Below are 121,896 nucleotides of genomic sequence, written 5' to 3'. Positions count from 1 at the left end.
CCAAAATACAACTGCAATGCAGAAGAAGTCATCTTGGCCTTAAAAGCAGAATTAGGATTTGCCCCAGATGAGAAAAAGAACTCCCCTCCTCCCCATACAATAAGAAATCCTGAAATCCTGTGTAATGACAAAGTAATTGCCTTTCATACAGGTGTTGCATCTAGGGTCTGGAGGAAGACAAGTTGCAAGATGTTCATTTTTTCTCTCCTCTTGCCCTACCCTACCCTGTCTTTATTGATATATTCATAATAGATGCAAAGCTTACCTTTCTGTGGAGTCCACTATACTGTCACCCACACTTCCTTACTTATCACTGTCTCGAGAGCAGTCATAGCATTTAACACAGAAGTTTCCTACATGAAACTTCTGCCACATAAGGCTCAAATATATTTTACAGTGTTATCTGTGAAACTCTGTCCCTGGGATTTTATACTGCTGCCTCTTCCTGGAGTGTTTACTTCCTCTATAGAACTTGTAACAATAGTAGTGTCTCTGGAAAGTATAAATTCCCTTTGGAGTGGAGTTTGTTCTTGAGATGCAAGATTTTCGTTGCTAATTATTGTTTATATGAGTATATTCTCAAAAACTAACACTAGAAGCAGTTCTGTGACTGTGATGGATATGTATAAGGAATTTTTGATCAGATGCAATATTTTTAGTAGCATTCATCAATATATTCAGAAAAAAATAGATAATCCATTGGGCACATTAAGCCTTCCTAGTCCATCAATTTCTTGCTACAGGGATAAGGAATTTGACAGATAATGGTGTTTTTATGAGAGAAGGACAAGTCAGAGTAATGAATATTGTTCTGCAGCAGCCAGTTTCTTCACAGAAGTATTTTGTTAATAGAATAAGAAGTTTAATGTTAGGAAAGAAACAAAATAAATATGTTTTGTCTAGTCTTACCAGATTATCTGGTAAAACAAACACAAAACTTACTTCCTCTGGAATGTGATCCTATAGATTTCCATGTGTTCCTCTTAATTTAATGCCCTATACATAGTTTTACAGCTGGATTCATGAGCTGAAGCTGTTAAATTTAATTTCTAGCAAGCTAAATAGCTTATGGTCTAGTTTTATTGTTCATATTTCTGAATCTTAAGCACTAAGACATTGCCTGTAGGGATGTTTTAAACCAACACATGACTAATCCACCCCACGAGAGTATGAGTAAAGGAGGGGCAATATATCCTCAACTGATCCCCAATGACTTTTTCTCATTAGTCCCACAGTCAAAATAGTATCATTTTAAAATTACTGCAATAATAGAGAATAAAGATTGATGACTAACCTGATGAACTGTTTAAAAAATTTAATAAAGTAAAACAAGACTGAAAGATAAAGTGGACTGGAAGAAGTCTTCCTGGCATCATTCCTTACCTTTGACAGACTCACCTGCTGTAAAAGGAGATAAGGGGCATTTCCCACTAATATGTAAACTTTTAAAAACCTGGTCTTCAAGTCACAGAGTGTGGAAACAAGTCTGAAATGGGTCTTACTCTCCAACTGAAATTTATTTTAAATCATTCTGGAATTGTGCAAACCCATACTGTTTTGGATACCTATCTTAATGATAAAGTATATTTTCTCAAATGAAGCACCACTCTTCCTTTAAAGCAACTATTCTCTTTTCTATTTAAAGTCTATTTAAGAATTTCTCAGCAAAATACCAGGTATGCATATTTTCTTCATGTAAAATGACAGGCAAACTGCAGTTCTGTTTTTTGATGTATGAGTTACGCTCTGAATTATAGCTGCTTTCAATTTGACCTATTTTGTTTAGGGGAAAACTTCCATATGGATGAAACCTCCCTCATGTTGGATGAATATTTCAGAGACTTGCCACACAAGTTTGACAGAGCTCACCAAATTTGGCAGGCTTAGCTCCAGAAAGGCTCAGGCTGTAATAACCCTGGTGTGGCAGATCAGAAACAAAGTGCAACAGGAAAGCAATGCCAGGGATGCTTGCTTAGCACATATCTGCAATATATTTCTTTTTACCAAGGTGCAGCTGGTTGTGCACTATTGTAAACTGGCCTCTTACTGTAAAGCAAAAGCGACAAAACTGAAAACAGTAAGCCACCAAAACATGTGAACAGTATGAAGTTGATAGCACATCTGAAAAGTGTATATGTAATGTTAGCTTAATGAAATGCAACTTTATGACTGTGTGACTTGAGGACTCTGTTTTGTGAGGTGATGAACACTCTTAACTTAAGACACATAATATTTTTAAAAAGGAGCTGTGCAAGGCAAAAAAAGAGGCATTTTATTATGTCATCAGATATAAATAACAGTGCTTGAGTGCATATATCCTATATGCCAACCTTATATGGAAGCTATTGAAACTTAAAAGCCTCAAGTCCATTGGTCCCTCAACACCTCTAATGTCTGAATAGATTATTATGATTTTATTCTAAATAACAAGGCTATGTTACAGTAGAAAAGCATTAGCCACCTTGTTTAATGTAAATTTAGAAATCTAAATAAATGTAGCAATCTATGCATAGGAAGGATACCTATTGATTCCAGTTGGATTTTATAAGCATGAGTTAAAAGATGATGGCTTTGTCATAATTAGCTGGGAGGTGATTCAGGTTCACAGACATGGATGCCTGGTATCTTTAAGCACTGTCGTTAATGAGACATTTGTGTGAGGCTAATAAATATGAAATTAAAGAGGATGCATGCATCAGATGGGATGGGCAGACATGGGACTGTGACCTGTGCCTTTCTAGGATGGCTGTGCATCTACTTTATTTGTCCAACAAGTGGTTTAAGGCTAACATAAAAATAAGCAACTCCAGGTCCTCTGGAGCTCTATCTCATGTTCTGTCACAAGAGCTTCTGGGCATCCATACATATCACACCATCTTACTTATTCAGCTATGGATTTTGCATAATGCAGCAAGGTGAAACAACATTTCTGTTTGATCAGGCTTTTTCATTTTGTGTTTTCCATGTGGCAGTGGGGAGTGTAGAAATCTATAATATAATCTCATAAAGATTTGGTCTTCTCTTTCTGAGAATCATCTGCAGTGTTTTTGTTTGCCCAGAATTAATGATTTGTTCTTTTGCAATTATAAATTTTGATCCTGATGACTTCCATATTGCTACAGTGAGAACTGATTTTTGTTGGCTCTCAGTAGTGTCAAAAGAAACAAGAATTTTAAAATATAAACTATAAAAATATTAAACCTATATTTTTATATTTTTCATCTATTTATATTTTGAAGGGGTATTTTCTTTTTATTGTTATTTTCACAACAAATTTTATCTAAAATATTGAATTTATCCATCACTCCAAAAGCCCAAATTTGAATTACAGCATATAATACATCATCAGGCAGTTCAGAAAACTGGCCTTTTTAAACATTTCAGAATGGCTGGAAATATCATCTGCCAAAAAGCACATGGAACACCTCTTAAACAGATGCAGATCAGTGTGCTACAAAGGACACTGAATTCAAGTGCCCTTTAAAACCGTTATCCAGCTTTAAATACAAGCTGAAATGAAAACCAAAAGACATTCATGAGACTGAAGCACCACAGCTTGGACTTCCTCAGACTGTGTGCTGAAGAAAAAGCTGGACTGTAAAAAGTCGTGAGCTGAGCTTCCATTGACCTTTGCTCTGCCTTCTTAACTCTGAAGAGTGCAGTGCTTCAGGACTGTAGATAACTACAGTCATGCTTCAAGAAGAGATATTCCAGATTCAGGATACCTACTAATGTGCATACAAGTGGTGTGTGGGGGGGGGAAACAAACATATTTCTACTGGGTAATTAAGCAAAATAAAGTGGTTTAGGAATAACATTTCTTTCTGACAATAGAATTTTAAATTCATTTTTTTAAACTCAGTGTAAGTTCTTTTTTTTTTGGTGGGTGTTCTATGTTTGTTTCACTGAAAAATTACAGGAGGCTGAAAAAGGGACAATGGTGCTCATTTTTTTAGTTCAGGTTCTCTTCTGTAGGTTGAAAGCATAGTTTTGAGAGCAGAGTCTTGTTTTTCTGGAGCTCTTACTGAAAGGAAAAGGAATAGCATGCTCCATTTCTAATCACTTTGCCTTTTCCTTCCTTCTTTGCCCTTTTCCTGTCACCACTGGTGACAGGAAAGAAATTTTTGTATGGCCTACCCAAGCTATACCCACTATGGAATTATTGTATTTCCTACTGATGATCACCAGCAACAGCAGAAGCAAAACTGTTGTCATTATTTCAAGTGAGCTACCTATGTCTTGAACTTCTGATATAACTAAAAATTTACAGAAAATCCAGAGAAAAGTATGAAATCTACTCTTTACTAGCTTTATTGTTGATACCATCTTACCAAATGCAAGATGGAACCTCATAAATGCGTATAAATGTGTGTTGTGTATGTGAAAGACATTTACATCTTGAAGTTTAGCAACCCATGTGATCTCTGCAAATAAAAAGGCAACTGTCTGGTGGTGTTTTGATTCAAAAGTGTAATTTACTAATTGGTTTTAGAACACCTGTCTTTCACTGCTCAGGTTGTTAACTGCACCTAACTTCTTCCTATAACTATCAATTTCCAGCTGTTGACATTTGCACTCTGCCAGCACCAGTGAATGTCTGCAGTGCACTAGTAAGGAACATGTGGGAGCAGGAGGCCTTCAGCTTTTTCTATTGAAGGAAGACAGCAGAAGGACTAGCTGGTAAAATGATTGTCAGAAGACTTCAACAGGTAAGAAATACAAGACAGAGAATAAGGAAACCAACTACTTCTCAGGAAAGTCACAGAAAGGTTTACTCTCTCCCACTGATGTGAAATGAAGGTAAGAGAGCATGTCAGAGAGTGGGAAATAGGTGATAAGCACTTCAGAAGAGCTCGGAAGCAAGAAGGCCACTGAAGTGAACACGAAGCACAAACATGATCATTACATTTATTTTTCAAGGACAAAGAAGAAAAGTTGTGAGATACTTCAGAGAATACACTAAAGAAAAAATACAAGTAACAAGTTCTAACTCTCCCCTTTGCATGGAAGGAGCACCTACATAGCACTTTTGAGTAGCTCTGTTGAAATCAGTGACTCAGAGGCCTCATTCCGGATGAACAGACTTCACTGGGCTCTCAGTTTCCACCCAGGTGTGGATTCAGGGAGTAAGGGTGTGTTGTCAAGGTTGGGGCCAGCTCTTTATTTTGTAAGCAGGAAGGTTCTGAAATTTTAAGATTTTGAATTGCAAGAAGATATGAAGAGGCTTTTGTCAAAATGAATCCATTCATGATATGCATCTCATGTCAGAATATCAATGAAACTGGGTTTGATCCCCTACTGAGGTAGCAGGGAGAGATCTTTTTCATTTTTTTTTAACAGAAGTCAGATCTTTTAAAACCTTCATGGAATCCAGAGAGCTGACTATACATTTTATGTAAAAATACTGTGAAGAGAAGATGGGGATAGTCCCTTTCCTGTTCTACCTTGGTAGTATACCTTCCTTAAATGATGTCACTGTTCTCATGAAAGACTTTTTTCAAGGTTAGAGAGGGAGGAGTTAAAGCAACTACAGGTGAAGGTAAACTCAATACACACAGGGAGTGATAACAATGTCAGCTTTTAACATTCCTCAGCATCCTCTTTTTCCTAGAACAGAGGCTTCCCAATACTTATTTTAGCAAAGTTGTTCTCTTCCTGTAAGCTAAGTTTGATTGCTTCACCATATTGAAGGCAAAATACATACTTTGAAGAAAGCACAGTTCATATTTTAAGGTATTGCATCAGTCAAGGCCACAGCTGGCCAATACCAAAAGAGCGATCAGGAGGCTAAGGACTGTCAACAAAGAACAGTTCTCTACATCACAGAATCAGACACATTTGCACTCAATTAACAGTTTGCTTAAAAATAGACAAAGATAAGCCCTAAAGAGTGTGGTGCCCAGCAACCCCATCATATATACAGTAGCAATGCATAGCAGCAGTTATCATCATGCCTTACCACTCCACTTGCTGTAACAACAGAAACATCCACTATCAATTCCTTATTTTGTTTGAACATATTTGGAGATGTTATCATAAAGCTATTTTCATGATATGGTCAAAGGGATGATAATCTAGTTTCTTTTAAAAGTAAAATTTATATAATCTTATTGTCTTTCTACTTAAATTCCTTACTAGGTGCTGATTAAACATAAGCCTCTGTCATGTATGGGTGTCAAAGATGACTGTATGTCACTTTTACTATTCTTGAGGTTCAGCAGAAACTATTTTGACGGTTGTAGAAGTTAGCTCTGCTTCAAAATTACACAAATCTGTGCATATAACCAAAGATACAGGAATCAGTGGAGTGCAGGAATGCTCTGGACTATCACCTCTTCAGGGAAAGCCCACTTCTTTTTTATGGCTGGAAGTCAGTCAGGACATCATTTTTCAGTCCTTTTCCATCCCTATGACTTGGGGATTCATGCACGCAGGAGAATTTAATTCTGCATAGATCAGCTAATCCGGCAGCTGTTTTGCAGCACCTGAGTAGTGCAAACCAGAAAGAATTAGGCTGAGAAGAAAACTCATGGAATAACAGGTCACAATTCAGTAAAGCATTCAGCCTCACCTCAAACATTTCCATCTGCAAAGCTGTATCTGGAGAAGGCATACAGCATTTACAGAGCACTCAACAAAAGAGTAAACTCTTTGTTATTTTCCATAGCAGCTTTCTAATGAAGGAAAGCACTAGAACAGCAGTAATAACTTTCCTTTTACAGGAGTATAGTTCACTAGAGATGGTTCCCACATGGAGAAGAAATGCCTCAGGTATTTTTTAGCATTTCCTTGGCACTTGGGACCTATTTATTACTTCATATACTTGAATGTAATGGCAGTTAACACACAGTTATGAAGGGGAAGTGATGTAGGATTCTGAAAGATACAAATTGCAGTACATGTTAAACTTTAATTTGTCGCCAGTCTCAAGTCTTTCAGCTTTTTTAGGACTGCAAAGCCCTTTCAGAAGTATGGTGGACATGAACTATATTAGCTGTTGGTTAAACCCAGTGCTGCTAGCTAGCTCACTGGGGGAATAATATCAATATGTTCTCTTTTCACTTCCGTCATGCTGTGCAGAAGACATGCATAAATAATTGCAGTTCTTGTGGATGTCCAAGTGTACAATACCTGGCCTCCATGGCCAGGTTAGATTTAGGTGATTTACAACATTTGCATTTGTAGCAGTGTGTTATCTAAATCCTAATAGTTTTACTGATTATAGTGAAAGTAATGGAAAATATCACAGTTAATTATAAGATACAGTGCATGATTAAGACACCTGAATTTATATGTCTACATGCACTAGTCTCCACGTGTGCTAGGTACATGGAAAAGCCTGGAAAAACCATTCCCAGCTCCAGACACAAAGAGAATTAAATCCCTCTCTAGACTGTGCTAATTAGATAATTACTATCACACAATCTTGAACACCCTTATTGGAATTCTGTTCCCTAAATTTAACATGCCTGCTTACAAAATCCTGGTGCCATTCAAGATGCCATTTTCCTCTGGCTGCCAGCCTAGGGCAGTAGTTCCTTTCAGGCCTGTAACATCTGTCAAACCTGCCACAGATGTCTTGGACAGCCCTGAGCACCTCAAATTAAAATGCTATAAATGGGAGATTATATTCAGCTTCATCTTTTTTAAAGTTTTGGATACCTAATTACAGATTAAAGAGATACTTCTCTCTCATAGTGTTTCACAGTTTGGAAATTGAGGGCAATTTTTTTTCTTTCAAAAAACAATAACAACCTTCTATGTAGCCCATAGTCCAGTGGTTGTTGTTCACATCCTGCCTGAGTCACAGCTGAGCACTTGTATTTGACTGCAGAAGTTCCCTGGCCATCATGATAATTTTTCCAGGAGTAATACCAATCAGCAGGCTATGGAGTTACCGACTTTCCTAATCACAGCAGCTGACTAGAAAATGTTTAATTGGGCAATGAAAAACATTAATTAACCGGAAGAAACTGACAACTCCTGTTCCCTGAAACCTCTGAGGCCTGGCAGGTTGGAAACACTTTTAGATTCAGACTCTTTCAGCCAAAGGATGGAACTGTAACCACATTTCTCATCAGTGATAGGTGCATTTTATACTCTGGAATTCAAAATTAAATCTCTGGTCTCTCAAAGCATTAAGATGAAATCATCTCTGGATATGCTGAGAAGTAAACTTAGTGATACGTGAGCTTTGTGATAAACTGTGTGAAATGTCATCAAAATCATAAGATTAAATCTGTAGGAACTTTCTATACTGCATTTAGTTGAGTACGGAGTCAGAAAATCTGTGCTTTAGAGTTAACCTTCTAAAAATGCCTTTAGCTATATAAATTCCTCTTTAACCTCACTTATCCCAGTTCTTAAGTAATTAAGTAATTTGTCAGAAAGGTCACTGTCCAGTTATAGCAAAAAGTTAATTTAAATTTTTCAAAATTTTAAAAATCTTTAACGTCATATTAGAAATTAATTATCACACATACTGTATATAAATCTGTTGTGAATTAATATTTGATTTTTCTGTCTTGTACTTTAATTCCTTATTCTGCACGATAAAAAAGATACATCAAACACAAAAGCAAGCATACTATTATTTTATGATTTAGTACTGAAGTATAAAACTATAAGAAAATGTCACTGAGATGCAGTCAACTCATCACTGCAAAAATAAAGGTCACAAATACAAGGGAATCTGTAAAATAACTATGGCTATTTTTAGATAAGGGCATCCTTCCACTCCTTCAATAACCTTTAAGCTGGGAACTTACAGGGAACTTTCAGTGAGTTCCATGTGGCAAATAAAATCTCAAGAAAGGACAATATATGGAAACATGGATCTGAATGTTTTTTTGTCTTTTAGAATTACCTGCTGGAAAATTATATAATTCAATTACATTTTTCTTGCCTCTCACTTTATTATATTTGTAGTTTTTCAGGAAGGTGAAAGCAATCAGGACTGCAGTGGCACTATCTAATAGTGATAAAGCACATGAAGTGTAATAGTTACCTTTGTGTTCATTAATACATTTATACTACTGAAGGCCTCTCAGTGTTCAAACAGCTCACATGTTTTGTAAATTATTTAACTTTTACATATTTAAACTAGAAACGTTCTGTGCTCAAGTCAAAAACCAAGGGTACAGTCTGAATTGTACTGTACTCACATTCAAATGATGAGCATCTTTCAGAAAGATAAAAAAAGGTCTGTTAACACTCTTAGGCAAGAATGGATTAATTTTTATCTTAATCTGGGTTATAGAAAAGCATTTCCTCCTCTTTGATGTGGTATATGCTAAGTGAAAACATCATGCTCTACCCATCAGACTCATGCAAGTGGTCACTCTTTCTTTTGCACTGATGTTACAAAAGGAGATAGCCTGCATGGCTGGAAGGTATCCATGATATTAAACAGTTCATGGGGCTGTGAAGTGCTGAGAGCAATCATGCAGAGCAACAGGCCACAGGAATGCAAATCATCCACAAAGCCAAAAGTGGAGCTAGCAGGTGGCCTCTCCTATTCATCTGATGTCAACATGCTGTTCAGATCAAGCCCTTTTAACGTCTGGGTAGGCCCACTATTGCTTTTAATTAAATATAATACAGCCATTCAATGTTCTCGCATACATGAAAACCACACAGTAAAAAGCATATCTTCTGCACACTGAGGGTCACTATAGTTATATAAATAAATAGTACCATTTAACTTGGATTGTGAGGTAGTTTAAATTTCATATGCTTTCTGTATACTGCTCAGTTAGAACCACTTTGACATTTCAGTGACTGACCATATTTCCATGGAAAATGTTCCTGCTCCTTCAGAGGATTTAGAAGGGGAGGAAAAAGCCTTGTAATTAACTTTTTCTACCTTTGAAACATTTCCACTGTAAAAGATTTTGAACAGAAACATTTGTTCTCAAAATTAGTTTACAGAGAGACTTTAACTGTGTTAACATATAAGCCATGGAAACTGTCATAATATCTAATTAAATTATTACTGACGTTCCAATCAGTAGCAAAAAAACATCTGTAACTGTAATTCTACTTCAGAGAAAGTATAATTAAATCAATTCAGTAATGGGTAGCAAGCTATTGCAGAAATATACTGCAATGCTTTAGAAAGCTGGAATGCTTCAAATATCTTTTACAAGTATAATAAACCTTTTTTTTTTTTTTAAGTGGGAACAAGAATATTCTTCTGAAGACCCTTTATTAGGATTTAATTTCAATGCACTTATGATTACATTAGTTCTTGTGTCTGAAACAGACTGGAAAAAATAACTGCCATCATTCAGAGCCCAGGATAGAAAAGCCCATAAGCATATTTTCAGTCTATGTCTATGGAAAACAAATGGTAACAGCATGCTTCATTTTGATTTGAGGAGATAAGCAAAATAAAGCGCACAGTGGAGTGTTTTCTTGAATGGAAACATTTTCCAGAATTGGAGCCAGAAATGTGTGACAAAGCTGAAGTGCATTATTGTAAAAAATTGGGAAAATAGATGACTTGGGAGGAAAGTAATGGGATGTGAAGCATTTAATGTAAGGTCACAAGGTCAACTGTTGGTAATGGACTGAGAGTTTTAACATGAATGATGTCTGCTCAGTAGCTCTGTGTAAAGAGAGATAGATGTCCAACCCCTAATGGGCAGATGTGATCATCCCAGAACTCCATCAAAGTTGCCTTTTTCTATTTCCCTAGTCAGAAAAGACTACATCCAACTGGAATCTCGGTCTGTGATGCTTTTTCCCATCCATACTGAGTAGACTGATGTTTGGAAAGAAGCTTTGCCTAAATTGGTCTATATTCTAATTATACTCATAACATGGATATTTGCTCTCCCTCCTCCAAAGCTGAAATTATTATCGAAATAAATTTTTCTCAGTAAGAGACAATAAAACCAGAAACACATCAAACTTCTGCCTCAGCCACTCTTAATTATAAATATCACATAATCTTAATTATAGGTTATAATTAATTTTACTTCCTTGGTTAGGCTATCTATCCACAAATTACATTTCATTAACTCAGATGTTCAATAGCATATATTACAAATAAACAATGTCTAGTTTTCATTCATTATTCTGATATAAAACCCCATATGTCTACTAACAGTCACACCATGTACCAGAAAATGGTACCTCAATAGCACTTTCAGAGCAAACATCAGGTTTCAGCTGCATAATTTCTGTTGATTTGCAGAAGACTATATGCCTAAAAGCCTATTAAATGCTTTCAAAATTTATGACTATGTAACTTTTCCCAGTGTTAAGTTAGTCTAACTGTAGGCAAAAATATGTGGTCCAAACATATGCCTGTGGCTGTGCAAATAAGAAATTTATTGGTCTGCTGGAAGAAAGGAAGTTTAGACAGTGTTGCTCTGACTGAGGTCATTGGCAAAACTTCCACTGACTCCACTTGCCACCATTAGGTCTGGAGGGAAAGAGACTTTCTTCCTCTTTTATGTAAATAATTCTATCATGGAATGGGTTCAGTTGGGTTGGATTAGATTAGGTTAGATTGGATTGGGTTGGGTTGGGTTGGGGGTAGTTGTCTGAGTTGAAGAGAGGTGGGGAGGAGAGAAACTGAAGCTTTACTTCAGGCCAGGAGGCATCACACTGAATAGAGATCTGCATATTCAGCTGATGGCTATTAAAGAAAAAATATGTAACAGCAATGCAAATTACTCCATTCTGATCATCTGGCAGCTGTTATTAGGCAACAAGAGCCAACAGATTTACAAACTGCGTAGTTAAGGAACAGCTATATGTGGTTATGCAGATCAGACACTTGCACTGAAGCATTTTGATGTTGTATAAACAGAAAAAGGACACTCTCCCATGTAATTTTGATAATTGCATAAAATCTCTACAGTTTTCCATGCTGAAAACATTTGTTGCCTGTATTATTAAACGGGTTTTTTTAACATAAGGGAATTTAAATATATACACTTAATGAAAGATCTTATCTGGTGACTGTCTTTTTAGCATTTTTTTTTACCCAAATACGCTTTCTATAGTTTGCAATCTCCTCAGCAAAGATGTATTGATGTACATTCAATAGCATTTCATTTTTACTGGTTCATTGTCTACTTGAAGAGCTCACATTCAAATAAATTCAATTTACCATCACTTTGAACTGAATTTAGTTGTTTTTTCTAGATGTTGGCTTTATTAGCCATTTAGGACAGATTATATTGTTATTTATCTTTTTTATTATCTCTAAATATTAAATGATTCTTAGAAATTTGCAAAATCGTTTTTCAAAATAACATTACTTTTAGTATTAAATATGTTGCTGTTGTGCACATAAAAAATAAAATATACAAAATCTGAGAATGTAATTACTGTTAAATAGTATTATCATTTTATTTATGTGTTTGCACCTTATAATCCTTTAGCAGCTTTACTCTTCATTAATTACTGACCTTTCCTTTTGTCTTTGTTAAAAACAATCTGACACATTCCTTTACTATCATTCTGGAATCTTGATACAGTGAAACATTTTAAACTTTTAAAAGTTTAAATGTGTTAAAAATATGATAGTTCCCACACAGAATTGCCCATGTCTTATCTTTAAAAAAGTTTAGAAAACTGTATATTTAGCAGACTTACAGACAAGATCTCCCAACAGATTCCTTAGTCTGTGATTTTCAATAATACGGGGGAAGGATTTTAAGCAGACTGTAGGTGTTTATTAGATCAATAAGAGATAGGAATAACAGATACATTTTTAGGAACACGGGACCTGGCTGATCTGAAATGCAGGCATCAAACGTCAAGCTAATTGCAGACTGATTTTAATTTATTTAATTTTTATTTATTAATTTAACTGAATTAATTCAAATTGCTCAGACCATTTGAATAAAGGAGGATGCCAGCAACAGGAAAACTTACCAAGTTTGTTGTCCTTAAAGAGCCAAGAGACACATTTTAGGGAAATATGTTCTCCTAAGGATTGTTGTTCAAAGTTACTAGGGTATTTTGAATATAGCTGAAATAGAATGGAGAACACTCTATTCTACATATTACAGTGAACAACTGCTCTCCTAAGATTCCTCCAACACCTCCTTGCCCAAAGCAAGCCAATGGTTATGTCAGGATATTCAGGATATCGAAATATTAGGTATAAGGGGAAGAAAATAGTTTGGAAAACAGTATAAGGGCATGCAGAGATGAGTTTTTCTCCAGCTGATCCTCTACGAGTTGATCCTGTACAATTCAAACTCCAGTAGAGTGTAATGATATTCTCTTGCTTGGGCACTTTCTGAGAAGAGCATGTTGATATGGCTTAACTACATCTGACTTGCAGATGCCAGTTTTAGGAAATGGAATTCATAACACTCTGCATTCCCTATAGAATCAATAGAGAAAGTTAGCCTCCTTGTGAAGGTGTGGATAACATCAACCCATGTGACTATGAGGGATACATCCAAAAGAGAGTGTTCGGACTTTTGACCCTCACACATACTTCACCTGCTCTGTAAGATGGATTCAGATGCTGCTGTCATCTCCTAAAGCATTGCATTTGCCCTTTGGTTGCAAATGTTTGGCCTGTTCTTCAGATAACGGGTGACAGCAGTACTACCACCATTCACATAGTATTCTACTGCCCAGGGTATGCAGCCAAGGTCTCACCTTAACCTCAGGTGACTTGGATCCTCATCTTCTGGAAGAAAGATGAAACCATTCAGATACTGTTCTGCTGAAGGTGCTCCACTGGACTGCCAAGAATACAAATTTTGGAAACTAAAAGAGTTATGTTTCTTAAAATAACAGTGGTGAGACAGTGAAACAGGTTGCTCAGAGAAGTTGTGGATGCCCCATCCCTGGAAGTGTTGAAGGCCAGGTTAGATTAGGCTTTGAGCAACCTGGTGTAGTGGAAGGTGTCCCTGCCCATCTGCCATGGGGTTTAGAACTAGATTATTTTTAAGGTTCCTCCCAACCCAAACAATTCTATGATTGTGTGAATGCTCAGTACATAAGATCAAGAACGTGCTTGCATTGTTTATCTATATGCTTACACTACATAGACAGAATAAAGAACATAACCTTGATAGCAAAGACTAAACCAGGTAGTTTATTATTAGATAGATAGATGCTGATAGATTTGGATAGAGAAATATTTCTTAAATCAGTGTACTGATGGTAATTTTTTCTTCCATGTGACTATGCAGTGAATTTGACAAATATAACCATCATCATTTTCACTTCACTAAGAGCTGTGTTATAACAGAGATTACAAGAATCATCGACTACACTCCACTTAATTCTATTGACATTACTAAAACCAGAAAATGTGAGATGATGTCAGACAAAGTTCTATTAATTTTCAGATTATAAATACCTTTTGGTTTGTGACTGTCTATGCTAATTCTATGGAAAACAGTTTTGTTTGATTGAAGTTCTCTAAAGATTCGTATAAAAATTAGTAACTACATCAATTTGTAATCCATTAAGATAAAAATATCTATAGTGTTCAGAAATGAATCTGGCAATAATGTGTTATCCTTTAACTAAAGAATTCAGTGCTTGCTTTAGGATCTTCTTAGCACTTCACTCATCCAGGCTCCTTCAAAGTCCTCAAGGTATGCAGAATGATATATGGTGTTCTGTTAAATCATTGAGTATGTGAATTGATGCAAGTTTTTTTTAGATTGGAAAAAGTGCTCAGAGGTATACTTTTATGGTCTACCCTTCTTTACTCATGTATAAGCAAACACAGACCAGCCCAACATTGTATATTCTCTTAGTGAAAGAGTATTATATTCAAGCTGATATTCTTCTCATTTATATAAGCATGGGCTCTTTTTTTCCTGTTTTGGAATCTTCTTAACTAACATAACCCATCTGTGACAGCTGCTGTTGATAAAAACTCACTGAAAGCTGCTCTGCTTGAAAATATCATGTGCTGATTTGGGGTTTGTTTTTTTTCTTTCACAACACTAAAAAATTATTAGAAATGATTGATTGGCTTTTAGTCTGGTATTGCTTTGTATTATACAATTTTCTTCTGGTATGTTTGTAGAAATTCTTAATTTATTTGATTAAAATTCATGACACTTACATGAAAGAAATGCCAAATAAAGTAAGAAACTGCTTAAGTTATTAGGTTCATTATCCATGAATGGCACTTCTAGAGAAAAGGAACAATCAAACTGACAATTTTTTCAACAGTTGGAAAATTATATGAGGCAAATAATAGAGAGTAATAAAAATGGTTTAAGAAAATTTTAATGCAGGCACAGTAATAAAAGAGTACTTTAGGAAACAGAAAATAATGCACATTGTGATTAAGACTTTCGTAAAAAAAATCTAATCTTGTTTTATACCAATGCAAACTATATAGTATTTTCTATATTTATGTCTTATAAAATCACATATTTCATATAAATGCTAACAGGATAGAAATGCCTTTTGTTCTGGAATTTCCTAAATTCTGAATATCTGAATACAGTATTGGATTACAATTCTTTTATGTATGAAGAAGGTCTGGGGGTTTCATTTTAAAGGAAATTTAAAAAAAAAAAAAAAAAAGAAACTGAAGATAAAAGAGTAAAAGAGAAGAGAAACCTGATTTAACAGCCCTTTGATCTTCCACTACACCAGACAAAATTTCTTCCACTTGAACAAATGAAGTAACTTGATATCACACTTAGAGTGGTCTTCTTTGTTGATTATCACTAGAAGGAATAGGTCACCCTGTTAGCATTTGCTGATAGCAGCATGATAGCAGAGAGAAGTGTTGGATTCTGGATAGAGAAGAGTTGCCTTTCGTAAGGATGGACTATTCTGTCTGGTGTGATGGACGCCTTTTGATCCTTCTGAGGTGCTTTGGTTTTACCCTCTTCACAAATCTGACTGAATATATGATTCCTGAATGTCTGAGTTTTGCAGTAAATACCTTAATTTTTTTCTTCCACACAGAATCTTTGTCCTAGAGGGATTTGCAAAGCCCATCTGTCTGCTGTTCTGGTCAGAGAAGTAGCTGTTTGGGCTTTTGAATGCTGAGAAACATCAAACGAATGGCTACTATGTGTGGGCAGATGAGGAAGAGTAGTGAATTCAGTGCAGCAGAGTGAGCCAGCTCAGTGTGGTAATTTTGGTATAACTTTTTCCATTAGGTGCACAGATATATATTGCACATATCTGGGGACCCTAGACTGAGTGCTATGTAGTGTGGATGCAGCCAAGTCATCACATGTCAGATCTAGAGGATGGTCCCTGGCCCTCTTAGATCACTGAAAAATGGCCACCAGCATTTTGAGGTGTGTCCTAAAGAGTTGCAGGATGGGTACCAGCCACAGGAGTTTTGACAGCAGTAAGTCTGGAGCCCTGTCAATCAAGAGACACTAGAGCGCACCTTACAACGAGTTCATGTTCCTTCAGGTGGCTGCAGCAACAGCAAATGACGTTGCAGTTACAGGGCAAGTTGCAATTTCTGAGGTGTTGGCTTAAATTTCAGCAATATTTGAACACATTATCACTGAAAGAACATTCCTCTAGACCAGCAGCTGCCAATATGCTAGCTACCAAGCTGGCAGTCATGCCTGCTACTGTGAAGGCATAAGTTCTCACCAGAAAGCTGTGCTTTTTAATGTGGGAAAAGTACTGCTTGTAAAGCAAAATATTGGTGTCCTTAACTTTCAGGAAACTACTGAAGGGGCCTGCCTGAGAACTTCAAATAAATGTAAGGGGCACGTACCCCTTACAAACTTTTGAATCTGAGGTGAGGTGTTGACTTGAAACATTTTGGATCATATAGTTTAATTTCAGCAACTGGAAAGTGGGTTTTGCAATGGAAAGTACCAGGAAACTTTAAATAAATAGAGCTACCACCCCTACTTGTAATAAAAATTGCACATCCACAAAAGCACACACATGCACTTCCTCAAAAACCTCATTTGTGCCCACATATCTGCTCCTGGACAGACCCAACAGAGTTGGCCAGAGGCAGATGGGAAGGATAGAGAGTTATGAGAGCAAGCATGAATAGTCTGGAGTCAACCGGAAAATGAGACTCCTGCCTCTGCAGATCTTACTCACAGGTTGTGGTTGTGCTGCATGTGTAAGTGGTAAACTTGAGAGCTATGAGTAATTAGAATATCTTACAGGTTGTATGTGTGCAGACATGACCAAAGGGCAACAGCACAGGCTGAACACCAGTTCTGCTGATAATACAGCGGGTGGCACCATTCCTTTCTCATCAGCACTAAATCAGCTCCTTATATTCCCTGACTGAACACATAGCTGTCAAACAGGACAAGATCCTCCCCAAGACAGGAGTTGAGACACACAGAGTGTTTCATTGCACCCCTTGACATCATTCCCATTAGGCTAGCTGCCATTAAGTGTGGATAGAAATGTGAACTGTGCTTGTCAGAGGGTGGGTGGCCTATTTAATGCTTACAGTAGTGTGTGGTTATTAATGTACTCTCTCAAAACAGAGGAAAACCGCTAAAGCTGCATGTTAAGGGAGTTTAGGGGAATCCCATAGACTGACAGCTTCAAGGAATGCTCTCTAATAAACATGGGTCCCCAAGAAAAAAACCGAATAGTAATATATTATGAAAATTAAACCCACTTTATTAAAAGAAGGACGTTATTATAGTATTTGGACTATTTTTCAGGTTTCTTGGCTCACACTTTCCTTCCTGCTGTTCCAGACTGTCCCACAAGCACTGTCACAGCTACAGACTTCAACAGCCTTTCATGTACTCTTGAGGTTCTTATGAGGTTTTCCTGATTAAAAACTGCACATAGAGCTCTTTACTTGTGCCAGTTTTGCTTTATTTTAATATTAAAAAGTAGCTTAAACTGGGAAAACTTCTTTCTTGAAATGAGAAGTGACAGCAACAAATGCTAACACAGAAGGAGAAAATACCAAAAATATTCTTTTGTTTCTATTTTGCATACTTTTTTTTCCAAACTTGCACTTGTATTGCTTATTGTGTTTCTTTTTTTACCGTGGTGGGCTCACTTCCTCACCATGCTGGTTTTCAGTCCCATAATTGATGAGACAAGGGAAAACAAAAAAAAAAAATTTGGGCAGTAGTCAGATCCATGGCCCAGAAAACAATCATTCTCTGCTTTGGGCAGTGGGGAATTAAAGAGTGGATGGGTACCTGTTTGGGCTGTTTGAGGGATGTGTAGGTTCTAAATGTTGGAACCAATAATCCATTTACTAGTTCTTAAATTTGGCTGTACAAACAGTTGCTCTCCAAACAGCTAAGCAACAAATAGGGTGGGGGTATAAATTTACCATGTTCTTATAAATCATAAAGAGTGAGAGACTGTTGTAATACTCTGGTACTTTAATAAATGGACAAAAAAGGAAAAGAATCATCATATTAAAAATAATTAAGTCTGCAGTTGGTTGCATTTTAATACCAGAGGGCAGAATGGAAAAGAGGTATTTGCATATATTGTGTTCTAATTATAAAACAGTATGTCTATTTAATTTCTTATCTTCTAGGATTGTGACAGAGTTAACTTTTTGCTCCCTTCATAAAATAAACTGTAGAGAAGCACTGTCCACTGGTCTCCTGAAGACATTTAAAACAGCAGCAAATATCTAAACAATACTTATGACATTGTTCTTATAAGAGTAACGGCTGTTGTCAGGTCATATCTTTCCAGAAAAGAGTGAAGGTATTACATTCACAAAAGATCACGTTGAAACATTAAATATAACTTTGTATGCCTAAATGTGTTAACAGTTTAATATCAAAAGTGCTAAAATGAACATCTTAGCAACAGTTTATTAAGTAAGAAGGTGGGGGATTTTCCCTTGGAACATTCTGCTTCAGTCACCCTAAAAGTATACAAAAATCCTGCTGAATTTATATAATAGCTTCATTTGATTTTCTTCAAGCCGAATTTTTCACAAAATATCTGGTGTGAAGAGCCTTTGTCTGTTCTTTTTATCCAGCAGTTCAAGGGTTAAAGTACTAATCCAGGCAGTAGCTAATGAATTTTCTGGGTTCAAGTATTTTAACCCTCATCTTTGAAAAAGGGCTTGAAAGTTAGAATCCTTCTGGGAGCAAGTAGGCAGACTAAGCTTCTTCTGTTGAAATGTTGTTATTTTATGCTCTAGATCAGGGACCGGAACACAAGCAACTAACAGTTGAGTGAGTAACTTAACTAGAACCAGCATTTATATTACTTATTATCAGGAAAGTAAATCAGCCCCATCCTACACATTACTGGGTCTGGCTTGTTAGCCTCCTCCCATTCAGACCAGTCACAAGACCAATATTGATACTGTCCTGCAGAAATAGATGTCATTAGTTTGGACTTTGTTGCGCATACTCATTGGGATCATGTCTTATCTTCCAGTTTGGAAACCACTGGTCTAAGGTTTCAAGTATTCATCTGGAGGAGGATGATCAAAACTTAAATTTCCTTGATTCAGAACACATATGGTAGAAGACAGGATAGTGGTGGAGGCTCAACCCTAGCTTGTTTTGAGGTGTGTCTCTCCTATCACTTATACAGGAATATGTTCCTCACTTCTTAATCACTGGAAAGATTTTTTGTTGGTAACTTGTACCTTCCATACTGTAGTTTCTACCTAATACTTCTTGACCAGTGCTTCACTGACCAAGAAATCAAATCTTTTTCTTCCTGTTTATTTCAGATTGTCCCCCTAGGTACACTTCTTAAAATCTAACATTATTCATTCGTTCTTTTCAGATAAACCACATCTTCAAGATCTCACTTTGCTGTTGCTTTCTTACTTGAACAACATTGTTTTCCTGAAGTGTGAAGCACAAAACTGGGCACAGCAAGAGTTGATCAGAATAGGAGGATTCTTTAATGTACCCTGCACTCTGTCAATCTCACATTAGAAGAGACCTTCCTTGATACTTTAGAAACTCCTGAAAACTTCTTGCTCTACTGTGAGTCACACCTTAGAGCCTTGTCCCCACTCCTGCTACAGCTCCCTGCAAACACTGAGGGGGTTAATGATTAATTAAATGCAGAGGCTTTGGCTTTTTCCTACATCTGATAATTCATTCTACCACAACAATCATGGAATTAAGCCAAAATGAAACAGTCATTAAGAAAACAGCTTATCCTATGGAATGGCCACTAAGAAGTAAGCAGTCTTAAGGCAAGTGACTAATCCAGCCAGTTTTTAGACCTTCCCTTACCCAAAACACAGCATCAAATTTCTTTATTAAGTCAACATAAAGTATCCAGGAAATCATCACCCAGATATTTAGGATGTGAGTATAGCAAGCTGTACAAATAATTGCTTTTTCTGTATGACCACAGAACCAGAATATACAGTGCAATTCTTATTTCTTCTCTCACTAATCAAAGTAACATTAATTAATAATTTCTTAAATATTTCAGGAATAAAATAGGAATTTAGAAAGAGTGGCAGTGAGAACCATCACACTGCATTCTGCCAGAAGAGGCTGGAAACACTTCAAAAAAAGAAGTAGGTAGAGGGCTTGAGTAGGGCGTCTTTTATGGAAATACCCAAACTACTATATTGCATCTTAACTATGGGTGCACTGACAGTGGCAAAACAGGGTTATGAAAGGCACCTTAGTCTTGCTGTGAAAAAAACCATAGGATTTAAAGCATTTGGAAACTTCTCATTTTCAAAATTTGTCTTTACTTTTCACTTGTCAGGAAAAATTAAAAAAAAGTTAGTCAAATTTGCAACTGTTTCTGAGTGACCTCAAATTGTATTTTGAAAAAGGTTATGAAGGGTTAGAGATAATTGTTACTGGAAGAAAAAAAGTCATCCAACTTCAGTAGTTAGATAGTGTAAGCAGAGCATATCTGAGACTCTATTCAAAGCAAAACACTGGAAAAAAAGCCTGCAAATTTATCATGACAGTATAATAAAAATTTAGACAATATAAACCACTTTAAACTGCTATAAATAGTAACTTTTACTTAAATCACATGCGGATGAAGTTTTCTTAGTATGGAGGGCAGGAGATTAAAGATGTTCTGCCAAAAAGCAGGATTAAAAGATAGAGTTCAAATGTATAGTTAGGGCTGGGAAAGATGAGGGATGGTAGTAATTATTTTAGAGCTCCACCAAGCACCTTTGTCCAATTATCCAAATGCTTTCTTTTTCAGAACAGCTTGGAGGAGTCCAAAGTTGCTGGCTGGCCTATGGAGCAGATGTAAGTATTGTTGCTGGAGATTGTTAATCTTATTGTCTTTGAATTTGGTATTCTGTAGAGTGGAAGAAAAATACTACCACTTATTCCAAAATGTTGAGTGCAGGTACAAGAGCTGTATAAGCACAAGGAGACTTTGCTTCATAAGAATTTTGAAAATGTATTCTTTCACTTCACATTTTTTCTTTCACTCACCTAGACCCTTATCATGAGATTCCCCTTTCAGAAAAAAAAGTTTGAGTTGTCTTCCTAATGGGCCCATTTCCCTGATTGCCTCAGCAGTCTCACCCTGGATGTCTATTTTTCTTGAATTCCCTACAACTCTCTATGAGACAGTTTAAATGAACTGAAATATTTTGGTTAATGTGCAGGAATCTTTATAATAATTATTTTAGAAAATACTTTTTATTAAGCTGACCATCTTCAAATCAAAAATATTAGAGGGTGTGAGAACACTCCATCCAAAGGTTGCTGCTAACATCAGAAAACTCTCATAGAAAGCTTATAGAAAAACTTTAAAGTACAACTAAGATTGGAAAACAACAACAACAACAACAATAAAAAAATAATAATAATTGAAATTTTCCTCTCCTTTTCAGTGTATATGACACAAACTATCAGATTAAAATGTGGGTAGGCCATGCTCTAACTGTCTCATTGGTAGAAGAAGGTGGTTATTTGTGTATAGAAGAAAACTTAGGTAGTTCCAGAGTCCTGTTGCATTTTTAAATTACATCAGCTTTGAAGGACAAAACCCTCCCCAGGGATTTTCTTTTCATCACTAGAATAATTAACACAGTGGAAGCTGTATCACTAGCACGGTTATTATCAACATAATGTGCCAGCCCTGTATTCACTTTACAAAACAAAAGGGTTGGGTCAATACAAAATGATTAGGTAGGCCCTTTTATCTAACTCTTTTCTCTTAGTTAAATGTTTAAATTAAAATCTTTTCAAATGCAGACATAAGCTTTAGCTTTAAAAGTACCAAAAGAGAAAGATTTTCCTCTTTTGGCTGAAATTGCACTCTGAATTCACTGACATTTGCTAGTTGGTTCAATACCCATGAAACTCCTGTTCTGAATGAGTTTACAACATCACAACGTTTCACCAGATGTACTTAAACACAGTGAGCAACTCAGCACTGTGTCTTCTTTTTGATAACCTAAGCAGATTGAGGGGGTTTAGACATTTTTTCCAGCTCTCAAACTATGTTGTAGCCTCTCCAATTTTTCAACATCCTATGCAAAATGCAAACACCAGAGATGTCTACAGTGTTTTTTAGTATCCATCTCATGGATAGATTTGGAATGAAAGAATCAGCTCTCTAGTGTGTTAGGAGAACAGAATAGGACAAATATTTCTGGGAAAATTCAAAGTACCAAAAGAGTATGAACACAGCTGAACTACTCCTCAGCTGAGGATGAGTATAGATGGCAGGAAGGTTATGGCTATGTCTGTGGACAATGAAGCAGGTTTTCTGTGAATAAGTTCAGAGTGCCCTGCACATCTCATTGGAAGCAGTATGAAGGCTTATACCTTTTAAAAATCATTTATACAGCAATGATTTCAGAAAGATGATGCCTCAGTTTCAGAGAGGAACCAATACTGAGTGAGGAAAAAAGCAGTTTCTCCCAGGACTGTGATGGTGTATGTCTTGAGTCTCACTGAGGAACCAAGGGAAAGATACAGAAATGTGAAACGACCCCTTCTATTTGATCAAGCATATCTATTCCAATCTCTATATCCTTGTGGATTTGATTCAACACAAAGCATGTGCTGCCTTGAGGGCTCAGTGTGTGCTTACTTGTATTTTTGTAATGGAAATGAAGGAGATGGCCTGGAAATCAGCACAGTCTGAAGCTACTGGCAGAGGAAGGTGGAAGGATTTAGTCTTCAAGCACATACTCTTTTGACAAGCTTGCCATCAGTCCTATCTCCTATGGCTCCTTTGGAAACAGCTCTTTCACAGGGATGTAAGCTAAGTCTACCAAGAGAAACAGCCCAGCATTAACATCCCAAATTTTATATCCCTGTAACCCCACTACACTGATCTTGCAGACACCTTCCTCTTCACAGTCAGGCTCAGTCACCAAGATTCCCACCACTATTGTCAACCTTATCTTGACAGATTTTGTCTTTTTTCAGATGTTTTTTTAATAACTTACTTTATTTCTACACCCCTTTCTTATTTTTTGCAGCATTCTCTTCTACCACAAATGCCCAGAACACCCCATGAAGTACATTGGAAAAGCCTATCTGCCTGGCATGCTCTGAAAGATAAAAAAAGGCTGATAAGAAGAAATACAAATGCATATATAATCACAACTGCATAGTTTTTCTAGCATCACTCTTTTGGAGTCATCTTAAAAATTACATGTATGTTAAGAGTGAGGTAGATCATGATCCCTCTACTGCATCAAGTGCCAGTCTCAAAGCCAGTTAAATCACCCAAATTTATGGCACTCTGTTTGCTGCAGCAGACCATCTACACCAAAAATATCCACCAGAGCACTTCCAGGAGGGGAAAATCACCTCGGACAGGACTAAAAGGGGCAACTCAAAAAGCAGTGACCACTAGAGTAGAAACCTAAACCCACTAAAGTCCATGAAGCATAGTGGGGCCAGGATTTCACCCCAGCCTCGCTTTTCCTGCTTCAAGCGTGTGATTTGGTAGGGGAAAAGTTCAATTGAAGGCACACAGTTAGGCTATACATAGAACAAAGAGGCAGGGAAGGGGCAAGAAAGAGCAACACAAAGGATTACTTTAAAGTTAGACCTCGGCTCCTTTAGCTTTACACAATGAAGGAAAGCACACAGGATAAAAGCAGACTTTGTTTTGTAAAGAGATCTCAGGATGAAACAAAGGACTGTAATTGTACCTCCTATCTGCAAATCTGAGGTGGTGAAGGAAAAGAAAGTGGGTGGATGGTTAACAAGGATAGCTTGAAACCCTGCTTTGTTAACAGAGTAAAATTAGCTTGCTGAGAACCTTTATTTTCCACATAACTTTTAACAGGAGCATTATTTTACATATCTCTACAGTAGAGAGCCCATCTACAAATTTGCAGCAAGTAACCACGGAACTTGAGCTAATTTCCCTCTGTTTTCTGTTTCATCTGCTTAATTAGTGACAATCCATTTGAGTTAGGTTGCTAGCACATCTATAACTAAAGTCTGACAGCATTTCCATTCTGCGCACCTCAGGCACTTTCACACTGTCTTAATTTCAGCCTGTGAAATCAAATCTGGAAAAGGCTTAGAGGTAGAAGTATTGTTTGGTTTTCAAAAAATCATCATTCATGTAGCTCTGTTTGAAATGTGGAATGAACCAACTAAAATCAAAACAGAGGAGGACTCAATTCACATGTCCTTGTTGTTTTCTCATTTTTGAACATATGAAAAGCCACAGGTGGGTCAGATCTGCAGTCAGCTCAGCACCTGACTGCTGCAGGGGTTACAGTAGATGCTCAGAGAAAGCAGATCCCCCTACCCTCTCCTGCCATGCCTCCCAGCTACTGCCTAGCATTGTCCCACATATTCATCATAGAAATGAGTTGAGATCTGTAATTTCTGGTTTGGTTTTGTTTGTTTGTTTTTTTCTTTTACGGTGCTTGGCATCATAAAACCTGCTTCTAAGTACAGTTATGTTATTATCAGTTCATTCTGCCATGTCTACAAACCATCTGTGGTGGGGTGCATGGGAACATACTTTTACTCTTGAACTTTTCTGTTTGCTTAGCACCAATGAACTGGTGAGGCCTGTCAGTGCTGCCATGCAAAACCAGAACTCACCAACCTGTTTTAAAAATCTGGCAAATTCTTTCTTTTCTAACCTTCTCCGCATTCTTGCAAATGCAAAATGCAGACTGTCCCTGTCATTCGTTTCAAAACCTGATCGGTTTTTGGCTGCAAGTCCCCTCTACAACTTCACTTTCAAATTCAGAAGTAGAGAGATTTTCCACTCACTTTTTAGGACTTTTCTACCTTGTGAAGTGAATTTCATTATGAGTTATGTCATGGCAGGTGTTCATCTCCCCTCACCTTCTTAATGCAGGAAGCATATGGGGCACTACCCACAGTAATAACCCCACTGAATGTCTCTACCAGCAATGATGACGGGAAAGCCAACTGGCCAGTCTGGAGTTCCCTTTCATAAGGGAAATTCCGTGGAAGTTATGGGGCTTGTATAATAATAGCCTTATTCTAGAATATTTTCCTATATGAACTTCATGTTCGGGTTATGGGCTTGGGGAAACACTTTTTTAACAAAAGAAGTTAACATTTCTGAATAGCAATTCAAGAATATGTTGATTATTTAATTTCAAATTGTCTTATTTTGGGGATTATAGATTCAGACATTTGATCTTATCAGATTGTATTTTTCATGCATTTCATTTTTTTTAAAGTGTTTTAGTTCATTTTAATTTATTTAGCAGATCCATCTTTGGAGGACGAAATCCCAATGTTATTAAATTCAAGGACTCAAAGAAAGGAAGGTAGAAAAAAAATGTGTTACTTGGAAAAATCTGTTGATTAATACTGAAGGGTTCTCAAACCAATTTAAAATTAAGATTAATCTGAATCCATATAATATACAGAAAATCATTCTAAAATTGCAACTTGAGAAGCTATGTTTTAGTCTTGAAAAGCTTTATTTCTTCTGCTACACTGAAGTGAATGTGTATTTGCGCTCTGAATTATATACACAACTCATTCTCCAAAATAATTTTTAGAGTATTCATTAACTGTACAGTAATACTTCTGAAATATTATATACCAGCATTTTTTTGTAATACAAGAGTCACAATATAAAAATGCTATACAAACTGTATCAAATAATCACTTAGCTAAAGAATAAATAAATTTTAGAGGGGTTATAGTGCTTCTTTTATTCTTGGAATATTTCCAAAGAATTTTTTACACCTAATTTCCTTTTCTAATTTAACACATCAGTCAGTTTTTATTTTCTTCTGCTATTGTTTTAGCCAAACTGTGCTGCCCATTTCATAGTGTGTAGTATTGTTTGTATTGTGCTCTCAGACTGGGACAAAGCAATCCTTCACAGTGGCAAATACAGAATTTCTAGTGCTAAGTGGAAGTGCTATTCTAAGGCAAGTTTCTTGCTGGGCCAGACAATGTCTCTACACTGCACAACACAGATTGAAGATTAATCCAAATGCACAGATTTCACAGTGTTTCCATAAAACTTTATTGGAAAACCAGTCTAGGTATTCTCCTACTCTCCTTCTAGCCAAGAAATATTTGCCAAACAATCACTGAGATAACATGTGAAAATCAGATCATGAAAATCACTATTTGTTTTCTCTTTCTGAAGAACAAAAAGTAAATAGTACAAAAAAGATAAAAGTACAAAAAGCACAAAAAAATAAAGGTGTTTAAAAAGTAAATCATTAAACTGAAAATAAGTATTGATAGCTACTCAAAGAAATCTATTAACAAACTGAGGGCCTTAGAGAGTGTGAGTTGGGGTAAATATGACTTCCTATTGGTACCATGTTTCTGTAATAGGGAATGCTGCACCACCAGACAGCACTGAAATTGTAGCAGTGGCATTGAAGTTAAAGCCAATAAATTTGTGCAGAGGCTTACTTATATAAGGCTGCCAAAAAATCTTGCTAGTGCTAGATTCTGTGGTTTTGATTTGTACAACTTTCCTCCCATTATATATGCTCAGGTATTATAAGAAAGATTTAAATGATATACTGGAGGAGAGTTGAAAATATTTTTGTTTTCTTAAAACTTTAGAAAATTATATTAAACTCTGTGACCCATACTGATGATTTGGAGACAGAATCCTTTAAAAATGAGGAATTCAGGGACACCTGTATGTGGGGATGAAGGAGTAAAAAAATGCAGTATAGGATCACTAACTATGCTTCTCTATAAGCCATGCTCTCCTTAAGGATACAAATAAGTAGATCTTTGCTCTGTAGCAGAGCTTGCTTCTTGTCTCTTTTTATTATGAAGAGTTCCCAACAACAATATTACAAGACCATGAGAGAAGAAGGCTCCCAGTGCTATATTTTAGTGTAGTGAATAGTTATAACCACAAAGACTGAATGGTATCTTGATGCCAAATATTAAGTTTTTTTCAGTTTTCAAGTTTCACTTCTACTAATGGTTTAACTGTTGCTTCATTGTAATAGTACAGTAATGAATGCATGTCAAATACCTACAGGGAAGATGCAATGGTAATTTGTTTAATCAGCGTTAAACACCAAACAGTTACAGATGTAATAAAGCAGGAACATTAAAAGGAACAGCAGATTTCAGAAAGCAGCATCAATAGTACATTGTGATTATAAGGATTCCTCTCAACATACTCTGCTCTCACACAGATCAATACCTCTGCATGAATTGTCATTGCATTACATTTTAAATTAAGAGATTTTTATCCCCCGATCTTTCTGGATCTAGTTAATGCAATGTGAAGCAGGACATAAGTTCACCACATGAATTCCACCATTTCTAACATCCAGTGGACCTATTTCAGGCATGCAGAACAGACAAAATCAGGTTATCATCAGGATCAAAGGTTTTGTGACAATAAGGAGTAAAACATAAATTGTTCACAGAAGATGGAAACTAAGATGGTTTACTAATTAAACACCATAGCATTAAAACTGATGTTAGAACTCAAAATTGGTGGGATATGTACTTGATGGGAGGTAGTCACAACCCCAAGTGTGTCAGAGTTCAAGAAGTGTCTGGATGATGCTCTTACTCATATGGTTTAGTTTTAGGTAGTCCTGCAAGGAGCAGTGAGTTGGATTTGATAATCCTTATGAGTCCCTTCCAACTTGAGATATTCTCTGATAGCATCAGCTCACTTTTGATATAAACTACTGCAGAAGTGTTGTTAAGGTCCAAAACACACTCCAGAAACATACCCACAGAATCACAGAATAGGTAAATTTGGAAGGGACCACAGTGGGTCCAACCTAGTCAGGGTCAACCTAGAGTATATGGCACAGAATTGCATCCAGATGATTTTTGAGAATCTCCAATGAGGCAGACTCAGCAACATTTCTGGACAATCTATTCCAGTGTTTGGTCATGTGTGGTCAATTCCTCATATTCAGGTGGAACTTCCTTTGCATCAGTTTCTGCTTGTTGCTTCTTGTCCTATTGCTTGGCACCACCAAGAAGAGCCTGGCTCCATACTTTTGACACCCTCCCTGCAGATGCTTATGTGTACACACAGACATGTGTGAGGTCCACTCTCAGTCATCTCTTCTCAAGGCTGAACAGGCCCAGCTGCCTCAGCCTTTCCTCATAAGAGAGATGCTCCAGTCCCTTAATCATTTTTGTGGCCTTCCACCGGGTGCACTCAAGGACCTCCATATCTCTCTTGTACGGAGGATCCCAGAACTGGACACAGCAGCCCAGATGAGGCCTCAGCAGGGCTAAGCAGAAGGGCAAGATCATCTCCCTTCACCTGCTGGCAGTGCTCTTCCTAATGCACCCCAGGATACCGTTGGCCTTCTAGCACAAGGGCACACTGCTGGCTCATGAACATATTGTCTACCAGGACCCACAGGTTATTTCCTGAAATGTCTGGTGTTTTATGTCTCCTAGCATTCTCATCTGTATATTTGGGCTTTACTAGTCTAATTCTTAAGTGTTAGAAATATACTGGTAGATACCCAGCCTCCCTGGGATCCAGTCTCAATGAAATCTTGGAACAACGAGTTCCACCAGCTAACCATGACTGGTATGAAGAAACATTTCCTTACATCACTTTTCCAATTACTGCCAAGAAATCACTCAGTTTTTCCTTTTTTTTCTTTCAGCCAGTTGATCTTTCTACAGAACAAGGTGATCCACCCAAACCTAGCAGCTGCAACTTGCTGTGATTCACACGGAGAGGAATGTGGTGTTACACAGGATTTTGTACAGAGGCAGAAGCAAATCAAGGATTTGGAGGGCTGATCTACAACACACACACATGGCTTCCTTTGTAGTCAAATTCTAAGTAACCTGTAGAACTAGTTTGCAGCTTGAAAGTGGATGAGTTAAGTGCCACTGAAGTATTTTTTTAAGTGCCACAGGTGTTTGTAAAGTAATTGTCTGTACTCGTTTGATGAGCTTTGCCTGAAGGTTAATGACTGTAAACATTCTTGCATAATAAAAGTCTTCATTAGCAGATCGTTAGCGATTGTCTTGGAAAGAAAAATATGTAAGAGCTGTATGGCTTGAAGGAAACAAAAGCTTTTTTCTTCTCTCTCTCTCTTTTTTTTTTTTTTTTTTTGAGTGCACTGAATGTGATGATGTTTTGGCTGCTTTTTCTGTTTAATAACACTTCTGACATTATGAAACAACTATGTTTTTGTGACACTAGGAAGTTATGAGGTTTGCAAGACAAAAATTGGATGCTTATAATGCCACTGCCTTTTTTTTCTCTTTTTCTTTTTTTTTTTTTTTTTTGAGATAAAATTGTCTTCTAAGGATTTTATTCATATTTTACAGATTTGTTCAAAGTTTTTGTGAAATCTGGCTCAGTCAGTAGCATGGACTGTTTCAGCTGCTTTCCCCAGCTCTTGCCAACTTGTGTTAATAGTCTTTATTAAGTGCCTGTGTTGTGGATTTTTATGAGTTTCTACCACAAAATATAGGTACAATCATTAGGAATAAATTCATCCTGGAAAACACAACATACATGGCAAATGTTCACCCTGTACTTGAGAGGTTAACTATGCATACATTTATTCCATGTGCTCTTGAGTATGAAGTGTCCGTTATGTGATCTCTTGAAAGCTAAAGAGTAGCTAATATTTTCCAAAATATCTTTGAAGGTTTCACCCTTTTGTTGTTATGGAACATTTGAAGGAGACAAGTGTGGAGTTTCCTTTTTTTTTTTTCCTAGAAATAAATCTCTGTGGAAAAGATATTGGTACAAAATAATTTTTCTTCAGTCTTAGTCAGGGAAATTTTAAAAATAGTGATAAGTTACTTACTAACACTGAGTAAGAAGTGTAAAATGGAACAAATGCATTAAAAGGACATGGGTTAGAACATTCTGGAAATGAAAAAGAAGTACATAAGAAGAGAGCGGGAACTTACAGACAATACAAGACATTAACAAGCTTTTAAAAATGAATTGCTGATAGTTATGTAGACAAAACTTTTTCTATATCTACTAATCAGTGGCAGCACAGATAACCCTTTCCCAAACTTTATTACCTTTACAGTAGTTTTGGCATGGTATCACAACTGCTGTCAGCAAAGGCAGAAAGCACGTTGAGCTGTTTCACTCCTAGAGATACCAAAGCAGCTACTCCACCTAATATGACCTACCCTTGCTCAACAGAAATGATCTCTGCATGCTCACAAACTCTGCTATTGATTTTACTGTGCTCCTTTCTGAGCAATTTGACATTGTGGAGTGCTGACACCCAAATCTTTCAACATGGAAGTTGTTCATCACCAAGGTAAGTAAGGAAGCTACAGTTTCAGTAGCTGAAGCTTCTGACATATGTCAGATTTTAATTATCTCTGTCCTGTAATGACTGCTAATCTCCTCCCTTTGAGTCTTACTGTATCTGCTGGTCTCTGCTTACTCTATCTGAAAAAAACCAGTGTTGGAGTCTACAATTATACACATTCTTGAAAGATGGTAAAATATATATTATATTTAGGCTACATATGTTAAGCTAAGGGTAACCTCCAGGAAGACTTGGTAGCCTGTCTTTCATTGGTTGGAGCTGATTTTTCCTCAATGAATTCAAAGTTCGTTTGCTATTTTAAGGGAATCCAGTAGGATTTTATTCTGTGGGAGGGCAGTACAATGGGGAAACAGTGAGGTTTGGCTTGCAGCCAGAATTAGCTGGAGAATTTCTGGGTTTTGGCTGCACTTGCAGCAATAGCAGATTAATGTATGCTGAGAGATTTACCAAGGTTTGCACAAAATTAGAAAACCAAATCTGCTTTTGGTGAAAACTTCTCAAGGTTTTGACTTTGAGTTTTGACTACCATGTCAAAGCCTTCTTAGATATTCTCTGTGCAATCTACCACTACCTGTCTCCCTCAGACATCTGATGCTGGATTGTAGCAAAGCCATCTGAGAAGAACGTTTATTTTGATCCTTTGGATGAGTTTTCTTGAACATATGAAAATGAAAACAAAGACAGAGGAAGAAGGGGAAAAAGTCTAGAATTTCATTCTCTTCATTGTTTCTCCATAGCCTAGTAATTATTGAAGAGTTAAATGCCTGGATTTTAATCTACATGGCAAAACATGTTTCCATTAATATTTGTGAATCACCTACAATTATGAAACCATTTTGTTGCCTCTCATTTTTTACCAAATCTCTTCCAGGTGGACCATTTTTTGTCATAGGAGCCTGCCATGAACATTTTATGTTTAAGCATAAATTTAAGCTAATTAATTTTGGGTTTATATCAGTATCTCATTTTAGCTCTTGGCATTTTTCCTTAATTAAAATAATACAAATCTCAGCAGCTTCTGACTGTAAAGAGAACTGTGGAGGTCCTATGGTTAGTGAAAGTCATATTTTTTTAAACAAAAAAGCTTTATGCATGTGTCAATACTATTGATAAATGTTTCATGTCACAGTAGTTAGTGCATAAATATCCATTAAATTTTGGTTTACCGTAAGGGATTTCAATCATCATTTTATAGCTTTTTGTTTTCCCTTTACACACAATTTGTATGTTTTTGTTTTATACTGACTAACTTTTAACTGAGTGAAGGTATTTGCATATATAAGTCAAATTTAGAAATGAGAAACATGAGAAAGCTGTTTCATGGAAACAGCATCAGGAAATTGTAGAGAAATAAATATTATATTTCATCTTTGACCATGAGGTCATAGTACACCCAGTTATGAAAAGTCATTTATAAACTACTACCTCTGTGGTTTTGAGGGAGGGAGAGTATTCTTAGTTTGCACCCTGCAAATCACAAAAATAAAGGATTCACTCTTATGGGAAGAAATTTGTGAATTATATTAGTCTAAGACTGGATAGTGTTCTTAAAAGCAGGGTTACATTATCAAAATAGATAAATAAATTGAAAGCTGCACTGGGACAAGAGGAAGAAGTTATTTTCACCATAGGAAGAAATCCTCAGATCAAGCAGCCTCTTTTCAAAGTGTGATTGTGGAATGTAGCAGCTGCCCAAGACTCTGCTAACTGTGGGAGATTCATGACCAGTAGATTAATTTACTTTTCACCAATTATAATTTATCTTACATCAGACTGTTTACAATGACTCTGTCATCTACATGCATTAGCACCAGGTTAACGTGCAAACCATGCACGTTATGTCCTGGATAAATCTCTCCTGCTAAATACCACAGTCCTTGTCCTGACTTCCTGAGAATAACCTTTGATCTTCACATCAACAAAAAAAAATAATTACTATCTCTGCCCAACCCAGGACAAGTCATTTCACTCCTAAATAACTGCACAGCTGGAGACAGATGTGTTCTTCTCCCTGGGTAGACCCTTCAGGGCCTTCCATGGGGCTTTATATCATACTTGTCATTCGTTTATCAGTGTCCAAATGTTGTACACTGGAAATGTGTGTAAAACATTCTCAGAATTTCAAACAATAACAAGTCAGAATGGGGGAGGAGGGAGAAAAGGCTGCAGGAAAAAATAGAAGTCTCCCAGCTGTGCAAACTTAAGTAGCTGGATTAGCGGAAAATGCACTCCAAAACTCACATTTTTGCCATCCTCAGCAAAAGTTGATTCAAGGAATACATTATCAAATTTTAAATCCAGTGCCAGACTAATGAAAAAAATGTTTCAAATCTTCCTTTAGTATATACAAAGACATCTAGTCTTTGTAGAGAATACCAAAGACATGGTATTCTGTTCAGAGGAGTCTTGCAAATTCTTTTTTTTCCTCAAATGCCTGGTGTTTTCTGATTTGTTGTAAAACACAAAGGACTTCTAATATCTTTCATTTTTTCAGGAAAAGAAGATTTGTGAGTGAAATATATGTGCCCATGTTTGATTCTGCTTTTTCCCTTACTTTTACCATCATGTCTCCTTTAGGTACGGTGGTTTTTTGTTCCTTAATTGTATAAAAGACTGTATTATTTTTGTTACATTAAGAAAAAAATTAAATAAGCAATATGATTCAGGGAAATTACATATCTCAAATAATTTTTGATGATAAAATAAAAAGAAAGAATTTAAAGGAGAACAAAAATAGAAAACACAGATTAAAGAAATAGTTTTAACATTAACTTGTGAAATTCAATAGCACAATCAATATGGCTATCACAGTCAATGATATGGCTACTGACATAAAGTTTATTGCAGTTAGGCTTAATAAACATAGTTGTATATCCTAGGAGAAATATAAAAACCTTCTAAGACAATTTAATGAGCCAACTCATATTAAAGAAAATTTTAAACAACATTGTGATATCAAATGTCATGTGAATTTGACCCAATGTGACATGTGCAACTCAAAATGAAAAAGAAACATATTAAACAGTATGAATAATTAATTTTTTTTCCTTTAATTCAGAAATCAGTAGGATTCAATCAAAAACTGTCAAGCACCTCTAAATGAGGAAAGAGTTGCCTAGTTACCTTCATTTTTTTTTTTTCTCTTCTTGACAACCATTTACTTTGTCATCAGCCTTCCCTTCTGCAGGAAGCATGGACAGTCCTGGGTTGCTGCTCCTTTTTTCATCCACAACCCTTTTCACCTGACAGTGGCACCTTTCCTAGATCTCTTAAAACATCAGACTGAAAATAAGTGGGAAAACAATCTGGAGGGGGAAAAAATTAATTGGCCTATTGTCAAATGGCCATGTTCAGTTGGCTACTCTTTCTATACTCTGCTATTTGAGAAGTCTGGACAGACGAGCTTTCTCTGGCTAAAACAAAGATCTCATCCTTGCTGAACACTCTTTTTGGTCCTGGAGGTAGGTGTCTATCTCCCTCTGTTAGTAGAAACTACACCTGTGAATAAAAGGACCAAGGGCTCAACCTGTGACTCAAAGGACAAATGGATTGGCATGATGATGTCCACAGAGCTAAGTCCACTATGGACTCTAGTTTCCTATGCAGAATGGCCTCACCTATTTTGCCTGTTGGAAGGAGTTGTCTAGCACATACCATCCCTGAACTGAGCCTATGAGAGAGTGCTAACTGCCATGAGCTTAAACTGTGTCCAGAGAAAAACACTGCAGTTACTAACCAGCAGTTTAGAGATGGACAGCAGGATGAACACAAAAACAAGACAATACCATGCTCTGTCCTTGTTTAAGTTAGAGCAGACACAGTTACAGTGACTAAAATTGCCATCCTGCTTAATGAGATATATTTCAAGTGTATAGATGAGGCAAATGGACAAAATTTTGGTGGGCGTTTGTAGATCTAATGTGCATGGTCTTACAATTTTTGAGTTATAGGCAATTCTCAAACTCTACAGACAAAAGAAAAACACATTTTTCACTGGCCATCATAGAACAGACCTAAAGCTAACAACGCATAACAAGAAGAAAAGGCTCCTGTACCTTTAAGGTGATTGATGAAATACAGTCATTTAAGAAATTCCTTTATTTTCTGCAGTGAAATCTCCTAAAATAGTGAGCTGAGTCTGATGCAGCTACTATGTGCGGGTCTCACATTACATTCGCCAGAGAAATGCAATAAGCTTTCTTGGTCTACATCTCTTTAACATGTCTGTGAAGGGGAGGCTTCACAGTGACCACAGGGTTCAGAGTCCAGATTGCATATCCTGAAGCAACCAGGGAGTATCACATTCTGCATAAAACATTTTTCAGCTAATACAGCAAGGAATGATACTTCCAAAAGCTTCTAAGCAACTAAAAAATGTAAGTTCTCTTTCCAGCCAGATCCCTGGTCTGTATAGAGTCACCAAAAAGCTGAGCACCATAACCCCAAGAGTTTGCATATCTCACTACGCCAAAGAGTAATCAGCAAGAGTGATGTTGCTGTGTCTGTGGTCCAGAAACTGAATGGAGAACTGATTGAGCTAATGGGCAGATACTGCTAAAGCAATTTGTAAGATTCACCAAAGAAGACCCTGTGTAGCTGGAATTCATGCCATGAATTCCTTTGTTAACTAATATTTTTACAGTCTTAGGAAAAAAATGTTTATTGGTGGTAAAAAGTAATCATGTCAGTGTTCCGTTTTACATAAAAAGCTGAGTGTTAGAGACCAAGATGCAGTAATGTGGGGTTCAGAGCAACTTGAGGGAATACAACCCACACCTCCCATGTGAGTTCTTCAGCCATGAAGGTAATGACCCTCAGAAGCATATTTTTTCTCCACTACAAAGACTTGAGCATGCTACTGAAAGAAGTAGTATTCTGTCATACAATATTAAGACCATTTTTTCCCAAAATATCTTTGAGAAGAGAAAGTCCACTTGAAATAGCTAGTTAAGGCATAAATGGCTGAGAATTACAGGTTGTTTGGCATGTACCTGGGAAAGCAGCGAGGGCATGGAGGAGATGCAGGAACAGTCCATGGGTGGAAGATGACACTGGTTGCCCAGACTCCCATAGAGTAGAGTACACTGGGCTGGATGATCAGCTAGGTTCCAGGAAGATCTGGCAGTGTCCAGTTCAGTTCTTGAGTCACCTGCTACCACAGAGAAAATTTGGGATGCACAGTAGGTTATACAGTGGGGTCAGGTGATTTGGCCTCCAAATGGGTGACCAACGTAAACTGCTCATGAGCAAATAGGGACAGATAGAAAAACGAATGTGCAAATCTTCCATGGTTTAAGTGACTGGAAACTGAACCTTCACAACCACTGGGGTGAAGAAAACATCTTAATTCCTGTGTTTTCCATGTAGTCTAATCTAACATTCTCTGATGTTGTGTTTCCATAGCAGGCTGATCCAGACGACGGTCCTGCCCGTGCTTTGCTCCCACCCTTTCTATTACACCGACTTGAGCATTTGGCTAGTGTTGTGTTGAACCCACTCAGCATGCTGAGAGAAAAGCTACATTTGTTCACATCCAGTTTCTGTTGGATTTGCATGCTGAAATGACTCAGCACAGAGAAGCCAAACAAACTCCGAAAGGGAGAGGCTAGGACACTGGCAAAGGGTGGGACCTTGGAATAACTAAGACAGGTTATGCTTGCACACCAGCCTATTGAATCAGCAAGGAAACAGGTAGGGAATGCCTGGACTTTGCTGTAACCATAAGGCATCAGGCTACTAAGCAAGTGGAACCAGTCCTAGAGCTCTCAAGGGGAGGTATTTAAGCACTTTTTATGGAACTTTTCTGGAAGAAATTAGACTTCAGGCAACTTGAGAATTCAGTGATGTCTATGTTAACATTTGTCTGAATTTATGTTTGGATGATGTTTTTTGCAGTAGTTAGTTAGCATTTGGTTTCCTATATCAATTTGATATTTCTAACACCTGATATCAAAGCTACTTTTGAAAATATGATGGAAGTCCCTAATTTTCCTGGGTATCTTTGAGAATTTTAGCTCTTCTACTTCCAAACCGTTGAAGGCTAACTGTAAATGCTGTAATAACTTCTATGTTGTACAAGAGACTCCTAATTTAAACTACCATACAGGATTAAGTACCAAGTACTTAGCTCACTACTGATCTAGAACTTTCTTGGAAGACTTATTATCATTATGAATGTCATAAGATCTCTTTGCAGATAACTATTATTACCATAGTGCTAGAGTAAGTGGACATTTCTATGTATATTTTTTTAACTATATCACTTACAGTGCTTACTTTTTTAACTTAGTCTCAGACAATCTTGTTTCCCACTTCTTAAGAAAAACATTTGTGGTGGCTTGACCTTTTCTGGCTGCTGGTTGCTCACCAAGCCACTCTATCCCTTCCCTTCCCAGCCTGACAGAGGAGAGAGAATAAGACATAAAATGACTCATCAGTCAGTATAAGGCAGTTTACTAAAGCAAAACCAAATGTTTGGGCACACATGAGTAAAGAGGAAAATAACAAAGTTTATTCGCTACTTCCCATTAGCAAGTGGTGTTCAGCTTTCTGGGAAGCAGGGCTTCTGCATGTGGGGTGATTGTTCCAGACGGCAAACACTGTAAACAACGAATACCCTCCCACCTTCCCCCTTTCCTTAACTTTTATATCTGAGTTGACATCATGTGGTATGGAATATCATTTTGGTCAGTTTGGGTCAGCTGGTCCACTTGTTACCCCTCCCAGGACCTTGCCTGTCCCTCTGCCCTCCTGCCCCTCGATGGTGGGTGCAGGAGGGAGGAATGTTGGGGAGACAGTGCTGATGCTGTGCCAGCTCTGCTCAGCAGTACCAAAACACTGTTGTGTTATCAGCACCTTTCTAACTATCAATGCAAAGCACAGAACTGTGAGGGCTGCTATGGGAAAATGAACTCCATCTCAGCCAGACCCAATACAACATTATAAAAAACCCAATCCATAATGTCTGATTCTCCATAAGATACTTCCATCCAAATCTTGATTAGATCCCAAGGACCATCCAGCAAAACCAGCAGTGTGCCATTCTCATACTTTTACTTATTCTTCAGACCTTCTGAAATGTCTGAAATGAAAGAAATAACAGTGACAGCACAAATGTGTTAGGCAAAAGGACAATAGAGGATCATATCTTTATGATTTTTATACATTGTAGTGTATTATTTGTCATACCTTCCTGTGGTTGTCTGAGCCCTGAGAAGAGAGAAAAAATCTAAACATCGGGTAAAAAAACCAAAACATAAGAGGAAGGATTCTAACTTCTCAAAACCTATTTCAACAGCAGTAAAACAGAAAAATTCATTGAAGCCAAAAAGGGAAAAAAGTTTATACTGGGATTCTAATCAGATTTCCATCACTTATTGAAATTGTTAACTTACAACATATGTAGCTTTTCATCAAAACAACAAGATTAGAAATAACAGAAATTAAAATATTTTCAATAACCAATACAACCCATGGGACTAAAATCTGAGTTTTTTGCATCTTTCCATTATTTCTCATTGAGATAAATGCTTACTGTTGAATAAATTCTGAATCCAAGTTTTCTTTCTGTGTGCACAGCACTGTGTGATAAGGGAAAGCTTTATTTTTCATTGTTGCAATGAGATGACAGTGTCAGGTCTCTAAGTGATACCAGTCAAATAAAATAAAGCTGCTCCAAAATGTTGCAGCTGCAGATCTTGCCTAAGGACTGAAGCTTCGAGTCTTATGCGTGACACCTCAAAGCAAAGTAATATACAAAAGTAACAAAATACAAGCCCAAGCACTACGGTTTTCATGCAAAGACAATGTCAATTTGAGCTGATACATGTGGACCAAACACCTGTGCTCAGCATTCCCAAAATAACAGCAAAATTTGTCCAAAGGAGGACAAGGGAACCCTAAAGTATTTGCTACATGTGCAGTACTTCAGGGAGAAGTCTTGTTCTACTCTTGATCACTCTGTACTGCATACCGTGTCTTGGAGAAGCCACAGATCAGCTAAGCACAGATACGTGGCCCAGAGAGCCATGGCTTCTTCCATCTGATTTTACCTGTCTTCCAGGGAGTTCAGAAAGCTGAAAGCAAAATGCAGAGCTTGCAACCATCCCATTTCATTCTGACCTTTCCAACTTTATACTGAGTCCATAAACCAATTAGTTTTGCTTAGCAGTGCTTTGTTTATTTGAAATAGAGTGAAAAAAGGCTAACATCCTTTCCAAAGGCCGATCTGTACCCCAACAAGAGACATTTTCTTTGTTTATACGTGCAAGTAAAGCATAAGAACAATAAACGTGATATGAAAAGACACACAGATATACAAATGCTGAGAACATGTGTTAACAAAGAGACATCTAAAACCATTTTGCAATGATAATGTATGAAGGGGAAAATGGAACTTGCAGAACAAATGATGATCATGGGAATGGTAAAAATTAGTAAAGGGAGAATTATCATGGCTTAGAACTTGTACCAAATCTCATGGTTTAAAGTGCCAGTGCCTGTCAAGGTTATGGAGCAGATCATCCTAAGTACAATCACACAGCACCTACAGGATGGACAAGGGATCAGACCCAGCACAGGTTTAGGAAGGGCAGGTCTTGTCTGACCAACCTGATCTTGTTTTATGATCAGGTGACCCACCTGGTGGATGAGGGGAAGGTTGTGGATATGTCTATCTGGACTTTAGCAAAGCCTTTGACACCGTCTCCCACAGCACACTCCTGAAAAAACTGGCAGCCCACGACTTGGACAGGGGCACTCTGTGCTGGGTTAAGAACTGGCTGGAGGGCCGGGCCCAGAGAGTGCTGGTGAACGGGGCTGCATCCAGCTGGCAGCCGGTCACCAGTGGTGTCCCCCAGGGATCAGTGCTGGGCCCAGTCCTGTTTAATATTTTTACTGATGATCTGGATGAGGGGTTTGAGTCTGTCATGGTTTTGCCCACCAGCCCATCTCTGGGGCTGAGGATGGTTTTGTCCAGGTGATTTCCGGACAAAAAAACCAATCAAAAAGTTCAGTGACGCCTTTGCTAATTACATCTTTAAGAAAACGGAAGAGAAGGTTGTGGCGCAGTTGAAATTAGGAGCAGCAGCCATGTAGGAGAGAAGGGTAGCGGGCCCGAGGAGGGCCAAGGCCCCCTCCTCCCCGGCTTGGGCCGGGGGGGCCAAGTGCAACACTGAAACCTCCCTTCTCTCTTGTGAGAGAGTGAAGAAAAAAAAAGGTTTAAAAGACGAACTGCTTAGACAAGAAACTGCTACAGAAGAATTCCAGCCATGAGATAACAGAATTTCCAAGGTCAAAGCTGCAGTTACAGGAGAGAGAAGAAAAGTTCGAAGGGGGGAGAACTGCTGTTTTTCTCCCTTTCGCTCTTCCTCCCTTCAGCAGGGTAAAGACTGAAAAATAAAACCCTGCCACCTGTAGAAGTTTGTTGGGGTGAAGAGACCCCCGTGCGGCTCACAGAAGAACTTGTGGATGCACCAGAGATTTGTGACTTTAACAGAGAGAAAGCCTTATGCTGGAGTAAAAGCGGCTCAGATGAGGCAGAGTCCTGTTAAAGACTTTGTGACCCTCGAAGGGATCGATGCTTATACTGGAGCGAGACGGCTCAGATAAGCTTGGGATCTCAGTGAGAGATCCATGCTGCTACTGAAGATTTATGACCCTGACGGGTATTAGAACCTACGCTGGAACACAAAACGGTTCAAGTAGGAATGTTGGGATCCATGTGTGGGATCCGTGCTGCTGGTGCTAGAGAGAACCTACGCTGGAGCAGAAAATGGCTCAGGTGGGATACTGGGATCCGAGTAAGGGATCCAGACTGGACCCATGCCGAGAAGTCAATCAAGGACTGTTCTCCCATGGGGAGGGACCTCCGTAGGGAAACAGGGGTGAACTCTTAAACCATTATCCCCTGTAACCCTGTGGAAGAAGATCCATAGTAAGCAAGTGTCCCCTTGCAAGTCTATGGAAGGAGACCCTTCAGGACCTGGGTAACCCTCAGCCTTCGGTTTTAACCCAGGAGGGGGGTAGGCCCAGCCCTGGAGACCAACACAGAATAAGAGAGAGATAAAGAAGTTCCAACTGCGACGAAAGTGCTGCAGAGTTACTGGAGAAAGAGAGAGAGCTGGAATTCTGAGAACAGAAAAAGACTACTTCTCCTCCTTGGACTGATATAAAGGGAAATGGGGGGAAAAACATCTTCTGTAAATACATAATACCTTTTACTTAAGTAGAATTGTTATAAATATAATTCTTTAGTTTTAGTTTGTTAATAATAAATACTCATACTTTTTTTCAATTCAGTCTCTTTTTGTCTGCATAAACCTTCTCTCAACTGATAATAATTGTATGGGGGGTATAAAAGTAAATTGAGCCAGGGCAAAACCACGACAGAGTCCACCATTAATAAATTTGCAGATGACACCAAGTTGGGAGGGAGTGTCGATCAGCTGGAAGGCAGGAGGGCTCTGCAGAGGGACCTGGACAGACTGGAGAGTTGGGCTGATTCCAACGGGATGAGGTTCTACAAGGCCAAGTGCCAGTCCTACACTTTGGCCACAGCACACCCCTGCAGTTCTACAGGCTGGGGGCAGAGTGGCTGGAGAGCAGCCAGGCAGAAAGGGACCTGGGAGTTTGGATTGACAGGAAGCTGAACATGAGCCAGCAGTGTGCCCAGGTGGCCAAGAAGGTCAGTGGCATCCTGGCCTGCATCAAGAACAGTGTGGCCAGCAGGAGCAGGGAAGTGATCCTTCCCCTGTACTCAGCACTGGTGAGGCCACACCTGGAGTATTGTGTCCAGTTCTGGGCCCCTCAGTTCGGGAAGGATATTGAGGTGCTGGAGCAGGTCCAGAGAAGAGCAACCAGACTGGTGAAGGGACTCGAACACAAATCTTATGAGGAGAGGCTGAGGGAGCTGGGGTTGTTTAACCTGGAGGAGGCTTAGGGGTGACCTCATCACTCTCTACAACTACCTGAGAGGAGGTTGTAGCCAGGTGGGGGTTGGTCTCTTTTCCCAGACAGCTATCAGTAAGACAAGAGAGCACAGTCTTAAGCTCTGCCAGGGGAGGTTTAGGTTGGATATTAGGAAGAGATTCTTTACAGAGAGGGTAATCAGGCATTGGAATGGGCTACTCAGGGAAGTGGTGGATTCTCCATCACTGGAAGTTTTTAAGATGAGACTGGATATGGCTCTTAGTGCCATAGTCTAGTAACTGTGGTGGTAGTGGATCAAGAGCTGGACTTGATGATCTCAGAGGTCCTTTCCAACCCATCTGATTCTATGATTCTATGAAATGCAAAAATATGTCTTCTTAAATATTCTGGGGTATTTTATAACACACTGGTCTGAAAGAACAGATGGCACTGCAGTGAAATGGGCATCTTCATTGATACTCTATGTATAATAAAAGAAGATGTTGCGTTTCTTCAACTTTGACCTTGAACTTTGTATTGTCCAAAAGCCAGTGATTTTGCCTTATCTTTTCTCTCTACAAAGTTTAGCTTAGAGAGCAATTTAAAGGAAATAGGAGGTAGGTTTGTGGATCAGGTCATGAAGAACTGTTATTAGAAAAGGTGCAGAAATATTCATATGAAAAACAGGCAGTCAAACAAGGTTGCCTGCAAGGGTGGCATAGGGACAGATGTTCTAAGAAGTAAGCAGAAACTGGTCAGATAAATAACTGTTCAAACAAACCTTAGTGGGAAAGATGGTGAATTTTGATCACCAATGCAAAAAGAAGACAACCTAATGTGTGCTGGTACCGCAGCCAGAGGTGCATATTGGAGACCATGATGGTGGTGGTGATAGGGTTGCACTTCAAGTGCTTATTGAAGAGACATGAATGATAGTAATTAATGTAGATGTATTGAATATGCATTACAGTTCATCAGTATAAACAGGGTTAGAGCCAGGAAAGTTAAGAATAAAATTAAGACAAATATATTTGGGGGGCATCTATGTTCTTCCTTATAGGCTTTTGGTTCCTTGGGATGTTCTGAGTCTACCATTTGTTGTGCAGAAGACGGAACAGTTATATGTGTAGCTAGAACCAACACAAGAACTAAATCCCTCTGGGGATATCACCTCACCAATATTTTTATTGAATGCACAGTCTTCTCATTGGAAGCTGTTTAAGATAGTTCTCCTCTTTCTCTTGACCTTTTAGATGAGGTCTACAATTACATTTACCTTTCTTTTTGGTCTGAAAATAAATAACGAAATTATAACAATGAATGTTCTGATCCAGCAAGTTCACTATGATTCTAGACATATGTTTCCAAAGTGAACAATTGCAGGTGGCACTGAATGTGCTTAAGCCCCAAACTCTTTAGTTTCTAGTGACACTCAATATCCCAGTGGAGCTATACAGTAAAGAATATTCTATAATCAACTACACATAGACTTCTGTTTGGCTTATTCACTCATAGGTCAATATCATGAGGGAAATAAAGATCTACACAACTGCAGTGTATATTTAGGCATTTATTTCTCTTTTCTGTTGCCCTACACCTTGCATTATCATATAAACCTCTGCAAAGACTGCTACGATGCAATGAATCATCCCACTAGGTCACTAATCAGAGAAATTTCATCTCAGTTCCACTGAGCCATCAGCGCTGCCCATTATGTTTTTCATACTTTTTCACAATATGTAGAAAATTCAAAGAACAAGAACAGTAATGTTTCACAGACTGGGGAAAGTCACTTGAAGGCAATTAATACCAAAAAAAAAAAAAAGTAGGAAAAAAGGAATAGCATGAGCAAATCACCTTCTTTGTTAATGACTAAAGAAGTTCTTTAGGATGGAAAAAATTAGTGCCTTGAACTGAAGTGAACACATTAGGAAAAAAGGTACCATTTTCTAATGAAGAAATATATCGGATGGCATTTGCATTTGCATATGCAAATAACAAATGTACACACACAAGACTGTGAATATATCTGAGCTCTTCATTATTATTAAGGTATTTATCCTCTTAATTTTCCCTTGATATTGGTAAATGTTGTTATTATTGTATTACAAATGAGAACTGAAAGAGGCAAACATATCTTTGAAAATTTTGATTTATCACAAAAAGAAGTGTATGGTAGATTAGAATTCAGAGACAAACCAACAACATCTACTGCCACAAATTGCACTATTCCTGCTCTGCTCAATGGATCTGAATGTCCAAATGTCTCATAAAACCTAGTTAATTTCACTTGCCCTTTATAAATGCAGCACAAATACCTGCAGACATGGAATATCTGTTTTCCAGAGTTTCATAGTGAATCAATGACAGAAGCAGGGAAGCAATCCAGAACTTCTGAGCCCATCTCTTTCTTTTGTACCAGTGAAGCACATGACTCTGGTTTTACGCCCTTTAAACTGTATCTGAAGTGTTAATAATTCACATGAAATGAACTGGATATGCGACTTCACATATCAATCCACAGCCTTTCCAAAATTAATTGATTAAACAGTCAGCTGCCAGTCACTACTGCATTTTCTTTACTGTCCAGAGAGAAATGGGAAGAAAGGACCCGTATGTTACTAGAACATAGCCAAGAGTTAAGTAATTTTGATATGAAAATGATACAATTTCCTCTAGGAAGATTGATCCAACCACTTTAGTAATTTGAAGATTTATATCTTTGTGCATAAGCAAAGGTTAAATAAGGTTAAAACTTTGCTAACTGGACTGTATTTATACTGTAGTAGACTCTTCAAAATATCTAGCTATACAATATCTATACAATTGTATAATATCTATACAATCTTGACCTTGGAAGAGACTGAGAAGACAAGTGCTGTCAGTGGTTCTTACTCATACAAAATTGAGTCAGCATCGAAAATGTCAGAAGAACTTTTTCTATTTTCATTTAATTCTCTTGGTGTTTTCATTGGAAATGTGTGTATATTTCAGCATCAGGCTGCCAAAGTCAAGGAATTCTTAGCTCTGCACTGCATGATTAACCACTTCACTGCATCTCTGGAGCACTGCATAAAGCAGGGGAGCAGCCACCTTTTCACAGATATAGGATCCTCAGAGGTGCAATGAAACCAAGATAAAAATACTTGGAAATACTCCTGACAGGGTGTTAGTCAGAAGATGGTGCTATTATAACAGAACTTCTAAGGCAGCTGAGGCTCTACAGAATAACAAAGCATTCAAGTTAGGATCAAGAGAAAGTAAACCCCAAGTGTAAATTATAAGTTGGATTCAATGCAAGTTGATGCTCTGCATCTCACTGAATGCACCTCACAGAAATGTACTCACTGAAACACTCTTTGATTCTGTACCTTGGCTTGCTTGCACTGTTCACATCAAAGGGGAAATGTGCAGGAAAACACACTTTTAGTTGCCATTCACAAACATTTGCAAACTCATTTGGATGTTCTCTCATTTCAGAGACCCTTAAATGATCAACATTTTCATGTATTTATACACCATATAGTTTATTCCCTTGTCAATATGTAGGTTCTGACTGAATTTCTAGCTGGTGTTGCAAACAACCTGGAAATATGCAGCAATACAGTTGCATGGCCTCTGGAGCAGTATTAGATCAAATATCTGCATAGAATCACTCTTCTGTGTCATATAGAAATAGCATTGAAAACACTTCCTTTTCTCTTTCTAAGAGAAAAACATGAAGGTTGCCCGACTTTTCATAAACAGAATACTAAATTTTCTTCAATTTGAAAAGACTGAATTGTGGCTGTGAAGGAGAAAAAGCTGAAGTTGGTGGGAAAACAAGCAAACAAAAATATGATTGCTAAAACATCTGGTTGCATATAAATTAGCGTGGTGCTTACCCACACAAAAAATGGGTGATTAGAAATGTATGAAATTAGGGTAGTTCACAGGAAAGCTAATTGAAGTAATTGATATGATGAGTGATATGAATTCTGCAGTCTTTTGGGCAATTGTGAAAACTAGATTATAGAGGAAAAGGCAGAACCATTAAGCAGAAAACATCACAGGTGGGTTTTACTGTCTGACAGAAATCTCTTCCGTGCTGGAAAAGCCATAGTGCCATTTTTAATATCAAGAATATAAAGCAGGTGTTCTTGTCATGATCCAGGTATGTTAATGGTAGAGGTTACCATTGCTGGTTACACTCCACTACTCTTCTGAAGGACATTACTGTATTGAGTAAACTTCTAGTGGAACAATCTGTTTAAAAAATTGCAAAAATCACATCTGTGAGCTGAAACAGCTTGATTGGCATTGCTTGAAAGTTCAAACAGACTGTTCTTCGGGAAGGCTGATAGGCCTTAGTGCTTAGAGTCAGAGCAGTGCCTTGTAACTAATGACTGTAAGGAGAGGGATATAATAGCAGTGTACTACATTTAGTTACCCAATTCAAACAATTTAAATACATGCATTTTACCTGATTTCTGCCTTAAAAATTATTATTTGGCTCATTTCTTACAGCTTTTTGAACAGCACAGGTCAGTTAAGGGAAACGATTCAGAGGAATGAGACAAAAACATTGTAGGAAATATTTTGCAACACTACTTAGCTATTGTAGAGTAAATCTGGAGAAACATTGCTGCTTCTACTGCAGCATGTACTTACATCATGGGAAAAACTAAGAGAATGGTACAAGAGACAGTCAGTTGAAATGGGGTGTAACATGATTGACGAGAGGGGTCAAATTCTTTCCTGCCGAAAGTGAACAAACCTCTGTGAAAATGTCAGTGAAGCTTCCCTCAGAAATGTCAGCAGAAATTTTAACCAGAGTGGGAATTTCACAATGAATACATTTCTATTTTTGAAATAGAGCCATATCTCTAAACACTTTAATGATTAAATGCAGGCATTTTCAGTGGTCTTTACTGTGCACTGTTCTCCGACACACCTCTCCTGTTTCCCAGCCGGACAGCCCACGTGTCTTCACTGTGTTAGAGAAGGGAACTCTGCAGCTTCCAGGATCCTTTCCACAAATGTGGGCTTCTGGCTCCTTGTCTGAGCACATGGGCACCCTGCAGCCACAGCCCCTGCCAGGCTGACAGGGCTTCTACCATGTATGAACAGAGTCCTGGCTTCTCTGCCCTGACTGCCACTTCTACAGCACTAGTGTTGGGCTCCACAAATCAGCAATGATCTCAAAACTGTTTTTGTAATAGTTTTTAAAAATTCTAATTAAAGTTCGGGAATTTCCACATTCTGTTCAGTTATGAAGCATGAAATTAATATCCCATAATTTTAAGTGACCTTCAGCCACATTTTGTTGTAAATGGGTTAGAGGAAAGAGTACAAGTATTAGGCTTTCATTATAAGGAGAAGAAATTAAGCGGTTAATTGTATCCTGGCATGAATAACCTTACCTCACTGTCCAATACGAGTAAACAGAAAGAATCAGAAATATGTTTATGAGTATTCCAAGGGTACTATTAATTTTGATAGATCTGTATGTACACCAGTGTATCTGAGAATAGAGATCTGGTCCTTGGATGCATGTCCTGAAGTACAGAATATAGGTCCTGCTACTTGGAAACTCTAAATTAAGAGATTTCAAAACATACAGTGTAAACAGGCTCAGTAATTTGCTAAAAACTCTTTCTTTTATGGGGAATACAAGGTTTTTATTAGCTATATCAATTCCATTTTTAAAGAGGAAACCAATTAGGAAGTTTTGTTTCTTGCTAAATGCACAAGTGCTTTTCACGGGAAGGTTTAGTGGAACTCTGTGCACTTACCTATGTATCTTTATCCACAACAATTCATACCAAGTGAGCAAACCAAGAAAAATCCAAATGCATGCAAAAAAGAAAGAGTAAGCAAAAAGATTTCTCAAAGATTCACATCCCAATTAAACAAGTAACTGACTTGGAAGTCTTATCTTTGTTCTATCCCTGCAGCACAGCCTACAAAAAGCATTCCTTGTGGGAGCTGTTAGCCTTGAATAATAAAAGAGATAACATGCAGAGAAGGCTGAAAAGAACCATTGCAGAGGTTAAGAGAGAAACACTAATTTTGGTAAGGAATTCCAGTGGTGGATGTAAAATTTGCTCGAATAAAAGGGAACATACGTTCTAGTGGCAAGACAGCTCAGCAACCAAGAAAGTTATCAAGCATGAAAAGTTTTATTTTCCAATTAGATCAGTTTAGGGAGTTTGATATATGTGACATGTTTCTCCACCGTGTCTTGTTCAACTTTTGGTCTCTGTGCAGTTGAGTAGCTCCAGGTTCAAGCCTGGATTTCTCCTTTGTCAAAGAATTTACGGGGGCAGAGGTGCCAGAAAGAGCCCCCAGCAAGTTTTCTCTTTACAGTTTAGTCAAAAAGTTTTCTCATTTTCACAAATGTTTCTGCTCACAAGTCAGTTGGAGACCTAGCAGAGACCAGGACAAGTTTTACAGAGAAGATACTGCTCCCATATCTCTGCTTCAATATTATTCTCTGAGAGCTGTTCCCTAGAAAATATGTTGCTCTCATATCGCCAGCCAACATCTGGCCTGAGAACTCCTGCTACACAGATATGAACACAGTCCCAGACTTAATGCATTGCTGAACTTCCCACTGAGCAGGAGTAAAATATAAGAAAAGGGAGGGATGTAACACTGCCTTCAATTCTAGTGGTGCAGATTTATGACCCTGTTGAAAAGGTACTCCAAAATCCGCGGCAAGATAATCCTTGTTGGTCCCCTAGAAGTAGCTTTAAAATATAACCAACCCCACATAGGAAAGATGTGGTCCGTATCCTGCACACAAATAATCATGAAAATAGAAAAATACTTGGTAAATGCAAAATATAGGTCCAGGTAACCCCTAAGACTACTTATCTTCCGTTAGAGTTATGAGCTGAAGGGAACTGAGTGCCAAGTGTATGCATCACTGGCCAAGAGTGTGGAACAGGGTTTAGAGCACTGGGACACTGGAAGTCTGGTTGTCTTCTCTATACTGCCTCTCATCTGCTTTTCTCTTTGCCTAGCCTCTCCACTCTTCTGTACCTGTAAAGTAGCAATAGCAATAACACTTACTTCTTTTGTAAAGCATTAACATCTGCTAAAGCAATGAAAATTTCATCCTTCATATTAATAATAATAATTGATGGTGCCTATCTGAAAGCAAAAATGTACAGGAAGAGAACAGAAAGTATTTAGCTGGAAATATAGCAGTCAGGAGAAGTGTCTGTGTCATGTGTTGCAAATATGGAAAACAGAATACAAAAGGCCCATTTAATTCGCATGAGATTCCTAACTCCTCATGTACCACGTTTGGTGCTGATTTATTTGAATTAAGATGGCAAGAAAACCTCCTCTCGCTGTTTTTCGTTGAATTTTTAGTTTAGTTTTCTTTTGTTTTTAATCAAGTTCTTGCTCAAGCCCTGTGAGTAAGAATTCAGTAACACATTGTAAATCACATTCTGCAAGTTCTGTGACTGCAGATGAGATAGTAAAAGATAATGCTCTATACTTCACATGTGTCTGGTTTGTCATTCAGGCACCACATGTCAGATTCTCCCTATACACAGCTGAATGTATGAGCAGAAAAGCTGGTAGAGATTGCAAATAACATAATTTTAAAGTCCTGATAATTTGAATCCTTTAGGTATTGCTGAAACAATTTAAAATCTTATGAGTACAAGCCTAAACAATTTTTTTAAATTTTTCAGAACAGGAATTGACAAAAAAACCCAAACAACCAACCACAATGAAACAGGAAAAACACACAGTCAGCAATCCAACCTTCTCCAAGTAAACGGTAGAGAAAATTATATTCCAAAACAGAAGTGTCTGACATCCCATCATGATAACAAAAGATTTCTCAAAACTTGGCATCCCAAATAAACATTTCAGCAAAACTTTTTCAACAATGTAATATTTTTTTTAAGGTGTCAGGAATCGCCATTGATCACAGAAAAGGTCTATAGCAGAGTCACTGTTCTAAACCTACTTTGTAGTCTTTGGAGAGAAATAGCTGAATTGCAATCAAAAGAGCAATGTCTCTATGTTGTCCCTAAAGAGAGACTCATTTAGGGTGTCTGCAGCATACGTGTAACTCACACTGCTCATGTATATACCATTTACCAAAATGAAGCCCCAAATGGTGTGACAATTGACTCCTATAATAATATAAAGTCTAAGTACTTTTGTATAGTTTTATATGTGCCAGTATGCAAAATGAACAGCTGTGCTCTCATGTGCAGCAGGAAAGGACTGGTTTCTTATTCCTAAAGTTACCTGAGCTCCTCCTTAACACAGGTAAAGTTACCTGTCTCTGTTTCTACTGCTTTCCTAATCACTCACACAAATGCATATTAACTTAAACAGGCCATTGAAGAAGGAAGAGCCATGGAGTTGCTGAGGACACATCAGTCAGGATGGTTCCACAGACAGATGAAAAACAGAACATCATTTTGTTTGAAGAGTTCCATGCCAGTGTCTCTCCAAGATACCTTTAGATGGGTTTTGTACTGATCAGATGTATTGCTACCAGAAAGCTTTGTATGAATAAAGTAACAGTAATTCTGTACAGGGCTTATTCTTTTTTTCTGGTTTCCCAGTTGTTAAGGATGCAGGAAGCTTAAACACCTTGAAAATGAACAAATACCTTGTGTCCTAAATGATAATGAATGGTCTTCATAACTAGAGAATAGCTTCATAACTACAGATATGGGTATATATTTGATATAATTATGTACACGTTGCATTAAATATAAGTGTGTATATGTTATGCATAAACATATATAAAATAACAGGCATTTGATAGGATCAAGCAAAAGAACAAAAAGCCCTATATTAGTTACTACTGAAGAAGAGCTTACCCAAACAAGTTTGCATGAAAACACGCATATATTCACTTATCCAGAGCATGTAGAAGGTGTGGTGCTACTGTCTTTCATTTCAAACAAAGGAATGACCAGTTATGTATTTAGTAAGAATTTTAAAAAACATTTCTCTTTTCTAGTATATTTTGAGTAGAATATCAGCACTTGGAGGTATCATTTGAAGGCATGATTTTTACTAGTAGTGTAGATGTTTCACTATCTGCAGTTTAGGAAGTAACAATATAAAAGCAATTTTGCAAAATGTCTCTACTAAAAATGAACTGTAACAAAATCTATGCATAACCATTGATGATCTCTTGCTTTTCCTTTGAAAAGAACACATCAAGTCACTGCCATTTTATCATGCATCTTAGAAGCAAAATCACAGCAAAGGAAAATATTATTACAGGTTTATTATGTCTCAAAATATAGAAATATATTCCGACAGCATATTTTAAAGAATAATATAACAATAATCTTCAGCTTCTTAGTCTCAAAATGGTACACCATTATTTAAAAATATATTACTTAAGGTACCCAAAATTTAATATCCATCAAATTCCATTCAGAATAAATTGAGTTCAAAAAAAGCACATCCACCTACCCAATTTATACAGAAACCAGTAAATCTTTTGAAGACAACCCAGGAATCAAACTGTTCCAAAATGGTAACTCAGATGGAGACATATTTTGCCGTATACCCTTCTGCATGAGCTGCAACTAAATGTAGATATGTAGGTAATGTCAGTATAAAATAGATATGGAAGTGTAAAATGGAACTGTTCTATTAAGAGGAAAGATTCCCAAGACTGAAATCAGGCCTGCTAATTTATTTTCTTTTTTTAACTGAGTGTATGCATAAAAAGGATTTATGTATTACTCCAAAAGCAAGATAAAATAAATTAGTTTCTGCAAAAATGACAGCTGCACGTTCACATGCATACACACAGCCACACGCACACACTGATTTTATCAGTCTGTAATAATCTGAGTTTTCTGAAATATGTTTTAAATAACTGGAGAAGTCAGAGTTACATGAATAGACTGTCTAAGGAGAAACTGATATGTCCTATGCATTTTTAAGCAACTCTCTGAGAATGGTTTAAATGAAGCATTTTTAGTGAAGTCAATTCATGATAAATTCATATATTATAATTAGCCATGTAATAGAGAGAAAATAGAGTTTCTATTTTCCCATTTTCATAACACTAAAACAAAGGGGTGTCCAAAGACATTAAATGTCCTTAATTCAAAATAAGCATATATGTAATGGTGGAGGAAATGTAATCTGTAATTTGTTATGCAATTCACAACCACAGGATTTGATTTGAGGCTAAAAATTTAGGGAGATTAAAACATTATTGTATGGAATTAAGATTTATAACAAAGTTACAATAGCTAATGCAAAATAAAAGGAACAATATCCCATATTGAGTCTCATTATTTAAACCAATCCCCACCTGATAGATAAGCAGATGGGACTGAAAGTAGGCTGCAAATTACCCAATGCCTTGTTATGAAAGGTGTTTTTCATCTTTGCCTGAAAACAGCCATCACTACGGATATGAGTTTTGATTAAAGAGGTGACAACTGCATCATACCCAATGCCTTCCCTCACACACTCACAAAACATATCCAGAAGTAGGAGTTAGATAAAGCAAAGCCCTTCCATACTGCGCCTTCTGTATATTTTGTGTATATAGTGTATATGCTGTGTATATAATGGGAAGGATTGTGTGGGGTTTTGTATGATTTTCCCTTGTGGTGCTATTATAAAAATACTTGCCAGAGCAGTGTAGTAGATAAGAGACTCATATGATTTGAGGTAATAATGTTGTAGTTCAATTTTTAGTGTTAACTTGGAAAGTCCTAGGTAAAGGCAAGAGTCTGTCTACATGGAATTTCCGAAGCCTGGAGCCTTTTGAAAACTCTGCAGCTCACAAGCCAAAAAGTAACATACTCCTCCAGTTACACTCATTTTGTTAAAGAAAATAGTTATAACAATTATGTGCAATTTTTTCACTTCTATTTTCTATCTACTATTTATTTACTTAAGCACTGTTCAACATTTCACTTTTTCTAATGGAGCAGAACTTCTAAAAGAAAAAATATGTTTAGCTGAGCAGTTTTGTTTAGTTTTTTCCCCTGTGTCTTTTTCTAAATAAATACCTCGCCACAGTTTTCATTGGCACAATATGACCAAATGTATTTTAGTTCCTTTAACAATACAAAGCCGTTACAGAAGTTCTGGAGTTTCTAGTTTTGAAAAATTCTGTACAAAGGTTTTACTTTAAAATATTGAGATGGAATGAAACAGATTTCAGCATGGGCTGTTGAAAAATTAGTTTGTGAACTTCTACTGTGTGGTGAGGTGACCCATAAAATAAATGGTTCTGAAATTTTGCTCATACAAAAGAAACTATATACTTTTAAATAAATAAAAGCTACTATATACATTATACTGTACAATTAAATGAGAGATGACATGAAATGGAATAAATTTAGGCCTGCCTTTTCATCAGCAAGGCTCATATCTTGACTTTATTACAATTTTGAATAAAACCCTCTGCTTTAGATTATTTTTTATTCTAGTGGCAGCCACATGAGCGCACCACCATATTCCTGTATTTTTTTAAAATAACATTGGAACTGTCATCAAAGTAGAGCACGGAGATTGCGTTCAGTTTTGTTGGTGCACAGCATGGCTTTGGTACATGATCAGGGAACATCAAGTGAACCTGAAAGACAGATAAATACATAGCTCATATATCAAACAGAGAGGTACAAGGACAACATCAGTGCAAAACATGTCTGCAATTCAGAGAAGGCTGTGGTCACAAATTTTCTTTGGTTAGCAACTTTAAAGCATAGCTTACCTCCAGAGCATTGCTCTGATTTCAATTGCATGGGCAGAGTTTTACAATAAAAGCAGATGGAAAGATAAATGAAGAGAAGTGGTAAAGACAGAAAGTTGGTTTTCAGATGAAATTTAGAAAAGAATTGGAGTTAGGCAGCTGCTCAGGAAAACATTTAAACATATTGTGCGTACCACCTTTGAGGAGGACAGTGCTTAACACGAAGCAAAGGCTCAAGCCCTGGATCTCACCAGGACTCAAGCACGTGCAAAAAAAATGCTTTCCTGGGTTGAGGTCTCAGCGTGGAGGAAAATCTGTTGCGGACAGCAAAGGCTGTGCAGGCAAAGGCTCTGGAACTGTTTTCAGCCTATGAAATGGTAAGATATGTGCTCTTAAACAGTATGAGTGCATTCTAAGGTCTTATCTACATATCAGTGGATCCAACTCTACTTCCACTGAAGTAAAAACAAGGTGGGTGCCAGCTGGACAAAATGTCTGGGGAAAGGGCTGAGGAAGAAAAGTCTTTGTGTTCTCTAGGCTGAAATATATCAATGAAAGGTTAAAGAGAAGGAAAAGAGTTTTGAACAGCATCCCAGAACAAACAAGACCTAGTGGAAATATCTGAAAATGGGGGAAATACAAGTTCTTTGTACTTGAAAGAAGGTTGGATGTAATATTCTACACATGATGAAGACTTGGAAACTGGGGAGGCCAGAGAAGAGGGAGTTGTAATAGAGAGGGCAAGAGATTATTAAGGCATGGATGAAGACTTCAGCAGTAATAGGTTTCATTTGTATGTTAAGTCTTTGTAAATCTGTTAGAGCCATCTGTCTTGCAGTGATATAAGCTCAGAGCCTTTGCCAGACAACAGAGAACAGTCTATCAGGAAACAATTTTTACATAACTGTTACCATGAGAAGGTCTTTTGAAATGAGTAATAATAAATCCTGAAGTAGCAGTTTAGTAAAGGTTTAGACACACACTTAAAAATGGTTTAACAAATGAGCAGCAAAGCACTGGAGAAAAGAATGATTGTGCCTCATCCAGGCAGATGTTTGCCCTGCCATAAATCCTGGTCCCACCAGCCTCTGCCACCCCTGCTGGAAACTCCATGGCCCTGCTAGCCTTCCATGGCAGCAATGGTCACAGGCTTTTCAAGTGTTAGCTCCAAATTCAGGGCCAGCCAACCTGCTGATCCACTGTCTCTCGTGACCAGGAAGTCAGTGCATCTCCTGAGCCTGGTCTGAGGGAGATGGGAAGCAGGAGAGAAGAAAGCTTAAAGAACACATTAAATGCAGCCTATCTTGGTTTTATATGGGTCTGTATCATCTGTTCAGCTGCTGAAAAAAAGGAGAGAGAGGTAATTGCCTAGCATTTCTCCAATTCTTATTACAAAAGAAAATAAAAAAAGAGTCAGTGAAGTTTGGAGGGGTACCAAGGAAAAAATCATTTCCCAACTCAAAGAGTGGGCTTTTTCAGAATGGTGTAATCAGTATGGCTGGGAGATGACTACGTTTGGATTAGGGTGGGGCGTATGAATAATTGTTTCCCAAACCATCCCCATGTGCACACCTTGTGTGAATCTGAATTTTGTATAATTTAAACCAGAAAGCATTCAACTACTGTTATCTCATCTAATTTATGTGCAGCTAAAATTTAATTAGCCTCATGATTTTTTGGCTGCACAACTGAATGCATGTACTGTACAAGCGGAGGGAGACACACAAAAAGGCCATAATAAAGGGAAAAACTCGAGTATCCAATTTAAAAAATAGGACAAACTACACACATTTCTTAACAATTGGAAATTAATCATTTTTGGACATGAAAGACATATAAGAGAAAGTAACATTGGGCAAATTCTTATTTAACAGTCCATAATTGCAGGAGGGAACTCTTACCTGGGGATCTCAATGGTATTGGCAACTTTTATGGACAATGTTTACATAATGCTAAACTATTGCATTGCTGACCTATTTCTTTTTAGCTCTGAACTGTTCTTCGTTGTCTCCTAAACACACTGCTGTATTTCTTGCCAACTGGCACTTTCTGTTTCCTTTCACCTGAACCCTTTAACACACTTCTATTTATTTCCAGCCTGACATTTTCCCTTCTTTTTATAAATCTTGCTGACTTGAATTCTGGTATAGAGGAATAATGTTGCATTGGTGGCTGGACTTGGAAAGGGTGCCTAAACGAAAAGCTGAATGGAAAGGAAAATGTCTCAGTATATGCTGAGTTTTTAAAAATGTCCCTCTCACAAAATCATAGAATCAACTGGATTGGAAAAGACCTCTGAGATCATCAAGTCCAACCCTTGATCCAACACCACTGTGGTTACTAGACCATGGCACTAAGTGCCACATCCAGTCTCATCGTAAAAACCTCCAGGGACGGAGGTGCCCACCGCCTCCCTGGGCAGCCCATTCCAATGTCTGATTGCTCTCTCCATAAAAAATGTCTTCATAATATTCAACCTTGTAAAAATACATGATTTTCACAAGCAGAATTTGTTTTCTATCAGAAAGACATAAAGCTTCATTTTTGTTTATTTACTTTTTTGGTTTTGGGTTGTTTTTTGGTGCGGGGATTAAATTTGAGGGAGATGTTTGGAGTGATATCCCAGTATGGTAGCAGCTGCACTCATTTCTGAAGGAGGTAAGGTTTTTCAGGCCCATATTTTTTATGTGAAAATCAAAGAAAAAGATTATCATCCATGGGCATGCTTGTCAGCATAATCCGATGGTCAGGATACTTCGCTATTATCAGTTTATATCAGACAGAGCCTTAAAGCCATGTTTCTCTAATCACAGTTGAGCATCTTGAGCTTTCCAGAAACAAATTAGAGATGGCAACCCTTTCCTTTTCTGATTTTGCCCTGCAGCTCTCTCCTTGTTTATTATCCCTCATTTGTCAGCTTCTTAATCACTCTGCTAATACCCATGCTAATACCAATTCTTCAGCCAGCACAGGTTAAAAATCAATTTTTGACCGAACCAACCAGACTTCAGCCTCACAGCATTACATTTACACATAGTCTAAAGGTCACGATTTCTGTAGCTAAATGCTGCCAGGGTAGAGGAGGCCGAGCCAGCTGCCTCAACGAAGATCATCTTTTTGGCTGCTTCAGTTGAGGCACAGGAGAAAACATAAGAAAAAGCAGAGGCAGAAAGCTGGCTGTGATTCCCCTTTCACATGTACCAGGCTGAGCAAGGGATCCAAACACACTTAGTTTTAAATTGCATTTGTAAGCCAGGCATGACTGAACACAATTTCTTACATTCAAATGCATCTGTTTGCAAAGCTTCACATTAAATTACAGTGTAAGTATCTCTGCCAACAGTTGACAACAGAGGTCCACAGAGTGGCCAAGTGTCATCATTTCTGGAAGGTATAGCATGTAGATGTTAACACTGAGCTTCAATAAGCTGCAAAAACTCTTGGAAGTCAGACCAGGGGGCCCCCTTCGTTCCTAACAATTCTCCAGTAATATGACACAGTACTCTCATGTGTTATTGCATTTGAAATGGAGGGGGAATCTACCACCCAGGCCACTCTGAGCAGCTCATCCTCTCTCCAACATAATCATCAATGCATGTTTTTGAAAGGGGTTATCATTTACCCAGAAACAATCAAAATTCAATAGTAGTAAACAGAAGAGTCAGACCCTGAGCAAAGACACTAAAAACTGCATAATAGGCAACTACAACATAGGCAGAGGCATACCAGAGTCTGAACAATGGCGTGGTTTGTTGCGTTCATGTGGGCATTGAGGGGGAAAGAACACTCTCCATCACAGTAGAATGCAGCGTAGCCCTCTGGTGCAATAATCCAATCCTAAAATGAGAGCAAATAGATCCACTCAATATTTTTTTCTCACTCAGAGAATTTAGAACTATATCAAACTGAGACTTGTTCAATGACAAAGTGAACTTCAGAAGGTGGCATGTGATGTGAAATGACTCTTTCTATTTTTTTTTAAGTACTTGCTTTGTTCATGCAAAACAGAGATGAAAATTAAATTAAGCTTAAAAATCTGTACTGAATACCAGCTAATGAGGCCATAAGGTGAATTGAAGATCAAAATATATTTGTAGAATACTTTTCCTCCTAAATCAAAAATCTTGAACATTTCTTGGTGCAACAAAAGTAATTAAAATGCATTCTCCTCCTTCAGCATACTCAATACCATTAACTGTATTATTGCGTGAGACTGAAGGTTGCTAGTAATTACCCGTTGGCATGTCAATGAATCACGCATTTTGAATATTTCTAGCAACACAGCATGGGCAAAAGACCACAAGAGGGAAACTATTTTAAAATGTTAATGAAAGCTGTGTGTTTAGTTTGCTGAATTACTCCTTTTGCCAGGTAATGTAAGTGTTGCAGGAAGGACAGAGAGGATTAAGTAGCTACTTCCTGGGGTTTGTATCTTTTTTTTTGTATCTCATTTCACCCTGAGTGTCACTGATCAAATACTGTACAGTGTAGCTTTGGCTTTCCAGCTGAAACTTTTAATTCTTAAGGTACTTTTTGGGATAAAAAGATATTTTCTCTATGACCACCTTGGCCACTGCGGCCACTCATCTGAGAACCTTGCACATCTTGGAGAATAACAGAATTTACTGTTTAAAATATTTAAAAATATGTTGATATCTTTAAAAAAATCTGTGATCCACAGAGATAGAATGGCTCACTTGTTCAGTAGCCTGAGTTCAATACCACAAGCCTGCTCTGTGGCCCTGGATGGGGTGCTTATGCTTTGAAGACTTGGGAAAACAGCCTCTGCCTGCTTCTTCAGGTTACTGTGAGGATAAATATACCACAAAGTATCAGACAGGATAATGAGGCCATATGAGAATCTGAGCTAGATACATAAAGTATGAGCTGTCACCAAAGAGATAACATACTTTTTCTCCTCATAGACTTGTTCTGGTCCTGGAGAGTTGTTTTAAAATAATTCAGAGAAATGTGAAATGCATAGACAGCCATCTCTGAGTTCTTAGTTACATATGCAATATGTCTAGGTTATAGGTTGCTGATGGCTTTCATGTGCTTTCTTTGTAGAGAGTTCCTTTCTTTCTGGAAAAAAAACCCCAGATTGATGTCTGTTGTCTTTTCTCATAATGCCCCTCCTCTGACTTCATGACTTTTTAATCCTTTTTTTTTTTTTAGTTACTGTATGGCAGGATTCCCCAGTTTTCCCCAGAAATTATATAAAATTAACTATGGTGTTATGAAGACCACTGAGCAACGATCCAAGATTTACTTCCCTAAGGATCCTACCCCAGTGAAATCTCTCTGACCTGCAGTAGACAGCACTAAACCAGGTTGAATTTAAGTGCAAATTAAATAAGTTCCGTTATTTGGTGTGGGTATTTTGGTTTCATTTACTGCAGATTCATTCATATCTTGAGTAATAGTTTAAATTTATGTGAATGAATCCAGATCATAAAGCCACAAATGTATGCAATATCTTTGAGAGAACAACTAAAAAACGTAAAGAGATAGTGACAGCAATACTCATAGGGATTTATTACAAAATGCATTTAAAGAATTTGTCTCTCATCAGTGATATACCAATTACCAGGAAGAAAACAGAGTGTAAATAATAGGGGACTGTAAAATAGATAGTTCCAATTTGAACTGACAGAAGAAAAGCATTTGTAACCATACCTGCCATCCTAAGTCTCGGAAGCTCACATAAAGTTCATGTTTCTTACATGCTTGCTTTTGCTCACTCGTGTTATAATCTACAGGAAGAGAATAATATTAATAAATTTTTTGGAAGCATTGGTAGAACTGACAAGATTTAGCTGTTTTTGAGATGTTTACCAAACTGTACAAAGGAAATAAAAACCATACTATATATACATATATACTAAAACCATTTATATTCCTAGGGTTGTTTGTAAATGGGGTGTTTACTTGGACATGCAGAATGAACACAGGCAGACATACAATTTGTGTACTAAAAATGCAAAATAATGCATACAGCATTAAGGGCAACAGGTTTACATGATGTCTGTTTGCTGGCTAGCTGGGTAGAGACCTCTGATAATATGCACACAGGTAATCAGAGAGTACAAGGGAGAGCCTGAACCAAGATACGGGGAAGTCATCTGTGTGTTGGCACAGTTTTAATTGCCAGGTACAGAATGTACCCCAACTCAAAAGATAAATTAACAATGATAAAAGTTGTCCTGAAACAACAGAATTTCCCAAAGCCTGTAATTGAAACACATAGCAGCACATTTTATATGCCTTCATTTCTTACCATATTTCCTGGAAATATTCACTACTTGATGATCTTTAGTTGGTAATGTAAACAAGTAGATTAACAGGTGCTTTTTAAAGGACTGAAAGTTTCAGCACGGTCAGAGATGTGTCAGGATAGGACAGAGAGAACCTTCCATACCTGCTTCCCCAGGACAATCGTAATCCTGGAGAAATTCTAGTATTTGTTCCTTACTGCTCCTAAGTAACAGGAAAAGAAGGCAACAAGGTCATGCCTCCATCACATTAGCACCACAGAGCTGGTTTATAGAGCTATTCAAGTGATGCCATAAGTGAGGTATGCAACAGAGCAGGGAGTACAGACTGTCTCCTCCGTTTCCAGTTCAAGAATGCTTAAAGTGAATTTTTTGGACCAAAATAACCATTCTGGCAAGGGAAAAAAAGTTGACCAAAAAAATTCACATCAACAAGGAAAAGCAAACCAACAAACAAAACCCCGTAAGACCCCCAAAAACAAGGAAGACATTGAAAAAGAAACAAAGTCTTTAGTTCCAGGAAAAGAAATATTTTTAGGAACATTTTTTTTAAAACATTATAAGCCTTGAGGTTGGCATGGGAAGGTCTCTGAAATTACACTGAAAAAACTCAGGATAATTAAGAGGGAGAGGTCTTTTTTCACATAAAATGAAAGGAAGGGAGTTCTACAGACTATGAGATAACCTATGTAGTTCTTTACTATCCTTACAGAAAACTCTTCCAAATATATGGCCTAAAGGAACTTTTCTGCAAATTTGTCAACTCCTTCTTGTCAGCTGTCCTGATCTCTTCTTTCATTGCTTCTCTGGGTTCTCTTCAGCTTCTTTCGGAAGATGGGATGGCCAGAACTGAACACAGTGCCAAATAAAGTAAAATAATTATTTTGTATTATTCCCAGATTATTTTCTGGTAGTATAACCCAGAGTAGGAATTTTGCAGCTAAACCACACTGGCAAATGTTGAGCTTCAGAATCTTTTTTTATATATTCCTACCTAGTCACCTTAATAGTCTGTTATAGTTGTACAAAACAGTGAATAAAAAGCAGATTTGGGGGGTGAGGATGTTGATGACACCTGCAGCATGATGGGGTTGCAGCAAACATAGTACAATACAGTCAAGATTCTGAGGGATGACATCAACAAGAACATTGCAACCCACTGGAAGTCAGGCAAGTATGCCACAAAGTCACTGTGGCGGACTAGGAAACTCTTGACTGAACTCTAATTCAAACTGGAAGCAAAAGTAATGTGAATTTGGGATGAACTACACAGAAGTAATATAAACACATTGCCTGGGCATGCAGAGACAGATGTTAGGAAAGCTAAAGCTGAGCTGGAGTTGAAACTTTTGAGGTCATCAAGAAGCACCTCTATAGGTACATCCACAGCAAAAAGAAAACATAAGAAAAATATAGATTTGTTGTTCAGTAGAGTGAAGGACCTGGGGGTAAGGAGTCAAAACAGGTTAAGGTACTCAGTGACTTTGTCTTGTTTTTTACTCTTAAGATTTGCCCTTAGGACTTCCAAGTTCCTGATCCTAGTGGCTGAAGTTCTATCCATAGTAAAAGAAGTAGAGTTACCAACCAGTTAAACAATGAAGATACATGAGTACACGTGAGCAGAAAGGATGAATTTCAGGGTGGGGAATGAGCTGACCAACATCATTGCAAAGTCACTTCCTACCATTTCTGAGTGTTCATACACTGGAGGATTTTTCCAGTGATTTAAACTGGAAAATGTCACACCCATCTTCAAGAAGGACGATCAGCTTAACCTCCGTTTCTGGGAAGTCTGTGGAAAAAATTCTTATGGAAACTCTGTCCAGGCACATGAAGAACAAGAAGGTGTTTGGGAACAGTCAGCATGACTAGTTCAAACTGTGTCTTACTAACCTGACTGTTTCCTGACTAGTTCTGTGGGCTTTTGAAGAGCATGGGGTATTGTTTCCCGTGCTTTTAGGAAGGTTTTGGATATGGTCTCCCATAGTATCCTAGAGTCAAATTGGTCAATCCAATCAATAACTTGGGATACGTAAGACTATACTGTATGAGAAACTTGTCTAGGCTGCTGGGCTCAAAGGGCTGGTGTCAGTGGTACAAAGTCTGCCTGGCAGCTGGTTACTAGGGGTCAGTACTGGTGCCAGTACTGACTAACATCTTAGTTAGTAACTTGGACAATAGAACAAAGTGTGTTCTCTGCAAGTTAACAGGGGATACAAGATCTGTGAGGAGTGCTCGATCATCCAAACTACCAATAAAAGGTAAAAGATCCAGAAGAGATTCAATTAGATGTCACTCAAAATACACACACAAATTTTACCCTTATTGGTAACATGCTCTTTGAATTGGCTTTTTCTTTATTTTTTAACAGGCTGTGTACCTACTTTCTGTTGAATACACGTGGGCCCCAATATGACTGCCAAAATTGTGTCAGAAGCTGTCCACAAGTCAAGATATGTCCATTTGTAGTACTAAATAATTTAGGTTAGGCTTTCTAATCTATAATACCTCAAACCCTCATCCTTTTTTGAAGGTGAAGACTGCATTCTTTCCTATGGTATTTTCCTAGCCCTTCAATGACAGTCATTAAAGGATCTCCACAGACAGCTGCCATCTCAGATAATCTCAGTTGTCCCAGGGCATGCCGAGTCAAAATATACACCCACATCCCATGGGAGTTCTGTGTCTTTCTGGAGTAGCAATTAGAAGGAAGGCAGGATGCCCTGAGACATCACAAGTTTTCAAAAATCTGTATGTCTTTAACATAATCAAAACCCCTAACTAATCCTTTGTGCTGAATTGTCTGCAATAATCTAGCATGTTCTGCACACACACTAGAAGTAAGGTAAAGATAATCAAAAGTAAAGGAACTTGAACTTTGGAAAAACAAAACTGTGTTTCAATGATAATTCTTCACAAGGATCAGTGCTCATAGGAAGCAAATATTGAGATTTTCTCTCTCAGTTATTAGCAGTAATTTTAAATTCACGTATATAGAATACAAGTCACTTTGCAAAAAAAATTGTGACTAAAACATGTGGAAAAGATATGCATGTGAGAAAGTTAGAAAAGTCACAGCCTGGTTTTAGATAGCACCCAAGCAGGCAAACAAACAAAATTTCATGAGGACTTTTTTTTTTTTGGCAGGGGAAATAAAGGCATATCAATGTGTATATATATATTATTCCAAACTACTACATTTTTAATTAATTAGTGTGACACAAATCAGTAAAATATAGGAAATGTAGACATAAACATTGTTTTCTGGTTTTATCTCACTGCATTACAAACAAAAAATATGTAGCTTTGTTTTGCAGTTTTCTGGTGTAAGTCAATATTCAGTATTTAAATCTGGATATTCTCTAGTGCCCAATTGCACTGTAACTCTTTTTACAAAAAAATTAAAAAATTAAAATTAAGCCAACTTTGGTTTCAAGGAAGAGTTTCATCATGTACTTTGGGAACGAATTGTCCAGTTTTGGTTTAGGTTTTTAATATTTTTTTATCTACAGTTTGACAAAAATAAAACTGGGCAAATAATAATCAGTTCAATCCTCTGTGCATAGCAGGCAGGTGGAGTCTGAATGCTAAGATTAATTCTATCTGTCTTTATAGTGCATTGAGGTCATCTTCTCTTGAAGTTCTTAGCAACACAAGGATGCTGATTTTATGACTCTGCATCTTAATGAATAATTCAAAAAGTGTCTTGTCCATTGGAAGGGAGTTGCCGAGTAGAGCTTTTGGTTTTGGATGTGCTCAGATTACAGTAAAGCTAATTGCTGAGGTCCAAGAACTTAAAAAAGAAGAAGGTAAAATACAAAAGGCAAGAGGCAAAAGGAAGATGGCAGAAGGCAAGGGCAAAAGAGGAAAAAAAAGAAAAAAAAGGGAAAAAAAGGGGAAAACGCCCAAGAAACAGAAAATTAAGAAGAAAAAAGCAAGAAGAAAATGAAGACATAATGGTAGTGAAGTTGATATTGATGAATAGAGAGAGGTATAACTAAAGCCTTTGACATACAAATGACAACACACCTATCTGGGTCTGACTACGTAACCTCCAGCTTTGTAGGTGATCATCTTTCACTGTCAACATCTGTCTTACATGCTGTAGGTACAAGATTATGGAACAAGCTTAGAAACAAATTACTTTCATCACACAATAGCCTTTGCCCATCATTGTGTCTTTTATGTCAAGTGTCTTGCATCAGGGAGTGAATAAGAATTGAATTTAGTCTATTGAGTCTCCCATGAGAAAGATGATGGCCAGAATTCTTTGGTCTTTTTCCCAAAAACTTTTGCCTTTAAATATGAAGAGAAGAAGATGTACTTCTGAAGTGCTGCTTATTACTGGAAGCTGTAGAGAACTTGGAGAATTAGCCTTCTCCCACAAACGTGAAGGGATGCAGTGTATCCCCCAGTTCCTGGGGCTGGTGAAGAGGAGGTAAAGGGCATAGCTGTTCCCCGATAGCAGGCTCTCCACGTGGAGGGACTATATTCTGCAAAGACTCAATGATTGGAGTGATAAGAACATGTTCTCCATGTCTTTTTTTGCACACTGGAGCGTCTGAACAGAATCTGTACATTGCCTTTGTAGCCTTCAGCAGGCTCATCCACAGTATTTAATGAGTACTGTTGCAATAACTATTAAAAGGAAAAGTGTTGTGAATCACCTATAGTGCGAAAAGGCCCATCAGTGATCATTAACAGCACTCAAATAAAAGAAGTTTTTTGATTTGTGACATGGGGATTGTTGAGGCCAACTGCAAGGCAGGAGCATGGAAGCTGATTTGCCATGGTGCAGGAGCTACACCTCCAAGGAGTTTTGCTACAGAGAATGTTGTTGTTTAAGACTGTGGTGATTTACCTACCTTCAGCTTTGCCATCTATTCCAACCTGTCCATATCTTGCTGCCTCCATCTCCAGTCAGAGGTCAGCATCCCTGATTTTGATGCAACTCCGTGTGCAATTGCTTCTTAACCTTATTTTGTTTTAACAGTATGGTATTCTTGAACTGCAATCTCTTTTGAAAGAGATGGATCAATGTACATAGTGATGTAACTATACTTATATAGACCTTAAAAATGTTAGGAGAAAATTTGTTTCATTATGCACATTTTATTAGAGATGTTCCGGTATTTTTGTTTTACAACAGCTCTGGAGCATGACTGGATGCACAGACAAGGCTGAAAAGTATTTTTGATCTTCAGACAGCTCTTCCTGAGGTAATTCTCATGTCAATGCAACTTACCAGCATGTGTTAAGGCTGATTTTTTCCCAGGTTAAACCAGCAAGTAGCTTGTGTTGCGATTTTTCTCCTATAATCAAGGAGGTTTAAGAAATCTGTTCAATTCTCATTTCCTCATGCACTAGAAACATAGGATTCAATCTGAAAGTGTGATATTTATATTTAGGTATCATGTTTGTAGCATGTACTTAGATGATTTTCCCTTCACCCAAAATAATGTGACTCTCCAAATTAGCAGACATTTTCTGGGAAATATGGAAAATTATTTAAATAATTTCTTTGACTTCTTTAGCAACTCAATAGCAATTTCTGATTGTTATGGTAAAATTCATCCTTCTGCAAAAGATCAGGGAAAGGCTTTTGTATTACATTAGAGGAGTCTCTAACCTGCTTCTGTCAAGGTTCTGGGACAGCTATAAGTGATGCATATTGATCATAACACTCCTCAAATAAGTGAATTCCACTCCCAGGCTAAATTCTTCCCACTAAATAATGATTTGCTTACTTGGGATAAGTAAGCAAACTCCATGGGGTTTAGGAATAGCATCTATATTGAGGTTTTGATATGCTGTTACTAGATCTGCCATGCTTCTAGGAAGATACATTTTCACACCCTGTTCCCAAAAAGTAGAAATGTTTGTTCAAAAGTGAGAATATTTATGAGACTTTATGCCTCAAGTTGGAAGGAGTATTTCAGGAAAGAATTGGAGCAAGACTTATTTCAGTCTCTAATGGGACTAAGAACATTTTCATAGGCATTATTTTCAGTACCTCTCAGGTAGGTAAGGAACAAATTGACTCCGTTCAGGGATATACTGTGTAGTTACATCAGTACATGTCATCTGGTCTAAATTCAAAAACAGTTTACATTTTTTCAGATTGGTTAAGCTTCCTCATTTCCACTATTCAGATTTTTGTGTTACCTCTTTTCTTCTTCAGCTGAGAGACAGTTTAACAAAACATCTAAACACTATCCCTTGCTGAGGCTTCCTACACAAGTAGCTGGGGTGCAAACATTCTCTTTTTTTTTTGTTATGCATAGCAAAGATATTAAACAATTGCCAAATGTGTAGCATTAGTTTCAAGCTCAGATACAGCCTTTCTTAAACCACTTGGTCATTTCACCCTCCTGGAGCCCATGGGACTTGTAACTGACCTGACTTACAGAAGGTAGATCCTGCTTATGTTGGTAGGGCCAACATAACAAAAGAGGTCTGGGAGCACAGCGTCTGACAGTTCAGCCAGTGAGCAGTATCTTCTTGAGCTGGTGTGACTCCATGGTGTTTGAGCAGGTGCCTGTAACTCCTATAAACAGACTAGCAAAGCATAGTTCATCTTACCCCCAACGCTTGGCATCCTAGAAGACTCCTGTTGACTACTAGATTTGTTTCGGTTCTGATTTTTCCTTTTATTGTTGGCTGCTCGGACGGAACGGAAGAGCACTTCACTTGCCTTGAAGAATGCAACCATGAATGGTTGCTTTGACTGAGGCCCATGTCTTCCAATCAGGCCAGCAGACTTAACATTGATACTTCGACCTATAAAGTGATGGAAATTGCAAGTTAAAAGGTGAACTTCTGCCCCTCCTGAAGCCACAGTGGGAGTTAAACTGCTGACTGAAACATACCACGGAATTTACCTTAATCCTGAATTCACGTGATTAAGAATCCTAACTGCATTTTGTTGAACAGAACTTAAAAGACAAAAAAATTCAACCACTTGCAAAAGTTTCAACAGCATTACAGATACTTTTCTATTGCATAAAATTGCAGTCTCTGTGTGCTATATATCTTACTCATTACACAGAGATTTAAATTCAGTCTCATGCACACATCTATAGAATTCAAAAATAAATGAGCCCCATTAAAGTCTATTTGCTACAGAAAGGATAATGTAATGTGGTCTTCTAATTTTTGCATCATTTCAGCGTGACATGTGGAACCTTATATCCCCAAAGCAAATCAGTAGGAAATAGAAGTGTGGATAATAAATATACTTCTGCTTTAAAAATAACTATTTTACAGCGTTACTCAAACTGATGTTCATTCACCAGTAAAGGTAGGAAGTCATTCAGTCTTTCAATAGAAGAAAGTCTGAAATATGTGCATTATTGACTCTGGTTCTGTTCCCAGGGGATTTGCATATTTCTTCAAAATATTTTTTCAGTCAGGACTGTGTGGTAATCTCACTGTATTATGCGGTCTAAACCTCACTGAAAGAAAGGAAAGCAAAACAAGTCAATGAAACTGCATCAGTGACATTTTAGCAAATAAACCCTTGCTCTTAACAGAATTTATTTTGGCAGCATAAACACTTTTGTGCGTACGTGTATTATGCAGAGCCCTTCAACCGTCAGAAAATGAGACAGTGTCATGTGAAGTTGTGCAGCTGTGCTGGGTGGGGGACACAGAGGTCCTTTAAATGGGGAGGTGTGGGCACAGGCACCGGGTGCGCCGTGCGGCATCAGGGCGCCTGAGGATTTCTCTAAACCGACTGGAAAACTTTGCTATGCGGGCGATGGAGGAGCATCTGCCTCACAAACATATAATGCTGTTAACTCAATCATCCTGAAAAAGAACTTACAAACAAGCATAGGAGTAAACCTTATAGAAATAAGCATATAGGTTTCCTTTTCAAACATAAACTTACAGTGGCTGCATGCCAGAGTCTATATTTCTTAAAAAAACTCTATCACTGGCTTAAATGAAAGAGGCAGTTTGATTTGTGGTTAAAGTAGTTTCCATTCTACTTCCACTGTAACAAATGTATTAATTCAGCTCAGACTTCCTCCTTCTGGCAGCCCTTTTGCAGTAAAAAGAGAAATTAGAAGTTCCAGCCAAATACCATACCTTGAACTGACCCACTTCAATACATAAACACTTTTACAACATGTTTATTCAGGTGTAGCACTTTAAATTGGTTTAAGATGTTTCCAGTGACAGAGAGCCCAGCACAGGCAAGAGAAGAACTGAGAAAGTTAGCAGTTATGGAGCAGAGTAATTGGCAAAATATTCTGAACAATTTTGATAATTACTTTTTTGACTGCAAGGGAAAAATATATTTGTTGAAGCTTCTGATTTCATTTTAAATGGATTTTTAGTCCTGTGTTTCTTTAATTCATCTTTTCATGTGTTTGAGTTACTATTAAATAATTCAGTAACATTAATTTCTATATGTTCCAATCTTCTATTGCAGGTCAGATATGAAAAACTGTACAGACTATTCTCTATTCATTGCAACATGGACAAGCTGGTCTCTTACCACAAAGTTCCAGGTTTCCCCTCATTTCTAGAGGGAATATTTTTACCATTTTTCTTTATTTTTTGTTCCAGTGACTCTCAGAATTTTAATTTTATCTGTAAAACATTCATGCCTTACTGTGGACATTTTAAAAATACTATTAGATTTATATATTGAGGACTGTAAGGATGTGTGAAGCTTTTCTGAATTTAAATCTAGGTTTTCTGAATTTACAATGGTGGATATTGTGTGTGAAGCAAAATATCCTTCAAACCAATGTGAACTCCCTTTAAAATAACTTTTAATATTATTAAGTTTCCTCTGGGTTTCCTTTGGACTTCAGCAATGAGATGACTATTAAGATTCCACAAGTTAAGGCTTACTTGGTTATCCAGGGTATAGAGATATACTATAAAAAATTAATCCTGTAACCCACAGCCTTTTTACACACAGAAACAGCTTATGTGACTTTATTCCTTTATTTTCTTGATCTTCTAAGCAGCCAGCATGAGTTTTTAGGACTCCTTTGTTCAATCCATGAATGGTATACACACTGAATCTGCTTCTAGTGCAGGCAACAGGAAAACTTTTATTGACTTTTGTGGGTTAATCATTAAACTTTTCTCTCTCAAACATATCATATACCTAAGCTTAACTACAACTTTCAGAAGACAAAACAATCAAAATATACACTGCCCTTGAGACACTATATTTCTTCCGAGGAGGATCTCTTGAACTGTTTGGTTTGGAAATTCAAACCACATATGTTGTCTCCATTTTAGGTCGATTCTTTGCAAAAGAAAGTTTGCATTTACAGACCTTCTATTATCCTTTATTTAAAAAAAAAAAAAAAAGGTATAGGTGAGGGAAATTTCATTCAGTATAACACAAAGGTTTGCCCCTTCCTGAACAGGGAGCTGCCACACCAGCAGTTCTATCTGTATGCCCTGGTCTTATTAGGTAGTCCTTACCTTTGTTCATAGTGTGAATTTCAGAATACAGTAAGAAAAACCTTACTCTAACCTGAACTGCCCCTTGTAGCAAAAAGCATTCATGGGCTTCATTTTTGTAAATGATTTTAGTCTATCATTTCTTGCAGTGTTTAGAAAACTCTTACCTTCAATGGAAATTGAAAATCCAGGTCTCTCAGGCATGCAGTTGTTCTATACTGTGGCATTAGAGCAATATTTTCTAAAATCAACTGAGTGACTCAGGCTAACCTGCTTAACTGCACTTGGAGCCTTCCCCAGATGAAACTCATAAAACCAAAACAGCAAGGTGTGCATTTCTGCTTCTCTTGAGCATCTCTGAACAAAAATTGAACATGGTCAAGCATTCTGAAAAATGGGTTGGTTTTTATCCTTCCATGTCTTTAATTCTGAGGATTTCAAAGATTTTTCTTCAGATTTTAGAAGAAAAGAAGTATAAGAAACCAGAAATCAGCTTGTGCCTTCTCCACTGAACCTTGCATCTGCAATTGCCCCTACACCTAGGGGTTAAAAAAAAAAAGGCATAACAGATGGACTTACTCAGTGCTGTGACAGTCTGAAGCCTTTGTATTCTTCACATTTTGGCATGTACTTCTCAATCATGCTATGATAACTAATTATCTCATCTACATATTGACAGGTATATTTGGAGACTTAGACTTGTTTAAAGCAATATGCTCCAAATTTGCTGAAGTCCTCAGTCTTTATTCATGTGATTCTGAGTCTTTGGCAAGATACATTTGTTTGACTTGGCATTTAAACTTATTTTTGGCTTTTATACTGTTTGATAGTAAAATGCCCTTAGCAGTTTCATAAAAGCTTGCATAGAAGTGCAGGTTTGACTCTCTGAACTGAATGAATATTATTTCTCTTCTCGTTCTGTCTGTTTCTCCTCACATTCTGTCCTCTTATAATAAAGGAATCACTGCTGCAAAAATAACTGTGAAGTTCAACTTAAAAAAAAGTTCTACCTCAACAATCCTGATGATTTTTTTTACCTACAAAAGAGGAATAGAACTTAAGTGATAACTGCAGAGTTGTTTACTGTGTCACTATGTCTGCTTTTATGCTGTCCCATGTGGTCATATCATACAATTCTTTTCATGAACTGATCAAGTTCCATCTTAAAAGTTCATTTCCCCCTCAGCTGCTCCAAATGGAAATGCAAGAGCTCTTCAAGCTTTCAATAACAATCTGCCCTGCAGTCCTGACCTGGAAACATCTCCTCGTTTTTCACAGCATTCAGAAAGGTGACTTTTTCTGAGATTGCCCGTGCGGATGCAAATGACAGTGGTAAGATTTGTGCCTTGACTGTCTCTCCTCAGGCAGTATATATTTTATGTGAAACATTGATCAGACACTAATTTTGCAAGACCTTTCAGCCATTATGCATCTTGGCTGGATTTATGCTGGCAACACAGTACAATGAGTAATTCCAAAATCCATTATTTTAACCTGAGTCATCAGACTGCAGCAAACCACTCATTTTGTTATGAAAAACCAGCACTTATTTACTTTCAAAAGTGCTCAAGAAAACGCAAAAAAACGTTTTACAGATTAACCACTACTTCTAGGTCACATCAGTTATTTTGGTAATAATTTCACATATCTGTAGTTAGAAATGACAAAATTTAGTGATGCTGAGAATTTATTTCAGTACACTTTGATGAAAAAAAATTCAAATTCCAGTGTCACACCTATGGTTGCCTCCTCGTGGGGAGTGACATCTGAAATGAGGATTGGGAAAGGCCTTTTGGAGAAAGATCCTGAGTAGACAAGGTCCAATAACATCTAACATTTGAGAAAAAAACTACCCTGAGGCTCTGAGTCTGAAAGCTCACAAAGTAGTTTTCAAAATTAGATAGAAACTTTTGTGGTTTCTCATGCCTGAACAGTGTTCTGGAGAGCAATGGGATTTGAAACAAAAGAACTGTGGTAGAGTTTGGCTACCTAAGCTTGAATCAAGGTTTATTTAAAAAAAAAGAAAAAAACCTAACAACATATAGGCGACATATGTATATATGTAATACAACTTCAACACTCCGACTCCAAAGCATTTTTTACTGTCTCTATTGTACCTCTACATAAACTGTTAAGCAAACTTTTCCTTTAGTGGACACATTTATCTATATCAACATAAAATATATTTTTGAAAAAAGTTTAATGTGTTTTATTAACTCTTCTGCTCCTTGGAGGCTTTAAGGAATTCTGACAAATGGGTGGTCTTGGATGCTCTGCTATGCCTTTTCTAAGTCTCACAGCTCTAGTCAGCAGTAAAGATTCAGCCTTTGTTCATCAAATCTTAAATTTAGTTGGTTTTATTCAGTTCTGCTGAAGGAATTTTAAGTATCTTTTTGTGTTGATTTTGGTGTTCATAAAGCTCTTGAAGAAAGCATTTGGAACATGTAAGAAACCCTGATATGCTGATATAATGTGGCAGTACCATATATGCTTACACGAAAAAATCAGATGTAATCATATACAAAATCACAAAGTAAGTACTTGATTTATCCTTTCAAGTAAATGTACTTGAACTGTGAGTGGCTTATGGGAGTCCTAGGGCTTTTCTTCACCATTAAAAAATGTGTTCAGGAAGACAGTAAAACAAGAAGAGATTAGATTAATTGGTCATCCACCAAAGAATAAAATGGATAAAAGCCTTCTGAATGGAATGGAACACAAATGCCATTATCTCTAAAATAATGGCATTGAGAAGCAGATGCATCCTTCATCTGTCTGGGGAGCAGGGTGGAGGGGAAGTTGCACAGCTGTATAGCTGGGACCAGCGTGCACCAGCATGCAGTGGTGGCAGAAGACAGAGCAGGAGCCCATTTCACTCACCTCCTTGATTCTTCTGCTTAAAGTCAGTGTACCCTTATTAACAAAGGGTGTGCTCACTTGCTACGAGCCGACACAATGCTGACTGTATTTCTGACCCAGCTGGAAATGATGTTTACACCTATCTGAGCAAATCAGAGTGCTGGAGCTGAATCATCCACTTTACTCAGGGTAGGAGTGTGCTCCTCATGGACTTACATCCTGTGCCAGCTCCACCACCTAGTCCCCAGCACCTCAGGGCAGTGCCACAGAGATCTTTCCCTCGGGGACAGATGCCATGGGGTCACCCTGTTTTGGAGACTGAGAGAATCATCCCTCCAGCTCATTTCACATCACAGTATTCCTGAGCATGTTTAATTTACTAGTGCAATTTTGGCCAAAGTCAGCTCTGAACCAGAACTTATATAGCTGTACTTAGGCAGTGCTTGAGCCCAAGCTAATAAAACCTGCTGAGGGGCAGGACGTATTAGCTTGGGTTCAGTGCTGTGCTAACATGGCTATATGGCTTCCAGATGGCTCAGAATTTAGGCAGAGCTATTGCCTGCCAAAGTCCATGCATATATCAATATAAATACATATATCCTAAGTAGCCCCACTATGAGGAGAGTAATGAAGGTGATTTTGCTCCTGACACTTTGCCTTGTAAATACCAGATCCGTCAAGAGATTTAAAGGTAACAACTCAGCATCATCTTCCAGAGTGCTTGATAGCTACAATGGTCATGTAAGTTAGGTGCCATGGTTGTCTAAGGTCAGCTGCATGATAAGACTGGAAACATTTAGTGTGGTAATGGTGAGACCAAGACCAATGTAAAATATGCAGCCAAGTACATGAAGAAGCCAGGGTGCTGCCACAGGTTTCTGTGCGTTGAAAGTAAACCAGCCATTCTATGCAACACTGAGAATATGGTCCTGTTGCCTTTCTGAAGGCTTAGTAGGAGAAAGGGACCTTGGAAGAACCAGGCTGAAAGGAAGAGAGGCTAAAAGAGAAGAGCATGTTTTTTAATTTCTTCCCCATCATCTCTGGAGAAGAACCTCACCAATCCTTCAAGCAGCATGTAGGGTTAGGATCCAAAACCTGTTCCAAGGGACACACATAAGAGTGTACCCAAATACATACTGGAGGAAGAAATGGCCTTCCCCAGGTTCCACTTGTATCAAGGAAGCTATTTCTTTCAAGTTTTTCTTTGCTCTGAGGAAAAAGAAATCCTACTACTTTCCCACCTGAGACAGCAGCAATGCCCAAAGAAACCTTCCATGGAACTATGTGGTTATAGAAATCACCTTAATCAGCTTTGGCTTTTCAGAATTGCCAACATTTTCTTCCCCACTGATATGCTGGCGGATGGAAAACAGAACTGAGAGTTACAGTAATTTAATAAAAGGCACAGAACTACATGAGTGTGGGACTACCCGTGATGATGTATGGAAAGTTCTGTATTTGGAACCTGTTTTATTCTGTGGGTCACCAACAGTCATTGTTACATGTTATCCCCCTCTCCCATTTTCTATAAACAATGCTAGGTTCTCTTCAGCAATGACATAAACAGAAAAAGGACTACTTTTCTAGTTGTTTATACTCCTTCAGCAAAAGTGATGTTCAGACCATTGCTAACTTCCAATTATAAAAAGGCTAAATATTAATAAAAAGGTGCTGATTCACTGGAACATGTTTTAAGTCTTAGGAGACATATATTATATATACAGGAAAAGTGTTGCATGGAGCTTTTTGAATTGTTTCTGCATCTGCACTGATTTTATGTTGCAATTCATCTGACACCTGTGTGTCCATCAGTGAAAAAGATCACCTATTGTTTTAAACACCGCAGAGAGTTTTGGTGTCAAGAGGAGGGAATCGGCCAAAAGGGGATGCTGCAGAATGTTGAGGAGACATTAAAAAACAGAATCAAAAAACCATGATCCTTAATTTACTGCAGCCCAAGGGAAACAGTGTTTGACAGCTTCCATATGTGTCATGCAAACCTTTACTCTTACTGTTCAAAATAAAACATCACATTAAGAGAAAAAGTGTACATTTCATGCTAAAAAGGGATGTATGATACCAAATACTGTCTTAAAGAAAAAAGAAAACATTCCAATGTCATGTGGCTTTTTGTACTTTTTCAGGATTTTCAAAGGGAGAAAAATATGAGTTACAACAACCAGACATTCTTCCAAAGCTGTTTTTTCACACTGTTATATTAAATAATTACAATTTCTTTTTATTCCTTATGTAGACATTATTACTACTTGCACACCATCTTCAGGGATCCAAAGAAATATATTTACAAAAGTAATTGCCTAAAAAGTCTCTGAAAGATAACTATAAAAAATTATTTTTAATGGTAGTGATAACAATATAGCAGCACCCTGGAGTCTCAGCAAATATTGACACCATATTTTAAAGTTGCTTTATGAATAAATCTAAAAATTAGTATGTATTTACAGGCTTGATTATCCAGGCCCCTAGTGGCACCTAAATACCTCAAACAGGGACCCTCTTACTTAGCAGAATCCCATTTAGTTTAATGGTCTGTTGCAATAGAAAGGTTAATGGATCAGGTCTTATAAATATCTCTCCAGTTATGGAGGCAGAACTCCTCTACCTCCTGTGAACTCAGCTGACAGCTGGAGGCATGAAGAAACATGCTTCAGACCTGCAGGGCCTGAAGTTCCTTGAGCCAAGGGAAGTTTTTTTGGTTGATTTGAACCAGTCTCTGAGCTTTCATAGAGAACTGGTTGGAGGGAAGGTGGGTGGGGTTTTCTGGGTTACAAACCAAGTCCACTACACACTGAGTCATATATAAAAATTCATGTTCCATCTGTACACAAACGTGTCATTCAACTGCTAGTGTTTCTAATAGCTTCCAGAAGTAACAGCAACCCAATAAAAATAATCAAAGCCTTAAGAGCAAAATTGTAAGACTATGAAAGGATGATTTTCCTTATGCTAAGCTGAAGTGGTGCAGCACAGGTCTTCCCTACAGTTTTGAAAAATTTAGTCCCTAGAAGGGCACTTTTCTTGTATGAATAAACTGAAAAGGGGACAGAAAGTGAGAGAAAAGAGGATTTCCCTCCTAAGTCAAGGAGCTGTGTTGAGAAAGTCAAATAAGTGAGGTGCAAAAAGTAAAGCTGCTTGTGGCTTTGGAATTTAAAATAGAAAATTATTTACCACCTTTCTGATCTTGGGAGTAGGTGGGGGGAAATATTCAAGTGAACTATTCTTTCACAATTTCTTTAGTGTATTAACCTAAAAGCTTCCTTTTACCCATACAAACTTTCCTGCTGTTTACTGAACAGATGTAATTTTGAGGCTAGAACCAACTGATTGGTGGTTCTACGGTTTCTTAATGAATGCCTTTCATGGATATTTAATTTTCAAAAATTTCTGTATTTGAATCTCCTGGAAATAAAAAAACTCAAGAGTTGAGTTTATTCTGGAGCAGAAAAGGTGGCCAGAGGGCAGTCCACCTAATTTGGATGCCTAATGGAAGTGTCATCTCCTCAGAATTTTAAAGGCTTTAAGATGGCCTCACAAATCTAGGCTGCCTAAGAGATCCACTCCCTATACAGCCCAAGCTCAGGTGTGGTGCCTACAAATGCTGATTGAAGGCATCAAAAACTTGGTCTACTTTGCATTGCTGCCTCCTTTTTCCACTTACTGTACTCCCACAGTATAGGTAACATTAGAAGAAATGGTCGTCTGCTCTGATGCAAGCCTGCCAACTCTACTTTTAAGCATTATGCCTAAAGGACAGTTTTTGCATAACTCTCCAGCAGCCAGGGCACTTGCTGAAAAAGTATGAGATGCTTTGTTCACAGCCCAGCTGAGCCCGAGGGAGAATTTAGATCAAAACCTATGAGAAAATGTAGACAGAACAAAGAAAGAAGAAAAAAAATACTAATCCTTACACCAGGGTTTCTTCTGCTACTCATTAACATTATGTCAGCTAAGGTTTAGATTAACTGGCATCATAGATTCTTTGACCTCTGACATAAAAAGCTTTTTGACAACAAAGAGCTAAATCTGAAAGTTTGCTTGTAAAGTAGTATGGATTAAGTGAACCATCACACTAAAAACAGTCTATAAGTCTCTTTTTATTAGTTTCTGAAGAAGTCTAAGTAAAGAACACTTCTTCTAAAAATATTATTTTGCATTGAGATGCATTTTTAATTTTAATGAAGAGCATAACTGTGAATAATACAGTAGCCCAGTAAATTTGTATTAAAAACCCCACAGCTCTGACTTCAGTTTTGATAGTGGTTTTTCTAATTTTCAGGTAATTAAAATTCTCAAGATTCCAAATTTTTAACCCATGTCAAGAAAAAAATAATTTTTTTTTTTCAAATTACAGGAAACTAATTCCCACATTACCCTATTGTTAACCTTTCTCCAATATCAGTATCAGCAGCTGTGAGGTACCTTCTGAACTGTCCTGAGATTATTTTGAAACTTTCTCCATTCTTCATCCCAGAAAGTTCTTTAAAAACTTTCTAAAACAAAAATTCTGCAAATTTGCCTGAGTTTCCTGAATGTAATCATCTGTGGAAGAACGTTAAAATGGAACTTTGTTTTATATGTAGGAGTTTTCATCTCAAACCTCATTTAATTTCGCTTGATTCAGTTAGCTTTGTAGTTGCCATATTCTCCAGGATTAAGAATAATAGGAAGTTTTCAGACAATAACTACAGCAGGATGAGACTTTTGTTCATTGCTTATAAGCTGTCAGTGAATTGTCACCCAGTCAAGTTAAAAAACCCATCCAGAAAAGATTCTTAGAAAGATACGACAAGGGCATATAGGGTGTTATGATCTGCAGTTTCAGTCTTACCATCCTCAGTTTCAGCGCAGAGTTGCAAACCCAGATTGTTCAGTGGATTAATCACCCAGTGATTGCTGGTCACAGTAATGTCAAAGACAAACCAGCCCACATCAGAAGCTTGAGCCTTTCTTGTGTCTAACAGGAACAGGTCTGCATCCCTAAGTTAAAGAAAATAGAGAGTTAAGGCATTCAAATATTATTATTTTTTGTCCTCAATTTTCTTGCTGACAGTAACTTCTTGGAGTCTAAATGAATAATCCTTTGACATATCCTCATCGTGACATAGTACAGCATGTGCTGTAGCTAATAAGTAATTGTTAAGTATAATAAAGATATTTTCCCTAAGAGGCCTTTCTGAAATGAGTCTCAGCATGTAAAAACTACAGTTACAGAAAACCTGAAAAATCCAGCTTCCTGATATAAGTACACAAAATATATAATTGAGGCTATGTAAAAAGATTTCATCTTTCATCATTAGAATGTTTCAGGAAGATTAACTTTTATAAACTTTCAGTGTAAAAGGCGAAATATGTCAAAACCTTGTTCCAATTTCAACTAAAATTCAAAGGCACAGCATTGCTAAAAAGATCTGTTGTTAATAACATATGACAGCAGCTGTATGCTATGACAAAACGTGAATAGACGACAGTTCAGACCATTTCCTATTAGTACTGATGTTTAGAAAATGTCTCTATATCAAAGCAGAGATTATGTATCTATTAATAAAGTAATTATTACATTTTAACCCTCAGTTCCCATGAAATCTCCCTATAATTCAGAAGGGCTGCTCAGAGAAGTTAGTATAATTGTGTTACTAAATTTTTAGCATGGATCGTTTATTTGTTTTATTTTCACATATCTCCTAACACAATTGGTTCCAGAACAACATCTGTATTACAAATAATTTGCTACAATGACCTCACTAAACCCAAGGTATTTAACTCTCATCAGTTTTCTTGTACATGCTTCTATGAAGCAGGAAGAATTATTAAAAACTGTTTTCACCATTTAATCTTTTAAACCTAAATCTATAGGTATAGAAACCTGTTTCTTTTCTTCCATAAATAGTAATCAAAACAATAAGATACGAAAACAAATGTTTTATTCTAAATTTTAACTGTACACGTCAACTAAAAACAGTCTTGGCTTACAAAGATCTGGGAATCGTATCGTTGTTTTACAGACAGAATGACTTAAATAGGAAAGAGAGACAGAATTAGTAAACTTTGTGTCTAAAAGTGGGTTTAAAATTCCTGTGGTCCTGTCACTGTATTTTTATGATGTTTAATAGCAATAGCAACTAAGAAAGTTACTGTCTTATCTAGATTAAACACCATAAATGCACCTAAGAGATCTGATACTGAAAAAAGCATCATTTGTATCTCTTGAAACTGTGGTTGTTTAACACTGAGGAAAGTAAAGCCAAATGAGCTATGACAAGCATTTGTTACTTATGTGTATATGTAAGATATATCTGCAGAATCAGGTTAAAGAGCTCAAAAATTATAAAGAATGATTGTCTTTGAAAAAGGAATTGAAGGGGCTTTCTTTCAAGTCACCTTTTTTTTTTTTCCTTCTGTTAAAGGATAATCTTTTGCTGGGCTTTTATCACTTCCATTCTAGAACTGTGCTAATGACCACATAAGGAGAAAACAATTACATTCCCCCTCTGGAGCTAGCATGAAGAAAATATTGCAATTCCAAAGAACCTGATCTGCTATGCAAGCACTGAACAAATTAACAACGTACTACAAGCTCATAAATAGTACTCTCTGGAGTCTTAAATGCCAACTTTTTTCTCTAATAAGCAGTTTATCAGAATTTTAAAGTGTAAAAGTTTAATTCTGACTGTAAGAGTCTTTGAGATGTTTATAAAAATTTTTGTATCACTCAGTAGATTTAATAGAAAACTATAAAATTGCTTGGAAAATATTAAAATATCACAATCATATAATTTCACACTTCTCTCCTCCTAGAATACATAATTGTTTTCTCATACAAATTCTTTCCATTCCAAGTTTTGCTGGGACTGATGCGAAATGTTCTCAAAAGCCACGATATATAATGTATCACATGCCAAATCAGAATAAGGCACTACTACCACCAGAGTCCAGAAATTCTGCTGAAGGACAAATTTCCCGTGTGGATCTCTCCTCAGTGTGATTCAAAAGAGGCAGAATGCTTTTACCCATTAACTCTTCAAATGAAACAAAAATGAGTTGTGGATACCTAGAGAAAACCAGAACTGATCCTTGAAAACACATAGCAGAATAGAGAAAATGTCTCTGTGCCAGTGCTAATGATTTAGCCTACATAACAGCAATTTACTGTAGAAATCCAAAGTATTTGTCAGGGAAAAAAATAACTTCCTTTACAGTTGATACAAACATAGGGTGAAAATCTATGATCCCTGAGAAGGCAGTGACAGCTCTGAGATCAGGATTCTCCCATTAGGTCATGTCATTTATTCTAACTTCTCATCCCATTTTGTGATATTTTTAATTTTAAAATTCTCCCTTATTCTGTGAAAAGAAAAAACCTGTCACACTTAAAATGAAAGAAAGCTGCAAATTTTGCCTCTAATTTAAAAAAAAAATAAATTTAAAAATAGCCCACAACACATAATAAAAAAGTGATGCATTATGTCATAAATAGCCTTAAATGCAACATTCAGGTAGAGTACAGCTTATTGGCTTTACCTTTATGGAAGCTGTTTAAGTTTAGTGTCTGGTCCCAAATTACCAGTCGTTTACAGAAGAAATGCTACCACGGTCAAGAATTTCAGCAAAGAGGTTGCAGGTAGAGTGTCTGAGAAGCTCCACATGTCCTGGGTCACTCAAGGAAGTAAAGGTGGAATAAACCATCTATATGTTCCTTAAGACCCAGAACAGCTTTTGGTCAGATCAAGTCATGATTACTATGTAATAGGCCATCCTGATGATGCTGTTTCACCTCTCACCTCATTCCAGAAATCTGCTTTTCTATCTTAACGCCACTTGAAGTTTCCCTAATGTGGAAAGAACCTCTGGGTTTACTTACATTAGTGGCTAGCTGCCATCAAATTGCAAGCGAAGATTTGGTCTGTTGGATTATATTTACTTTCAGCATGAGAAAAGGTCCGGGTAGGAATACGTTGGCAGGGCTGCATAGGAAAGTTATCCTACCGTGGGCTGTCCTGTACATGCTTCCTTAGGAAAAATAGCAAACTTCACTCCCAAAGACTGGAATTTCAGCAAACTCCAAGGGAATTAAACACAGACACACATTTCAATAGCCATGATGCCACAGAGGCAGGAAAATGCCCAAGACTACAGCACAATCCTTAGTTTGTAACTTGGAAACCCTGAACTCTGGCCAGTCCTTGCCTAAAAGCACAGCAGTACTGTGTTAGGGACTGAAGAGCCATGTCAGACACCATGTTTCCTGTTCAAAGCAAAGAACCCTCACCCACTCTCTCTGCATGGGCAGATTATTTGGTGAGCTTGGACATAAACCTGGAATAAATTACATTTAATATAATTTTAATTCTTTTTCAGTGTTGTTGTTGTCTAGGAATCAATACTGCACAAGCGATGGTGATAGCAATGGTGATAGCACACACCAGGTGTGTGCTCATGATCAGTTATTGTCTCCCTATTTAAGAAACACGAGGTGGTATTCCATATCTTATGCATTCATGGCAAGCAGATACCTGTTTGGATACTCCTTGATGATCTGGTATATGCTGATCTGAATGGTTTCGTTCTCAAAGCGGCTGTTGCTTCGATCTTTGTATATTCGGAACTCGGCTGCTGTCACTGCCTCTCCATGCGGGATCTGAGTAAGGTCAAAGCGAAACTCTTTGTAGTGCCTTCGCTGGTGGGAGAAGTCCTTGTCCCTTTCAACTGTGAGAAAAAGAGTTGAGTGTAAATTAAAGATGTGAAACAAATGCCCATTTCTCATGATTAATGGAGCGTTCCTTCTACTTGGGAGTAAACAAACACGACAATATAAAACTGTGCAAATAATAAAACCACAAGCCCAGACATACTTCCAGTTAAAGGAAATTCCTCCAGCCCAGTGTCTTCAGATCAAAAGACAAAAAACCTTGGTGGCTTTTATATAAATTCCAGAAGCTGGAGTGGAAAAAATATATTAAAAAAAAAAAAAGCTGAAAGTGGACATGTTGTAAAGTAACTAGAAATATGGACAAGCTAAAAGCTGTGAAAGGATTTAGGACTTCAGTGTAGTCATAAGCACAGCGGTAGCAATGTCAGAGCTATAGATGACTTCAGAAAACACTAATTGCCACTAATAACCAGGCAGATGAGAGGAATGCTGTTCATTTCCGTTTAACATAATAAATTTTAAAGTGGTACTAAAGTGCACTGCAACAACTATATATTTAAGAAGCAGTTAAGTCATATAAATTAACACAAGTTGTACTCTAATGGCATACATGTCATCTTGCCAGTGTCAGAAGAAAGAGCCATGAGCCAGGACTGAGTGGTTCTGGCATCTCAGCAGCATAGGAAGCACAGTCCTGGCTCGAGGAGTCCCCTCAAACCTGGGTGGGCAGATGCAGGCTTTCACTGCTTCTGACACTGCCACAATTTAAAGTTAAAAAGTAACCCTCATTATTGCCTAATTCAGAATTCTGCAGAATTCAAGAGAGAGTAAATAAAAGATTTTAATTTATTTAAGTTCATAACTGGTTTGGGTCTAATTCCACTGTTTGCTGCCATTCTGACTGAGTTAGGAGTAACTTTTGCAATGGAATATATGTTTTGATGTGGCAACGGAAACTACAGGCCACAGTGTTGGCTGATGAACACCTTATGGGATTAATACTTCAGATTTTAAGGATGTGGAATGGAGAGTGACCCATGGTTTCCACTGCCACACTATACAACATATCATTGACCTTTGGAGAAGTTGTGCTCTGTCAGAAGACAGAATTTCTCTCTTCTGGAAAAGTTCTATCTGCCTCCTGAAATAGGTGTTTCATTTTACTGATGGACAAAGCCTAAAACTCAGAGCTGGGATTTGGTTTAGATAACCAGCTAAATATTTATGGCACCCCTAAATTCTCCCTCCTGTAACCCCTTCTCTTTTATTTCGTTTTAGTCCTCAGATATGAGGGAGGAACAATGTCACTTCTGAAAAAGCTTGCATTTGGACTACTAATTGCTACGTGTATAAATAATGTGTAAACTATTACAATATTTATGTATATTTATATGTTCATATATATGTGCCTCCCAAGCAGTTTTGTCTACATATGCAATGTGCATGTGTTTGCATGTATATACATATAATTATATAATTTATATATAAAGCTGCATATCTGTATTATTATAATGTATAAGTTGTCTTACAAAATACAAATGCACTAAAAGAAAAAGAAAATATCATTTTGTGCTTGCCATATAAGAGTACAGTTGTGGACATAGTAAAGTGAGAGCTATAGAAGGAAAAGTATTTAACATTATTTTCAGAGCAGTAGTTACTAGTTAAGTCACCTGTGGCCGTGTAGTAGTCCTTTACAGTGTATTTCCCTTTCATCCTTTCAAAAACGTAAACTCTCTTTGTTTTTATTAGCTTTTCTTTTTCTTAATGTACAAATCTGTGTTGCCTTAAAACCCACCAAAAATAAAATATATAGGGTATAAGAACACTTTATCTTCAGTGAAAATTAACTTTCTCCTGGCTGACAAAAGGAAAGTTGCCTGTTAACTGTGAGGTTTACTTGGCTCAAGTGCATATTTAGTTTACTTGGGTTTGCCATGGAACACTATGTCGCAAAAGTAAAGCAGAAAAGAGGCAGAAGCATGTAAACTGGCTGCTCTGTACCTGAAGATGAATGGGCTGCTGCTGAAGAGAAACAGGATACAGTCTATTTAGCAGCTCCAGTGACCGGTTCTAAACTGTGAGATATATACAGAGATCTGACTTGAGGTTTGGGAGTTGTTTGCTTTTTTTTTTAAATGTCCATGTAAAGCCTTTCATTTCAGAGAGAACTTGGCAGAGATTAGCATATGCAAAAGCACTGAGCCGAGAGGCTTTTCTCTAGTGCAAAGAGTCTGCTACAGTTTTCTAAGGTTATAACTGAGCATTTCAAATTTGACATGGAACAAATATGTCAATAATCTTCAAATGAGACTATATTAAACACAGACTTAGTGTAGCAACCCCACATGCATGTGCGACTAAGCACTACACACTAAGAGTAAACACTGAAGAATTAGACACTGAATAAAAGTGCCTAACGCCACTACATAAATAGTGCCACAATAAAAGTTTAAATGCCACTAATCCTGGTCTGATTAATTGGTATTTGGATTTGAGGTTTCCTTTAGTCTAGTTTCTACTAAGTACTTTCTAATTAGTAACAGTAGTTTAGAAACAGTAGTTGTCTCCCTCTATGTTATAGTTTGGACACAAACCTCTAAAATACCCTTCAATTGCATCGGTGGGGTTGTCTCAGTACCACTCACGACTGCCGAAAGAAAATTGATAGCCACTTCCTCATGGGCCTGAAATTAATTATTACAACTCACACAGATAATATTATCTGTGTTTCCCTGTATACCCAAGGAAGACACAGCACTGTCATCTGAAAGGGACATAAGTTCAAAATTTCCTTGGGTCAAGACACCCTTTACAGGAAGGCCAGGACTTTGCCTGCAGAAATGAAGGGTTGTAGGAAATAGGCACTGAACACCAAGAAAAACCCTGAGTCCAAGGAGATCCCACTCTCTGCAATAAAGCCAGAAACTCTAACTGCAAGTTTCTGTTAGCCAATGTACAAAGCAAAAAAAATTTTTTACAAATGTAGACAAATTAAAATCTTCCATTATATAGTAAGCTGTAAAATAGAAGTGATGGTGGTGGTGATTTTGCAATAATAACTAGTGGCTAGAATGATATCCAAGTTAAAAAAGAAAAATGCTATTTAATGATATTGAGTATTTTAATACTGAAAATAATATAAAAATCTTGACCCCGTCTGCATCTAATAAATGCTTTGTCAGGGAAGACTGTGAATGCTCAGTAGGGAACCCTAAGATCCTTCGTCCTGCTGAAATGGCACGAAGGGCAGGGAGGCGTAATGTCTCAAATATTTTAATTCACAGGCGAGAGCTTTTCAACCCTGGCAGCCCAAAAAATACAGGTTAAGATTTTTAAGTATTCAGTACTTCCAGAACGTTTTCATGTCATTCCAGCCCTGCTCAGTTCATCAGCCAAAATGCACCTCTGTGGGACCGATTACAGCATCTAAAAACTGGTTGACCAGAAAATCAGTCAGTATTTTTTAGTCATTGGAGGAATACAATTTTTCTAAGTAAAAATAACTGGAATATTAGGGTTAATGCTGATTACAACAAAATTCTTTATTTGCTCTCATTGCTCAGGTTTCTTAGTACTGACTTTTAAAAATGGTATTTTTATATGACCTGAAACTAATATATGCAGCACTATGGTTACATCAGACAAATCATGGCTCAGGGGAATATCACAAACACCTGTGTGTAAAATGGGAAAGAATGATATTTTCCACCCACGTGGCAAACTGATGAAATGTTCACACTGTATTAACACTAAGTCCAACTCTAAAAAGAAAGAAGTCAAATTTATACAAAAAAGGTATTTTGGAAAAGGGTCTTCTTTTACACCAAGACAGAAATATCATGCATTGATTATTTTCATTTAAAAAGTATGTATTTTAAGAAAAAAAAAAAAGAACTACTAAAAAACATCCAAAGCATATATATGGATGGACAGTATAACAAGTAATCAGTATTTTACCAATTAAACTATAAATGTCTGATTATGTTGACTGCGCTTAAGAAGTGTAAAAAGTGCTATCAATGAGTTTAGGTCATAGTGCATGAGGGACAATTAGACATTTTCTTTCATTAGTGATTAGCTCCCCATTGATATGTGCTTGTCTTTTCCTGAAGATGTTGGTATGTGGCTGTGACACACAGGGAAAGTGAAAGCTGCTTTGGCAAACTGGTAACAAAACAACAATATGCTGTAATAAGCTGATTTTACAATATAAGATCCCAGGATCCCAACTGGATTCACAAATAATGAAGCCTCACTAATCAATTGTCACTGTTTAACTACTAACTATACATGCCAGGGCAAAATGGAGGGTCTTACAGACCTGTGTAACTATAAAGGGTCATTTACACTAATCTCACTGAATTTCACTGTTTGACTCGAAATTCTTTGTATAAGTACTAAGTAAACCAGTCAGTTTTAATCACTTCAAGGTGATAAAGGTTACAGTAAGCTGATACACTACAAACGACACTCATTTACATCTTGAATACAATTAAACGATAGTTTATCTACAGTGAGCACTTGTGGTTATCTGACCAAAACGGGTCAAAGGTTCCAGGCGTTTTCTCCTGAAATTACTCAGTGCTGCCTCTAATGACTGATAATTGAAAGCAGAGACTGGAAATATCAAATGTGGTAGGTGACAGATAAGCAACAGATTAATGCAAGTACTCTGTTACAGGACACTAAAAGGTCAGAGGCCCAAGGAATTAGCTATTGTGCTACTGTGAAAAAACAGACATCAAATAGCTGTTTACCTCATTCTTGCTCTTCTCTCCAACATTCAAATTCTAGTAGTATAAATTAGACTGTTTAAAGTTACTCACTTTTTACAAAACGAGGCAGCAAATATTTTGTATGGTATGTGGGTAGGAGAAAAGTGATTCTAGAGAAGCATACAGTGGTAAAAACCCCACCAAAATAAAACACCTATACTAGGTGTAAATATTTAATGAAGTGCATCTGAAAGAACTTAAGAATTATATTAATCAGAATGTAATTCTCAGTTGAACAGATCAAATAACAGACTCTAAAATATACATTTTAAAGTTTTGTACCTTTTTAGGCTTTTAGATTCTAGATAATGAATATCAACTTCAGAAAATCAGATTAAGTTTATCTTGGCAAGCATATCTTTCATCTTTTTTACTCTGGAAGTCCTAAAAACCTAAAACCTAATTAATACTGAAGTATGTGGTAGCCTTTTCATTCTGTCCATTGGTCTTTGAATAAGTTCTACAGTCTTCTAAAAAAGGTTTTAAATCAATGTGAACTTTTAAAGTCCAAGTGTGAAGAAAAATACCTTCCCAAACGGGTGATTGGAAAAAAAAAAAAAGCAGAGGACTATGATTCTACTTGTCTAAAAACTATTGATTTACTATATTTTATAGAAGGGCAAGAATCCTGATCTGGACTCAGGAAATCCATTTTGAGTTAGACATTGAAATAGTTAAAAATAGTCACCTGTTCTTCAAACACTGTTTTGGACACCAGAGACAGCTGCCTGATACAGTCAGTGGAGAGACAATTCTGTTTGTTAAAGGTCAGCTGTCTTGTACCAGCCATTAAGCAAAACAGAGTAGTTTATCTGCATTTCCCCTTTAGTCCTCTGCAGCTCCAGAGAACTGGACTAAGAGATAGCTCTTATTCAGTCAAAGGACATTTCAATCATTATCAGCTGATTTCAGTGACCATATCCTAACTGCCAGGATGCTGAGTAGCCCAGCAGTGGAACATCCTGGACCATTGCACAGAAGAAATGCAGGGAATGATGGAAAAAAAAGAGAATTAAGTAAGTTTTTGTTCCCACATCTGATTTTCTAAATTCGTTTGACATTAGACGTTTACTAGATAACCGTTCAGCTAAGTGTTTTAACTACAAAACTTCAGAATTTTGCAGTTAAATAATATCCCCATTGCTTGTTCTCCCTTTAGTATCAAGTATTTTATATTTCTTTTTACCCTTTTCATCAGGAGAGTGAGAGAGGGTTGGTGCCCCCTGCATATTCTCTAGCCAGTAATAAGGGAAAGGGGATGGTTTGCAGTTAAAAACCCTTCTACCTCCTCAGGCTGAGGTGGGAAAATTCAATGCACAGGTTTCAGTCATGTATGTCCGTGTTTATTGGGGAAGTTCAGAATTTACCTTCAGAATTGAGATCTTTTGGGAAAACATCTCTTATCGGGCATATAAGGATCACAGAATATGCTGAGTTGGAAGGGATCCACAAGGATCATTGAGTCCAACTCCTGGCCCTGCACAGGACATCCCTGAGGCTCACACCATATGCCTGAGAGTATCATTCAAACACCTCTTGAACTCTGTCAAGCTTGGTGCTGTGACTGCTTCCCTGGGAGCCTGTTCCAGCACTCAACCTCCCTCTGGGTGAAGAACCTTTTTCAAATATCCAAACTAAACCTTCCCTGACACAACTTTAGGCTGTTGCCTCGAGTTCTGTCAGGTAAGAGACCAATGCCTGCCCTTCCTCTTCCCATCACAAGGAAGTTGTAAACTGCAATGAGGTCTTCCCTCAGTCTCCTCCAGGCTGAACAGACCAAGTGACCTCAGTCACTCCTCATACGGCTTCCCCTTGTTGAGTTTCATATGGTTGCTGATTACCCAGTCCTCTAATTTGTCAAGGTCTCTCTGCAGGGCCTCCCTGCCTTGATGGAGTCAACAGCTCCTCCCAGTTTTATGTCATCTGCAAACCTGCTTAGTATCCCTTCCAATCCTGCATCCAAGTAATTTATGAAGATGCATAGGGCCCAAGATGGAGCCCTGTGGAACCCCACTAGTGACAGGTCACCACTCTGATGTTATCCCATTCACCCTCTGTGCTTGACCCATGAGCCAATTGCTCACCCACCACATGATGTGTTTATCCAGTTGTGTGCTGGACAGTTTGTCCAGAAGGATCCTGGGAGAGACAGTATCGGAAGCTTTACTGAAATCCAAAAAGATGCCATCAACTGGTTTCCCTTGGACAACTAGGTGGGTTATTTTGTCATAAAAGAAAATCAGGTTTGATAAGCAGGACTTTCATCTCACAAAGGCATGCTGGCTGTGACCAATGACTGCATTGTCTTTTAGGTGTTTTTCAGTACTCCCTTCAGAATAATCTTCTCTGTAACTTTACCAGGCACCAAAGTGAGACTGACAAGCCTGTAGTTTCCAGGGTCCTCCTTTTTGCCCTTCTTGAAAACTGGGACTATATTTGCTAGCTTCCAATCAGCTGGGACCTCTCCAGATTCCCAAGACCACTCAAAAATTGTCAAGAGAGCTTTTGCAATGACATCAGCCAGCTCTTTGAGGATTCTGGGATGAATCTCATTGGGCCCCATGGATTTGTAGGACTCCAGCTGGAGCAGACCCTTCACAGTTTCAGGGTCAACTGGGAGTCGATCATTCTCACAGTCATGGTTCTTCAGCTCAGGGCACTGAGACCCCCTTGGTCCCTCATCCATGTTGAAGACAAAGGCAAAGAAAGCATTTAACACCTCTGCCTTGTCTCTGCCCCTGTTTGTGGGGTGACCATCGTCATTCCGTAACAGGCCAATGATCTTTCTATACTGCCTATTGCCACTAAAAACTCTTTTTATTGTTCCCCACATTTCTGGTCAGCTTCAGCTCCAGCTGACCTTTGGCCTCTCAAATTTTCTTCCTATAGCTGTAAGTGGAATTTCTGTGTTCTTCCCATGTCTCTTGACCTTGCTTCCACTGGGCATACACCTTCCTTTTTTTGCCTTATTTGTAAGAGAAGATCCCTGCTCAGCCAAGTCAGCCTTCTGCCTCATCTGCTAGACTTCTGACATATGGGAATTGTCTGCTCCTGTGCCCCATGGAGGTCATGTTTAAAAAGTGACCAGCCCTGGTGGACCCCAGCACCTGCAAAAGCATTTTCCCAGGGGACCTTAGGACCTTACTAATTCCCTGAGCAACCTGAAGTCTGCTCTCCTCATGTCCAGAGGTGGCACTTTTCATCCTGGTAAGAGAGATTTTAAACTCGATCACTTTGTGGTCACTCTGGCCAAGACAGCCACCAATCTCCACTTTGCTCATAAGATCACCTGTTGACAAGCAGAGGGCATCTTAGGACCCTTTCTATATAGTTAACATCCAGGTTTTTAGGAATCTTCTGGCCAGGGTTGTACCAACTGTGTGAAGCTCCCAGGGAATTTCTGGCAATTTGAAGAGCCCCACAAGGACAAAGGCAGTTGACTTGGAAGTGTCTCTTAGTTCCTCAGAGAATAATTCATTGATGTCATCATCCTGGCTAGCAGAGAACCATGGCCTCTCTAAACTCTGCACTCATCATGACTGAGGCAGCTGCCCAGAGAGAGCTCCAGCAAAACTCTCTGCTGCCCTGGTATCAGCTGCACAGTGAGCCCTGCTCTTGCGCCTGTATCGGAGGGCAGCAGTGGGCACCCCTGTGGGAGGTGTGCCCAGGTAGAGGAACTCCTCTGCTCAGTGATAGAGCACCTGAAAGAGGTAAGTAGATTGAGTAGTATCATGGAGAGTGAGACAGACTACTGGAATTGCACCCTGCCTTCCCTGGGACAGGCACAGGATGTGTGATAGGGAAGATGCCCTACCCTCTATCCAACTGGCTGAACACAGCAACTGAAGAGATAGTGGCAATGGCAAAAAGTTCCTGCCCAGTGCAGTCAGCGCATCCCTCAGCTGCCCACCTCCCTCAGCTGCCCGGGCACAACAGGTGTGAGACTCTGCAAGTGGAACTGAACAACAGTGAGGATGATGGCCCATCTAGCTTGGAGCTGCTGCCAAGGTTAAGTCAGTCTACACTTTGCATCAAAACTGCTTCCATAAAGAAAAAAAGCAGGTCACTTTCATAGGAGACTCCCTATGAAGTCCCCACTGAAAGAGTTAGAGATATGAAGACAAAGCTTCCTACTCTGGAAATGCCCTCAGATTAATATCCATTATTTATTTTTCTGGTGACCAGTGATGAAGTTGCAACAAGAGGGGCAATCAGGAGAGACTTCAGAGCCTTGGGATGATTGGTTAAAGGATCAGGAGCACAAGCAGTGCTCTCCTCTGTCCTTCCAGTAGCAGGGAATGATGAGGGAAGAAACAGGAAAAGCCAACAGATCAATACCTGGCTCCAAGCCCAGCATCACTGGCAGAATGGAGTCAGTGATCCTAAAGGTCTTTTCCAACATAAATGATTCTATGATTCTGTGATACCTTACATAAAAAGTGTAGGCAGGGGTTGAAAATAGGAGTCCCCAAAATTACATTCCACACATACCCTATCTTAGACAAAAAAGTCATTGTCAGAAACTTAATCCACATTCTGATCCCCCTCCAGCTGAAGCAAAACCATTTCCATAATCAGTGGGGATTTTGCTTAATTCGAAAGGGCAAGTCAGCAGAAATTTTACTTTTTTCCTTGCAACACTTCTGTTTCTTAAGAACTGCTTTATTGCAGTACTGTTTATTTGAGTTTCTCTTTATTTATTATTATTATACTGGTTATTTTTAAAGTAATTATAGATTTACAGGTGTGGTTTTGAAGGAATTATGTAAATTACTTTAATATCAAATATACATTCTTATTAAAACACAAAGTAGAAAGTTTGATCAGTCATATTCTGAAGCTAGTTACACGACTGTAAAGTTAGAGTTATTTCACTAAATTCTTTATTTTCAGGTCAGCTACTGACATCAATGAGCAACATTTGCCTATTTTACTTAACTAAATTAGGTACAGTTTGAAAATCTTTTGATGAAATACTGTGCAGTTAGCGATAGTTTTAATAAATGAAATATTGTTTATTGAATTGAGACATTTGATGGCAGAACATGCCTTCTGTAACTGAACAGAATTACTGAACTGTATGAATTGCAAAGTAACTCAAATCAAGATAAATTCAGTGGAAAAACCCTTCCACAACTGCAACAGAATCTAAAGCAAGAATAAAAAGAAAAAGCAAAATAAAAAATCAAGCCAACAAAAAAAAATTGCCTGTCCTTTTTCCAAGCAAAAAGTACACTTAAAGATTTTCTTTCTTTAACCCTCAAAGAAATGCATTTCAATATCCCATACTTCATAAAAAAATAAGTTAGAATATTCATGTATCTTAACCAAGCATTTAGAATTACATCTTTTGAGAACACTGATCTAGTATTAAAGTATTAATTTCTTCATTTTGCCGTTGTAGTAAATAAGATCTGATAGATTCTTACCCATTAACAAAAAACACATTTGAAAAACTCAAAATAGTGTAAAACACTATCATACTATGAAGGCGGACTTTGAAATTCTGTGGTTTCTACTTTCTAATCCTCTTAAAACATACATGCAATGTATTCAACTTTAGTAAGTGGTAGGCAGCAACTACGCAAATAATGAAAGTTACAAACCGATACTAGAATATAAATGAATATTTAACAGGATAAATTCCCTTTTTTTCGTGAATTACTTTAAGAATTAGAACTCAGTTAATAATTAAAAGCTTTCAGCGTTCCCTCTGACAAGGAAAGAGTTCCCAGCAACCACGTAACAGTGCCTGCCAGCAACTTTCATAAGCAGAGACCTAAAGAAATGCCTCGATCAAAGAAGCATAACCGTGCTTGGCTTTCTCACACATAATCTCCGAGGTGATCTGTACGCTGTGAGATTACCCATGATACCTTCTTGTTACTTTACACACACAGACACACACAGACACACACACACACAAAAAAAAAAAAAAAAAAAAAAGGATGTTTTAATGAAATTGCTGGTCTTCATTTAATAGCCAATGTTTTGCTGAAAATTGCATAGCTAAACATGTGTTATTCATTCAGTTGACTTCTTCCAAGTCAAATGCACTTGCTCAACAAGTCAAAACAAGTGCTGCTCTGCAGCTGCTCCAGTAATAATTAAATGCTGGAAGGCTTTCAGTTGTTGATTCAAAATAAATGGAAAAGCAACACCCAGCTTCTCTTATGCTGGTTTGAACACAGCCAGTGCAACTAGAACAAAGAGATAGAGTCATGTAAGTGAATATATAAATATAAGATATAAAAGATAGCTGGCTAAACAATTCCTCAAAATCTACTTTTTCTGATGGTTTCAACAGTGTAATGCACTGTCTCCTTCAATCTCCCAAATGCAAAACTTTCACTCCAGTTGTTCAGCTGTAGCATGAAGCACAGCAAAAATACAACTGCACATATGTGCTTTTTCATTTTTAATAAGTAAGGACCCTGTGATTTCCTCATTAAATCACGCTATATTACAAAGGCACTCCAATCACAAATACCTATGTTAACCTAAATCTGCTAGATTTTCAGGTATTGCCAATTTCATTAATGATAAATAAATCTTTATTTGAAAGAATAGATCAGATCAAAGATTCATCATGGAGTTCTGAAATAATACATCATGATAAATACATACAGATAAATTAGATAATCTTTACACCACCATGCCTCAGGTTGCTAGTTTTGTCTGCATTTTCAACAATGTCTATTTTGCCTCATCTTTGGCTAAGCCAGTACATTTTGACACCATCTGTCAATAGACTTCCATTTTTTCTCATGTTTAATTTTGTTTTTCTATAATCACAGATCATCACAAAGAAAACTAACAATTATTGCCAGGTTTCTGACTGTGTGTGAAAGTCAGAATGTCAGATCAACACAACCCCAAGGTTAACAAATGACAGAGGAAAAGATCCCTCTTGGGTTCAGCTGCAACTGAATAGAAACAAAAGTTATACCTCTGGGATCCAATGGTCAGAAAATAGGTGTAAGTTATAACTGTTTTGACACTGTAAAAGTATACAGATGGAACATAACTTCTGAGAAGGGTGAAAGGGCATATATCATCATAGGGTGACTGGCAGGGGAGGAAAACCTAAACATTAAAGCACACTCTATCTTCCCACATCTCCTTAGTTCCTGCTCATGTTAACCCTGTGCTCACTTCCACCCACTGGTGGCAAGTCACTCCACTACTCACCATTCACACATGTTATCTAATAAACTCCATCTATTTCCTGATGTGGAATATTTGTAAATAATTCCACAGAAGTTTTATCTGCATGCCAAACTGGGTACGAATGGATAGGCAGTATTTTCTGCTTACGCTGTGCTCACATCTATTTCAATATTACTCATATCCATTAACACTGACCGAACATTCCATAAAAAACAGTCTAGCTGTAACAAGGATGAGAAAGGAAACTCTCACAAACCATCACATTTAGAGACTAGAAAATGGTTTCATTACATATAACAAATTAAAAATTATTTTGCTAGGCTACCCTATAGAGAGGATATTAACTGCATTCGTAAAAAATAGCTGCTCACAGGCCATGTGCTTAGCTAGTGTGCCAGCTGAGCTCAAATGAGTTCAGAGGCCCTCAAATTTATACTTTGGTTGCACCAGCACATACCAGGCTAATCACTGTACTGACAGAGTCATCACCACAGAACTAAAAATGTAAAGAGACTGGAATTTCATCTTTTATAGACTGTTAGCACTTGTTTTGAAGGTTTGTCCTGTGCATTCTTCCTGTTGGCCAACACCAAGGACCCAACTAGGAGACCCTACGTGGTGCTGAGAAACAGAGCAATAGATCCAGAAGCAAAGCAGGGACAGGTCCTCCCAGACATTATACCTGAAGAAACAGGAGGAAGATGGGGAGGAAGAGCAGGCAGGAGACTGGTCAGCAGTGGTGAGGAATGGCACTTTCAGGCAGCAGGTTTTAACAGTCAGTTTGGGAGCTGGCTGTGATTTTAACAGCCTGTTAATACTGATTCAAAACGTACCCTTTCCTCTGCAGCTCCGTCAGTCTAATCTGATAATGATTTATTCTCACAGAGAGAGATTATTTCACCCCCATATAACTGCTCATGTGAAAAAACTGCTCATATGTTCCCCTCAACAAGAAGGAAAAAAATACCTGGACTTTTTTTCTTCCTCAAAGAAGTTTAAAACTTACTCAAATTAATGAATATTTTGACCCTCTTTCAGGACAGAAACTCACTGACCATTAGTGAATAAAATATCTCTGGGTTAGCCATCCAACATTATGCCTGCACTGCCAGAGGAAAGGAAAGCTAATCTTCACAAACAATATTTGTGCCATGAAAGAGCTCAGATTAGCTCTAGGTAATGTGACAGTAGGTTGTGATCCCTCACAGTAGATTACTTTGGACAGACCTGGGAGAGAGACACAGGACTCTCAAAATGACATAAAAAGTAAGAAAATAATTTCCAAAGTAGGGAGAAAAAGCATGAGCCTTTGAACACACAGTACTGTTCATTCAACAATTGTCTGAGGTAACATCATCACTCCCCTCCAAAAAAAAAAAAGTAAGAATGAATGATACCAATGTATAAGACGAGTAAGGTCCCCCTTCTTCGTAGTTACTCTGTCACAGAGCCACAGAACGGCTGAGGCTGGAAGGGATCCTAGGAGATCTTCTGCAACAATCCCCTGGCTCAGGCAGGGCCACTTAGAGCTGGTTGCCCAGGACTGTGGATATGCTTGTAAAATTTCTGCATTTCCAGTATTATTCCACCTGGGACTGCATTTCTCACATTCCTTGCCCAGCTACTTATGAAAGCAATAACCAGGCTGATTGTAGAGGTGTAACACATCTCTGGAACAGCAAAGATGATCTGAAGCTCATCCTATATGCTGAACTCATGTGTCTCAGACAAAACTTCAGTGTCTTTCTTAGCAGAGCGTAAGAACAAGCAGGGAGTGAGAACCTGATCACCAACACAGTGCTTTTATTTCAAATGTAATCTTTTTGGTTCAACACCACTAAGAATATTTCACATGCATTTTACAGCATCTGATCAACCTTTGCCTTTGCACATGTTTATGCTAAACTTTTGTTTCCACTAGCAGTAGAAGCGACAACTGCCTTCATCTTCAGGTCTGGGTTTTTTATCAAGAAAAAACCCCCATTTGCCCACCCCCAAAAATGGAAGCATCACAGTCTCTTCTTTTGGGAACATGGTTTCATTTCCATTTTGATGAAAACATGCTCCCTACCTGAGGACAAGCCGAAGTAGCATTGTTTACTGCAGTTTGTGGTAAGTCTCGCTGACCCAAGGTGCTACAATATTAGTAAAAGAAGCTTCATTACTGTGCGGCAGTGGCTGGTAATGTAAACACAGGATGAACATGGAGACAAAATTTCAGTCCATGTTTGTGCCTGTATATTGGTTCAAGTGCTGTGATGAACCCCTTTCACATAAGGCCTGTCCTGTACACACACACATGCTAGTAAGCACATCCTTTGTATTTTACATTTCTAAGGAATACATAAAAATATGGAGAAAGCAGAACACAGTTGCTGGGAAACCAAAATGGTGGCAATATGCTGTTAATCTTAATGACATTACTCCCACCACTCTGACCCAGTGAATTGCAACATGAACTCAAACTACTTAGAATTCACTCCACAAAATCAACTGTCACTGGATTTTATATTAACACACACATATATATACAATAAAACAACATTTAAAGTATATTTACTTACATTAAAAATTTGATAGATATAAAAATGTTTCTCCTTGTAAATATGATCTCATTATGATATCCAGGCTCATTAAACATGATTGTTAATTCAATAGTTTAAGAAGTGATGAAAAAAAATTACTTTTTGAAGACCCATAGTGTATAACTATAGCATATAAAAAAGGAGCTAACCAAGGAATCAGAGAAAAGAAAAAACTTTATTCTGAAATAATACTTAATTTTAAATTACCATGATAAATAATAGTGTATAGTGTCACATTATACTAACTCTCAAAATCCTGAGAAACAAACCAGCCCTCCCTGAAAGTCATCATATGTCATTGTATGATTTCAAATATACTTGCTGGTGTTTAACACCAAACAGGATTTAAACATTATGAACTTTCAAATACATTAATATGACATTCAGCAAATTCTGTGTTTTATTTTTAATCATATGGGCTTGTAACTAAAATCAATACATAAAAAACATTTAACTATATAAATGTAATTTTGTCTGGTTGAACCAAAGGTTGAACCTCTACTACAAGTAAAGACAGTACTTTTAGCTTTCACAATACTGTGAGCTGTGGGTGATACAGTCTAGAGGCTCACCTAAGTAATTTGTCTTTTTTATCTAGAATATGACTCATGTTGGATGACAAACCATTGCAATAATGCCATAATTATGTGTAGTTTACCACTATAAACAATTAATTCTTCATGGCACTTCATTCTCCAATAAGTCTAATTATCAGAGTTTTAATAAAATAAAATTGAAGATATATTCTTTTGCCTTGTGCTCCTTAAAGTTTTGGGACTGGACTTTCACTTCATAATAATAATGTTACAGCTTCTATTCCCTTTTCTCTTCATTCATTTTAGGAAATCAAGTTTACTATAATCTTATAAATCAAGTTTGTGGTGAGTGAGCTATGGAATGACAACTGTAGAGGAAGCATACATGTATGTCTCAACACTAGTAAGAAGTAATATGGCTATATGAAAAACATGGTAAAATAAGTATTTGAAGTTGCTTTCTGAGCCTTTGGAGTGCCTATGTTCAAGAATTGCAGCTCTTTCTGGATGTTCATTTGTTTTAATTTCTGTTTTGCTGCAGCTACAGGGGATAGTTGCTGCTCTTTAATGAAAGCTTAGATGTGCTCAGAAATCAGCAATGCATAGAAAATCTCTTAGCAAAGATTATATAAATCTCCAAAATCTCATGGGAACTGGCAATTCTATGGAAGCATAAAGAACTCTGAAGTTTTGGAAAACCACGGAGAAACCACTTGTGACAACAGAGGGTTGTCTCTTTCATATCATCATATGTGAACTTCAGCCCTTGCAATACTGTTGATACATCTCTCACTCCTTTCTTCATCTCTTTGGAAAAATATCCAAGCCGTTAATCAGAGAGGAGTGGCCCTTCTCAGAACAAAGAAAATTCTGTGATTTTATTCACAGAAGTACCAGTGTTCCTACATGAATACAATTTTGCAATCGACTGGACAAGCCACAGCTCTTATTGACCTAACTACGAGCTTACTCAGCACCTCATACCACCGAATTCTACTGCTGTTTTAGTCTTCAGGTCTTTGGAGCAGATCCATAAACTCTCCTCCTTATTTCAAAATGTTACAACAGGATGTAATTAAGTACAATTAACAAGGAGGTCAAACGGTCATCTGATAAACACTGGTCCAAACAGGCAGCTTGAAAGGTCAGGGCTGGTAAAGCCACGTAGTATTGATGGGAAAGAATATTATGATTTAAGGGGGAAAAAATCCCAATGACTAAAACTGAAGAAATTTACGTGCTTTCTATATTACATACACAAAGCCATGCACACAGACTGATATGCATGCCCACATGCCTCAGAGAGGCAGAAAACTAAATTCTGAGAACAAGAGCTAAGCTATCCATACATCCTCTCTCCACTGCACCGGTACACAAATCTCAGTTTTCATGCTTAAATTCCAGTGTTTCTTTTTCATTGTTTTGTGAACTGTCCATTTTAAGAACACTGTACTTGTCATCCTTTTAGAAGGACTTTTTTAGCCCTTTCTAAAACAACACTTGAGAACACCATGATGAAATGGAAGGTGGTGCAAGGTTCTTGGGAACAAAGTATTTTACAGAGTGCACAGCCAGAGTAAAAAGAGGCTTTGCAAGGAGATAAGCTATACCAGTTCTCTGCAAGGCTGAAGAATGACAGTGCACAGAAATGAAACTGAACACAGGAATATTTGCCCATCCTCATTTTATGGACTGGAAAACAGAGGCACACTGTTTTCATTCTCTATCTGAGGCTCTTCAAGTTTTTCCTATTTGGCTGCTCAGACATTTCACTCTCTGACTTTCACGTTTAGGCTAGTTGGGGGCTAAGACAGACTCACTGCAAAACTTTTGCACACATTTCATATATAGGACAGCTGGGTAACCTGGTCAGGAGCAGCAGATTAACCTTTGGGATCACCAGCATGTTATGACTTGCAGTTACTGACAGATATCCCACCTGAGGTAACCTTAGGAACAACCTTCCCAAAGCGATGTTCCTGCTGAATCTCTGCCATCATAAATCACCACAAAGACTACAGCTGTCATGGGGTTTTGTGCTGGGCTTGGACTTGCTCCCATAGCATTGTCATCCACTCTACTGTTCTGCCACTCTTTCAGTTTCTTGGGTAATGTTTTTGCAAACAGCACCAATAGAATAAATAGCATGGCTCCAGGCACCAGCTGCCATCAGGAACCAACTGCCTCCTTACTCCAAAATCAGAGTCCTTGCTCATTCAGCATCCCTGCTCTTTCTTTTTTCCATGGCTCCAGAAGAGAACAGAACAGATTTTTTTTGCCAGAATTTTGTTTTTTGCCAAAACAGAATTTTACACCTTTGGCTCCAAAAATGGTGCCATTCACAATTGTAAAAGTCAAACACAATATATTTTTAAAATTATTTTGCACTACATTATAGCATACCCCACCCTTATTTCCCCTTTACTTTTAAAAGGTGCATCTTTTAAAAGGATATGCTTAGCTAAATTGCTCCTAATTTATAATAGTTACTCTGGAATAGGGATACAGTTTTACCAGACCATAAGAATTTAACTTAATTAATTTCACTACAGTCAAATACCTATGAGTTAAAACAATAATTTCATTTCATAGACACAGTTTACAAACGGATATAATTACAGAATCATTGAGGAAGACTCTTATGTTCTCATGGGGTCTGAATAAGTAATATTGTTAAGTAAGGTAAAGATAAACCTAACAGAAATTTCACCTGTTCAAATTTCTTCCTCTTTCTGATTCTCCTTGAAAAAGAGAGTTAAGTGGAATTTTGCTTCTGCAAAGCCACTTGTTATCCAGCTACAGATACATTTCACATACCAACATGAGCTGTCCTGGTTAGTTTTCTAGGTTCTGACTCATTAATAATTGTTGTCTCATTTTGCCCTGAATTGCATCAGGAAAAAAAGTAAAACCACATTTTAGTGAGGTACAACACATGCCGTTGAGTTGTGGTTGATAAAGTCAAGTCCTTAATCTGCTGCACCAGAGCTGTTGCTCAAAGAGCTGGAAACTAAACATTTAAATGCACTTTTTGGAGGATCCCTCATAAGAGTGGGAAGTTTCTGAGTGGAGAGGTGATCTGTAAAACCTTTCCTTTTCTACTTGTTTTACAGTTATGTTTTGTACAGAAACAAATTGACAACTCAGTACAATACACAAACCAGTTCCTGCTTGGTGTACCCCACCCACAAACTTGAATAATGTAGTTGTCATGGTTGACAAGGTCTGCCTGCTGTAGCATTTCTGTGTTTTATAGGAAAGTTTAACCAGGGGTGTTATTTTAAGAGATGAGCAAATGGGGAAACCCCATGGCCTAGCCAATAAATATGAACTCTAGGTGCAATGGAGCACTCATAAATATGACTCAGAACAAGGGGATTCATTGTTTCTCCTGACCCCTTTTAGCTGCTCCTCTGATCTCAGCCTCTCTGTGTGCGTCATGGCAGCCCTTATCCTTTAACCTGTGGTTTTTAAAAGCTAGCTTCTAAGTTATTTATGGCTGCAAATGTTAGTAGCCCATCTGTGTGTACTCCCTGCACACACATACTGAAGAGTGGGAGGAGCTGCATTTTATTTTGCAAGGATGAAAAGTTTTGCCCAGGAAGCCAAGTGCCCGGGGACGTTGAAGTAGTTTGTCTGCCACAGGGGACTGAGAAGCAAAGTGCTGCTTTTTCCTTCAAGGCTTACTGAGAGAAGAAACTCGTACCTGGACTCATTTTCCCTTTCATTTGTACATTATTTATCTCTGTATATGCTCCTTGCCCTCTCTCTGTCTGCATGCAGCTTCTTCTCTCTATCATAATAAACTTCCACTTTTGTAACTGCTGGCATGGGAAATGCTCTTAAGTGCTACAACATCACACTGCATGTGAGGAACAGAGGAGTAGGACTAAATCTTCCAGTAATACCAGTTCCTGAAGAGGCTGTTTCTCTGTTATGGACCTTACCCATGCCCAGCAGGCCTGTATCCATTCCCCCATATTGGTTGTTACCTACTGAGAAGAAGAGGCATATCTTCCCTATTTTTCTCTCATGCCTGCTCTCATTCCTTCCCTCTCTATTTCCCGCACTGTCGCCTAATCTCACCACTTCTTGGCCTTTAATCCTTTCTACAAGCCAAATGCCACTGACATAAAACTAAAGTTCAGTGACCCTGCCTAGTCAGTGGGGGTTAGAGACAAGGGAAAGGACAAGGAGGAGAGGATAGGGAAGTGTGGGAAATAATTATAAAGTCTGGTAGCAGCCAGAGCTCTCCTGAAGCCCTGGGGAGCCTTTCTTTAGCTGGAGGCTGCAATTGGCACTTCATAAACTGTTCATTCTCAGCTATGTGGAAACACCAGATGACACCTAGAATGATCAGACTGCAATCAATCAATTTTCTGCAAAAGTATATTAGTTTGTGTGCCTCTGAAAGCAAGCTGAAAGGAACCACCATGGTTAAAAAGAGAAGAAAAAGGAACTACCCCAGTTGTAATTACCTCCGTAACTCAGGCAGTAAGTAGGCAGGTAGCCATGGTAAAATTCTTTACATAATTTAACATTCAGAGAAAATAATAAGAGCAATAAGGTTGGGAGATCACATAGGTGCCAAAGTTGTCCTGTTATCTAAACAAACAACCCAGAGTTTAGGGAGCACACCAAGAGGTTCTCCATCCAATCCTAATGCCCTCCACACAGAGGCATCTCCACAACCCTCCCTCTTTCTCATTCATGGCTAGCCAGAGTCACTGCAAGATTGTGTTTTCCTGGGAAAATATGCACTGTACAATACATACAATCCCCACAACCCCACCCAAAGTCTGTGTTTAGTCTGGAAAGGAGCACTTCCTAAAGAAGAAGGAGAACTGGGTCAGCCGTTCTTCCCAATGGGAAAAATTTTAATACCAATATATTTATATATAATCATGCATATATATATATAGCTTTTCACCATGCACGTCTAACCATCTGCTAAATCAGTTTCTCTTCAGTTATCTGCAATTTCTTTCAAACCTGTTGGCAAGGAAAGTCAGACAGTTTTATATCCCAGTTAATGGAGAGCCTGACATTTTTTTGGCTGGTTAGATGCAATAATTTACTTGGATTTAAAGTGTTAACTTTGGCAAAAAAATTAATTGACAGTTATAAAAACATTATTTTGTTAGATGATATTTATAGATCACACACAAACCTATTTTGAGGTAGAGCTATATAGTTCATAAGATTCATGTAACTTGAGAGATTTCAAAGGAAATATAAAATATTTCAATATAAAACAACAAATGAAGTATAATTACAAAATGGAATATGGAGAACATTTCTTGCTCAAAATCAAAAGCAAACCCTAACAACCTACTCTGTCATCGCACAAAAATTGGTTAAAATTGCCTACTGTACTGTAAGGATTGGATGAGGATTTTTTAGGACATGTCATTCTGTAGGTAAAGTCTTTTTGTTCTAGAAATGAATAAACTTTTTTCACGAAAAGGTGTATTAATATTTAATTTGATAATAGGAAATTATTTCATAATTAATAGCTATTTCTAATGTCTGACTGCATATCTAGGTCACAAGAAATTCATTCCACTCACTGATTGGGTGACAAAAATTTTATTAAGGGAAAAGAAATCTTAGGATTTCAAGATGTCAAGTGATGTCTACTTCAGATGAAGGTTAAATGAGACCTGCTTGATCTAATTTGCTTTAAATTTTATGTAAAAGAGTGAAAAATGACATCTTAATGACTTTGGGTTACCCTTCAAAAAAACTTCACAAATGTTTTCTCATTTTTTCTCAGTATTGATCCCATTCCAAAATTAAAGACATGGGGTCTATTTGTTATTTGAGAAGTTTTATCTCTGTAACATCATCCCTCTGTTCAAGGCAATATAATAGCACTACTTCTATCACTTTAGTTAAGACTGTGTCAATATTTTCATTAGAAGCCTGCGTTTTATGGACTAAATCTGTACTACAGCTAAGAAAATTCACATACAGTTAAAATTAAGACAACAACATCTGAAATGCAGTGGAAAAGAAAGAAAGAAAATGTGCTCATTTCTAAGCTTTGAGGAGAAAAGTTTATGATCCCAGCTCCCCTTCCACAGCTCCTGGCATTTTATAGTTTAGCACTCCATATCCCTCGCTGATGATATGTTAGCTGTGAGTGGAAGGTTGTAGAAACTGAATTAGTTTAATTTAAGAAATGAGCTACTACATATGCTCAAGATCTGATTACAGTTAGGAATCCTTTCTTTTTCATGTGTAACAAAAATATATTTGTACAGGTAGTCGGTGTGGATCGATATAGTATATGCTTCTGAAAGTAGCTGTATAAAAAATGTTCTGTGCTGTATTAGCATTCTCCAATGTACACAATGGGCTGTAAATCTTGTGAATTTATGTATTTGCTTAGTGATTCAGGTTTTAGAAAAGAATATGAACCTTAAGACAGTGTACAAACTTTGGGTAGAGAAGATGGACAAATATGAACATCCCATCTGTGCCTCAGACCAAAATTTCCGTTGATTTCAGTGTCTGATTTAAGAACTGAACACAGCACATGTGTCTTGAGGATTATATGATTGTGGAATCACATTGTGAGTGAAGAAGAAGAGCTTGAGAAGTCTTTCTGGAGTGTACCAGTTACTTTAAAAACCTCAGTAATATCGTATCCTTCTTAGCACTTGTAGGGCAGGGTCACAAATTTTATTTCATGTTTTTGATATTAATTTTACATGCTAAGAAGGAAAACGTAATAGAAAACCACAAAACTTGTACATATTTATACCCTATTTTATACAAGGTTCATATCAATTGACAGCAACTTGTGAAGAAAGCAAATAGACTTGCTTATCTAATGGAACAATCTGCTAGGAGAAAAATTAACAGATGTGTTGTAAATAAGTGAAAATACAGACCATTTGAATTGCATGAAAAGGAACACTTAAGTATCGTGGATTTAATGATCACTTTGATGAAAATGGAAAAATCAGTTTTTGAAATGTTTAAATGCAGTTTACAAAAGTGCTGCTGTTTCTCCAAGCCTCAGATGTGTACATGTTTTTTTATTAAATCCCCCTCTTTCAGTGAGAGGTGAAGAGTGGGAACACTAACATTTATCTTAAAAAAGTCATTCCCTTACTAAATTTTGAGTGAGCAGAAAAGTGAGTAGGACTACATGAATATTATTTGCCTGTTCTCTGAGGAACAAGGTGTCCTATATATGTCATTTTGGGAGACCAGCCAAAAAGAAGATGCCAGAACTCTAAACAGTCAGGGCTTCGCAATAATATAATAAAGTATAATAACAGGATAAAAAAAACAGTCAGTGAGGAAAACAAAGTTCTGAATTTGTGGGTGATATAATCAGGTCTTTGAAAACCCCAGTGTGTTTAGTGTAGGATTTATTCTTTGACTGCTGGACCAAACCCAGTTAACTCCTCTGTTACACTCATCAATATTTGTGGACAGTTGCCAACACACACGGTCTTATACAAAACACAGGACAAGACATAGTCTCTGTCTTGTTGTATCTTTCAAGAAAGAAGGAGATGGAAATTCTGATATAAATTCCAGTAGAAAGAACAGGTGTTTACAATTTTAACTTTAGGAGAAGTAAACGCATTCTTATTTTTCTCCCTGATTGCTTGACAGAATTATGATCGCAGCTCCCTTGATGATTATTTTCTAATTTTTTTTTTTGAAAGTGAGGTACTTGCAACTCTGACAGTTTGATTTTTAATCAAAATTAGCTTATAAGTTTCAATTTTTATTCTTTCATGCAAAATTATTTATCCTTGTCTATTTTTTTTACTTTACCTTTTAACCTTATTCAGTCTTTTCAATTTTGTGCTTAATAATTTCAATCCAACATCTCAGCTACATAGTTACTGTTTTAGTATATAAGTCTTCAATTTTTATAACTGGCTACAACTATATACAGAAGTTTCAATTTAAAATATCATGATGATTAATAGAGTTTTATAATTACACCTTCTGTAATTAATTGTGTGCGACTATGAACATGGTGAATACTATTTTCAGAGCACATTAATTTCATGCAAGTTGACTGAGGCTTCAAATCTAAAACCAGTTGAGTTATTACTATGCTGCATCAGCATTTATTGATTTTAAGGTACAGCATTAGCATTCACTTATCACTGCATATTTTTCCCCATTCTACATTAAAAGAGCTTGCCCTCATCTGTCACAATCTTACACTGCATAAATCATATAAAATGATCCCTTGTTTCCGTGATTTATTTCATTTTAATGTTAATTATACTCAAACATAGGATTGTTTAATAAAAATGTTGAAGCTAATCTATATTGGTCATCAATATTTTTTACACATGTTACATGGCAGAATGTGCAATAAACCACAACATCCAACACGTATGGAAGGGCATTTAAACTGAATTAGGACTTAGACTAACTTAGAGCTGAGACATATTTTAATTTTACAGATGCCGAATAAAACCTGACATTTACACAGTATTTTCTTATAAGTTAATGGTGTCTATTAATCATAATCACTTCAAAAATACAGCATCTTACCCCCAGTTTTCACAGTTTAGAAACATAAGATGTGCTTTAGCTTCTCAGAATTACTTTCTTAAGGCAATACTGGTTTCCTAACAAAATGAGTCAAATATTAGAAACTTTCCATCCAAGGTAAGACACTCAGTGGAAACCCACATTCTTCCAGACAGGGTTTGTGCCTGAGGAAGTGCAGAAGGATCAGCCTAGGACATATCTGACACTGAGTTTCAGAGACTTCTACTTATTCACTGCAAGAAGTCCTCTTGAAATAAAAGACATTTTGTGAAATCAAAGGCTAGGTCCCATGTAAATAGTCCTCAGGGCTGCTGGTTGAATGGTCTGCGACATATTTACAGAGGGTATTTCTCAGAACACACAAGGAAAATTTTTGCAGGATCTCTGCCTTGACTAATGCTGTGGAGATCAGAGCATTTCCTATTTTCCTGTATTATGTTGCCATTTTAAATTCAACTGACTACAGATACTCTGGGTAAATCGAGGCATGCAATGTTAACTTAAAAGCAATTCATGGATAATACGTAACTGTTTCTTAAGGACAAGGAACACATTTTCAAAAAAAACCCAGATTCCGTTTTTTCCTAGCCTGCTATTTCAGGACCAAGAGCAACAAGCAAATGTATTTAGGGGTGTGAATATATTTACTCTTAAGGAAAAAGATCTAAAAAAAAGAATCTCAAAAAACACCTCCTTATCTGCCAAAAATTAATGAAAAGTGATTTTATTATTACGAGAACTAAACTATAGTGTCACTTTCCTAGAAATTTAAGCTATTGAGGATTTTAGTGTTTGGGAACATTTTTAATTCTGCTGCAAGGATCAAAGATCTGGTAGACATAAAAGGTACAAAAAGTGTGTGATAATCTGAAAGTATTTTGGAACATGTACTGTTGTACAGAAAGTATTATCCTTATACTGGAAAACAAGAGCTCATCAGATTTTGTACCAGTTTATTGAGAAACTTCACGTTTTCAATTAAATCTCTTACTGTTCAAGTTGAATGAGAAGGGTTTTTTAGGCAATTTTATGAGTCCTGCAGCATTTAAAACACTTATAAAACAGTAAATGCATTTCATGAATTATTTGCAGCTTTCTAAATGAGATTTAAGTTGCCTTTTAGTAAAGAAATCCATAGCTGCTTTTTTTAACTACACTGTAACTGGTAAGCATGTTTATTATACTCAGAAGCCAATGTAGTTTAGTTTTATCAGATTTTGTGTCTGAATTGATACAATTTTCAAAAGCGTTCTTTGCTTGCATGTTTCTGGTGTTTAATACTTTACTTGTTATTTAATTTATTTATGACACAGAAAATAAGAACCATTGCAGACTGAGCATGGCAGTATAATAAAACACAGTCTGTAGTTATTAAATAGAAATAACAAAGAAACAGCAACAGATTAAATTCCAGCCATCCAACTGAAAAGATAATAAAACTTTTACTCTAACCAACAGAAAAAAACCCCACTAAATAATTTCAGAATTTTTTTTTTTTAAATGGCTTATCTTTTCCCTTTTCATAACTTTCTAGGCTTTAAAATATTAACAACTGCTGCTTGTTCATGTGTGAGCTTTGAGGAAAACAGTGGGGGAAATAACTGAGCAATAGGCATAAGCGTTTGATTTTTTGAGATTAAAAAAAAAAAAAAAAAGGAGTTAGTTGGCCTAAGGCTAGAATTTTCATTACATCAATGAAAGAAAGAAAACAGAAGCCAGCAGAGGGGAGTTATAGAAACTGACTTTATATAAACAGTGAGAAAAATCTTTTTTCCATGGCCACCTACAACGTAGCTACTTCACCATCAGTACGATTTTTCTTTTACCAGTGGCACAGCAGCCGGGGCCCGATCCTGCCGTTTTAGAACAGGTTACAGCCTGGCCAGGAGGTTTTCCCCTCACAAGATCTAGCTAACAGTTTGTCAAAGCGAGAAGAAACAAAAAAAGAAAAAATAAAAAAAAATTCCACATACCTAAATTGACAAAGCTCATGACCATGTCAGCATCATTCAGAAAGTTGGTGTCGTGCAGGCTGGCTAAGGGAGGATTCTGTGTGGTCAGGGGAGTCATGCGAGATAATTGTATTCTCCGTGAATATCCATTTGGAGAGGCAGGGTATCCTTTCCGTATCCCTCTGCTCTCCCCTGCCATTGATCCCTTTAGTGAATATTCCAGCTCCTCAGTATTCTCTTCATTTGTCATGGCATTGTACAGGTCCAGCATGAAGAGGGGTGCAGAAGAAGCCTGCTTTCCTGGTGAAAATGGTCTGGGTCTGTGAGGTAAACCCAGGATAGAGAGAATCTCTCTCTGAATCTCCCTTCTCTCATGGTTCCGCAGCCTCCTGTAAATAAAACTCGAATGGACATGATTGTCTCCTAAACCTCCCTGTGCGTGACCCACCAGAACCCAGCAATTCCAGAGCAAGCCCACGAAAGCTTTGAGTGCAGTTAGGTTCATCTTTGAAAAGGAAAAGAACAAAGAAAAAAAAATATTTTCTCCTACTTGTTCTGAGTTCCTATGAGGTCTGCTTTCCCAGTAGCTGAAAAACAAAATTTACCTATTCTTCATGTCAGTGTCATCTCTAAACGTAACATCTTTGGTGATTTCTCTCCCCCCACCCTGTTTAAATATTATGGAATGTGTCAGGTTGCAGTTATTTCTAAGAAAGCTGAAATTCAGACTTCCAATTTTCCACTGTTGTTATCAGTTTTTCTGCATTTATGGAGCAGAAGACCAGTATTTTGTCAGCTGACCTAGGCATTCCTATATAAACCTTAGATAACCAGGTCTTTGGTGGGGAGCTGTATTAGCAAGAGCTGTTCTTCTGACACATTGTAGTTCCCAGAGTTATCTTCCCTTGTTATTCTGAGTTCTTCGTACACCTTGCGCTCTTCCCAAGATAAATCCTGAGTCACAGATTTGTCTTGATCTGTACCTTGGTGGTGTAACACATATTTGTCCAGCAGCCTGGTGATAACTTTAACATCGTTTGAATCGCTTGAGTGTAAAGTAATTCTAAAGCATGTACTAATCAAATTAATGTGTTGCCATGAATTTACTCGCGAAAAATAACCTCCTGTAAATCCATTCAACCCTTTTCGGCTTCTGAACTGTTATTTCCAACTGTAGCAGGCACAAATATAACAGCTCTCTTCAAGAGAGATCTAAAGACTAATGTAAGCACAACCCTGCTGGGAAAGAAGAGGCTTCTCATTGTAATTTGAAACGGGTATAGCAAAAAAGTCCTTAACCCTTCTCTTGCCAGACAGCTTTAAACCTCTCTCTCCCTCTCCAATTTACAGTAATATACCTAATTTTGGCTATTGGCTGTTTCTTTCCTAACAGCTTGCAGAATCAATTTTAACTGTAACAATTTTAGGGCATATAAATAGCTAAAGGCTATAATACAGAAGCTCTTCTGAGTCTATGGTTTAGTAAACTTCAATAGGAAACTCTCAGACTAAAATAGCGTCTCACTAATCCAAGAAATGTTTATGTTCTAGATAAGTTTAGCAAACAAAGGTGACTTTTTTAATAAATTCTGTAGGAAACTTGGTGAGGCTTGATTCACTCTTTTCTAAAAATGTTGGGAATGCAATCTGAATGAAACAAATTTATTCAGCAAGCAAGATTTCAAATTGTGCACAGCCAATGTTGTAATAATGGTTATAGTCACAACGTTCACAAACTGTAATTTGCAATGATAATTTATTCAAAGTACATTTTTACTCATAAATCGTTATACTACATTTCCCAGTAAACGTCAAAAGCTAGGATTTAATCCCACAGCCTGATATTAACTGAAGAAGCTTAACTGAAGAAATAAAAATATTAGATAGATTTTAAAGCTGCTGCCCATGAAGTTAAAGTTCAAATTGGAATTTTTTGACAGCCAGTAACTAGTGTTTTCCTTTCACTAAAACAAAATCACCATGATAAATTTCATACTGCTAAGGTTATTGGTGGTCATTTTCCTTGCTCCTATGATTTGCCTTTAGCCTTGAGGGGATTTTCCTTTGATGAAGGGAAGAAAAAAAGGGTTTTTGACAACAGGACATTGGGGAAAAGAATAGGTATATAAAATCCATCCCATCAGGTTTTCCTTTACATGACACCTATTCAGCAAATCACACAATTCTTGAGTAAACTTAGGAGTGTGACAGCAAGTATAGTCACACCCTAAGAAGCCAGGAACAATTTATGCAGTATATTAAGCACAAATGAGTTTTTCTCATATTTGTGAGTCCTAGTTTATATTTACAGTCTAGTCCCGTCATCATTAAAATACAGCTGATTCTGTATCATAAATCAGCACATGTAATGAAACAATGTTTCTCCCAAGGAAGGATTTGTCTCATGCTAGACCTGCTGAATTAACACTAAAGTTTGGAAGCTGTTTAGCAAAAGTCTTGTTCTTCTCAGAAGAAGAGCAATCACAATCGGAACACATTTTCTTTCCTCGTTAAGGTTTTCTGTTAAAATCCATTTGTCATAAGAAAAGTATTATTTCCTGGTTTTTTTCTTCCTTTCACTTGCCCTGCTCAAACAATTCTAATGGTTCATCACTACTTCCCCATACATATGTCTTTTTTGAATTTGGCCATCACATATCCTACAACGAGGTTTCTTCCTCTTTCCAGCTATATATTTCCTTTTTTCCCTAAGCATTCATAAAAGCCAATGGGTTGATTCCTCAGAGGATTTAAGTTCTCAGCCCATCAGAATTTCCAACTAGAGAAACTTCCTATATTATCCCACTAGAATGTCTGGAGGTCCGCATTGAGTTAATCTTTTTGCATTAAAAAAATCAAAAAATGCCCTCAAGTTTGAGGATACTTTTATGTAGTAAACATCTTTCCAGACAGAAACTGAATAAGAACACATATAGACTAGTAATCGTATGTTCAATGAAAACGGCTCCTGTTATTTTTTGACATAGTCACAATTAAACAAGTAACCTAAAACCAAAGGATTTATTTTACATTAAGCTACCCTACACTGAGACAATAAACACCCTTGATTTGAATACAAGAAGTTTTCATCAATATAAATACAATGTCCTTTCTTGTATCTCATACAGGGGAGAGAAAGCTTTAAAACTGAAAGTCTTTGCTAAAGAAATGAAACGTATCTGCAATAGGTCATATATTCCATTTTGTATTTCCAGCATGAAACAACATACTTCTAAAGAAAAAAATGCCATATAGAATCTCAACATGTCAAGATACACACAGGTAGACCTTCTTTCTTCCCCAGATGCTCAATTTGGTAGTAACATAAGAAATCACCTGACCAGCCCTTATGCGGGTCTTTAAAAAGAAAAGGAAGACAAAAATTCCTCAAGAAGTGAGCTCCCATTAGGGGTAGATATCTGACAGATATATGGAGAACAGAGTCTCAGAGGCAGGAAAGCAGCAGAGTACCGTGCAGGCATCCCTGGCACAGCGAGACAGGAAGCAGCTGCATGATTTCTTAAACAATGTGGCATGAATGCACATGATGAGTGAATTCAGAGCTCATTACATTTGTATTAATCTAAACAATGTTAGAGCAAATATCATAAGGGAAGTAATGAAACCTGGGATCCAGATCTTGCCAATCTCAAATTCCAATGGATCACCATTTACTGTAATGGTGGAAAAATATTGGTGGAAAAAAAATTATGAAAAAAAAGCTACCCAACAGGTCACTGTAATTATTGAAGGTGCAAGTGTTTTTGTGGGCAATGCCCACTACTCAAAAATATACAAAAATCAGGGGATAGTTACTGAGGGCAGAATCCTTCTGGTTCTCAATATCACATCAGCTGAGGGTGATTCCCCACAACAATGATTCTCTGCAACTATTTGACAAAATATACAAAAATACAGACCTTCTTTAAGACATTTGCAGTCTAAATCAGAAACCTATGCATTCACACTTAATGATTCTGCTGGCTCCTTCCCTTCTTAATGACCAGCTAAATTTGGCATTCAGATCAATATTATGCATCAACAGATGATCCAGCATTAAAAATGTTTAAGTTTGTCCTTGTTATCTCTCTGCATGGTATTGTTGCAAAGACTACATGGAGAAAGACTTTTATAAAAAAGTTACATGAGAGCAGAATAATTAGTGCTTAAAACTGAAGATTCCCCAGCAAAAAGAAAGCGAGTAGTTTGGACTCCTCTTGGGGCAAAAATGTGACACTGACACCACAGTTTGGCAAACTTGTTATACTACCTGCATCCAAGTCAGATCCATTTACAGACGTATAAACTGCATGAGTTGTACATTTTAGCCTTTGGACATGCATATGTCTGTATGTTCCAAATGTCCAATCAACAAAACCCGTATGATAGTTTCCTCTTAGTTTTTTATTTTATTGAGTTCGATGTCGTATGACAATTCTATTCTTACCCTGCCAACATAAGAAAGAAGTACAAATATATTTTTCTGAATCAATGAAAGATGTGTCTCCTAATGCAAAGGGAATTTCATTTGTAATGGACACAGTGTGAAAATTGGTAGAATTAGCTGCAGAAATTGGCAGTTGAGGCATAAATTAAGTGTCACGTTTGTAAATGTTGCATATTGACATATTATTCAGGGTATTATTTATTTATAGAGAATTTCCATTTTATGCTACAGGAAGAGTAATGCTTTGCTAAATAACACAGTGTGTGGAAGTGTTCAATACTTAGATTATAGTGCTATTTATTCAGTTACCAACCAGTTTCCTGTAGCAAAAAAGTTTTTCATCCAGGTTTATGAAAGCTCAGGCAAAATCACAAACCAGCCTAGAAGGTAAGCACTTTTTTACAGAAAGAGCTCCAACTTTAAATATAATAATCTGTGAAGTTTTTTTTATTCATAGTGCATGCACAATGTTGTAAATATATTAGCACAGAATACTCTGCATCATTGAAATGATACTTTTCTTTAACATCAAGAAAACTGAGAAAAACAATTTACCAGTCTGCCTGAGGACTTTTTTTGAAACTTATTGAGATCAAGGTCTGCGGGAAAAAAACACAAACAAAACAAATAATGAACCCACAAAAAACCCACTTGTTTCACACACATGCTTGAGAGCATGTGAACTGCAAAATATACAATTAATAATATGATCCAACATCACAGTGCTGTCATTTGCATGATTTACAAACCCAAAGAGCTCCCAGAAATCCCCTTTGGTTTACAATAAGCCTCTAATTAGCTTAAAAAAAAAAAGAAAGAAAGAAGAAAAGAAAAACCTGGAACTACGCTGAGGCAAATACAAAACACTTGGACAAGAGTAACGTTTGTAAGTAGCATAGCACTTTTGAAGAAGATTATTCTTGGCTCAGCTTGTAGAAGGGTTTTACTGTGCCCCAGCTGCCAACTGGTACCTGCTGATCTCCTTGTTCTCTGGCTGCAGCATGGCCAGAAGTATCTTGTTCTGTTCCCTGGCTGGCTGCAGAGCTTTTTCAGGGAACCTCTTCTGCCTCTTGCTGGAGATCTTTTTGTTTTCAGCTACAGACACATATAGAAATTAATTTCTAAATGGATGGCTGCACTGCATTATTGTTCATATTCTGAAATACTCTACCTATCTAAATATAGGAATTATTTCTTTCCTTGAACATTTTGTTACTATGTTCCATAGTCGTGGCTTTAGCACCTCTACTGGCAATGGAGTGATGCAGCAGTGTCTTAATCTCTGAATTAGTTTTGAGGGTTTTATACCTTTTTCCTGTGCTTCATTTTATACACTCTTCCTCACTTCACCATACTTACTCCCATTACAACTCTCTACGTTTAGTCTGCCACTTGGATATGCTGCCCCTATCCCACGTGGACTTTCAGCTTCCTAAACTTTAAATCTTTTTTTCCCCCACCATCTCTATTTTCACATTTCTTCTTTCCCTCCCCACATATCTGTAGACAGATGTTATTATTTTCTTCTTTTAAAATTACTTCCTTTGTTTAGCAAAGTTTCCCCTTTAGTAAGAGATCAGCTGGCCTCTCAGGCAGTAAAAAAGGAACTGCTGCTCCAGTACTTTCAATTGAAAGTGAGCACTACCATGAATTATGCTGTCCTTGAGAGACTAGTAATCTCTTGCTGTTGGAGTAGGATTGTGAAAGAAAAAGACGTGTGTGGGACAATTGCTAGACTATGCACACCCTAAAATCCTTGGTATGTGCTAACTGATCTTTCTACATAGAATCATAGAATAATTTAGGTTGGAAAAGATCTCTTAGAGCATCAAGTCCAATCATTAACCCAGTACTGTCAAGTCCACCACTAAACCATGTCCCTAAGCGCTACATCTACACATCTTTTAAATACCTCCAGGGATGGTGTCTCAGTCACTTTTCTGGAGCAGCCTTTTTCAATGACTGGCAGTCCTTTCTGTGAAGAAATTTTTGTATCTAAACTCCCCTAATGCAACTTCAAACTATTTCCTCTTGTCCTGTTGCTTGTTGCTTGGCAGAAGAGACCAACCCCCACACCTCCTCTGAGGTAGTTTCAGAGAGCAATAAGGTTCCCTCCGAGCCTCCTTTTTTCCAGGCTGAACAACTCCAGCTCCCTTAGCCAATCATCATGAGACTTGTGCTCCAGACCCTTCACCAGCTGTGTGGCCCTTCTTTGGACTAACTCCAGCATCTCAATGTCTTTCTTGCAGTGAGGGGCCCAAGACTGAACACAGGATTTTATATGTGGCCTTGCCAGTGCTGAATGCAGGGGGACAAACACGGCCCTGGTCCTGCTGGCCACAGTATTGCTGATACAAGCCAGGATGCCTTTGGCCTTCTTGGCCACCTGGGCACACTGCTGTCTCATGTTCAGTGGCTGTCAACCAGCACCCTCAGGTCCCTTTCTGTCAGGTGGCTTTCCAGCCACTCTTCTCCCAGTGTGTAACACTGCATGAGGTTGTTGTGACCCAAGTGCGGGACCTGGCACTTTGCCTTATTCAACCTCATACAATCAACCCTGGTCCATCAATCCAGCCTGCCCAAACCCCTTCCTATCCTCCAGCAGATAAACATTCCTACCCAACTTGGTGTCATCTGCAAACTGACTGAGGGTGCGCTTAATCCTCCAGTCCAGATCATTGATAAAGATATTGAACAGGACTGGTTCCAGTACTGAACCTTGGGAACCCCAGTAATATTTGGCTGCCAACTGGATGCAGCACCATTCACCACCATTCTCTGGGCCCAGCCATCCATCCAGTTTTTAATCCAGCAAAGAGTGCACCTGTCCAAGATGTGGGCTGCCAGTTTTTCCAGAAGAATGTCATGGGAGGCAATATCAAAGGCTTTACTGAGGTCCAGGTAGACTATGTCCACAGCCATTCCCTCATCCACTAGATGGGTCACCTGGTCATAAAAGTAGATCAGGTTGGTCAAGCAGGACCTATATTTCATGAACTCATGCTGGCAGGGCCCGAGGCCTTGGTTGTCCTGTACGTGCCGTGTGATTCTGTGAAGATGATCTGCTCCGTGACCAGTATTTACTACAGCAGTCTGTTCAAGCCAGAATTTGATAAGTTGGCAAGGCAAAGGAATAAAGTGAAAAGCCGGTTTAAGCTGCTGGTCTAGAAATCTCTTTATGTAGCCAGAGGCCTGAAAACATGATCTGCATGATCTTTAATAGACTAATCCATGTCTCTTGTAAAGCAGGCTTTGGCAAGAGGAGCATGATTTACCTTACAACTTTAGCATCTGAAACTACATTTTAATCTAAACACTGAAGAGATACATGAGCAGTACTTCATTTTTGCATCCTTAGCTTTACTACTTTTGGTGCTTGTTCCTTAACATTTAGGCCTTTAAACTGGAAAAAATGGTATTTCCTGAACAAATTTTAGTTAAACCATGCAAATTATAAGACAGCTACAGATGCTGACTGAGACTGCAGAACAGTCTTTTTCTTTGGGAAGGGGATTCACAGTGATATTTTCATAGAACCATAGAATCGACCAGGTTGGAAAAGACCTCTGAGATCATCAAGTCCAACCCTTGACCCACCACCACCGTGGTTACTGGACTATGGTACTAAGTGCCACATTCAGTCTTATCCTAAAAACCTCCAGGGATGGAGAATCCACCAATTCCATGGGCAGCCCATTCCAATGCCTGATTACCCTCTCTATAAAGAATTTCTTCCTAATATCCAACCTAAACCTCCCCTGGTAGAGCTTGAGACCATGCCCTCTTGTCTTACTGATAGCTACCTGGGAAAAGAGACCAACTCCCACCTGGCTACAGCCTCCTCTCAGGTAGTTGTAGAGAGTGATGAGGTCACCCCTGAGCCTCCTCTTCTCCAGACTAAACAACCCCAGCTCCCTCAGCCTCTTCTCATAGGACTGATTTTGCTATTTGTTGTTCAGAGCTACTCGTCAAAAAAATATATCTGCCTCTCTAGAAACACAGCATTGAATCATTAAAAAATCCTGAATTTTGTTCATTCATAACTTAGATTAGATGATACACATGATAAATATATTTCTACATAGTCCAGTCAGGCGTTCCTTCTCACAGTGGTTTCTCAGAGCAGATGCCCAATATCTTTTGTGTTTATTTTCCCCTCTTTATCACTTTTTGGTGATAAAACGTACACTGGAACAAATCAATGAGAATTTTCTATGACTTTGGGCAGACATTTTCTGTATGCTTCCATGAGCTTTTCTAGAAGAAGTAGATGCAATGGATGGCCAGGAAAGCTTTCACCTTCAAGAAGCTGTTGCCTCCAGCTCTGACCACATCTTCCTCCGGCATGAGAAAGGGAATGGAAAGGGAAGGTCAATCTCATGGCAGAAACATTTTGCATTGATTTATTCTGAGGTCCAATGTTAACTAAAAGTCCTCATTTCTTCATTGTAATTCAAAGCTAACCAGTCTTCACTATTTCTGTAAGGAATTATGAAGTTTGTTTTCTTGTATTTATGGTCCTTCAAAGAACTAAAATTCTTTGCTTTTAAGCAATGACTGATCCTCTTAACAAAGATGAAAAAAGAAAATATGTTTATATTACAGAATGGCCAGAAAGCTTAAAAATCATAAAACTTCTGGCTTATTTAGTGCTGTCCTGAAAAAATATAAAGATGACCAAACAGATTATTTGTATTAAAAAAAAAAAAAAAAAGAAGAAACAAAACTTTTCAGTCTAAGAATTCATTTTCCAAGTAAGTTACAATCTAAAATCATGTTTTATGGCTACATTATAAATTGTTTAAAAATGGGGTTTATAATGGAAATGGTGACAAACTTAACTATGGCAGCACTAGCAGGCGCCAGCATAATTACAGTCTTCTCAGGACATAACTTATTACAGGCTACACAGCAGAGCCAGTATTTTGTATTTTAATTAAGAAACCTGGATTTTGTTTGTAATAATTGACTGTTATGCTGCCCCTCTTGCCAGGACACTCTTGTAAAAGATACTTTTGCCTCTAGTAGTCTTTCTTTGTTAAATATTTTAAATACATTTTATATTTTTGACTAGAAGATTGCATGCATTTTATAGGTCATTATTAACTGTCTCTTGATGACTTCAGTTGTTCTATATTTTTTAATGGAGACTTTTGTTCTTCTCATCTATGACTAGAAAAGGTTTATAGTTTAGGTCTCTCAGAAGTATAATAACATCTGTATTATCTGCCTTAATCTGTACCATGCAGGCCTTCCATGAGAAAGCATGTTCTTTGGTGATGCTCTCCTAATGCCCTAGGCAGGTACTACGGACTCTGTTACCCAGAGATACCAAAATACTTAGACCATCTCTATGCTGCCCTGACAAGGGCATTATGTCATCATGTGACGTCTCTGCTGAGATGCTACACAGAATTTCGATTTCTGGCACCAAGCTGTATTTCCTACTTGCATACTAGCTCCTTCTATGTTGTGTAAATAAAAGAAAAGGCACACAGTAGTCTGACAAACATTAGTTCTTTGTCAGCAGTGGGGGGAGAGCCAGCCAGGCAGTTAGGGTGATGGCACATGAGTTGCTGCCACCTCTCAGCACTGCAGACCCTCAGTGGCCGCTGCCAGCCACACTGCCCTGCCCATCCTTGCCCTTTACTTCTGCAGCCCTTGTTGCTACAAACATCCTCCCTCAGTTTTCTGGCTTTGCCTTTGTTTTTTGATTTGTATCAGTTGTTCTTCATACTGCAGGAGTGTGTATCCCCCACAGCCAACAGTGACAAATGCCATCAGCTCTTTACATGTATGGTCCTCAAGGGCTAGGTATCTAATTTTGACAGAAAAGATGTGAAGGCAATTAGATATTCAGGTCAAAGACCTTGATATGCACAAAATTAAGTAGGTCACAAGAGCATATGTGTAACTTAATGTGCTGTAATTTAACAGGCACATGTATAAATGAGTTCTATGGAACCATTTAGCATTTTTAACCGAAAACAATGTATGAATGGAAGCAGTTCAGGACAAACAGAATATTTTTCTCAAATTATTAATTTTTCTTCTATACCTGACTGGCACTGAGTACAGCAAAAACTCAGCTGAAAGAATTGTTCACAATCCCTCTCTTTCTCACTATTTGGCCTCAACACAATGCTGTTCTAACAAACACTATTCAGTCATTTTCCCCCAGGACTATCTACCAACCAGAGAGATTATCAAAGTTAATTATGTCACTTCCTCTCTTTTCTCCAACACACTTCCAGACTAAGAAAAGAGACAAAGGAGTCAGCCTTACCAGCAGATCTTTCTCTGCTTTATCCTTCAGAAGTTTGCCTCCTTCCAAGAGGAACTTCAACAAGTCTTCACTGATATGGAATATTCCAAATGGAGCAGAGGGACAAGATCATAGGAGATAATCTACCAGTATGGGGTAGGGGAGATTAAAAAAAAAGCTAGAAAAAAGTAGCCTTGTCTTCTTTTAGGTCCTGAAACAGTAATCAGGATTACATTACCAAAGACTTATAATTTTGGCCAAACACATGAATGAAAGTGGAAAAATATTTTTTTTAAATTTTGTGTCCTTGGAGAACAAATCCAAAGTAAAGAGAAAGTAAAGACATGCAAGAAATAAACAGCAAGAAAATTGATAGAAAACACACAGAAATTATACCACAGATATTTCTCAAATATCTATATTTGAGCTTTCAAATATCTCAAATATCACTCTTCACCAGCTGCTTATTAGGTGGCATTGATTTCAACTGTGTGAGGAAAAAAGGCTGGAAAACATGCTTCAGTGATAATGCTCAGTCAGGAAAACTGATGAACAAGCAATATGGGGATGACTGGAAATGCTGGAGTCTGAGCCTAGGATGCCCACATCCAGCCAAGGTCCCATGAGGTCCCTAGGAACAGCAAAATCTGTTTAATGCATGGGTGGATGATTTTCTGGATGCTGACTTGCTCTCTGCTTTTAATGATAGTAAATGGAGTAGCTTTTAAGGTGAGATTTAAAGCAAGTTCCAATCAGCTGTTGCTATGGGAGGGAAGGAGAACCTTTGTTCAGGTTGTCCAGGGGTAGAGGCACCCAGCACCTCCTAAGCAGGGTTGTGAAGCTGAGAGCAAGGAATCAGGGTGGGGTACAACCACCAGGATTTAGAAAAGCCAGTAGATTTGAGGATTGTTGATGAACAGTTATTGCAGTAGGTGCTGCTGTAGGTTCAGTTCCATATTTTTTTCTCTGCTTTGGCTGTATGTTGAAACACCTCCAAATACAGCTCGAGCAATATTTCATCACTCAGAAAATGAGAAGGACCAACAACCAGCTTTGTGTGTGACAATAAAAAAGGAAAAAAAACACCAGTCCCATCATCTGACTCCTTTATCCAAACTGACTAGACTGATTGCCTTGACATCATGTTTATTAATTCCACATGTTTTGTGGGGTTCGAAGCCTTTTTCTAATTCCCAGAAAAAGATGCCTAAAAAGGTGAAAGCAGAAACCAGTAGAGTCTATCTCTAGTCTAGTCTCTCTATTCTAGGAGTATGTGTTTGACTGCAGCCCTTTGTTACTTTGCACGCAAGTTAATAAGACCTTTTAAAAGCAGTAAAAAAAGTTGAAAACCCCCATGTATTTCAGAAATAAAAACGACAGAAAAGGAGATGTGTCAGACAAAGCAAAGAAAGTATAATTCTGTCTTCTGTGATCAAGAGACAGAAGTCTTTGATCACCAACAGCCTTTTCTCTTGAAGCATTTTGCAATGTGTACCTGTTATTGTCAATATTTAGGCTACTCAAGAAGAAAAGAGAGAAAATAAAAAATACTATTAGGAGTGATTGTTGGAAAACCAGAATTAGATATCAATCTTACAAAACTGATATGCAAATAGGAAATTAATAAAACTAAATCTCTGCCACCAGATATCAATAACAGAAAAACTGTAATAGGTAGAATAAAATGCTAAGAGTTTTTAATTGGAAATATAATACTATTTTTACAGGATTTGTCAAAACAGAGCTTCCTATACAAAATGTACAAGAGCTGAGAGCAAAAGCTTCATTTTGCTTACCTGACAGTAAATCTTTTCTGTCTCATGTCATGTGTAAATAGAAGGATCATTAAATCTGAGAGTTCAACAGGAGCTGAGTAACAGGATTATGTGCTATCACTAGCTATTATCAATATGTGTTCAGGTTCTGCAGTCATCTTCCATTTGTTCTCCTAATGCAGTATGGAGCATGACTTCTCAGCTGGAATTGTTCTGGTGACTTCTGTCATAACATTGGAATGATAGGAAATGCTGTCCAAATCATGCAGGCTTTAGTCAGGCAGTGCACCTAATTAAGTCAGTGGGAGATTTTCCCTTCATGTGAAGTGTGGAAGTAGGTCTGTTTTCTTTATTAACTCAAAGAACATGGGTCCACAATTCCTATCGTCTTCCTCCTCTTCTTCTCCTTTTTTCCTTTTTGTTTGTGTGTGTGTGTGTGTGTGTGTGTGTGTGCAGAACTGGAGGATGGTCTGAGCACTGTCTGGCACTTTAATGCAGTAGCAATCCTGTCCACTGTCCACAATTACCAACTCCATCCTGCATAGGGGTGGAGTCAGATGTAAATGTGTTAGAGCGGACACACAAACTCATTCTAACTATCAATAAAATGTACTCTGGCCCCACTCCCGCAGAGCACTCAATCATATGCTAATCAGTTGAAAGGATAACTCAAATACTCCAAATTATGAACATGCTTTTGTGCCTTGTTGCATCACACCCAGAATGTTTGCACCATTAGCTTGGATTAATATTAACCAGAGACTGAGATGGGAGAGAGAGATTTAGGGCAAAATGACATTCTAAGCACTGCAACACATAACTGCAATATTGTAATCTTACTAATACTTTTCAAATTTTTTTTACTATCACTTGCTTAACAGATGAGATCTCTGATTAGAGATTTAAGTCTCTGATCTTCAGTACTAATTTTTTAAAGAAATAACTCTGTTTTTAAGTTATCTAAAACCATTTGACTTGCATTGAAGTTGTCATCAGTATTTCAGTTTCCTGAGCTAAATACTGAGACTGTCCTAAGGTGTTTGTTTTTCTAAAATTATTTCTCTTACTTGCTGGGGATGGCACAGTATTCATAAAATCAGAAACTCTTGCAGTTGCATGAGGCAGTGCCAGATGCCCGTGGGTGATGACCAAGTGAGCTTATCAATAATGCTACTTATCAGATTCTAGTCTAGCACAGCTTTTCCACAGCCACATATACCTTTCACCTTCTGAACCACAGGCTTGCCCTACTTTTACCCATTGACCTGCTTGTAATGAAATAATACCTGAAGTCTGAAAAATATTTGTATGATAAATTAGTAAAGAAATGAGTGCTTTGTATGGATGATATTAATAAGTTGATTTTTAGTCATTGTATTATTTGATAAAAGGTAGTAAAAGGAATGCATCAAACCAGATAACTTCAGGCATTAAAAGACAGTGGCTACAAACAGTTATATTTGCACAATTACATACACAAACAAGACTTAATACTTGGAAAATTATTTAGAATGGGAGATAATCAGAAGTCTGTTAAAAGCAAAAGTAGGAGAGAAATAAGGGGAGCATTCCAAGGATACCTAAAGGAGAAAATTATGTTGTATAGAAATTTTTTCATTGTAGCTCAAGAAAATACAGGGAAATGTGAATAATTGTTCAGTGCAAGTTTCTCAGGAAAAATAAAAAGTTATCAGAGTTGATGCTTTATACAAAACCTTTCTGGTTGCTATCACTGCAAATATGTCATCTCTACGTTATAAACCAATATTTTTTGTAGACCCTTGAAAAAAAATTAACAAGTCTCCACCACCACTTTTAATGGTAACATGAGGCAGATACTAATGAGAGTGGTTCACTCCCATGCTCACTAGACATATTTATCAAAAGAACCAAGAGTAAAAGCAAAGATATCCACACATAATTAACTCAATAAATGAGAAGTGAAGAAATAGCAGTTGGCTTTTACATGACATTTATACTTGTCAGTGAAGTTTGCACAGACACTATCACTTACATTTCTTATTTTACCTCCCATTTACTGCAATGTGAACTACCTGCTATTTTATTTAGATTATTACTAGCTGAATAAAATAATCTACAAATGGCCCATTACTTACATGTCCTCTTAATTCCCATGGAGATGGCTTGGACAACAACTGGAAACTGATCTGTCTTATTTTTCATCTTAACTTCACCGTTACAGTGCCCAATTTGGTTTGACAGAAACAAGCTAGTTCCCTTTTGTAGGACAGACAGCAATTTGTCAGTGGGCCACTATCTCTCTTGAGATTGCTGGTGGTCATATCCATCCTGCCTAATGGCAAACACTGCATGAGGCTCCAAATTATGATCATTGTAAGGCTATGGTCTCCATAGTCAAAAGAGAGAGAAATGGGTCTAGCCAGGATACACTTCATGCCTCAGGCATCCCCACCTTTCTCAAGAAATTACAAGCCACTAGAATTTAGTCTGTAATTCTCCTCAAAGGACAGCACTGCTCCTCAAACACTCCAGCTCTTCTGTTTAACAGGAGCTAGGTATCTAAATGATTGCATAAAAAACAGTTCTGCAAGGATTTCTATCATCTGGGTTTTTTCATAAATACAGAGAAAAGGGAACTAATGAAATACACCATGTCAACAATCTGTGGTAGCAGAAATCACCTATCTGACTTTATCCAATACATCTAGAGGTCATTTTCAACATGTGTGCCATTTATTGTTCACTGTACAAGTACCAGTGCATCACTCCTAGCTAAAATAACTGTGGTACCCTTACAAATGGGATACATCTAGAAGACAGGATAATACTGAAAATTAACAATGTCTCATAAAAGTCACTGACATTTTGATTAAGTTAATTGAGGAAACTATTTACTAAATATCTCAGTGAATTATTAAACCTAATACATCAAATATCTAAAATCTATAAATAATGAATTTTAAATCTGTCAGAGTATGGGTTAAATATATGATATGATAAATATTATTCATCACCAATAATAAATTTTCTTAAACAATCTTAATCCTGCTTGCTCGTTTATGCTAGAGTAATATATGGCAAGCACTGCGATTTTACTTTGAGATTGGTTTTTTATAATAATAGAACTCATGTTTTTGGAGAAACACAGATTTACAATCAAGGAGACAGCTATATGACAATCTTGATAGAGAAGCTGGTCATACTGTGGGCATATTTAATAAAGAAATAAATCAAACATTAAAATAATTCTCTGAGGAAACTTACTTCATTTGACAGGAGAAATAAAGGTTCACCAGTAACCATAGTGAGTTCATATTATTGCCATTGTTTTTATAAGTTGTTGCCATGACTTTTTTGACTTTTGGGCTAGATTGGACTTAAAACACAACAGATGGCTACAATTATGTGTCTG

General features: G+C 37.6%; 1 protein-coding gene and 1 long non-coding RNA gene across 3 annotated transcripts; one reads left to right on the top strand and one right to left on the bottom strand.

Annotated features, from left to right (window-relative positions):
- Positions 1 to 4,563: 4,563 nt before the first annotated feature.
- LOC126640228 (uncharacterized) lies at positions 4,564 to 29,359 on the top strand. Of its 2 annotated transcripts, XR_007628960.1 has the most exons (4): positions 4,564 to 4,709; positions 20,359 to 20,446; positions 21,103 to 21,149; positions 28,964 to 29,359. It is a non-coding gene; the product is annotated as an uncharacterized LOC126640228 (long non-coding RNA). The 2 variants fall into 2 exon arrangements; XR_007628959.1 differs by lacking the exon at positions 20,359 to 20,446.
- A 23,081-nt stretch (positions 29,360 to 52,440) lies between these two features.
- On the bottom strand, positions 52,441 to 107,209 carry BMP5 (bone morphogenetic protein 5). Its single transcript, XM_050315404.1, has 7 exons — positions 106,037 to 107,209; positions 80,320 to 80,512; positions 76,638 to 76,786; positions 66,080 to 66,277; positions 58,902 to 58,978; positions 56,952 to 57,062; positions 52,441 to 53,108 (listed from the first exon to the last, which is right to left on the bottom strand). Exons 1-7 carry the CDS (start codon positions 106,518 to 106,520, stop codon positions 52,959 to 52,961), a joined length of 1,362 nt encoding a protein of 453 aa, XP_050171361.1. The 5' UTR covers positions 106,521 to 107,209; the 3' UTR covers positions 52,441 to 52,958.
- Between the last annotated feature and the right edge of the window lie 14,687 nt (positions 107,210 to 121,896).

Source organism: Myiozetetes cayanensis, unplaced genomic scaffold (genome assembly GCF_022539395.1).
Source record: "Myiozetetes cayanensis isolate MyiCay16 unplaced genomic scaffold, myiCay2020 scf2-11, whole genome shotgun sequence".
NCBI lineage: Eukaryota > Metazoa > Chordata > Aves > Passeriformes > Tyrannidae > Myiozetetes > Myiozetetes cayanensis.
This window is presented reverse-complemented; position numbering and strand designations above follow the sequence as displayed.

Excerpts from the sequence above, each read along its gene's own strand:
- BMP5 (XM_050315404.1), bottom strand. The coding sequence starts at position 106,520 with ATGAACCTAACTGCACTCAAAGCTTTCGTGGGCTTGCTCTGGAATTGC. Across the intron at positions 80,513-106,036 it reads CATGAGCTTTGTCAATTTAG|TTGAAAGGGACAAGGACTTC; the intron begins GTATGTGGAATT and ends TTTTTCTCACAG. Across the intron at positions 76,787-80,319 it reads ATCAAGGAGTATCCAAACAG|GGATGCAGACCTGTTCCTGT; the intron begins GTATCTGCTTGC and ends TCTTTAACTTAG.